General features: G+C 36.3%; 1 protein-coding gene, 9 non-coding genes and 1 pseudogene across 10 annotated transcripts; 1 reads left to right on the top strand and 10 right to left on the bottom strand.

Annotated features, from left to right (window-relative positions):
• Nucleotides 1-43,201: 43,201 nt before the first annotated feature.
• On the top strand, nucleotides 43,202-63,701 carry LOC114259043 (uncharacterized). Its single transcript, XM_082881022.1, has 11 exons — nucleotides 43,202-43,228; nucleotides 43,397-43,420; nucleotides 43,505-43,582; nucleotides 43,677-43,765; nucleotides 57,696-57,777; nucleotides 57,868-57,928; nucleotides 60,581-61,309; nucleotides 61,376-62,187; nucleotides 62,937-63,173; nucleotides 63,300-63,461; nucleotides 63,684-63,701. The coding sequence occupies exons 1-11, from the start codon at nucleotides 43,202-43,204 to the stop codon at nucleotides 63,699-63,701; spliced, it is 2,319 nt and encodes a 772-aa protein (XP_082737148.1).
• A 26,229-nt stretch (nucleotides 63,702-89,930) lies between these two features.
• On the bottom strand, nucleotides 89,931-90,037 carry LOC114311485 (small nucleolar RNA snoR97). The gene has a single exon (XR_003646502.2). It is a non-coding gene; the product is annotated as a small nucleolar RNA snoR97 (small nucleolar RNA).
• A 192-nt stretch (nucleotides 90,038-90,229) lies between these two features.
• Nucleotides 90,230-90,347, bottom strand: LOC114311479 (small nucleolar RNA Z278). Its single transcript, XR_003646500.1, has one exon. It is a non-coding gene; the product is annotated as a small nucleolar RNA Z278 (small nucleolar RNA).
• A 151-nt stretch (nucleotides 90,348-90,498) lies between these two features.
• LOC114311472 (small nucleolar RNA Z223) lies at nucleotides 90,499-90,591 on the bottom strand. Its single transcript, XR_003646499.2, has one exon. It is a non-coding gene; the product is annotated as a small nucleolar RNA Z223 (small nucleolar RNA).
• Nucleotides 90,592-90,653: 62 nt separating this feature from the next.
• On the bottom strand, nucleotides 90,654-90,740 carry LOC114311492 (small nucleolar RNA U36a). The gene has a single exon (XR_003646503.2). It is a non-coding gene; the product is annotated as a small nucleolar RNA U36a (small nucleolar RNA).
• A 13,885-nt stretch (nucleotides 90,741-104,625) lies between these two features.
• LOC114322569 (small nucleolar RNA snoR97) lies at nucleotides 104,626-104,733 on the bottom strand. The gene has a single exon (XR_003650798.1). It is a non-coding gene; the product is annotated as a small nucleolar RNA snoR97 (small nucleolar RNA).
• A 193-nt stretch (nucleotides 104,734-104,926) lies between these two features.
• LOC114322564 (small nucleolar RNA Z278) lies at nucleotides 104,927-105,044 on the bottom strand. The gene has a single exon (XR_003650793.2). It is a non-coding gene; the product is annotated as a small nucleolar RNA Z278 (small nucleolar RNA).
• Nucleotides 105,045-105,195: 151 nt separating this feature from the next.
• On the bottom strand, nucleotides 105,196-105,288 carry LOC114322558 (small nucleolar RNA Z223). The gene has a single exon (XR_003650792.2). It is a non-coding gene; the product is annotated as a small nucleolar RNA Z223 (small nucleolar RNA).
• A 62-nt stretch (nucleotides 105,289-105,350) lies between these two features.
• LOC114322575 (small nucleolar RNA U36a) lies at nucleotides 105,351-105,437 on the bottom strand. The gene has a single exon (XR_003650808.2). It is a non-coding gene; the product is annotated as a small nucleolar RNA U36a (small nucleolar RNA).
• Nucleotides 105,438-105,675: 238 nt separating this feature from the next.
• On the bottom strand, nucleotides 105,676-105,829 carry LOC114311497 (small nucleolar RNA snoR134). The gene has a single exon (XR_003646509.2). It is a non-coding gene; the product is annotated as a small nucleolar RNA snoR134 (small nucleolar RNA).
• A 31,326-nt stretch (nucleotides 105,830-137,155) lies between these two features.
• Nucleotides 137,156-137,614, bottom strand: LOC145796044 (secreted RxLR effector protein 161 pseudogene; annotated as a pseudogene).
• Nucleotides 137,615-140,152: the final 2,538 nt, after the last annotated feature.

Genomic DNA, 140,152 nt, shown 5'->3' with positions numbered 1-140,152 from the left:
AACACGAAAAATAAGAGTGTAGAATTTTCTGAAAACTGTTTTTAAAAAATGAAAATCAAGTAAAGTGAATATTATCTATTAATATATATTTTGGTAATGTCAACATTATTCTATAACCATTCTTAACATTTAGTTGACTATAATTGTTATACGAATATAAATCATAAAAGACGTGAGGTAATTTCTGAAATTTTAAGTCAAATTTGTAATTTAGCTAAATGTTAAGTGCTGAAGGTAATTTGTCCTAATTATTAATTTCGCCGGTCACTCCGGATTGATTGTCTGTCACCTAAGAAGTGGGCACTCAATGAACAACACGTGGCAAGAAGTTTCTTGGGTATGTATCATTCTGTAAGTTCTGACAACAGGAGGCAACATCTGATCCTAGGGCCCCAACTGGGTAGACCAATTTGTTCAGATAATGTTAGGGATACTAAATTTTCTACTAAACAAATGATCAAATATCTCACATGAATGTGGGGTCTGTAATTTTGTGAATCCCACACCTATGTCAAACATTTTGTCATTTATTTGATAGAAAATTTAGGACGTCTAGCATTTTTCATTTTATCAGTCCACATGAGTGGTTTGGTAAATTTACCGATTTTATTTTATTTTATTATTTTATGAAGCAGGTTTTTTGTTTTTTTCTTTGGTCCACTGTCTCGTTTTATGATCCATATATTTGATAATTTGCCCTTTATTATTTTAATCTTTTTGTATAGATAATTTATAAAAAAAAAAAATTTTGAATTTATCATTATAATTATATAATTTAATTATTTTACTCTAAGAAATAAATAAATAAAAAGATTATTTTTAAAATTATATATGTTTTTGAATTAAAATAATAAAATCATATAATTTGATTATTTATGAACAATTTATATACATATTTAAAAGGGGATTTTTTTTTTAAATATCCCTAATGATAGGAATTTAGAGGATAAAGGACACTAAACAAAAACATAGTAGCTTAGAGCATCTCTAACGGTAGTAGGTATTTTACCTATCTAAATATTATTATAAAGTATATATTTTATTTTACCTGTCAATTGTTTCATGTTTCTACTCCAACTATTCTCTTTATTTTAGCTATTCATCCAAATACTATTAACTTTATAGAATGTCGCGTCAACAACAAAGATGAAGGGCAATAATCCTAATAATTAAATACATTTTGCCTAGCCTTGAAGGCTAGCTACACGTAGCTAATGAATGTGAGCTGAGCCAAAATTCCTAATCATATGCCTAGTGCATTGGAGTTAAAAAAAGTGAGTCACATTAGGCATTTTGACTAATAAGCATTATATGTTTAGTGGGTTAAAGATGCTCTAAAATCCCTAAAACACACTCGTTTTATATCCAAATTTATTGTACCAAAATACCCTTGTTGGGATCTTCAATCATGAGGGACGATGATCGGCGTTGGCGTTAAGGTCAGTGTCAAAGTGGATATAGTTGTTTTTGTGGTTAAGAGAACAAGCAATGGCCTAAGACTTGGCCTTTTTCATTGCAGAAAAAATGAGGTTCGCTACCGAAACTGCTGGTGGTGGTGGTAGTGAAAGCAGATTACTTGTTGTTGTTGTTAGGATGAGACATAGAAAGCAATTAAAAAGATCATTCTGTGAAGAGAATCCCAAACACAAAGAAGAAGGGAGAGAGATAGAGAGAGAGAGACAGAGAGAGAGAGAGAGAGAGAGAGAGAGATGGGTATGGCTTGTTTGATTTTCATTGGAATTTCTCTAAAATTTCTCTGGGCATTGTCATTAGAATTTCTCTAAACACAACACAATCTCCTAGGAATTTCTCTGAGTATGTATGTTTATGTTTGGAATTTTTCTAGGCATTTTTATTGGAATTTCTCTAGACACATCACAATTCCCTTGAAATTCTTTAAGTGTGTTTGTGTGTTCATGTTTGGAATTTCTCTAGGCATTTTCACTGAAATTTCTCTGAACATATTGCAATCCCCTTGGAATTTCTCTAAGTATGTTTGTGTGTTCTTATTTGGAATTTCTCTAGACACATCACAATTCCCTTCAAAGTTCTCTGAGTTTGTTTGTGTGTTCATGTTTGGAATTTCTCTAGATACATTACAATTCCCTTAGAATTTCTCTGAGTTTGTTTGTATGTTCATATTTGGAATTTCTCTGGACATTTTCATTGGAATTTCTCCAGACACGTCACAATTCCCCGGTGTTTAAGAAAATTTATACAGTGACCATAGCCAAAGAAAATTCATACAGTGACCACAGCTAGAGAAAATTCACAAAATTACAAACAGTGACTATAATCAAAGAAAATTCACACAGTGATCAAAACAAGAGAAAATTCATACAGCCAAAGAAAATTCACACAGTTAGAGAAAATTCACAAAATTACAAATAATGATCACAACCAAAGCAAATTCATACAGTTCCCATATCTAGAGAAAATTCAATCTGATTTGTTCACACAACTTTCAATCTGATTTGCTCATATATCACAATCCCCTCATCTAAATTCCGCTATATTTGTGAGTTTATTGTTATCCATGATCACTCATTCTTTAGTCTTCAGCAAATAGATAAAAGACCCAGCCTTATGGTAGCGGAAGAGCTAGATGGGGTGAGCGTGGCTGCAAAGGTGGTAAGGGAGTTCGGGACTTGGCATCAAAGACATGGACGAGGCCAGCAACAATGAAGCGGTCGTCAGAGCAGAAGGAGACGGAGGTAGCAGTATCGGAGAATGAGAAGATAATGGATTTAGGTTCTAGGGTTTGGAAATAGAAGATTATGAGGTGTGGGAGAGATCCAAATCTGTAGAGAAGATAAATGGAAATACAAGGCCAAAATGGGAGCCGACAATGGCGATGGAGTGGCTATCGGAGCAGAAGAAGGCGGAGGTGACGGTGTCGGAGAGTGAAGAGATGATGTATTTGGATTTTAGGGTTTGAGAAGAGAGAGATCAGATAAATGGATAAGTGAGAGAAAAGATAAAAGAGACCCAAATATATATATATATATATATATATATATTTAATAAAATAGAAGTAAATAATGTGAGAGACCTTATGTAACAGGAAAAAAAAATTATGGACCTTTCCTACAATCTAATGTTGGAGAGGAATGTTAAACTAATTTCCCCAATTTAAAACAGGCATTCAGTTCATAAATCCAATTTTAAAGTTTTTTTGCCCAAAGATTCACATTTTAAAATAATTTATCCATAAAGACAAGGCTCTTACAAAATAATCAAACTACCCATTTATATATATATATATATATATAATAAACTATGGAAAGTTGAAATAATACCAAACTTCTCATCCCCTCTCTCTGCTATCTCCATCTTCATCTCTCCCCATTATACCACGCCGCCGCCACCTCCGTCTCTGCCCCTTTCTCTGTCTCTCTTCTCCTCTTCTTTTCACCTCCGTCATCACTAGCTGACCACCACCATTTCCATCGTCGTTGATCTAAGTAGATATGCCACCGGTCGTAGATCTGAGTAGATTTGTAATCACCAACATCTTCGTCGCCGCTACTCTGAGCATGTCCTATTTTCTTTTCATCACCAACATCTCTCTGTCTCTCTTCTTCTCTTCTCTCATTTTCATACAGAATCGAATAAATTCATAAACTGTTGAAAACATGAAATAGTTTCGAAACTACATAACCGAAAATGATAAATGCAATAATAAAATGATAAATGGAATACACATAGATCCGAAAATGATAAATGCAATAACAAAATGATAAATATAATAAGAAAATAGAAAGATATCTTACCTTCAACATTATTTTGAAGGATTTACAACGGTCTTCAATGAAGGTTGAATGGAGGTCTTCTATGCAAGTCTTCAATGGAGGAAATATTTCACTTCAAACCAAAGTCTTCAAGGGAATGGGTGGGTCAATGTGGAAGTAGAGTCAATCAAAAGTGTGTGGAAAAATGGTTAGTGATGTGTGTACAATAGTTATAAGTGAAGGGTGTAATTGTAACTTTAAGTGTGTGGACTGAGAAAATTAATTGATAATCAAATTATTAGATATGTGCATTGAGAAAAGATGTGCCCTAAGCTAATTAAGTGTGTGGAAATAGAATTTCCCGGTGGTTCGGCCTAAGATCTGGATCACTATCTTTGTCTCTTTCTCTCTAAATCTCTCTCTATATCTTTATTCCATTGTTGTTTCTCAAATTTCAACAGATCATTGTTCAAAGAAAAAAAAAATTCAACAGATCATGGTTTTTTTTTTTTTTGAACTAACTGATCGTGGAATTGGACAGATAAAACTTATACAGACATGAAAATTTGTACAGATAAAATTAAACAAATAAAGTATGTTGGTGTTGGTGTTGTTCTTGTTGATGACGATCTGGATTTTTTTTTTTATTTTTTCATTTTTGTTGTTGTTCTCGTTGATAGCAACATATATATATATATATATATATATATATAAAGATTTTAATAGATATCAACATATAGGGAGAGAGAAGAGGGGTAAAAATTTAACAAATCAGGTAATAACTTTCAACATATGGTAAAATTTTGAACATATAAAGAGAAAAAATTAAAAAGATAATAAAAAAAATTATACAGATAAATATAAATTTAAACAGATAGAAATTAATTTGAACGGATAGATATAAATTTGAACTGATAGTCAAAAAAAGTCAACAGATAAATTAAGGGGTAAAATTGAAAATAAATTGTTCTCCAAAACTAACTATCAAACTATTTCATAAAAGGTGGGCCTCTCACCAACAAAAAAAATATCTACTTGACCTAATGCCTTATACCCTCATTATATTGGATTTATCACTAATTTTCTCATTTAAAAATTGAATATAACAAATTGCCTAAATAGGAATGGCCAACAGAGTATTGCTAAAGACCCACATATTTGATCCATAAATTCATCGACAATGATATTGCAAGGAAATAGGACCTTCAATCATTGGGTGTGTAACAAATCTGAAATTGACATCTATCGTGATATATCATTATGGGTAGAATTGTGGGAGTCATGGTCTCAAATAGTTTCTTAATCAACACATTGGAGAGAAATGCTACAATGTCCACCCTTAAAAGAGTGTATATGGTATACCTTTCGTAATTTTTTTATAAAATTTCACAAAATTTCATAGAGTATTGCTATTCAGGTCAAAAAATTAGGCTCACTTTCTAAATCCAATAATGTGGCACTCTATTAAATAACTAAGTCAATTTTCTCTCGTATTTATTCTTTAATTGTCAACCAATCATTTTGTTGATACATTACTACGTCTAGAAAATGGATTTAGAAAGTGGGCACGTATATCATTTTCCAATTTGATAACATAAACATAAAATGTCATAACAAAATAACAAAGTGTCATAACATTATTATTAGGGGTGATCGTGGGCCAATTTTGGTCGGTTTGGGTTTAGGGTTAGGGTTAAACCCACCTGCAACCATGCAGATTGAAAAAATTGGACCCGCCCGCAATGCGGTTTGCAATTTGTGCAGTTGGATCAATCGAGTGTGCAGGTGGATGCATTTAGTTGTGCGGGTTGAGATTTTATTATTAAAAAAAAAATTGACTTATTCATGAAGCTCAATAATTTGTAACTCATTCAAACTCGTTCAATTGCTAAACAAATCAAATTTACGCTTTACTTTCAAGCAATTTTCATTTGTAAATAATTTGTAAATTTATAAATTATTAATGTATTGCTTATTACTTATTGCTTAAAGCAAATTGTTAGGATGTACATACTTTTATAGGAGTTGAGAATGGTTAAAGTATTCTTCTCTTTTCTTTTTCTTTTTTTCTCCAACATGGGACAACCACAAATGGACTTAAAAATATATATATATATATATATATAGACAAACGTCATTTGATCTTAAGTTTTCATTACATTGCATCCCATATTATATTTTAGTACCTTCAATAGGTAATAAGCAATACATTAAGCTTCCTATAAATATGTCATCATCTTCTTTGCAGCTTTCCAATGATCCATACCAAAATTACTTTGGTATCTTCCTAACATACCAATTGCAAAACTGATATCTGGTCTAGTACAAGTATGTGCATACATTAAGCTTCCTACTACGGATGCATAAGGAATTCTTTCCATTTGTTTACGTTCCAATTCATTCTGTGGGCATTGCATAAGACTAAACTTATCCCCTTTTTGAATAGAGGCATCGGTAGGTAAACACTTTTGCATATCAAATCTCTCTAAAACTCTTTCAATGTATGTTTTCTGAGACAACCCTAACAATCCATGTGATCTATCTCAGAATATTTTAATTCCTATTTGTAGACACCCCATTTTGACCGCCCCTAAGACTTGGGCGCCGTAGACACCCCATTTTTGACCGCTCATAAAACTTGGGCGCCTCAGGTTGATCACTTAACGATAAAAGTTATGTTGTACAAAAGCTCGATTTCTTCAGCAAGAAGAGCTTTTAAATCCCAACCTTATACCCCATTTTTGACCAAACCTATTTTAGACCTTAAACCCTCTTTTTCAAAATATTTTTTCAAATGTTTTTATGATGTTCTGAGACTCGCATTTCGTTTGAAATATTTCACTTTTTGGTAAACCGAGTAAGGACAAAGTGGAAATAAATGTAAGGGAGGTGAAACCTTTGAAAAATCTTTAAAAACATCTTATTTATAGGTTTGGATTTGGAGGAAATAAGAGGGGAGGGAAGAAAACTAGTTGGGGAAAGGTAAGGCATCAAACCGTTGAGAAAGAAATGAGCAACCTTCACTAAATTAGTAATTTTTCTTTGAACACTTAGAATTTAGATGTGATGCCACCACCATGGAAAACTAGACTTTCGGGGGTTTAATTTAGACTCAAGAATCACCTAAAACCGAGTCCGGGTGAAGGAAATATGCCCGTTTGAAGTCGGGCCTATAAGCAAATTTTTGTAGACGGCCGGCCACTTTTTGTGGATGTACAAGGAAGTGTACGGCCGGCCAGTTGTTAAAAATTAGGCCATTTTGAATGGATTAGCCAGCCAAGTGTCCCCAAAAGCTAAACTAGTGGCCAGCTGGCTAGAAATAAGTGTACGGCCATCTCCTTTAGTGGCCGGCCTACAGTAGCTTGCTTTTCGTGCTCCTTTCGGATACGATACGCTATAGTTCGGACTCTCCTGGTTCTGAATCCGATTTCACAAGTGCAATATAAAATAGAAAAACACAAAAATGTCCAAATCCAACAATTCTTTTGGAAAATCGATTTTGAATCAAAAATATCAAAAAAATGACTACTTTGCCAGATTATAGGGTCGCTACCTAAATATTTTTGAGAAATTTAGGAAACCTGACACTCATGCCAAAGGCCACTTATTCGTCATCACCAAAGTATCTCGACTTGGGAACTTAGGTATGAGAGGGGAAGGTCATAAATTGAGCACCCCACTCGCCCGATCAAAGATCGGCCTCTACTAATCATGATGTGATTCTTATTTACATTATATGCTCCTATTCCGATTATTAGGCTAGCATTACTATGCGTTGTACACAAGTATAGACTAATTTGCAAAAAATTGGAACACTTTGATTTCATGTTTGTTTGAAAATTGTTTTGAATATGTACGACTTGAAAAAGTGATCTCATATGTACATTGATCAAATCATCCCAATTTGAGCAATTAGCCTCTATCCACAAGCATTCAAGCAAGTATATAACTTAAGCACTTAGCCTCATGGCAAGCATGCTAGACATGACAACAATCATACGCATGCGATATGCTAAACAAAAAAATGCTCACCTCATACTCCGAGGCAAGCCGAACAAAGCAAAATAATTAGAACAACGCATGATCCTAATTATGTAAATGACTAATGCAACACATGCAATATGCAATTAATAGGCTTGGCTACTAGTTATGACATGTAAATCAACTTGATAGCATGCAGTTCAAGCACGTATTCAAGTAAGAAATAATAAATAACAATGTATGTTAGAATGATGAACCGAGCCTTTGTATATGCAAAATACATGGATGCAAAGCATGGAAAATTCTAAGGAAACATGATGTCCTACACTATCCATCATAAGCAAATAAATAAAAGGGAGAAAGACATGGGGTTGGAAGACATTCACACATTATTACATATTGGCCCTCGCACAAGAGGGTCCGAATGAATGTCCTAGCTAATTACTACAAATTAACTAACTAATTACTATGAATTAACTAAGTATTAAAAACCAAATGGAATAAATTAACTGCACTAGCTAATTATTACAAATTGTGAATTGAACTAACTAAGTAATTAACTATTATAAGTTCACCACTTTAAGTACAACATACTATGATAACAACATAATTTAAACGGGCCCCAAAATGCTAGGGATGGCTCATGCATGAACGCGGATCTCTACCCGAAAATGCCTCTGTTTGGTTGCCAAAATGCTTCTATTTTTCATTTAGAGAATTGCACTGTTTTTTTTTTTTTTACCTTTGCCTTTGCTCTGTTCTGCAAGAAAATGGAAATTTCCTTGCTAAAAAAAAAAGGTGGCCGGTAGGCCAGAGGTAATGGCCAACCGCCCACTAATAGTGGCCCACAGTCCATTAAAGGTGACCTGCCAGGTACTAATGTTGGGTTTCTCCTGCTGTAACAGAAAACAAACAGAGCACAAACAGAGCATTTGCAGAGGATGTCTGTCCACCCTACCTCTCCTTATTATCGAACAGCTCAAATGAGGGGTAGGCTCGATTCACAAGCCATCAATCGATACAAATTCATTGCATGATGGCCTATGAATCAAGGGGTAAAATTTTGATAAATGCATAATTAAAGACTCATAAACCTCCTCCCTATCATGATGTTTGATCAAGGGGAGCGGTTGTCATCGACTCTTGAACCGTTTTCATCACTAACAAGTATGAAAGGACTCAAGACTCAATGGGTTCAATTAATGTCCAATTGAACCCCAAATCATTTTATTATCTTGATCCATTTTAAGCCATTGATTACCCCTTTTTAATTACCTTCCCATTCATTAGTCCATTTTGTCCAAAATGAAGATTAAGTCCACTAAAGGAGGGAAGTGTTAAACTAAGGGTTAGTTTAGGCATGAGAGAAATGTCATGCTGTTGGTAATGGACCTCCGAAGAGATTAAATCATTAAGCACAACAATCTCTATCCCGAGCTTAAACAAACAATCGGTTTGAAACAACTCTCAAAGCAAGGGAGAAGCCAATAAATGAAAGAAGTACAGAGGTGATTAGAGATGAACACAAGGATGGAAAACTTGAAATAAATGCTATCAACTCAAATAAACTGGTGTCTAATGCCTAAAAGACCAAACCTATGAGGACCATTACACTACAAACATGCTATACAAAGCACAAATGAAGCTAACAGCCTAAAACCAGTCCCAAAACAGTCAAAAATAGCACTAAAATTCATATGGAAAAGCTTGAACAAGTGAGCTACAATATAGAGAAAATTAAGCTAGTAAACAAGCACAAGGAGGGGAGGCTAACCCCTCTATTTTTGGGACTGCAAAACACCATTTTTAACCTCTGAAATTCAGTGGTAAAAAGCCTAAAAAAAAGTTGATGACAAGGTTGGAAACACAAGGGTAAAGGCCTAGAAAGCAAGGTTCAAAGAAGAGTAATCCACGCATCTACCCTTAATGGCCTTAAACCACAAGTTTCAGCTCATAAATACAAGTGAAAAACAATACAAAAACAACAATAAATGATGGTAAATGAATAAGGGAAAGAAGTTTGGAGTTATACCTCTTGCAGAGGAATGACCCTTTGAATTATAAACCACTAATTTCACACCCTAAAGAGCTTAAAATGCAAGCTTAAACACCTTAGCAAATAACCCTCAAGGTTTGGTTTGGAGTGTCTAGGCAAAGGGTATAGAAGTTGCAAGGGAAAGAGAGAGATGTGTAGAGAGAGAGAAATATTTTCCAAGATTTTTTCCTCCACAAAATTTTCTAACCCTAAATTATGAGAGGGAGTCATCTATATATAGAAATATATGAGACTATCTCGGAAATATCCATACAGACACAGCTGGTGCAATGCATGGATCTGTATAGACAACTGGCACAATTGGCAAAAAGATCTAAAAATTTACACAAGTGAGCGGCCGGCCACTAATAGTAGGCAGCAGGCCACTAGTGGGTCTACTGGTCCCTTGGATGGTCAGGCTTGAAAAACTACTATTTTTGTCCAAAAACAAGGCACAAGGTTTGTAGTTTTTTTAGGCTCAAAAGTGAGGTTTCCTGCTGAGGAAGTCGGGCATTTGAACAAGCGTGTACATTCATCATCGGGTGATCAATCGGTGTCGCCCAAGTCTTAAAGGCGGTCAAATGGGGTGTCTACAGTTGCCCCTCTTTGACAGAGCTCAAAGTCATAAAATGACATGAGTGAATGTCAAAACCTAGAGACAACCCATTTTGACAAGGCCGTAAGACTTAGGCAAACAATCAAGACATAAATTAAATTGGTTGAGCTCGAAAGCTGTCTACGTATCCTTTTGCAAAGAATCAAACTAGTATAATTTAGGGGCCGAATGCGACGTGATATATACGATGTGATGCAACAAGTGAAAATACAAACGAGCATACCGTTGAAACTTATGAACATGAGATGCAAGGCAATGCAACAATTGAAATCAATAAATGAGAGCACTCTTGACTACGCTTCTGTGCACAAGAATAATCTCAACTATACCCCTAGACAGAAAAGTTAACAAAAGATGAGCCCATATCACATTTTTGCGTAGAGAGGCGAGAAACAAAACAAACTACATTATCGCATAGAATGGTTAAACAGAACAATCCTAACTACACTTCCATGAAGAGAGGATAAAAACAAACCAATCCACACTACCGCACGACGGGATAATCCTAACTACACTTCCACGTAGTGAGGACCAAAAGCAAACCAAGCCACACTACTGCGTGGCGAAAAAATCCTAACTACACTTCTACGTAGAGAGGACAAAAGCAAACTGAGCCACACTACAGCGTGGCGAGAAAATCCTAACTACACTTCCGTGTAGAGAGGACAAAAGCAAACTGAGCCACACTACCGCGTGGCAAGAAAATCCTAATTACACTTCCACGTAGAGAGGACAAAAGCAAACCAAGCCACACTACCGTGTGGCGAGAAAAGAGCAAACCAAGCGACACAATGCAACAAATTTGAAAATTAGTATGATGACAACGCATGTTCCATACAACATAATAGACAACCGACATAAGATGTAATGCATGCTCTATGCAAGAATCAAAAAGCATGTTCTATGCGAAAGAATTGAAAACATGCGAGCTATGATACAATATGCACATGCAACATACGAAGTATGTGAGATTGCACGTTCTATGCAAAAGAAGGTAACAGATATGCAAATCGACAAAACAAACAAAAACGATGTTCAACAACAACCTCTGACTTACCCCTCAGGGCTTTGCAAAATGCTCAAAAGGATACAACTTGTTCATATTTGAAATTGGGGCATGTTCACGCGTCGGAGTACAGTGGGCATTGGAACGGCGCAAACGGAACACAATTCCGGGCTCCTCGGAAATCAAATCCAATTCCAATACGTCGATCCATCTTTCCAGACCCAACATAAAACCTCCCATACACTGTGCCATAAAACCAACACTGGGCCACAAAAGGGGCCTCCTGGCCACTAATAGTGGGCGGCTGCCCACTTTTAGTGGCTGACAGCGAATTTGGGGGCAAATCGGGCATTTTGGCTTAGGTCTATTTAAACACATCACCAAACTTCATTTCCTCATACCCACATGACCAAAATCCTTCCCTCTCTCTCTAGGTGCTTCCTCTCTCTAGATTTGTTCTTTGTACACGTTTTCCAATGCCCTACGCAAACTTTATTCGTAAAACCCTTTTGGTTCTCTTCACTTTGAACCGATCATATTTTGTTTTCGTTGATTTTTTTTTTCGGGTTTTTAACACTTTGGGCTTGTTTTTCTTGGGTTTTGTGAACTTTTCCGAGTTTTGAATTTTTCTCCCATTTTCTCTTTCCTAGGGTTGACTTCCAATTTTTCCCCCATTTTTCTCATTTTTCTTTAGTTTTTACCCACCTTTCACTCACTTCTCAGATTGCGGATGGCATTCCTCATGGTGGTGCCCCTCCTAAGGTCCCTATGTTTTCACCTACTGTCGAGGTTGAGAAGCCTATAGCTATTGAGGGTGGTGAGGTAGTGGAGGACATTACCACCGATTTCGAGGTAGAGGCCGAGGTCTTCACCTCAGGGCCCAAGCCTGAGTTACCACCATTGAGGGTGTGGCTCTTTGATCCAACCACATACCACCCTCGCACGCACACGATGGCGCTTGGAGGCATAATGCGCTTTGATGACTTCATTGATAACGTGCTAAAGGATATCTTGCTGAGGGAGCTAGACTCCTACCTTTCTTACGGCACTATTGAGGTATAACCTTTATGTTATGCTTTTACTGCCTTTCATCTGACGGTCTTGCACTGCCTTTCCTCTGACTCTTCTTTTATCATTGTCTCTTATCTGATTCACTCTTTCTTTCCCATAGGGGGACTCTCGCTCTTGTAGGGGTTACGGGGCAGTGATAGCCAGGGATTGGTATCACGAGCTCTTGCAGGACTCTCGCCATAGGGGGACTCTCGATGAGGCAAGCTTTGGCTTACTCTGCATTGGGCTCTCACGTCACATGGCTAGTCGGGCCCTATTCGGAGCATTAGTGGAGATGTGGTGGGATACCACCAACTCCTTCCACTTCTCTTTTGTTGGGGAGATGACGATGACCCCCTATGACTTTTCGATGATCACAAGCTTAGGAGTAAAGGATGATTTGATCATTTTCGACATGGACATGAGTGAGTGGGAGGTGGCTTGGATCTACCTGCTCGGAATGAGCCCGCTTTTACACAGGCCAGCAATGGTGCGATATAATTGGTTCCTTGAAGCCCTTTCGCGAGAGTCAGCCTGAGACACAGGAGGAGGTGGAGTAGCATACCCGGGGCTTCTTAATATACCTTCTCGATACCACCTTGTTCGCGAATAGGTGGAATATCGTGGGTTTGTACTTGTTGGGCGCCCTTGTGACCCTATCCCGGGTCCTATTTTACTACTGGAGTGGAGCTGGCCTTGCGACTCTCTACAGCTGCATGAGTTCCAGTTCCCACATGAAGGGAGATAGAATCGGAGGCTATTGGAGAGCTTAGAAGGTATGTACTGCACTTTTAATTCTGTTTCTCTTTATGCTTTCTATTTTGCATTTTCTACCACACTGTATTATGCCTTCTGTTTTGCACTCTCTATTTTATATCTACATGCCATGCATTATGCCTTCTGCTTTGCACTTTCTGTTTTATATCTGTTGATTCACACTATTGATCTTTTCTTGTAGCTGTGGATTTATGCCTATTTCCCAGCCCTTGCCCTAGAGCCGATAGATGAGATCGTCCTAGTTGTGCCCTATTTGTGGCGATATGATAGCAGGTGCCATCGCCAAAGCCGCGAGGACATGACCTTTGCCTTCTATCGTCACTACTTTGACACAGTGGTCACCCGTGAGATAATCCGAAACTCACAGTCATTTCTGTATTATTCTCATTGCTTCTATTTTGATCCATATTCTGCAACTGACAGCAACTAATAACTTGTACATTCTCTACTTGCAGATCACCTGGAAGCCATGGGTGATGATGCCAACCGGAGTTAGGAACCAGTACACCGAAACCTGGGCTACTTCCCGATACAGGATCCTGCTGAAGGGCCCATTCTACCAAGCCTAGTTCCTGGATGAAAGGTTTGTGTGCCAGACACTGGGTTTGCCTGCTCCAGCTGTTCCTATGCCCCCTCCAGCATCCATGAGGACAGCCGATAGCCTTTCAGCTAAGGCTATTATCCAGTATATGGTGGGGTTGGAGGCTGACTACTTCAGAGGGGAGGGCGACTACACAACTTTCATCCAGACTCACCTTATGCCACCCCTGGCTGCAGTTTACGCCAGTGATGCAACAGGTGCTTCCTCGGCTGGAGAGGCTGATCAGGAGGCCGGGGTTGGTATTGGAGAGGCCCCTCCTGCTGGAAAGGCTGCTAGTTGGCCGGCGATTCCTACCATGATCCTTTGCGGACGGCCGAGCGGAACAACCTATCAGCTCCTAATTGAGCCATCGGAGGTGGGGCACAGGTATGTTAGAGCCCTGTGCACACCTCAGGTATGGACCATTCTTAACACATTACATTATGCGTTTTCCTTTTTTCAGATACTGAATAGCCAACTTCATTTGCAAACACCCACAGAATATACAGAGGGCCTTCTTCAATTGGTTGCCTCCCTAGTTCACATGGTGTAAAAGAGGGAGATATTGCTCCCTCTGCACGGTATCTAGGTATACATCTCTTCTCCTCTGGCATTGCATTGCTTCCCACACTGTACTGAAATGCCATATTCCTACGAATACACGATACTCATACTCTGCGACACTCACCGTGATACACTGCATACTGACATACATCCTGATACTGTTTTACATTGCACTGACACATTCTGTATACTGCATACTCCAATCTGCAAACACTATGTCAAATATTCTGATATTTTCTTTTCAGGTTCCACCTACGCTGAGGGCACCAATGGCAGCGGCAGTACTAACACCGATGACACCTCCTCTAACGGTAGGAAGAAAAGGTAGACAAAACCCAGCACGTGGTCGAGACAAGTGTTAAGGCCAAGGCAAAGGCAGAAGTAGAGGTGATCGAAGTTGGAGCGGCTCAGAACCAGTTTTGAGTGAAGATGATACTGTGACCAGCGACTCCGAAGAGGCAGTGAGCCAACGCTCTGAGTCTGAGAGCAGGAACGATGATGCTAGCTCGGGATCAGAGAGCTAGGAGGACACTGAGGCTGATTATGAGTCAGGGAGTGGAGACGATGACACTGGCTCTGGCTCAGAGTCTGATTCTGATAGTGGCGCTGATGGAGACAGTGCCTCTGAGTCCCCTTTCGAGGAAGAGGACAAAGAAGGCCTCTTGAGCTTGATGTGACTGGCACTGATTTTTGTACTCTTTTGCTTAGTTCTTTTTCTTTTGGTAGCTAAGCACATGTATAGCTCTAGTTAGTTTTTACTTTTGCTTTTAAAAACTTGTACTCTTTTTTGTAAAAACCATGATCGCGAAAAACCTTACAGTTTATAAAACAAGTTTTGTTCGGTTCAAAACGAAGAGAATCGAAAGGTCTTAGCGAATCAACTTCGCGAGGGGCATTGGAAAACGCGTGTGGGGCACGGATCTGAGGAGGAAAAGTGTCTAGGAAACAAAGAGGAAGAAGTTTCAACACTGTATGTGTGAACAAAAGTGATTTGGAGTTATGTTTTTAAAGATCCAAATGCCAAAAGACCAAACTGTGGCCGACCGGCCACTTGGGTGACCGACAGATGTAAAAAGTGGCCGGCAGGTTCCCACTATTCCCTTTGAGTGTTTTCAGACTGTTTTGAGTCCTTGGTTCTCAAGAAAGTGTAAGAAGAGCCCACTTTTCAGTGCAAAAGTGTCTCTGCAAAAAGTTTAACTCATGTCTCCAATGTGTGGCTCGCCGTCGGCCGGCATGAACGCGATGTATCTTTTTTAAAACACATTGTAACCCTTTCGAGAGGTAAATCGGAGGTTGCAACTCAGTCGCTGTTGTTCAGATGCGCATTTCTTTATTAGATATTTTGCATTGTATCATGGTTATTGATGTTGCATTGAATATGCATTTGTATTGCATTGTACTTGTCGAAGTTTCTTCCTTGTGCAAGCACGATATTGTATGTACGGTTCATTCAAAACTGGTGCAACCAGACGATATTGTATGTAGTTCATTCAGGGACTCCAGGTAAGATCATTCCTGTCCTTTGAACACCTCGTTTTGGTTAGAAGCATTCGGGTACGCCCGGTGCTTACACCACACCTCGTTTTGGTTAGAAGCATTCGGGTACACCCGGTGCTTACACCACACCTTGCATTGGTTAGAAGCGTTTGGATCGTGTGCCCGACACTTATACCTCCTTGCTTTGGTTAGAAGCGTTTGGACCGTGTGCCCGACATTTATACCTCCTTGCTTTGGTTAAAAGCGTTTGAACCGTTTGTCCGACGCTTATACCACCTCTTTGGTTAGAAGCATTTGGATCGTGTGTCCGATGCTTATACCCCTCTTTTTTAAGTTAGAAGCATTGGGTCGTGTGCCTGATGTTTATACCACCTTCCTAGTTAAGAGCGTTTGGACTGTGTGCCCGACGTTTATACCACCTCTTTGGTTAGAAGCATTGGGCTGCAGGCTCGATGTTTATACCACCTCTTCGGTTAGAAGCGTCTGGAACGAGTTTCGATGCTTATACCTCTCTGTTTTGGTCTAAAACATTGGAACGTGTTCTGATGTTTATACCACCCTCCGGTGTTCACACCGTTCCTTTCCCTCTCTCGCGTGTGATACGCTGAGAGGTGTTTCATTTCCCTCTCTCGCGTGTGATACGTTGCGAGGTGTTTTCTCTTCCCTCTCTTGCAAGTGATACGCTAAGAGGTGTTTCGTTTGAGACCTCGAGTATTCCCGGTAGTCGCTTTTAGCCTTTCTTGCGTGAGGCGTAGTTAAGCTTGCATAATTTTCTTACATCATTTCTGCATGAAATGTAGTTTGGTTTGTAGTTCCAACACGTAGCGTGTTCTTTTACGAGTTTGCTATAGCATTTCTTTGCATAACATTTGTATCTAGATGTTTCATTATAGCCCTCTTTGCATAATCATAAGTTATGTTCTGCATTGTGCATGTCATTTGCATTTTGCCTCTGCTTGCGGGTGCATCTATTTTGTTATCTTGTCTGTTTGTCTAAGTCTTCGACCTTGTCAAAAATGGGTCGTCTCTGGGCTTTGACATTCATTCCCGTCATTTCATGACTTTCAAGTTCTGTCAAAGAAGGGTAACTGTAGACACCCCATTTTTTACCAACCTCAAGACTTTGACGTCATCGATTGTGCACTCGATGATCGCACATGTTTGTGCTTGTTTTGAGCGCCCGAAGGTCTCGGCTAAGTGCCTTGTCTTTGAGCCTCTTAACACTCTGTGTTTTGGCCTAATTTCTGGGCCAAACCTTGTTGCCTCTTACCTAGGGGAGGGGAAGGCCTTGCCGGCCATTTGTGTCACTTGCCGGCCACTTTTCTCTCTTGTAGGCCACTTAAAGTGGTCAGCCGGCTAGGGGAAGTGGTCGACCGGCTAGGGGAAGTGGCCGGTCGGCCGGCCACCTTAACTAACCAGCGGCCATTTTTTCTCATTTTTAGATATTTTTAGATCTTTTGAACCAGCTGTGGCTCACTGAAGTTCATTCTCCATATGACGGGATAAAGCAAGCTTTTTGCTTGCTTGCTCTATATAAAGGGAGGTTCCTCCCCCTTTAGAGGGGTTACAAATTTCAGAGCTGAAATTTATCTCTCTCTCTAGAATTCTCACTCTCTGTCTCTCTATATTGTGCTATATTGAGCTTAAGAGTGTGTTTTCTTCACATATTTGCACTAAGACACCTAATCAAACACCTTCACTTTGGAGCTGAGGTCTATTGAAGCTTGATCTGAGATCTTAGACTTTGTTTTGGCTTAGAATTGTTACTGTCTTGCTGCTGTTCTTCAAGGGTAAGCTTCTTTCCCTTTTAAGCTTGTTTTTGTACACTAGTTTGGGCCACCTTTGCATGTTGTTTTGGCCTAGTTGTTAACTACAAAAACTTTTATTTTTAAGTGTTAAAAATATTGGTTTGAGTCCTTGTTGGAATTAGGGGTGGTCCACTCTCTTTCATTGCTTATTTGCTAAGCTTTGTGCCATCTTTTAAAGCTTTTGAAATAATCTCTTTTTGGCCCTTTAACCACTGAATTCCAGAGGAATTTCAGTAGTGGAAAGGTGGTCTTGAGATCCAAAATGGGAGGGGGTGGTCCCTTCTCCTAATATCTTGTTTGCATGTGTTAATGGCCTACCAAGTGAGCATGTATTTCTTTTTGAAGCTTAGTTCAAGCATGTTTTTGTAACTTTTTGGACCTGCTCTAACTTTGTTTTTGGCTGGTTTGGCCATTTGTTGCTTATATCTTACACTTGTAGTGTAATCTTGCTTAATAGCCTTGAATGCCTACTGAGTTAGTCCATCATTCTAGCATGTGTTAGCTTGACTCCAGCACATTTTGGCTAATGTTTTAACATGCTTTAACTCTGTTTTGAGTGGTCTTTGGCCATGTGAGACTTGTTGTGCATGGTTGTAGTGTAAAGACCCTTGACTAGCTTTGAGTTTGAAAGTCCCAAGCATGCTTTGCTTGAGTTGTTTGCATGCCTTAGCCTCATTTCTCACATGATTTCAGTGTATATAGCATAGTCACATTCTCACATATTCCACTCTTTCATAGCTTTTGTGAGTTGTTCCTTATGCCTTGTTTGTGAGCCAATACATGGGCATGATTTTCTCACTTTTCATGCTATCATCTCAGCACATTTTGGCCTCTGTTTTGACATATTTGAGATCTGTCCAGAGTTGGTATGGTCCTTTGAGCTTGATATTACATGCTTCTAGAGTGATGCTCTTTACTAGCTTAATGTATTTGGCTTTTGAGCATGCATTACATGAGTTGTTTGCATTGTTTTTAAGTCGCTTAACATGTTATTTCAGTGCTGAAATATGTGTCATTGCACTCCATTGTTTCAATCTTTCATTCACCTTGAAAATGGCCTTAAGCCCCTTGTTGGCTTGAGCATGAACTTGAGGTATTCATGCCTATTGGTTTTAATCCTCCCTTAAGGATTTTTACTAACCAGTAGCATGATACTTCCTTCATGCTTAAAGCACTCGAAGCTTAGGTCAACTTTCAAATTAGAGGACTTTTCACAATTGAACTTAACCGGTTAATGGACTAATTGGTAAGTTAAAATGAGTAAACAAGAATTAAATCAAGTAAAACATGCCAAGATAAGCATTTGTGCTGCATTGCATGTGTTTGGATCAGATGTTAATCCAAACACAAGAAATGTGAAACGTTTCATACTCAAAGTGATGAAACGTGTCGCATTCCTTGGTCATTGTCACCCTTGAGCATGCATGATAGGTTGACGACACTTTGAGTCTTATGTGCGCATTCACTAAGCTTGTACAAGCTTGGTTCTTCGGCCATCATGCATTGAGATGCTTGATTGGTGGCTTAAGAGCCAAGTACCACACTCCTTTGAGCTTGAGACATGATGAAGAGGGTGGTAGTACACATATTTCTTGCCAAATACATTGTCTTGGCTCTGTTGCTCTCTATTGCAGCAAAGGCAGAATTCTGGACGGAGAGGTGGCCGGTCGGCCACTTGCACTAGCCTACCGACCACTTGAACTGGCTGGCCGGCCAGTTGAAGTAGCCTACCGACCAGTTGAGATGGCCGACCGACCACCTGAAGGAGAAATTGTCCAAAGTGTTCTATTTTAGAGGCAGAAGCCATCTGGAAGTTTGTGCAGTGTTCTGAGATCACAGTGAGTGCAAACAGAGACAACTTATGGCAAGGCAATGCGTTTTCGGGCGAAGCACACCGAGCATGCATGTCTCCCTCCCCTCAAGGCCATTTTATTGCTTTTCTTAGCTAGTTAATTTGTTGTTTTTATAATTAATTAGTTAATGTGTTTAGCTGATCTAATTAGTCTTTGTAATATTTTAATTAGCTTAGCATAGCTAGTTATCCAATTTCAATTTGGTTTGTAATTAATTAGCTAAGTTAGTTAATTAGTTATTTTGTAATAAGTAGCTTAGCATAGCTAGTTAGCTTATTTATTCGGACCCTCCTACGAGAGGGCGCATATGTTGTAATAAGTGTGCGTGTGTGTGTGTGCATGTCTTCCAACCCCACGTCTTTCTCCCTTTTATTTAACCGCTTTCGATGGTCAGATTAGGGCATTTTTCAATTAGTATCCTTAAGCTTGCATGTTTATATCATTCATTTGTCTTGCATGCACCGGGCTTGGCACATCATTCAAACTGCATCGTATTTCAATACCAATTTGAATACATGTATCAAATTGTCGCATTCATATGCCATCTTAGATAGCCAAGCCTATTTAGTTGCATTTTGCATGTGTTGCATTAGGCATTCTGTATAGTTAGGATCATGCATTGTTTTCTAACTAGCTTTTGTTTTGGTTCGGAGTACACTGTACGTGTTTACACTTTAGCATCCTTGCATGAGTGTGAGTGTTTCCATGATAGCATGCTTGCCATGAGGCTATTTGCTTAAGTGCTTAACTGCTTGAATGTCTGTGGATGAAGGCTTGATTGCCTGAATTAGACAATTAGATAAATGTGAGTTTTAAGCCCACTTTGCGAGGTGACAAAATCATATTTTCAAGCCCACTTGAGGGTGGAAAATCCGCACTTTAGCCTACTTGCGAGTAGCATTTTCAAACCATTTTTAAAAACAAACATGAGTTGTTTTGTTTCAATTCTCGTGATTGAGTCTATACTTGTATGCTGTGCGCATCACATAGTAAGTTAGATTAATAACCGGAATAATAACACATGTGTTTATAAAACAACATATCATGGTAGTAGAGGCCGATCCTTTGATCAGGCGAGCGGGGGTGCTCATTGCATGACCTTTCCCTCTCGTACCCAAGTTCCCGAGCCGAGACAACTTTGGTAATGACAGACACATGGCCTTAGGCATGAGTCAGAGTTTCCCAAATTTTTCAAAAATAAAATATTTAGGTGGCGACTCTGTAATCTGACAAAGCAGTCCATGTTTGGCGTTTTTTCATTCAAAATTGATTTTTCAAAACCAATTGCCTGATTTGGACTCTTTGGTGTTTATCAATCTCACATTGCACTTTGTGAGATTAGATTCAAAACTGTGACAAGAGTCTGAACTGTAGTAAGACCAATTCGCGCCTTCTCCAAAAGAAGAGGCGTGCGAAAAAAGTCAGGTCTACAATCTAGAACACCAAGATGAAACTGAACTTGTTCTTTGCAAGCTGAGAAGTTCATTCCATTAAGAAATGGAACAGATAAAGCAAGAAAATGCAGAGAAATGGGAACTAGCGCTACAAATTAATAAGTCATGCTCACTACATTAGTACTAAGAGTTTTAATAAATCAAACACATGTTTAATCAATAATAAATAGTATTACCGTGATTTACCTTTGGGATAATCTAATAGCATACTATTAATAATTATGGTGATTTCCTTTTACCAATAGGATTAGGTGATAAAATATTCACAATTAAATAGGTCCATTACCTTTAGATATCCATTCTAATCCCAACTGTGAATACCAATCATCTATCATATTCCAATTTAATAATTACTTAGAATAGTGCACCTTTGGGCTACCTAATATCCTCATGCTTAAAGAATTGCAATTTACAAAATCATTATAGTTTGATACTTGGGATAGAGTATTAAAATACAATTATTTGATTTAATATTTATGTATCATTCCGATTAGATTACTTTGATAACTACCAATCGTATCATAATATAAATTTTAAATCAAAATAATAACTTTGTACATATATGAAATCAACAATATTTCATTCACAATTATTAATTACCGGAATATGCAACAAAATATAAGAACAGTTGAAGCTTGCCTTTTTCGCGCCTCCTTTTGGAAACTCGAAAAGAAAGCCCTACAATTCGGACTCTCGTGATTCTGAATCTAATCTCACAAGTGTAATGTGAAATTGATAAATATCAAAGAGTCCAAATCCGACAAATCTTTTTGAAAAATCGATTTTGAATCAAAAAGTGCCAAAATTGGGCTGTTTTGCTAGGTACAAAGTCGCCACCTAATGATGTTATTTTGGAAAAATTTAGGAAACCCATGACTCGTGCCAAAGGCCACGTGTCCGTCATCACCAAAGTTGCCTCGGCTCAAGAACTTAGGTACAAGAGAGGAAGGTCATGAATTGAGCACCCCCGCTCGCCTGATCAAAGATCGGCCTCTACTAATCATGATATGATTTTTTATGTACATTATGTGCTCTTGTTCCGGTTATTAAACTAACATTACTATGTGATGCGCACAAGCAAATATAGACTAGTTTGCTCAATTTGGAACAATTCAACTCATGTTTGTTTTTGCGAAAATGGTTTAAATTTGCCACCTCAAGTGGGCTTAAAGTTTGTGGATTTGCCACCAAACCATAGTGAGCTTAAAACATGATTTGCTACTCAACAAAGTGGGCTTAAAACGCACATTCATTGAATCATTCCAATTCAAACAACAAGCCTTCATCCACAAGCATTCAAGCAGTTAATCATTTAAGCACATAGCCTCATGGCAAGCATGCTAAACATGGCAACATTCACATTCATACAAGTATGCTAAAGTATAAAAACTCACCTAGTACTCCAAGCTAAGAAGATATGAGTTAGAAAATTATGCATGATTCCTAACTATACAAAGATGCCTAATGCAACACATGCAATATGCAATTAATAGGCTCGGCCACTAATATGGCATATGAAGCAATTTGATAACATGCGGTTAAACACGTATTCAAGGAATTATTGAAATAACGATGCAGTTTCAATGATGCGCCAAGCCTCGGTGCATGCAAGACAAGATGAATAGATGTAAGCATGTGATATGCTAATTAAAACATGTCTCTAATCTAACCATCAAAAGCGATTAAATAAAAAGGAGAAAGACGTAGGGTTGGAAGACATACACGCACGCACGCACACTTATTACAACATTACGCCCTCGCGAAGGAGGGTCCAAATGAATAAAAGCTAACTAGCTAATTAAGCTAAGCTAAGCTAAATTAATTAAACTAATTATTACAACACTTGAAACTAATTAACTAGCTATACTAGTTAACTAATTATTACAAACCAAATTAATTAACTATTCTAGTTAACTAATTACAAAATGAAATTGAATAACTAGTTAAACTAACTAATTATTTACAATACTTAATTAGCTATAACTAATTAATTACAACACATATTTTATCTATTGATAATTAAACTAATTAGCTAATCCCGGGAAGTGAGGGAGGCCCATGCATGCTCGGTTTTCATCCAAAAAGCTGCTGCCTTGCTGTTAAATGCCTCTGTTTGCACATTGAACACCAACAATTCTACCCACTTCCAGAACACCTCTGCTCTACCTTACCAACACACTGTGCAAATTTCACTGATGGCCGACAAGGGGCCGGTCGGCTACCACTGGTGGCCGGTCGGCTACTGGTGGTGGCTGTCGGCCACTAATAACCTGAACTTCCTTGCTGCAACAGAGAGCAAACAGAGCAAAACAGTGTATTTCTCAAGGGTTGTTTGCACACTTTGCCTCTCCTTTTTATAGGGAAATCAAATGAAGGACAAAATTTGGTTCATAAACCATCAATCAAGCAATTTCGTTGCATGATGGCTTGTGAAACCAATTGTGCAAGTTTAATGAATGCCAAACAAGACCAAAATGATCATCACCCTATCATTCATGATCAAGGGCAATGGAGACCTAGGAAAGTGGCACATTTCATCACTTTTGAATATGAAATGTCTCATTTTCCTTGTGTTCAAATTAACGTCCGATTTGAACACACACAATGCAACACAAAGAAATGCTTATCTTGCTACTTTTACTTGCCAATTTTGTTTACACATTTTAGTTACCAAATCATTCATTGATCAATTTGTCCATTGGTGAGTGTCTTCCAAGATGAAAGAAGTGTCAACCAAGGGATAATGTAAGGCAAGAGAGAGATCATGCCGTTGATAATGAACCCTCAAAGAGAATTAAACCATTAAGCATGACCTCAATCTCAAGCTTAAAGAATCTCAAGCTTGAAACAACTCTCAAAAGCAAATGAAAGAGTGAAGCAAAGAGAGAGGTTGCAAAGTTTATAGTGCTGAAATGGAGTAAAAAAAAAAAACTCCAAAAGATGCTATCAACTCAAACAAGAGGCGTCTAAGACCCTAAAACACCAAACTTGTGAAGACACTCTCACTAGAAGCATACAAAGCAAAGCTCAAATGCCACTAACAGCTCAAAACAGTCCTAAAACAGGTTAAAACAATCCTAAAACGTGCTGGAATTGAGCTAACAAAGGCTAGAATAATAGGCTAAAACATAATACAAGCTAAACTAGTAAGTAAGACACAAGAAGGGGAGTCTAACCCCTCCAATTTTGAACTTCAAAACATAATTTTAGCCACTGAAATAGCTCTGAAAAATAGTGTTTAAAAGCTTTGAAAAAGATGATGCAATGATGGGAAACACAAGGGCAAAGGCCTTCAAAACAAGGTACAAATAAGGGCTATCAACTCCTCAACCTTTAATGGCCTTAGGGCCCAAGCTTCAGCCCAAAAACACAAAGTTTTTATAGCCCAAAATCAGTTGGAAAACATGCTGGAATGAAGACAAAAATAGCTAAAACATGCAGCTTTTGAGCTAGTAAACAAGCATAAAGAGGGGTGGCTAACCCCTCTATTTTTGGGATCACAAAACAACATTTTTAGCCTCTGAAAACCTCTGAAAATTAGTGGTAAAAATTTGGAAAAAAGTTGATGAAAAGATGAAAAACACAAGTGGAAAATGTTAGAGAACAAGGTTCAAAGAATGGTGATTAACCCATCTACCTTTAATAGCCTTAAACCACAAGCTTCAGCCCATAAAAACAGTTAAAAAACACTTCTAAATCAGCAAGAAAAGATAAAAAAGAAGCAGTGCAAAGGTGCTCAAAATTATACCTCTTGAAAAGAAATAACACTTTTGTTCACAAACCAACAAATTCTCACTCTCAATGACTGAAATTTGGACTCAACAATCTCAGCAAGGAGAGCTCCAATATTGGTTTAGGAAGTGTTTATGTAAGGTGTATGTATTGCAAGATAGAGATAGAGAGAGAATTTCAAGAATTAGAGCTTTTAGAATTTTTTGAAAACTTAAATCAAGAGGTTTGGCCTGGTATATATAGAAAAACTACCCCTCAAGTCAAAAATATCAAGCCTTGAACAGTTGGAGCTTTTGGGGGACAGCTAGCACAAAATATCTAGCTTTTTCACCAGTGGCCAACCGGCCAGAAGTGTGGTTGGCCACCAAAAATCTACTTCCAAACCCAACTTCAAATGGGCATATCGCCTTCATCCGGACTCCTTTGCAGGTCATTCTTGAGCCTAAATTGAAGTTCTGAAAGTCTACTTTCCAATGGTGGCAGCCTCACATCTAAATTCTAAGTGTGCTAAGAGATATGCCTATTTTAGTGAAGGTTGCTCAGTTTTGACTTAACCGGATTGATGCCTAACTTCAACCAGCCATATCTCCCTCATCCAAACTCGGCTTTAGGAGATTCTTGAATGTAAAATGAAGTCCCAGAAGTCTACTTTCCAATGGTGGTGGCCTCACAACTTAAGTCCAAGTGTACAAAATGATAGACCTGATTTAGTGAAAGCCGTCTGGTTTTCTCTTAACGGTTTATGCCCAACTTCTTCTCCAACTAGGTTTCTTCCCTCTCTTCCAATTTCTTCAACTCCAAACCTCTAAATAAGATGTTTTAAAATATTTTTGAAAGAGTTCACCTCTCATCCATTTATTTCCATTTTTTCCTTACTCGGTTTACCAAAAAGTACAATGTTTAACGAAATGCGAGTCTCGAAACATCGTAGAAATTTTTGGGAAAAACATTTTGAAAAAAAGGGCTTTAAGATCTAAATTGATTTTGGTCAAAATCGTTTTGGTCGAAATCGTTTTAGTGCAAAATGGGGTGTAAGGTTGGGATTTAGAGCTGCTCTTGCTGAAGAAATCGAATATTTGTACAGCATAACTTTAATCTTCGAGTGATCAATCAGTGATACCCAAGTCTTAAGGGCGATCAAAAATAAGATGTCTACAACGGTAAATAATAATATCAACGTCAGGCCAATTAATTCACAAAAAATTTAATTCTCGAATAACCACATAATTGATTCTGATATTGGCCCTGTTTGGTAGAGCTGTGGGAAAGTGATTATAGTTTATAGCTTAACAACTTATAACTTATAACTGTGAACATAAGCTAATTTTTGACCTATAAAGTAAGCTTCTCATCCCCCTACTCAAAGTATAAGTTGATTTTTGACTTACAAAAAGTTATAAGTTGTATTGTTAAGATGAACCAAACACATCAAAATAGTTTAAATTAACCTAAAAACTGAAATAAGTTAGAAATAAACCCTACCAAACATGACCATTGTCTAGTTACATCACACGAATTGATCAATATTATAATAATAATATTGCATCAGATGCTTTCTGCACACTAAACTAATGGATACTTAAGTGTAATATTTATATACAGCATCATGTCAATAATGGCCAAATAATGTTCAACATCTATGTCCTTGTTTGTTGGTTTTATTTATTATTATAAATCTGAATCAATCAATTATGCTGTAAACTTATCAGAATTTTGCAATAAGATGACTGAACACACACAGTGCAATTCCAAAGCAGATGACGAAAAACCCCCATAATGATAAATAAAATAATAAAAAAAAATTCTGATTTATTACGCAAAATTCTTAGTGTTCCTATTTATAAATAAATAAGATTGTAGAAGATAGTAATCAAGACAATTGGTCAGATAAAAACTAAATCATGCTCCACCAAGAGAACCAATTAAAAGGAATGAAATCAATCCATGGTCCGAACACTAAATCAATCATGTTCAATAAATGAAAAATCATAATAATTCTTAACAAAGCTCTGATACTACATGGAAATTATTTTACAATATTATACATATTATAATCCAAAATCTAAAACTATCATGGTTTTCATGTAAATAATTTTACATACCTGAATCCATTACTGTGGAAAATAAAATTTCAGAGATTTCAGTAGATGAATGAAAACAAACCATAACCTTCAGAATTATGGGAAAATAGTTTCTCTTTCTAAACCTTTTTACAATAATATGAATTCAGAATAATTTGATGGGTAATCTAAATATTCTTTTATAGGTAGAGAGCTTATTCAATGATGATTTAACTTTCCCATCACAGTAGAGTACGTGGAAAACATTCTTATTTATTTACCAATTAAATAAAATCTTGTGGCAAAAAATATGGAATCATAATCCTGTCAAATCTCTAATTCATATTATCATATCATGTAGGTCATGACTAAATAATTAATTTAGTCTTTCGCTTAATAATAATAATAATAATAATTGATTGTACATAGAGAAAAACAATGCAAACAAGTGTCTTAATGGGCAAGTAAGATGATTGTTGTTGTTGTAGTTGTTGTATGAGGGTCTATTGGGATTTATCTCTAGTTTACTTTGATAATTTAAATTATTTATATCATAAAAAATGGACCTAAAGGGGCTAGAGGAGGGCGAATGCCCCCTACAATTTAAAAAATTACATTTATTATATTAATATTAGTTACAATTATCTACAAATTATAGAGGCTCGTTCCTCTAAATTTTTCTTCTTTTACAAATTCTAAGTGGTCATGCTCTCTAGATTTTTAAAAAAGTTTAAGTAGCTGTCAATCTATACTGATGAAACATGAAATCAAATATAATATATATATATATATATATAAATAGAAAAATTAATTTTTTATAACTAGTGTTAATTATAAGCCTTAGTCGGTAAGGAATAGAATGAGGTATCAGCTAACTACTTCATTCTATCATAGATATTTTGAATGATATGAGAGAGTATCATGCACAATAATTTAAGATATCTCCTTTTAATAAATAGATTGTTTTATAGTTGCAATGTTTTATAACTAAACTAGCAGGTCAACTTGTGCAATGCACGTGTTAATTTTTTTCTAAAAAATATTTAATAGTGCAATGTGTGTTATAAAAGAGTAATTTTAATTTTAATTTTAATTTAAAATTAAAACTAAAGTATGATTTTAATTATCTATTTTGATAATATTAACGTTATCGTTCTATAAAATTATTACTTGAATACTTATATATATATATATATAATAATTTTAATTAAATTATTTGTGTATTTTGATAGTTTTAGTTCTATCATACTATAAAAATGTAATTATCATATAATAATTTTGTATGATATATATTAAATTATAAAATAATAAAATAAATACTCGTTTTGATATTAAAAATAATAGTTAAATTAGAAGAAGAATTAGTAATATAAAATTAAAATTATTCTAACTATTAAATTTTCTTTTATATTCATTTGGAAAATAAAAATATGTGGAAATAGAAATTATATAAAATTAATTAAAAAGATTAAATATAAATATGTGGTAGTTGGACATATAATGATTTTATATGATATATATATACTAAATTATAAGATTGTAAAATAAACATTCTTAATTAAATTAAAATATCAACTATATAAAAGAAATTCAACAATGGCTAAGTAAGAAAGAATTTTATAACAATATCTAAATCCAAAATTAAAAAAATAATAATAATGAAAACATTCAAACGATAGATACATATCAGTGTGTAAAGTAATTAATCATCTGTAATATGATATTAAAACATAAAAGGACTTACAGTTCAACAATTAAAAAAGTAACTCAAGCAGTAAATTCAAACTTTGGAGGTTCCTCAAGAGTATCATTGTTGTACATGTTTTTTCTCATGTGAATTGTGATTATATAAAATAATATAAAAAAGTATAATTTCATATATAGAATTACTATAAAATTTAAACAACAAATCCATAATATAGAATAATACTAAATTGATATTGGGTGTAGAATAATACATGAGAAAATAAGAAGAAAAAAAAAAAGAGCCAATTTGGCATTAAAAAATCATAATACTCTTGAAAGAATTAAGAAGAAAAAAATAAAACGTAAAATTTTGTGAATTACCTCAATTTGCCATAAAAAAATATGTGGAAAAGAAATATTTGTCAAATAGAGTCTATATAAAATATGTAAAGTTAGTATAATTTAAATTTGGTTTGGTTTTGTATAGAACTCTATATATAATTAAAAAAATACACGATGACGTGGCTCTTTTGAAAAAAAAAAAAAAAAACAAGTCTTTATAATGTGCCACTTAAGTATTAGAAAGACACTACTTTTAATTATACATATATATATATATATATATATATATATATGATGTGGATACAAAAAACATGTTATTTATATTTATTTATTTTCATCTTATTTTCACTTTTTATAGTAGTAGAAATTTATATTATAATTTTTGTTTAGTTTGTGATAGTATATATATGTTCGCCCCCTATATGAAAATTATGGGTCCGTCCCTGTTCATCAAGCATATCAATAATGAAAAAAATCAAATTAATCGGACTTTCATAATCGCATGATTAGGTGTTAATTGTTTTTAAAAAAATTATCAAAATTACTTTTTAAAAACAAATGTGATCAAATTTTTTAAAAAACAATTAAAACCTAATCACGGGATTACAGATTTCTGATTGACCTGATTTTTTCATAATGATTTACTTGACAAACCCCACAATATCAAAATAAGTCGAGGGCAAGTCCCAAGGCCGCACAAGAGCAATCGGTCTTTCATGTATAATATTTAATGTTGAGATTTGTGTATAAAGTGTTTTGAAAATTTTAAAAACATTTATATAAATAAAAAAAATGTTATGAAATTAATAAAAAAATATTTTAAATTCTACATTTTCTTAAATCTTTTTCTTGTGCTTAGAAACACTTGTTAACACGCACATAATTTTTTTATTTTTTATTTTTTTATTTTTTATGATATCATTGGAATGATTGAAACACACAAATTCTTTCTTTTGCTCCATCCTATGTTTGTGGGCTGAAAGGTGACTATTTTTAGGTCTTTGTCCTGTTGTCCAATTTGATTATTAAAATGTTGGGAGAAGTTTCTGTTGGAAATGGTAGAAAAATTTTGGGTAAAATCAGAATTTTTTTTCAAGTTTAGTCTATTTTTTAGGTGGGCCCCGAGTATCGATTTACTTGGGTCAAAGTGGTAACGCGTTCTATGCCGCGTTGTGATTCACGTAGTATATTTGGTTGCTCAAAACCATTACCGAGTGAATGGGAAATTGAAGCCAAAGTGTGCTCCATGGAAATGGAGTTATGGTGGAAATTCCTTAAAAGTTGTAAATTGGCTTGTCCCACATTGATTTGGTGGGAAGTTTTGAAAGGGTTTATAAGGCTTAGGGTGAGATACTTGGGGTGTGCCCTAAGGGGTACCCAAGTGTTTTAGAGGGAGAGGTTATGGGCAAAATGGACTAGACTCATTGGACCCAAAAATCACCACACGCGCACGCCACCGTCCGATCGGGCGGGCTGGGCGCGGGTGCGTGGTGTGTGGTTGGATTGGGCTTCTAATCTTTTTGGGCCAAAAACATTTGAATTTAATTTTATTTTTTGGTAAAATAAAAATCCATAATTCAAATTAAACTTATTTGGATTTTCTGTACATCCAAACAGGACTCTTCCCGTTTTCAAACAGAATTAAACTGGTTTGGATTTATTGCTCATCCAAACAGAGCCCTTCCCGTTTTTTATCTGTTTGATTTATTAACCCAACAGATTCAAATCTGTTTAAATTTGAAACTAACAGGTTTCATACCTGTTCAATTCAAAACCAAGAGTCACCTTTACATCTATAAATAGACTGGCCTCCCATTTGGATTTCACTCCAATTTTCGTACTCCATCTTCTGCAAATTATATTCTTCATCTTGCTGCATTTTATTTCCGAAAGAAAGAGTGTAAACACTCTGTTTAAATTTGAAACTAACAGGTTTCATACCTGTTCAATTCAAAACCAAGAGTCACATTTACATCTATAAATAGACTGGCCTCCCATTTGGATTTCACTCCAATTTTCGTACTCCATCTTCTGCAAATTATGTTCTTCATCTTGCTGCATTTTATTTCCGAAAGAAAGAGTGTAAACACTCTGTTTAAATTTGAAACTAACAGGTTTCATACCTGTTCAATTCAAAACCAAGAGTCACCTTTACATCTATAAATAGACTAGCCTTCCATTTGGATTTCACTCCAATTTTCGTACTCCATCTTCTGCAAATTATATTCTTCATCTTGCTGCATTTTATTTCCGAAAGAAAGAGTGTAAACACTTAGTGTGTTCGTAAAGCAAACAATTTGTAGTGCTTCTATTGTTTGTGGTAAGATCATTTCATCATGGGAGATAGACGTCCAAATTCTTAAAGCACCGTTGAGAGGACGAATCTGTCTTAAGGACACAGTGTTAAACACTGGACTTGATCAGAAAAGTTATTCAAATAAATTAACCAAGTAAGTTGTTTAATTTTATTCTGTTTTTATTTGTTTATTTAATCAGATTTTAATTTTGTTTTTGTAACAAAATAAAATCTGTGGTTTTATTTATTTATTTTTTATTTCGAGTTTGATTTTTGTAATCAAACAAATTCTCTCATTTTCCTTATTTCTTTTATTCTTGTTGTTGTTTTGTACACAACAGAATTTAATCTTTTTAAATACAGTGAAGATTGTCCAACAGTTTCTTCCCAATCTAAATCAGGTTGAAGGGTGTTGTTGGCCCTCTATAGGTGTCATAAAACTCACATCAATAATCCGTATTATTGAATGTGTAGAATTTGTTGAATATTTTATTTATAGAAATAATCATATTAATTGAAAATTGATAGTTACTTGATCAAATCACATTTATGTTAATGATAAGTGTAATTTTAAAAATAAATTATTGACACAAATGTGATCAGATCAAGTGGTTATTGCTATCCAAACGATGTGTTTTTTGCAAGAATGAAATATTTGATGAGCTTTATATATTGAACAGTTCAAATTATTAATGTAAATTTTGTGATGGGCCTACAGAGGCTCAACATCACCCCCCCAGTTAGAAAAACTAATTAGGGATAGGGGTGAGCATGGTTCGGATTGGACCGAATTAGGATAAAATCAGGACCAATCCGTTATTTACGGTTCCTGAAAAATTGGAACCGATCCAATCCGTTTAAATCATGGAACCAATCCGAACCAATCCATTTAAACACGGATTGGATCGGTTTAAAACCACGGATTCACATAATTAAATAACAAAAAATTATATATATAACACTTTAATTTCATAAAAACATAAACACAGCGCTATATTAGTTCCACAATAGCAACAAATTTTTTTATAATAACGACATACTGTTCTACAATTTAAACAACAATAAGAAAACTAGTTTTACCATAAGAATTTAGACCATTATAAATTAAAACTAAAAACTAACAAACAAAAATAATAAAAGAAAATATTATACGGGTTTAGGTTTGAGTGTAGGTTTTATATAGAATAAGAGAAGATACTATGGGGGATGATGTATAATAAAAATATAGACTATTTGTATACGGTCCGGATCGATTCCAATCCGGAACCAATCCGTAGATTACGGATTTTTAATTCTTCAATCCGGAACCGAACTACAGATTCAAAAAATCAATTCAAATCCATCGGAGTGGACTGAACTGGACTGAACTGAACTGGATCAGATTACGAATTTTACGGATTCTTTACTTAGCCCTAAACCTCTCTAAAATGAGTATTTTTTTAAAAAAATTACAAACTATGTTTACAACTTGATGTGGTAAGTAATTAATGTTTTAAAATGAGACATGAAAAATGAGGGATTGGTTTTGCTGCCAACAGCACCGGGCTGGGCTTGTAGACCCCACCCTGAATGCTATGTTAGTGATTTGAGTCATTGAGTTGGTTGGGTTTGTCAAGGAAATTATTCTTGTAAAACAAGTAACTTGGTCAAACATCAATTTAAATTATGGTTATTTTGAAGAAAAAAAATGAACGGTCGGCCTTGTCTAAAAAATTGATTGTTTATTATTATTTTTTTTAATACAAGTGTTATTTAAACATACAACTAACGACAATTAATTTTTTATAAAAAATAATTTACTCAATGTGTTAGAATATATCATCACCTACCACCTCCACTCAACTCACCTACCACACACACTCACCTACTCCCCAATCCTCTCCTATATAATTAGTACCTCACCATCTGTAATTTATACATCAATACATCAATCAATAATAATACATCAGTTATTTTACATGGTATCAGAGCTATAAGATTTAGGCCTATCCTCCTTTCTTTCCGGCGGGCAGCCGGCCGGCAACCTTGCCTTCGCTGCCCGCGGGAGTTTTTCAACACATATCACAAACACATACCTTGATCATTTGTGGTGGGAGGTTTAGCTCTCTCAACCTGCTCTCTCTCCCTCTCAGAAAACACTACTGCACTCAACGCATTCCTCTCTCTCTCTCCATGTTGATGGAAGCTCTCCAAATCCGGCGACAACCACTACCCACAGACCTCCATTTGATGAACTCCATTTCCGGCAAATTCAGATCCGGAGCCCCGGAGACTCCTTCATCTTCCCGCCGTCCAGTGGGTTTTCCTGGGCTGCCCTGGAACCCCGGCGACTCCTTCGCCACCGCTTGAATCCCACGCCGCCGCTGCTGAAGACGGTGTCGGAGACCGACGACCTCGTACAGCCGAGGGAGCTCACTCCCCTCTTCCACAGAAACCCTCTTCGACCCAAACGACCTCCTCAGCCTCTTCAAATCCCAGCAACAGTACCTCAATGTCTTCTTCCAAAACCTTTATCTCTCTCTCAATACCCACCCACGGGATTGACAGACCCAACACACACCCACTATCCCTTTTATTTATTTTATTTTATCTTTCTTATTTCATTAAAAAAATATAAAAAAAAAAAAAAAAAAAACACAGATTCATCCACTTACTTACTCACCTCACTTACTCACTCTCCTTGTTTTAATAATGCTCTCTGCCATCTCCCACTCCAGAGAGATCGAGAGTCCACCCCATTTCCCAAAGCCAACTTCTTTTTTTTTTATTCCTTTTTGGTTCTCTCCGTGCATAGCCCACTCACCAACTCTCTCTCTCTTTAATATTCTCTACCTTTTCATTTTTAAACAAACCTCCCCACTCACTCTTTCCTTTTTCTTTTAAAACATTTTCCACTTTCTTTCTTTTATTTTCTTTTATTTCTTTATTTATTATTATTATTATTTTTTTTTCTTATACAAAAAAAATAAATAAATAAAAAATAAAAAAATAACAAATAAAAAATAAACAAAACAAAACAAAACAGAGCAGCAGACGAACTGCACACCACACTTCTTTTATTCATGTCGGGGCTCACCCCGCTCACCATTTTACACCAAAAAAAAAAAAAAAAAAAAAAAAAAAAAAAAAACAACCAAACAAACCAAACCCAACACAAATCGGCACAGTGGGATTTTTTCTTCTCTACTATGCCGCCGGTCTCTTCTTCTTGCCTCCGTCTTGCGAGGCCCTTGACGGTGCTACCTCCGTATTTCCCACTCCACTGGGCATGATCACTACTCCCTGCTCCTCCACTGCAGCATACGGCGGACCTCCAAATCGGAACATCACAGTGGCCTTCCGCTTCAGCTCCTTGTTTTCTGCCTTTAGCACACTGATCTCTGCTCGCGCATCCTTATACATGCGTTGGAGCAGAGCCAGCTGGGCATTTAAATGCTGCACCTCATTTGTCCTACTCTGCAGCCGGTTCGACAAGTTTGTGACCGCCGTCATGCTTTCCACACACGCCTTCAGAGTATACTGATTAGCCTCAATATCAGTTTGCATCGCCATTTTTTGCTCCACCGACCGCATCGGAAAGTTCAATGGAGCAAAACCAGAGGTGTTTGGTTGCGGTTCACTGGCCACCGCACCAGTTATTTCTCTTGTGGGCTCGTTCAGTTCTGGAAAGAGCGTGAGCAGGTTCTGGGTAACTGGACGGGAAGAAGAGGCCATGTTTTTGAGTTGCTAAGTGTTTCAGAGAAGGGTTGGTTTCCGGGTGTTTCAAGATTTGCAGAGACAAGCTCTCCGAGCGTTCAGAGGTTTCAGACTCGTATGCACCGCCTTCGCCTCAACCTTGTTTTAAATAGCCAGGGCCAGCCACGCGCATCGCGCGCCTCTTGCCGCCCGACAAACTGGCACGCCTTTTCATGGCACATCTTTTGATAAAGTGGGCACGCCTTTTGATGGCACGCCTTTTGAAAAATTGGGCACACCTTTTGAGGGTGCAACTTTTCCTACGGTCCGACATGACCCCATAAACTGTCCCGACATTTGATTCCGGTTAGCATCTCCAACGGTCCGACATGACCCCATAAACTGTCCCGACATTTGATTCCGGTTAGCATCTCCAACGGTCCGACATGACCCTATAAACTGTCCCGACATTTGATTCCGGTTAGCATCCAGTGTCCTCTACAACGTTATGGCACACCCGTACAGTGTCCTCTACAATGTTATGACACCACCATACAGTGTCCTCTACCACGTTATGACACCACCCTACAGTGTCCTCTACACCGTTATGACACCGCCATCTAGTGTCCTCTACAACGTTATGACACCACCATCCAGTGTCCTCTACACCGTTATGGCACACCCATCCAGTGTCCTCTACCACGTTATGGCACTACCTTTCAGAGTCTTCACCAACGGTCTGACACGACCATACAGTGTCCCCTATCTTTTTTATTTTTATTTTTATGTATTTTCTTATTTTTATGTATTTTCTTGTTTTGTTACTCTCTCCAAACTCAAGTTGGTTAGTTTCTATCCTCCTTGAGTTTGCGGGGGGCTGTTAGAATATATCATCACCTACCACCTCCACTCAACTCACCTACCACACACACTCACCTACTCCCCAATCCTCTCCTATATAATTAGTACCTCACCATCTGTAATTTATACATCAATACATCAATCAATAATAATACATCAGTTATTTTACACAATGACCCCATAAAAATGGTTCAGATTATTGATGTGGGTCTCCCAGTGTAGCCTACAAGCCCAACAATACCGTGCAGTTGACCTAATCCAACACCAACAAAACTAATCCTTAAAAATGAATGATAGAAGCAAAATATTTAACAAATTAATGGGATGTCTCTAAAATTTAAAAAAGTAATGTAATGTTCAAAAGTAATCAAATGGGATCTTTGAACCCACAACTCTGGCGGCCGGCCACTAGACGCTGATCAGTATTGTGACGATTTTCTACCACTGCAACCACCACTAATTCCCCAACCCATTCATGTCACAACACAAACCATGAGAAAAAAAAGTTGGTGTAAAGGTGCATGCGGCAAGTGTAATATATGCTCGAAAAAATGAGTGGGAGCACTAATTAGTACCATCACTAATGATGTGGCAGTGTGTCTCACCCACTGTCACAATGTTGTTGTGTCTGCTTTTTTTTTTAAAAAAAATAAATAAATAAATAAATGTCACATTATTAATAATTACTTTAGAATACTACTTTTAGTGGTCTCTAGCATTGCCTTATATGCTCGTTGCGAGTACAAAACGTACTTCTACCCAAAGTTAAGAGTGGCAAAGACGAACATAGTAATTGTGACAGGTGGCCAGCCTTATAATTATAAAAAAAGAAAAGAAAGAAAAAGCGAGAAATTTTGACCAGAAATGATATATTCCTCTAATTTGTGAGCTTTAAAAAAGTATTAATGATTGAAAAATCAAAAAAATCAAAAAAAAAATCAAGGCCAAAATATCATATCACATAAGACCCATACACCAATTAGAGCTATTAAAGCTCTTAATTTAGAACTCCCAATATTTTTTCAATTTTGATAATTCAAGGGTACTTTTAATTAATTTATTTTTTAATAAAGCAAATTCTATATTTTTATAAATATTTTTTTTCCTTTTCATGTCTTTTGAAATTCTTTTTGACACTCACATTATTATTATTATTATTATTATTATTATTATTATTATTATTATTATTATTATTATTATTATTATTATCTTCTTTCCATTTATTTACAATTTCTCTCATAAGCAATCCCTGGGGAGCTATATTTTTGTGATCTGTCAATGTGGCATAGCTGGCAAAAGTGAACCCTTGCTTAAGTTATACTAGCTAATGACATGTACCTAAACATACTTCCAATGCAAATCACGATCCTTAACCGTAATATAAATTTAAAAATATATATTGTGCGGGTGATTTTTCGACCACACTGCCCGCCTAGTAATCAGTTGGAGAGCACCGGCAGAATAGATGGCTTTAGTAACCTGTAACAGAAAGAAAAAGGCTCCGGCGGTGGCTCTTCCACCCGGGGCACTCCGACGATTAAGTCAGTATATCTCTCAAAGATAATCAAGTGCTAAACTCACAAGCTTGAGTATAAAACTGCGTACCTTAGACCCACGGGGTGCCTCTCTTTTATAGCCAACTCAATCCTAGTCCCACTAGAAGCATGACTTCTATGGACTCCCATTCAGTGCTTACTTTGGATTCCTCAAGAGATAAAGATAAACTCCCTAAGAGCTTTATCCGTATCTTAGTAAAGTCTTCTCTTTACTCTGGGATTCTTTCCCCTTATCCATTATCCGCTTATGGATTCCGATATCTTCGGAGGAAACCTCGGCCTAGCCAAGATAACCTCGGCAAAACTACCAAGATACGTGGTACCTCGGCTGACACGTCGGCGTCAACATGTCATGTGTTGATATTCAGAAAATATATCCCCACATATATATATATATATATATATAAATTTCAATGATTTATCAATTATATATTTCAGTAATATAAATTAAATAATTCAATTTAAAGGTAATATTCATTTTTTTTTCTTTCACTACTTTGTTTCACTTCTTAAGTATATTGATGCAACCAAAGTCACATGTATATGTAGGATTTATATTATTTAATAAATAATAGAACTAAACAAGCTAAATAGAAAATCACATAAGAAATTAATAGTTGCAGTATAATGTTATGGTGATATATAATAGCCATCTAATATTTATATCTATAAAAATTACAACCTATACAAATTAGCAATATTAATATTTTAACAACTATAAAAAAAATGTAACACTTTTTAACCTTTCAACAATTTGACAAATTGAAAATGACAAATTTGGGGTATAAAATTTAATATACTATATATAGTAATCAAACAAAAAATGACACTCCTAAATTGAACATTGCTACTAAACTTAATTAGTGGTGCCAATTTAATTAGTGACACACCTAAACAATAACTTGTATTACATTCAAGTTCTCCAATGAAACAATGAGAATAAAGTTGAGAACACTACACATCCGCTAAGTGAACGTCGAAGATTTAAGTTATTAATTGAACCAAAATAGCACATTATCTTATACTCTTATCACTTGTAGCACATCCAAGCCCACTGTGTTTATAGGCAATGAGGTAACAACAAAACACCACCAAGGATCCTCTAGAGTGTTTTTTGCCTAAAGTTTTCTAAAGTGGTGTATTATGTGGTTGAGATTTAATGTTAAAAAATTGATGTGACTTGTCATTCAATCTCAACCACACAATGCACCACACTAGAAAACTTTAAGAAAAAAATACTCTAGAGGATCCTTGCTCACAAAACACATTGACAGGCCTACAAAGTAACAACACTCAAACTATTCTAATCTTTGCTTAGTTCAGAATTTTCAAAAATAATTTTTTGAATTTTGAATTCGTATTTTTGTTTTTAGTGTTTTTTTAAATTTTTAATAATTTTTTTTTTAAGTTTTTAGATTTACTTAATGTAGATACACTTTAAAAAGTACGAAATTTGTACAAAACATTCTCAAAAATTTATTGAATACAAAAAAATACAAAACTTATGTGCATTTTCATATTTTGTTGTATTAAATTTTTTTAAAAAATAAATATATATATATATATATATCTATATAATAAAGCAGGAAGGTTTTTGAACATATGTTAGAGACAATTGTCCTACTAGGACATTTCAATGGTTATGATTCATTTGTCTATTTAGATAGATGGCCGAGATTACCCCTTAAATATATATCAATATATATCTACACTTACTTCCCGCCCAAAGAGTGAGCTTCCTACTTACCCACGTCTCCCCTCTATTCTATCTTTATCTCTCTCTTCTCACCTTCCCGCTTGCCCACGTCTCCCCTCCCTTCTATCTTTATCCCTCTCCCTTCTCTGTTCTCACCCACCCCATTCCCTCTTTATCTCTCTCTCCCTCCCGTTCTTCTTCTTCTATACCCAGTGTGCCAAGTTCTGCTACCGACGCTCCTCTTCATCGCAAGGTAAGTTCTCTGATTCTTCTCTTCATCGCAAGGTAAAATTCCCTTGCAACATTTTTGCCTTCAGTATTGTTTCGATTTCAGTATTGTTTTACCTCCGTTCTCGATTTCAGTCTTTTTTTGCCCCACAATTTCCTCCGATTTCTTTTCTCTTTTGGGGGGTTTTGAGAAAGAAAACCTAGAAAAATAAATTGACAGAGATTGTATCTTTAAGATCACTCTGGTATTTTCTGATTTCAATATCACTCTGCTATTTTCTGATTTCAATTGCTTTCAATTGTAAACTGATTCAATTGTTCTTGTGATCATAGTTTCATTCATAAACTGATTAAATGTTCTTTTATCTCTCTGCTCTCCAGGCCTGTTCTTCTTCGGTATTTTCTGATTATCTCTATCGGTATTTTCTGATTATCTATCTTTATTTCTTCATGTCAAGCTTCTTTATTTTTTATTAATAAATTGACAGAGATTGTATCTTTAAGATCACTCTGGTATTTTCTGATTTCAATATCACTTTGCTATTTTCTGATTTCAATTGCTTTCAATTGTAAACTGATTCAATTGTTCTTGCGATCATAGTTTCATTCACAAACTGATTAAATGTTCTTTTATCTCTCTGCTCTCCAGGCTTGTTCTTCTTCGGTATTTTCTGATTATCTCTATCGGTATTTTCTGATTATTTATCTTTATTTCTTTATGTCAAGCTTCTTTATTTTTTATTTTCATCATTTAACTGGTCTGAATCTTTTTAGTGTATTATTGAATACCGATTTGACGATTTCTTTGTCCGAAAGCACAAACGGCGGATCCATCAGTTTGGGCACAGGAAGGAAGACGTCCTAAAGCACACCTTGGAGTTTTCGACTTCCTCTGTTTCTCAATCGCTCAGGTGTGTGTATATTCACTCCTAAACTTTCATCCCCGTAATTTAATCTTATATTTCCTTCATTCTGTATGTATTTAAGTTTATAGATATGTGTGTTTATGCTTACTTGGTGTAATTGTGTTTGTGTTGACCAATTATTGGAAATTTGGTTATTCAATCGTCATGGTCTACTTTTAATTTTCAGTTTTGGGATGTTTTAAGCATATTTTTTGTCAAATTATGCAAGATTGGTTTTTTTGAATAAATGGGTGTTGATATTACCCAAATGGGTATGCATTAGTAATGTCAATTTGGGTTTACTTACATTGCAGGAACTTCTTCATGAATTTGTAATTGTTTTGTAAAAAAGCCATTGAATGGCTCTCTCTCTCTTTCATTTACAAACTGATAAGTTCTTGCTATCACTCTGTTCTTGCTTCCAATTGATCTCACAAACGATCTATCTATCTTTATTTCTTCATGTCAAGCTTCTTTATTTTTTATTTTCATCATTTGACTGGTCTGAATCTTTTTATATGAACAGTGTGCTACAATCCTTGATTACTCTTTTCACCCCCTTCTCCCCTTTCCCTTTTCCACTGACGTGCTTTGTAATTGTTAGTCGTATTTATTCCCTTATCAAGAAGTAGGATAGTACCTTTACAGTGCTATTGTCCTAAGATTGATTGCTATGCCTACTTACAAGTCAGAATACTTTCCATCAAGGCTTAAATTGGATTCTGCACTCCATTTTTTTTGTTCATGATTGGTGTGTCCTTTGATATCACATTGTTGATTGCTTATGCAGATAAAGGTGGTGATAAGTAATATTTTATGGATTGATGCTCATTATTGTGGGATCTGTGCCTCTTATAATCTGTTTTTGAATAATTTAGGTGTTGGTTGATGCTCATCAAGGCTTAAACATTCATTTAAAACATTCAACAATGATCTTCATGATCTTCACAAATGATCATAGTTTCATTTAATTATTGATAATTTTATATATCTCAAAGCATCTTTATAAAACATATTTTTGTAATCTGTCAATAAATAAAAATTTATTAGTGACAACATTTAAATAGAAAAATTGTCAGTAAATCCAAGTTGAGGGGTGCATTAAGTATTAGATCCAAGCTTTGGTCTTTGTTGTTTATAAAGACTCATAACACTTCTGAGTTGGTAAGGAAAAACATGTGATGCTAGGGATAATTTTTAACATTTTTACCCTCTATTTTGACCTAAAAAAATTTAAAAATGCATAACTTAAGTTCTACAAATCTATTTTTAACAAAATTAATATAGGTAGATTTGTCTTTTTGATATCTTTCAAATAATAAGATCAATACTGAATATGAAATTTAAAAATAAATAAATAATAGATTGATTTTTCGATTAATTAAAATAACAAAACAACATTTATTTTTATTTTTTGAGAAAGTAAACACTCGAAATCACTTTCGGTAATTTTGAATGGATAGATCTCACAACAAATAAATAAATAAATAAATAATTGGAATAAAAACAATTGTCTAAAACAAAATAACAAGCGTAAAGTTATGAGTTATTGAGATTTTAACATCATAAGCGAATTTTTTTTTGCATCTTCATATACATATTTGTTCAAATTATTTGAATTTGACCGTCTAAATTATTTTAACTTTGTCCCATATTTGAACCTATCGGTCCAAATCATTTTAACATGTTTCAATAATTTTAACCTATCTGTACAAATTATTTTAACCATGTATGCTAATATTTTTACATGTTTGTGCAAATTTTTTGAACATATTTGTTCCCATATTGTTAAAAATGTTTGTCCCCATATTGTTAACTTTTGTGTCCAAATTATTTTAACATATGTGTGTCAATATTTTTACCTATCTGTCCAAATTTTTTGAAATTATCTGTTCCAATATTTGAACTTATCTATCCAAATAATTTTAATATATGTGTCCAAATTATTTTAATCTATCAGTACAAATTATTTTAAGCCATGTATATTGCAACTCTTTTGAACTTATTTATCCCTATATGTAAACCGATCTATCCAAATTATTTTAACTTATGTATGCCAATAATTTTTTTTTTCTATTTGTAAATTTTTTTTGAACCTATTTGTCCAAGTTATTTTAACATATCTTCTCATATTCTTAACCTATTTGTCCACTTATTTTAATTACTAAATTTTTACTTATATGTTTAAAATATTTTAATTTATTTGTTTTCAAAATTGAAAAATACATACATCAATATGGACAGATAGAGCTACCTGAAACTTAAAAAACAAACATTTGTGGGATTACATCTTTAACATGTCATAACTTTACACTTGGTAATCTATTTTGGACAAATTTTGTTTTGTTTTTAGATCTATGCATATGAAACTGTAGAAGGCAATTTTCAATATTAGTCTTATTTGAAAGATCTTGAAAAAACGAATTTACAGATATCAATTTTATTAAATTTTTTTTGTAAAACTCAAGTTATGAGGAGCAACTTTTAATTATTCGAAACGTTCATATTGTAAGGTCCGTTTAGTAGATCATCTATAAAAATAAAAATAAAAAATTAATTGGATATCTTTAGTCCCATGATCAGTCTTTAATTGTTCTAGAAGGCATATAGTCCCCTGTAGGTCCTACATTGCTGCTAATGAGAGCATGTTCACAATTGATTTTGTAGTGTGTTCTTATATGCCTTCCAATATGTTTGTTCCTGTTAGCCATTGTGTTACTTCTACCAAGTAATACAATCGATTGAGAACACACTGTATAGCCAGTTTTCTTTCTAACTATATGTGCCTTCCAAAGGCACCTCAATCGATTGTATTCTTTTCATTTTGCATTATGAATTTGGGATTGTTTGTTCCTTTTTTTTTTTTTTTTTTTTTTGGAAATGTTCCATTGTATTTTTTAATGTGTTGGGTTAGTTTTACTTGAGAGTTAGTATAAATTACTGATTAAACATTTTTTTTTTTGGTGGCATACATTTATGTTTGGACTTTCTAAATGATAATGATAAATTTAAATTTAATTTCAACACTATAAAATTGAAGTCAGTTGGGGAAGAGAAGAGTTCAAATTTGGACAATTGTTGTGTTCCCATTTTAATACTCTTCATGTTGCTAGAGTTGATTTTAATTTTATCATTTTAATGTGATTGTTAAAATATATCATCGAACAGCCATAATTATATAACCAAACATTTCAGGTTGAAGTACAATAGTTATGGACAATATCACTATTTTCGGTCAAGTAAGTGTTCTTTTATTTTTCTTTCTTTTTATTTTTATTTTTTTTTCTCCCTCCATAGAAATTTAAATGTCTCTCTTATAATGTAAGGCCTATTTATTTATTTATTTATTTAAAACCTATCATATCTAATTTTCTTCTAATAAATGCTTTTTCCCTCATACTTTATAGGTGGATGAAGACTTACGTCGAACGGTAATATCAAGAAAGAAATGATTTTTTTTTCTTATTTATGTGTACAAAATTTTATTTATCACTCTATAGTTTTTATACATATAGATTCAATTTCTTGAAGAAAGAAATGTTAATGTTGTTATCCGCGATGAGCGTGACCTTAATACTATTCGCATTCGTGAGGTAAGCCTACAAGTAACTTATATTTGCATGCATTTTCTTATCATTTTAAAAATATATTAAAATTATATATTCTACTTATTTTTTATGGGGAAAGGAAAAGGAAAAACACAAAGCAATATCAAAGGAGACAGAAAAGACTATCTCTTCTGGAAAAGGAAAGGAACATGCAAATCCCGTAGTATGGTTTCTCAACATTTTTAAAAAGTTTGTTTTTCGAATATTTTTGTTTTATATAGATTTTTGTTAGAATTGCATAGTGTCATATACTCTTTTTTATGTACATTTTTATGCGTTATTGTTTTTAAAATATTTATTCAATTGTTCTGACTGATTGTAAAATATTTTTCTAAACCATGTTAAAGTAAGCATTTGTACAATATGTTAATTGAGAGGGTAATTTTTGGGAAAATTGGGCCGAGCTTCGAGTTGGGTTTTGAGGCCCAAAACGCAGTGGACTAGGTAAAAAGGCCGTACAGAATACTCCGGCCTAGAGGGCAAGGTTACTCCGGCCTTGGGGAGACAAAGTTACTTCGGCCCAAGGAGGTGAGTTTATTCCGCCTCAAGAAGAGATAGTTGCTTCGGCCCAAGGAAGAGTAAGGCTACTCCGGTCCAGAGACAACTCGGAATAGGGCCGGTCTTAGAGTTAGTCCGGTCGCAGTATGTTTTAGGAAGACCGGTTTCAGAATTAGTCCGGTCGTGACAATCTGGTTAGGTCGGTCAAAACTTGTTACTTGGAGGTTTGATCTAAGCACACTAAGGTTGAACAGGGGCAGCCGAAGTAATGAGTTTAAGGAGAAGACCGAGCTAAGGATAGTTCGGCCTTCTCTGTGGCTTAGCATAGCCAGTGTTATTTCGGCCGTGTGGTAGTTCGGCTAGGGAGAAAACCATCCCACTTGGTTTAAGCAGTGGGGGAGGGTGTGAAAGGATAAGCATTATCCTTAAGAGTATGAATCCTAGGAGGACTCTACATGGAGAAATACAAGTCCTACTAGGATTGTGCCATATGAAACTTATAAAAGCTCACAAGCATCACCTTGGAGGAGGTAATTGAACACAATCTTTCTGAAAACTTAGAGCTTTGTCTATTTGTCAAGTTATCTGACTTAGGCATCGGAGAGGTTTCCGGCACACACCCGCCGGCTAGCTCACGTTTGTGTTTTCAGGTGACAAAGCGACGTCGTACGGAGAAGCGTGGACTTGGTCAACAGGATTATACGAGGAGAATTATTTCCTCCCCGTACAATTGGCGCCGTCTGTGGGAAGAACAGACAAGAACAAAAACCTCTTGACTAAGCTTCTCCTTTTCTCATTCAATGGCACACATTGAAGACTTGCCGCAGTCCGCCGTCGACGGACTAACTCCAGAGGGAGGCGCAAGGCGCGAAGGATTACCCTCTGTCCCTCCTATGGCGGATCTGGAGCCCCAACAACATAACTCCAGGAGGAGTGGCAGGGGAAGGCGGAATAGCAGCCCTCGTCACTCTCAGAGTCCTGACAGGCAAAGGAGGAGGATTGATCCTCAAGCCCTGGAAGATCGCGTGAAGGAACAAGATGAACTAATTCGAAGGATGGCGGCGGACATGGAGGCTTTAAAACGCCAGATGAAGACTAAAGATGTGGCGACAGGAGAGGGGAACAAGCATAAGACGCCCCCTCGCCACTCAGAGAATCGTAGTAGGAATACTACGCCCTCCCAAGGAGAGAGCAGAAGCCTCAGGACAGGCGACACTCACTCCTTGTCCTCAAGGACTCGTCACTCTAGGTCTGAGAGGACGAGATCCGAAAGATCATACACTGAAGGAAGCACGTATTGGCCTTCACATTCACACCAAAACCAGATCCAGACAAACCGAGCTACCCAGGTCATCCGACTTACGAACCGTGCTAGAAGAAAAAGCACGATGCAAGGAGGATGCCAGGGCAAGGGATCCACACCGAGTTTCGGCCTTACAACGGTTGGCTCCTCGGACGCACGGAAGCGTCGAGGTTGGAATGCCCATACCGCGACCGGCCTACGAACCAACGGACAAGGCATTGGCAAGACTACAGACTTCGCCGTTTGTCCCAGTGATCGAAAACGCACCCCTACCATCAGGCTTCCTTCAGCCGAAGTTCAATACATATGAAGGGAAGACGGATCCGTATTCTCACCTGAGCCACTTTCGCCAAGTCATGGCTGTGTACAGGCGAAACGAGGCCCTAATGTGCATACTCTTCCCATCAAGTCTGGGCGACTTAGGCTTGACTTGGTTCGAAAAGCTCCCAGAGGGCAGCATAGCCTCCTGGGCCCAATTGGCAGAAGCGTTCGTAACAAGGTTTCGGACAAATACTAAAACACCGGTGGAGATAGACCAGTTACTCTCCATCGACATGGGTGAGAAAGAAACCCTCAGATCTTACAACAGTCGCTACTGGGAGACATTCAACCAGATTGGAGACTGCCCCACCAATCTAGCCATTGCGCAATATAAAAGAGGCCTACCAGTAGGGAACCGACTAAGGGATTCAATTACCATGACGCCCCCCCTCACCATGGAGGCCCTGATGGAGAGAGTGCATCAGCACATCAGGGTAGAAGAGGATGGCGCACGTGCAAAGGCGAAATCTAGCGCTACCATACTACCAGAAAAGAAGACCTCAGCAAAGGTCAATACAGTAGATAGACAGAACAAAAACGGGCGTGGCAGACGAGATAACGGAGAAGACCCAGACAAAAGATGGTTGAGAATCCGCACTGCCATAACAACGGTGTTCAAAAAACCAATATATCGGATTCTGAGCGAAATAAAAGACGAGCCATTCGTCAAGTGGCCAGCCAAGCTAGGGGAAGCTCAGAAGAATTACGACGACAGATCTCGGTGCACCTTCCACAAAGAAAAAGGACACCGAACTGAGAATTGCACGCCACTGAGGCAGCATTTGGAAGAATTGGTGGCAGCAGGCCACTTGGACGAATACATTGAAGGAGGAGCACAACCGGCCCCCCAAGATCATAATGACCAACCCAACAGAATGCCAAACGATGCACCACCACAAGGCATTATCAATGTAATTCATGGAGTTTTTGAACCTGAGCGCGTATGCGAGCTTAGAGGTTCAATCAAGAAGGCTGAGCACTTTAGGGAAGTATTAAGTGCCCAACCCGCCATCAAGAAGGGGAGGACAGAAGCAACAAACGTCATGTCCTTTTCGGATAAGGACTTGGAACGAATTTACTGCCCCCATAATGATGCCCTGGTTGTCACTCTCCGAGTCAAGGATTTTGACGTCAAGCGGATTCTGATTGACCAGGGTAGTTCATGTGAGATCATGTATTACGACACATTCAAACAACTAAAGCTGCAAGACAAAGACTTGGCACCTGCAGTTTCTCCCCTGATTGGATTCAACTCCATGCCAGAGTGGCCTGTCGGCAAAATAATCCTTCCAGTCAGAGCAGGAAGTGTATCAAAACAGGTGGAGTTCTGGGTATTGAAGGTCCCCTCCACCTACAACATCATCCTGGGCAGAACATGGCTGCATGCCATGCGTTCGGTGGCGTCATCATACCATCAGGTAATGCGGTTCCCCAATGACGCCGGTATAATCGAAGAAGTCTATGGCGATCAGATCATGTCAAAACAGTGCTTCGCCACAGCAAATGGAAGCCGAGCTGCCAAAGGATACGTTCATTCGGTGGAGGAGCCAGAAAGTAATGAACTATTCGCTGACGTCGGCAAAGAGGCTGATCAGAAAGCGGTGGAAGACTTGGTGGAGGTAAAAATAGATGAGAAGAACCCGGATAAGTTCTTCTTGCTTGGCTCATCATTGTCCAGCGCTGAGAGATTAGAGGTCTTGGAATTCTTGACCTCTAATATCGAAGTGTTTGCCTGGACACCTTACGACATGCCAGGCATTGATCCAAACTTCATCAGTCACCAACTCAATGTCCACCCATCTTCCAGACCAGTCATTCAACGCACATGCAGATCGGCACTCCACCACGCCGAAATAGTGGCAGAAGAGGTAGGCAACCTGCTGGAGGCAGGAGTGATAAGGGAAGTGCACTACCCAAGATGGATCTCCAACACCGTCGTAGTGCCAAAAAATAACGGTAAATGGCGTGTCTGCGTCGACTACAAAACGGTCAACAAGGCGTGCCCAAAAGATAGCTTCCCTCTACCAAGGATAGATCAACTGGTGGACCTAACGGCAGGGCATAACCGTCTCAGCTTCCTGGATGCATACAGAGGCTACCACCAGATCGCCATGCATGAACCAGACCAGGAGGTCACATCCTTCACAACACCAAGGGGGTTATATTGCTACAAGGTCATGCCCTTTGGCCTAAAAAACGCAGGGGCAACATTCCAAAGGATGGTCACCAAGATGTTTGAACCATTGTTAGGCAGAACAATGGAGGCTTACATCGACGACATGGTGGTCAAAAGCAAGGATAAGAATGACCATCTGAAAGATTTGGGCGAGATGTTCCAGATCCTGAAGAAACACAAGTTGCGCCTCAACGCGTCCAAATGCGCATTCGGAGTTGGATCTGGCAAATTCTTGGGCTTCCTGGTGACCAACCGAGGTATAGAAGCAGACCCCTCTCAGATCAAAGCAATCCAGGAGTTGGAGAGACCAAACTCAGTCAAAGAAGTGCAGCATCTCACTGGAATGGCGGCTGCACTCAACCGGTTCATAAGCAGGTCATCAGACAGGCTACGACCATTCTTCCAAGCTTTAAAGGCCAAGTTTGAGTGGGATGAAGAATGCGACCAAGCTCTGGAAAGCTTGAAGGAGTACATGTCTTCCCCACCACTACTTGTTACTCCAGTACCTGGTGAAGAACTCTTTTTGTACCTGGCAGTCTCTCAGTACGCAGTCAGCGCGGTGTTGGTTCATGCAGAAGGAATACAACACTTGCCCATCTTTTATGTCAGCAAGACATTATTGGGAGCCGAAACAAGGTACTTGCCATTAGAGAAACTAGCATTAGCATTAATGATGGCATCCAGAAAATTAGCGCACTACTTTCACGCCCACACCATAGTCGTCCTCACAGCCTTTCCACTAAAAGCTCTGTTTGAAAGGGCGAACTTCAGTGGGCGAATTTTGAAATGGGCAGTAGAGTTGGGACAATTCGACATCAAGTTCCAACCCAAGACCGCAATAAAAGCTCAATCTTTGGCAGACTTCGTCGCAGAGTTTACTCCTGGAAGTCATCATATCTGCCCAGTCGACCTGACTGACTCAACCGAACTAGGGACGGAAGTTGACGCCGGAATAGCGCAACCCCTAGTGGAAGGTAGTCCATCAACCGAACTAGGGACGGAAGTTGACGCCGGAATAGCGCAACCCCTAGTGGAAGGTAGTCCATCAAGCACAAAGGCAGACCACATTAAGGACAACAAGGAGGAGCCAAACAAAGACTCACCAGCAGTTCAAACAGAGGACGAAGGGCAGACAGCCAATATGGACTTTGAAGAAATCACCATCCTTGACCCCACGGCATCGTCTGACCCTTCCACCTGCTGGAAACTATTCGTGGGGGAGATGTGGAAGCTCTTTGTGGATGGAGCATCCAACCGACATGGTGCAGGGCTTGGCATAGTCCTCATCTCTCCAGACGGCCTGGTTATAGAGCAAGCAATCAACCTTGGCTTCCCAGCATCCAACAACGAAGCAGAGTATGAGGCGCTTCTCGCAGGACTCAAGTCGGCACACTTCATGAAAGCAACCGAACTAATGGTGTACAGTGACTCACTGCTGGTGGTAAACCAAATTTCTGGCGAATACGAAGCAAAGGATGACAGAATGGCCAAGTACCAAGAGCTAGTCAGAACGGAGATCAAGAAGTTTGATGTGGTAAGGATAGAACAAATTGGCAGGGAGGAAAACAGCCGAGCGGACGAGCTAGCAGGCCTTGCCTCAATGGCAGATACATCAATCCCTCATCCATTACTCGTCGACTTCTTACCAAAACCAAGCATAGAAGACCCCGAAGCAGAAGAAGTGTATTGCGCAGAATTAGGGCCCTCTTGGATGGATCCCATCATCCTGTTCCTAAAAGACGGCATCCTACCAGAAGAGAAAAAAGAAGCCAACAGAATAAGGGCGAAGTCGCAGCGGTTTTGGCTATCTCCATCTTTGGCATTATATAAGAAGTCGTTCTCTGGGCCTTACCTCAAGTGCGTTCATCCCAGCAAAGTAGAAGCATTCCTGTTCGAAATACATGAAGGGGTATGTGGAAGTCATCAAGGGGGAAGGTCGCTCGCTTACAGGGCTATTTCACAAGGATATTGGTGGCCATATATGCAAGCAGACTCAGAGAAATACGTGAAGAAGTGTGAAAAATGCCAGAAATTCGCGCACCAAATACATCAACCAGCAAGAGAACTCCTACCTTTAACTAGCCCATGGCCTTTCGCAATGTGGGGCTTAGACATAGTAGGACCACTTCCAACAGCACCCGGAGGCAGAAAATTCTTTCTCGCAGCAACAGACTACTTCACAAAATGGGTGGAAGCAGAAGCATTGGCATCAATCAAAGAAAAAGATGTGAAGAAGTTTGTTTGGCAAAATATTATCACTCGGTTTGGCATACCAAAAGCACTGATCTCAGACAATGGAACTCAATTCGACGGCAGAATCTTCAGAAGCTTTTGTGAAGAATACAAGATAGAGTTCTACAATTCCACACTGGCGTATCCTCAAGCAAATGGGCAGGCTGAAGCATCAAATAAAGTCATCTTGGATGGACTAAAGAAAAGGCTAGAGAAAGCAAAAGGCAAGTGGGCGGATGAACTTCCTCATGTTTTATGGGCTTACCGCACCACACCTCGGCGATCAACTGGAGAAACACCATTTTCCTTAGCCTATGGCATGGAAGCAGTGATCCCACTAGAAGTTGGCCTCCCCACAATTCGAAGCGAAAATTTTGATCCAGACTTAAATGGAGAAGCCATAGCCTTAGAACTCAACCTTGCAGAAGAAAGAAGAGAAAGAGCGTTGGTCCACATCGCCTCATACCAACGAGAGTTAATCAAAAAATACAGCAAAAAGGTTTATCCAAGACAATTCAAAATTGGCGATTGGGTATTGCGCAAAGTAATGGGAAACACCTTGGTCCCAGGAGACGGCAAGTTAGGCCCAAATTGGGAAGGTCCTTATAAGGTGGTTGGGTTAGCCGGCAAAGGGGCATACCACCTAGAAGACAAGGATGGCAAGGCAATCCCTAGGCCATGGAATACGGCCAATCTCAAGATATTTTACTTTTAGCTTTTCTCTTTCAAACATTATGTAATTTTCTCTTCCTTCAATAAAATGAGATTCTTTTTAGCACAGATTACTCTTTGTAAAAGTTAGCTTTCAAGACTTAAGTATATTACAAGCATTCCATTCTAAGTTAGCCGGAAAAACAAACTTAGAGGTTGGCTGGATTAAACCAACACCCTTCCTAAGCCCAGGATAAGGATCCAGGCTGCAGGACATTTGGTCGGAATAACCAAATACTAGAAGTTAGCTGGAAAAACTAACTTCAATAGTTGGCTGGAATAAACCAACACTTGTTACTCTTCAACCGAAGTAAGTGTAAGGCTGAAGAGTGGTTGGCTGGAATAAACCAACTCTTGTTACTCTTCAGCCGAAGTAAGTGTAAGGCTGAAGAGTGGTTGGCTGGAATAAACCAACACTTGTTACTCTTCAGCCGAAGTAAGTGCAAGGCTGAAGAGTGGTTGGCTGGAATAAACCAACTCTTGTTACTCTTCAGCCGAAGTAAGTGTAAGGCTGAAGAGTGGTTGGCTGGAATAAACCAACACTTGTTACTCTTCAGCCGAAGTAAGTGCAAGGCTGAAGAGTGGTTGGCTGGAATAAACCAACTCTTGTTACTCTTCAGCCGAAGTAAGTGTGATGCTAAAGAGTGGTTGGCTGGAATAAACCAACACTTGTTACTCTTCAGCCGAAGTAAGTGTATGGCTGAAGAGTGGTTGGCTGGAATAAACCAACTCTTGTTACTCTTCAGCCGAAGTAAGTGTATGGCTGAAGAGTGGTTGGCTGGAATAAACCAACACTTTGTACTCCTTAGCCGAAGTAAGTGCATGACTAAGGAGTGGTTGGCTGGAATAAACCAACTCTTGTTACTCTTCAGCCGAAGTAAGTGTAAGGCTGAAGAGTGGTTGGCTGGATTAAGCCAACACTTAATACTCCTCAGCCGAAGTAATTATGTCGGCTAAGGAGTGGTTGGCTGGCAAGTATAGTTTAACCAACCAAAAACCGAAATAACACTTGGAGTAATAGAAGACATTACAAATGCAAGCATACACACAATAACCGGAACAAGAGAAGTAAAATTTTCATTCAAAAGAGAAGTCATTACAAGGGGGCTTAGTTCGGTTACAAAGAAAAGAGTACAAAATTAAGAGAAAAGTTCATCTATTTCGGCGTCGAAGGCAGCATCGGCGTCAACCCGAAGACCGGTTTCGGACACAACAACATTTTCAGAAGGAAGAATGGGTTCGGCTGGAGCCACGGTTTCACTTGGTTGATCAAGAGTTAGATCTTCCACCATGGGCTCCGACCGAACTACCTGATCTGCATTCACAACCAAAGTATCCTCAGGGGCAGAGTCTTCATCATCTGAGCCCTCAAGGAACTGCTGTTGCATGGCCGTGGCATATTCCATCAGGGAGTTCGGTATAAAGTAGGCTGGAGGGTTGAAAACCTCGGTCTGAGGATCATGACCGAGCTTCTCAACGGCTCCCCTCCAGCCGCACTTAAAGAAAAGCTCCTTGGCAGCATTGCATTGTTGGGCGTAAGCATCCTCTGCCCTCTTGAAACCTTGTTTCTCAGCCTCCTTCGCCTTCTCCTTCATTTCGGCGTCTTTCTTTCTTTCAAGCTTTACCAGCTCACGCAAGTACTTGTCCTTCAGCACAATGGCAGTCTTTTGTTTTTCGGCCTCGGCCGAACTAACCATTCCGGTCAAACGACCGACCTCACCTCGGAGTTTGGCCATTTCCTTTCTGGCTTCTTCGAGTTCGGCCGATTTCGCCTCTGCCTCGGCCGCTGCTTGCCTAGTCACTTTCCTCAGCTCCAGTACCTTCCTGTGGGTGATTTGGTTTTTCTGAATAGCCTGCCAAAGCAAACAACTTCCCTTTAACCGAAGAAAGAGTTAAAAAGAAAAAGAAACATAAACAGAAAAGCAACCGAAGTCACTAACCAGAATCATGGATTTAGTAGCAGACCGGATGGACTTCAGCTCGGTGGTTAACTGTTTTTGGTGATGTTCCATGTCTTTGGGCAGACACACGCTCTTGGCCAGGTTGATGGCCAACAGGTGGTCTTTCTCAGCAACGACCGAGTCTGTGTCTAGAATGTCTCGGTCGTTGAAGGTTAATTTCGGTGCCCAGCAGCCGATGGTTCGGTCGGAAGACTCCGGTTGGGGGCTCGGTGGTAAGCTCGGCTGAATAGGAGTTTCTTCATCAATCAAAACTCGTTCGGGTTCGGAAGTTCGGGCACGTTTGGTTCGGCGGGAAGAGGATGGCTGTTGGGAAGGAAGGGCGACAACAGCAGGCTGCGGTTGGCTGGGAGGCGCCACTTCGGGCCTAGCTGTTTCGGTGAGAAGGGCCCTGACTCTGCTCCTTTTCGCCATCTCTTCTTCTGCGGTTAGAGGGACAAGTCTTATCTCGGGCAAAGTTGGGTCCGGCTCCGGTGCCTCTTCAAGAAGGAAGTCAGTCACCCTTGCTTTTCGGCGACCGCTGTAGCGATAGGTCGGCTCAAAATTTAGAAGCTTGGCCCAATCTCTTTCTTTAATCCGAAATGCGGCTCGCAAGACTCCGAGGTTGGGATAGCTATACAAGGAATGGAGATGGGCGAAATCTGCACAAAAGAGAGAAGTGTTAGTTCGGCTAATAGACTAAACAACCGAGATAACACACAAAGCAGAAGACCGAAGTAAAATTACCAGGCTCTCCCATTTTCCAACTTATAGGTCGGCCAGGAATTTGAGCTTGAAAATCCTCAAAGTTCCCAGAGACCCAAAAGAAATTATCATCATTAAGATCTTTATCCGGAGTGTGTTTGATTATCTTCTCTCGACGGCGGCGAATTCTAAGGTAGTAGACCCACCCAGCATTCTTTGAGCCAATAGAGTATTGATGAAAGATCTCGGCCAGACCAAGATTTAGTCCGGTTTGGTGGTTTAATGCGGCTATCCCCATTATAATACGATATGTATTGGTGGATAGTTGGGTGGGGCATAACCTAGTCTGTCTAAGAAATTCGCAGATTAGCGGTTGGACAGGAAACCGTAGTCCGGTTTCTATTATGGATTGAAGGGTAAAGGGGACGAAGCCTTCATTGTTCCAGGGGGTAGCATCTTTTTCGGCCAACGTCAGATGGACATCATTAGGAATCTGGTAATCTTGCCTAAATTCGGCCATGCCACCAGGGGTTTCGACTAAATATCTATACTTACCCATTTGTTGTATAATTTATGAATAAATTATTTCGGTACAAAAACTAGGCTCAGTAGCTCGGTTGAGCACACGCAGGAGTGCCTGGGCAACCTAAGTCTGCAAAGTAGAAAACAAAGGGGTTAAGCACAGATCGTTGGACCGCGCTACAAATTATAAGCAAGATATACAAATCCTACTTCGGCTTAGTGGGCTGGTTCTACCTCGGCTCATCAGAAGGTTTCTTAGCTCGGTTTTGAGCAGTTTAGACCGGTTTAACGTCTAGGGGCAGCTTTCTGAGTTCGGTCTAAAAAACTAAGAAAGCTGGTTTAGTCCCAAGGCCTAAATCGGTTGCGGTGTGAGGAAAGTTACTCCGGCTGAGCCCCTAGGGGCGGCTTTCCGAGTTCGGTTTCAGAACTAAGAAAGCCGGCTTGGCCCCAAGGTCTTAGCTCGGTTGGAGACGGAAGTACCTAGTTCGGTAAGTGCAAGCTTGTTCGGTGAACTTATCTTGGCTCGAGTGGGTCAGAAGAAACTACTGACATTCCTACAAGTTCTAGTTCGGTCATTCTCTGAATCCATCTACATACATAACACAAACAGTATCCTAGTCCGGTTGCTAGGTGATTTTGGATCTAAGACTATTTTCCTACAAAATAGTTCATACATACATGGAGTTCTACTGGTTTCTTCATAAAAAGTACAAAAGCAAAGCAGATAAATGGAGAAAGATGTTTGCAAAAAACATACAAGGCATGGAAAGTAAAATACGAAAACATAGAGAGCAAGATGATTAGATTTTCTTACCAGAAAAGAGAGAAAGGAGACTGGAGTCGGAAACGGTGGCAGCAAGAACACAAGCTTGAGTATGGAAGTAGAGGCACAGAAAGAAGATGAAGACAGAGAGAGAAGGTAGATGCAGGTAAATGATTCAGAAGAGTAAAAAGGTTGTTTTGTGAAAGAAGGGAGAGAAAAAGGCGGCAAAAAGAAGCGGGAACAGTACAAAAATTCTGAAGGGCGGCATGACAGTTGGTCACAGCTTATCAGAGTTTGCCACGTGTCACTGGAATGGGAAGCGTTACAGTCGCTGTGATTGACGAGACGTTTTTGACCGGACATAGTGATACCCGAGGTAAACTTAGTTCGGCTGGAAAGGCTAAAAGGGTTTTTTAGCTCGGCTGAAAAAGCGTAACAAACTCTAGCTCGGCCAAAAGGCTGGTAATCCCAATCATGTTGCACAGATGGAATTAAGGGGCAATTGAGAGGGTAATTTTTGGGAAAATTGGGCCGAGCTTCGAGTTGGGTTTTGAGGCCCAAAACGCAGTGGACTAGGTAAAAAGGCCGTACAGAATACTCCGGCCTAGAGGGCAAGGTTACTCCGGCCTTGGGGAGACAAAGTTACTTCGGCCCAAGGAGGTGAGTTTATTCCGGCTCAAGAAGAGATAGTTGCTTCGGCCCAAGGAAGAGTAAGGCTACTCCGGTCCAGAGACAACTCGGAATAGGGCCGGTCTTAGAGTTAGTCCGGTCGCAGTATGTTTTAGGAAGACCGGTTTCAGAATTAGTCTGGTCGTGACAATCTGGTTAGGTCGGTCAAAACTTGTTACTTGGAGGTTTGATCTAAGCACACTAAGGTTGAACAGGGGCAGCCGAAGTAATGAGTTTAAGGAGAAGACCGAGCTAAGGATAGTTCGGCCTTCTCTGTGGCTCAGCATAGCCAGTGTTATTTCGGCCGTGTGGTAGTTCGGCTAGGGAGAAAACCATCCCACTTGGTTTAAGCAGTGGGGGAGGGTGTGAAAGGATAAGCATTATCCTTAAGAGTATGAATCCTAGGAGGACTCTACATGGAGAAATACAAGTCCTACTAGGATTGTGCCATATGAAACTTATAAAAGCTCACAAGCATCACCTTGGAGGAGGTAATTGAACACAATCTTTCTGAAAACTTAGAGCTTTGTCTATTTGTCAAGTTATCTGACTTAGGCATCGGAGAGGTTTCCGGCACACACCCGCCGGCTAGCTCACGTTTGTGTTTTCAGGTGACAAAGCGACGTCGTACGGAGAAGCGTGGACTTGGTCAACAGGATTATACGAGGAGAATTATTTCCTCCCCGTACATTAATGCATTTGTCTGAACATTAATTTGAACACATGTTGCAGTTACAACATATCATAATAAACATATAAGAGAAGAAAACGAAAAATGAAATGAAGTTTTTAATTATAGAATATAGATTTTTTTTAATTTTAATTTTACTTATAATATAACGGAAAGAACACAAAGAACGAAGAGGGAAGCGGAAACTAGAAAACATTACACACTAATATTCACATTGTACGTACTCAATGATCTAATATTTATCTTTTCAACGTAGGACAAAAAAGATGAGTGTAATTAGCAACATGAGTGTGGTCTCTAAAAAAAATAATAAAGCAACGCAGAATTATAGGAGGTGTATGGAAGGTTGGTTAATTTAGTAAGTTATTTTAATTTTTTGGTTACTTTAGTAGGTTAAAATAATTATGTTTAGCAAGATTTTTTAATTTTTTAATAATTAGATATGATGTATATGAGAAAAAAAATCTAAAATGATTAAATACATTTTTAACTTTTTTTTTCTTTTAATATTATTTTAATCAAAAAAATATTTAAACACATACAACTCAAAAAATGTTTGAGGTGACATTGTTTAAACACATTATAGATATATATAGATTTTTCTCATAAATACACTAAAGTTTATATATGATTCAACTCAAATCACATTTTAAAATTTTTAAAATGTGTTAACATACGGCGATTTTAAATTCTACACTTTTTTTAAATGGTGAAATTCTATAAAAAATTCAAATATGAATTAATATTTTAACTTAAGCTTTTAGCAATGAATTTGATAAATTACATTTTAACTTAAACGAACCGCCATCATACGATACCGGCTGAAGTCACGGCCGACGGTGGTGTTGCTGTAGATGGTGGAGAAAGTCTTATGTGTGGAGTTTTATATTGCAGTGAAATTATTATCGTCTTAAATTGATTTATTATAATTGATTTCTGTAGTAATGAAATTATTATCATTTTGAATTAATTTTTTTGTAAAGGATGTGATACCAATATTAATAATTTATGTTAATTGATTTTTGTAAAATATGGGTACCAATATTATTTACATCGTGCCTTTAGGCACTGGTATACACTAGATGGATGGTGTCTTTTTGGCATTTGGTGAAATTCCATGAGTTTTTTTCCTCCCTTTTTAAATTTTATCAATACACGCATTGGTTCTTATGTGACTAACAACTCAACCGAGCGAAGAAGAAAAGTTAGTTAAACTTTTGAGAACAAATACATGATAAAAGGGAAGCAAGAGATGGGACAATCTTCATATTTTATGCATCTAATTATATAATATTCTTATTTTAGGCACACAATGATAATGTGTTATCAAAAGCTGCATTGGCTCAACGTGCACGGCGAGAACGTGAAAAAAATCAAAACTCATGTTCTGCATACCAATTAGGACAACGCATGCGACAAGAACGAGAGAGATCAAATGTATGTATTAACCCAAGACAACCTTCTGTAACACCCAATTAGTAAACAACTCAGTTTAATTCTTGAAATATATACTCTTACTATTACCACTTTATTATACAGATTTTAATTCATTCACAATCCATTTTGATAGGCCTGCTCCTACAACCCCATCTAGAAATGTTGGTGTAGTCATCCGTGATGCGTATGACCTTAATGTTATTCGTGTTCGTGCGGTAAGTACAAAATCAAGTAAAACATTGTATGTATTTTTATTTATATAAGATTTTTTAAAATCTTTTCAATATTTTATTAATATATGTTAGGCAAAAGAAAAAGAAAAGGTCAACTCAATGTCTAAGGGAAAAGAAAAGGTGACTCCTTCTGGCAAGAGAATGACAAATGCATGCCAAGTGGTATATATTCCTTTTAAAAAATATGAAGCAAAACTATATGAATTTGTTGCTTTATGTTTCTGCCCGTAGAATGATTGTAATATATTTTCCTATAATTTGCTATTATTTATATGTGTTTTCCAAATTTATTTATTTTTATTTAGCATAGATACATGTGCATTTATAATGTAACATGTGAAAAGAATAAGAAAAAAAAAAACGAAGAAATAAAGACAAACTATGTAATGAAAGAATAAACTAAATAAGATAGATTTTTATTTCTTCTTTATTTTTTTTGATAAAAAACAAAATGCATAAAGAAATAAATAAATACAGATAACACTATTAAAGGTATAAAACAAATAAAATATAAAACAAAATTAAGAGAAACAAAATAAACAAGAAGATATTTCATGTTAAGTACAAAATATTCACATATTTTGCACCAATGACAAAATATTTTCATTTTAGGCACAAAATGATAATGTAATATCAAAAGCTGCATTGGCCCAACGTGCACAATAAGAGCGTGAAAAAAATGAAAAGTCATACTTTCAATGCTCGCAACGAGAACAAGAAGGATCAGAAGAATGTATTCAACCAATACACCCTTCTTTAGCACCAAATCGTTGCAATCGCGCTTCCCTGGAATAGGAAACAATAACTAAAGATTCTCAATCGGCACAAAAACGAACAATGGTTGCCCATCATTCTACATGTTCGTTTTCTTTGCCAAGCACATCTTTACCTCCATAAAGGAATCGATAAACTACTATGTCTAATCTTGAAATACATATTCTTAGGTGCCGTTTGGTAACACTTACGTTTTCAGTTTTCTTTTTATATTTATAAAAATTTAAAAAACTCAAATAAAAACTTGTTTGGTAAAATTTTTGATTTATAAATCAGTGATCTCAGTTTATAAATTGAGCCAAAAAATGAAAACACAAAAAATGTGTTTCCATTTTGAGTTTTGAGTTTTTTTTTTTTTACCACCCAACACAAGCCACCATTTTCCACCACTGTCTTCCGCCACCACCACCCACCACCCACCCTCCACCACCACCACCACCACCTACCACCACCAGTCACCACCAGTCACCACTAGCCACCACCCACTTACCATCTACTCGCCACCACCATCCACCCCTTGCCGCCGCCGCCACCACCACCACCACCACCACCACCACCCACCACCCGTCACTACCATCCACCGCCTACCACCACCGCCTGCCACCTACTTGCCATAACCAGTCACTTGCCATCCACCCGCCGCCACCACTCCCTGCCACCACCACCGCCATCACCCGCCACCCACCTGCCACCACCACCCATGCGCTACCACCCGCCACCGTCACCTACCCACCCACCCACCCACCACCACCACCCGCCACCTACCGCCACCACCCGCTATCCGCCACCCACCTGCCACCACCACTACCACCACCCACTCACTACCACCCACCACTCGCCACCGTCACCCACCCACCCACCATCACCACCGGCCATCCGCCACCCACCTGCCACCACCACCCGCCACCACCACCACCTACTCGCTACCACCCACCACCCGCCCCACTCACTACCACCCACCACTCGCCACCGTTACCCACTCACCCACCTACCATCACCACCCGCCCGCCACCACCCACCATCCGCCACTCACCTGCCGCCACCACCACCCGCCACCCGCCACCACCACCACCACCCATTCGCTACCACCCACCACTCGCCACCATCACCCACCCACTCACCACCACCACCCGCCACCCGCCATCCGCCACCCACCTGCCACCACCACTCACCACCCGCCACCGCCACCACCACTACCACCACCACCACCACCCACTCGCTACCACCCGCCACCATCACCCACCTACCCACCACCACCACCCACCCGCCACCACCAACCACTACCAGCTACCCACAACCCACAGTCACCACTTTCCACCACCGTCTTCCGCTGCCACTTGCCACCACTTGCCATTTCTCACTCTTTTTTATATTTTTAAATTTTTTTAAACATTTTGTCAGTTACCAAACGCGTTTGTAATTTATGTTTTTCAAAAAATAAACAAAAAATAAACAAAAATCAGTTTATAAAATTTTTATAAATATAAACTGAAAACGTAAACGTTACCAAACACACCCTTACCATTTTGTTTTATGGAATTTTATTTATACACAAATATTCGTAGGTCTACTTCTATAAATCAATTTCTTCTAGAAGATCTATGTACTGATGATGAATTAGAAGATATGCCTATGAGTACATCAATTGATGCCTGAGCACACAACAATTCTTGCCGCCATTATCTTGGCAAGATGGACGTATTATGTCCTTATTGTTCAGCCTTACATTGGATGGATGAAAAATTGACCAAATCATTTATAAAGCGTCCCTTATTTGGAACTTGCTGTTTGAAAGGGAAGATTAAGCTACCTTTACTTATTACACCTCCGCCATCACTTCAAGCGTTGTATGATGGGAATAATGATCAATCAAAATCCTTTCGATGTTATACTTGACTGTGCAATGTAACCAACGCTTTTACGAGTCTTGGTGCTACATTGGATCCTAGAGTACTCAGTGGAAGGGGTCCTACATCATTCATAATTCATGGGGAATTACGACATCGAACAGGATCACTACAACCACAACCAAGGCAGGATGCGAGTTATGCTCAACTGTATATCTATGACCCTGATTCAAAATTAGAAATTCGTAATCGTAGAAATCCTAACTTGAGAAGGGATGTGCTCAAAACTATTCAGGATAGTTTGTTGCAAGTCAATGCATTTGTAGCTACATTTCGCCAGGCTCATGCCATTGTACATCAATTAGATGCGGCAGGACACAATCTACATGCTCATCTTCATTACAATTCAACAACTGATCGACGTCGGTATAACTTACCAACTGCAGATGAGATTGCGATTGTAATACTAGGTGATGGAATAGAGGTAAGTGGAATGAGAGATATTATCTTACATTTCCAAGGAAATAATGAGTTGATGCAAATTAATGAATGTCACCCAGCATACTTGCCATTACATTATGTTCTAGTATTTCCTTATGGTGAGCCTGGATGGGAACCTAAGTTGAAATTATGGAATGTTCAATATGATCGACCTTCAACTGATCGACTTACTCAAATGGATTTTTATAGTTATCGTTTGTTTGAACGACTCACAGAGTATTCAACTATTTTGAGAGGTGAGAAACTATTTCAAAAGTTTTTGGTAGATGTTTGGGCCACAACTGAGCAAAATCGATTGACATACTACAAGCTTAATCAAGGAAAACTCCGGGTTGAGCTTTACCAAGAGTTGTCAGATATTGATCCAGATTATGTGCAACCTAGTCAAATTGGTCAAAAGTTTGTTTTGCCATCTTCATTTACTGGTAGTCCTAGACATATGTTTGAAATCTTTCAAGATTCAATGGCTATCACGCGATACAACCAACACCCAGATATTTTTCTTACCATGACTGCAAACCCTAATTGGCCAGAAATTACTTCAGCATTATTATCACATCAAAAACCTATTGATCGTCCTGATTTAATTGCCCGTGTTTTTGAGTTGAAGAGAAAATATTTGATGAAGGAGATAGAAACAAATAAAGTGTTTAGAAATAAAATTGCACATGTTTTTACAATTGAATTTCAAAAACGAGGCCTCCCCCATATGCATGCACTTTTATTTCTTAAGGGTCCAGACAAAATTCGGACATGTGCTCAAGTAGACAAATTGGTTTGTGCAGAATTTCCAAACCCAAAAGATGATCCTATGCCTTTTGAAACTGTCAAACGTTGTATGATACATGGACCATGTGGTGCTCGAAATCCACATGCACCATGTATGGAAAATGGTAGATGCAGTAAGAGATACCCTCGAGCTTTCACAGAAACAATAACTATGGATCGAGATGGATACCCTATCTACCATCGTCGCAATAATGGCCAAGTACATACTGTGAGGAGGCAAGAAGTTGATAACAGAGATGTCGTACCATACAATGAATATCTTTCTAAACTTTTCAACTGTCATATAAATATGGAAGTATGCGCCGGAATGAGATGTGTCAAGTATATACATAAGTACATTTACAAGGGTTATGATCGTACAACGATGGTGTTGGGATCGATAAATAAGATTCAACAATATCTTGATGCAAGGTATATTGGACCTCCAGAAGCTGCTTGGCGAATATTTGGTCATCCTTTGTATGCAGAGATACCAACAGTTGTATGATTGGCACTTCATTTACCTGGAAAGCATCGCGTTATTTTTAACTCAGAAGAGTCATTAGAAACGATTCAATCTAGAGCTGGTCAACAAATGTCAACTCTTACGGCTTCTTTGCATATTGTGCTGCCAGTGAAGATGAATGTCCATTCACTTATCAAGAATTTTCACAGTATTTTGTATGGCTCAAGTCAAAAAAGAGATGGAAATCAAGAGAAAGAGGATATGTAATTGGTAGAATGTACTTTGTTAGTCCTAATTGTGGTGAAAGATTTTATCTGCGTTTGTTACTAACTGTTGTCAAAGGGCCAAAGTCGTTTCGGTCTTTACGCACGGTCGATAATGTTGTGCATGATACATTTAAATTAGCATGTATTGCAAGGGGACTTTTAGAAGACGATGAAGAATGGATACAATGCTTGAAAGAGGCCACAGTTATGAAAACTGGATACCAATTGAGGAGATTGTTTAGTGTTATTCTCACCTAGTGCTCTCCACTAAATCCATGTGCATTATGGAATCAATTCTCAACGCATATATGTGATGATCTTACACATAAGATTCGTACATTGTTTGTCATTTCTAACCCAACTGAGGCTCAAATTGAAGATTATGGTATCCATCTTTTGAATCAAATGCTTCATGAATCAGACAAATGTTTAATTGACTTCCCACCCATGCCACAACCTACTGCAAATTAGAGTGCAGTAGTTGGTAATCGATTGATATTTGAACATCAACAACTGCAGAATGAGGCACAACAGGCAGATCCACAAATTACTATTAATTGTCTCAACAATGGACAACGGAATGCTTATAACACAATCACTTCTTCAATTTTTCAAAATAAAGGAACTGTTTTCTTTCTTAATGGGTGTGCTGGAACAGGAAAAACATTTCTGTACAATACGATTGCATTAAAATGTCGTAGCCTTGGTTATATCGTTGTTACTGTGGCTTCATCTAGAATTGCATCATTGTTATTGGTAAGAGGTCGCACTGCACATTCAACATTTTCCATTCCGTTAGATGTCTTGGAAAATTCACTTTGTGGGTTTACCAAACAATCATTACAAGCTGAGTTGTTTAGAGAAACAAAACTCATAATTTAGGATGAAATTCCTATGCAACATAGACATTGTGTTGAGGCAGTTGATCGTACATTGAGGGATATTCGTGATAGTGAAAAGCCATTTGGGGGTATTACTGTTGTTCTTGGTAGAGACTTTCGACAAATCTTACCAGTTATACCCAAAAGAATTCGTGAGCAAATTGTAAATGCATCATTAAGACACTCTGTTCTATGGAAGCATATACATATCTTAACTTTGGATTTGAATATGCGCTTGAATCATGGAGACCATGAAAATGCTATTTTTTCAAATTTCTTGATGAAGGTAACACTACTTTAACCTTTTTCTTTATTATATAGATTATTTTAAATTAATAAATTGTGTTTATACTCATATTTTTTTTAATGATTTCACTTTTTTTAGATTGAGACTAATCCTTAAGAAATCATCAACCTTCCATTAACAATACACAAATGTTAAGATTTGAATGAATTGCTCTCTACAGTTTACCCACAGTTGAATATGATAGAGACGTCGACCCCAACATTTTTAACTGAACGCACCATTCTATTTGCGCATAACGATGATGTCAGTGACATTAATACTACTGCGTTGAATATCTTTTCAGGGAGATTATATACTTATTTTGCAGCAGATAAAATGTCTAAAGATAATGAAATTGATCATATCATTACAAATAGATATCCTAATGAATATTTAAATTCATTGGATCCTCCCGGGCTACCAACTTTTAAGATAGAGTTGAAAGTGGGTTGTCCTATAATATTGTTAAGAAATATTGCACCGAAAGATGGACTATGTAATGGTACAAGATTGATGGTTACTAGGTGCGACACTCGCATAATTGAAGCTCAAATTTTAACTGGAGAAAAGTTTGGCAATTTGGCATTCATACAAAGGATATCTTCGACACCATCTTCTTCAGAAATGCCTTTCTAAATGACAAGACATCAATTTCCAGTCCGATTAGCATATGCCTTGACCATTAATAAATCTCAAGGACAATCTGTGAAATTTATTGTAGTTGATTTGCGCATACCAGTGTTTAGCCATGGCCAATTATATGTGGCATTGTCCAGATGTACATCCTTTGATCGTATAAGTATTTTCCTCCCTAAAGATAGATTGGATTCTACTACAAATATTGTTTATCTTGAAGTGTTGTTGTAGTGTTCCATGTTCATTAAATCATGTTTTATCAAAAGGTAACCATGTAGATTTCTTTCTATTGATTATATACATAGATTTTTTTATAAAATTTCAATCTAATAATAATTGGAAATATGAATTTTTTTAGGATTGGATCGAAAAATTTATGGAGCTTAAAAGGAGAAATACAACTAGCTTGCTTCGATGGGGATGTAATAAGGCAATTTCAATCTCAAAATATTTTGATATGTATATTTTCAACAAATATACCAATTTATATTTTTTTTTTTGTTTCCACAAATTACCAGATTGTTGTGCATGTTCCTCATTGGGGATACATACAAGTTGATACAAAGACTTTTTCGAAAGTAATGGGGAGGAAGTTTGGGCAAACACATGTTTGAAGACATGTTATTGACACATCTTCTGTAAAGCATACATATTCTGGAAAGTTTCGACCCACTTTTTTTTTATAAAGTTTTAACTCACTCTTTTGGCTTATGACAATATAATGTTTGTTTTTCTTATGTAGTTAGAATTTGATTGGCAACAGTAACACTAACTGGTGTGTATTTTAATTTTAATTTCTTTTAAATTGCAGAGTACTGGCTGGTGTGCATTATTTGATATTTAATTTTTTTTTTTATATATATTTGATTTGTTTGGAATTGTAGAATGTAGTCTATTAAATATATTTTTATAATTGAATTTTAATCTTAAATTTAAATAGTATTGCGATTACAATTATATTATAATCTTAACATTATACGCTAGTATGTATATATTTCTTAAGTATATCTAGATTAAGAGGATCTAAAAAATGAAAAAAATTAAAATGTTAAAAACAAAAATACCAATTAAAAACTCAAAAAATTATTTTTAAAAACCCTAAACCAAACATAGTGACTCTTTGAAAATGTCTCTCTCACACAGCTAAAAAAAAAATGCCTAATTAGATAAGGGTGACCTCTGGAGTTAGACCCTATGAAGCAAAAGCCCCAGCGGTCATAATTGGTTAGTGACTAAAGCACATAAGAATAGTTTTAACATGAGAAGACTTAAATAAAAATCAAAAATAAAAGACAGATCAATTTCGACAATTCAATAAATCTAATAAATTAATACATTCTTGTAATGTAAAACAATTAATAAATCCAATAAATGCAGAGAGAGAGCTGGGGCATGAATGATGGGAAGAAAGTGTCAGGAAGTTACTTTGAGTGGGAAATTTACTTCAGTCCAAGTAAATCCAACCATCAATTACATTGATGGGTTGATCACAACCGTTCTAATTAATTGTTAGAGAGACATTTTTTTTAAAAAAAATTATCGTACTATATAGATATTTTAAATTGGGAAATGTTAATAATAAGGGAAAATCTATGGTATGTACCTTGTTATGTATTTTTTAGTATGTTACATATTTTTGTGATACATATTGTATTTTTTTTTTTATAGGAAGTTAAGATAGTTTGTTATTGAGAAATGAAATTACATATTTTTGTAGTAATGTTACGTAATTTTTGGTATTATTACACATTTTGTGGTTAGAAAATATTTTGATAAAAAAATATGTAAGATCATCACAAAAATGCGTAACATTGGTATAATGCATAATTTTATTTCTGAATCACAATTATCGCAACTCTTATTAAAAAAATATGTAACAATTATCACAAAAATTCATACTTATCAAAAAGACGTAGTAAGTGTATATAGTACATACCTTTTAAAAGGGTGTATATGTATTGTACAATAACTATGGCATCTCTCCAGTTCTCCATTAGACTAGAGAGGTGTTGTCGGGCCTTGTGGGCCCACTTTTGGGTCCCGTTTCAATGATTTGAACCATCAGATTTTAGAATTTATCAAGTATATTATCCCTGTAAAAAATCAAGTAGATTGGATAATAACAACCATGTGTTTAGATCAGTTTTATATTGAAAAAAATAGATGAGTGAAAAAATAAACAGTTCATACAAAATTGACATGAACACATGGTTTCTGTTATCCAATTGACTTAATTTTTTGCAGGGATGATGTACTTTACAAATCTTAAAATGTGAACGATTCAAATTATTAAAACGGGACCCAAAAGTGAGTCCACTAGACCAGACTGGACAGTTCAATCTGATTACAGACTAGAGACAATCCAATCCCTTGTATAATAATTATGATAGGGGGCAAAAACAAAAAGAAACTTAGATATAGGTTCTAATAAGTGGACCAATTGTCGAATAAATTCTATGATAATTAATAACATTTTTCATCAAACACTATTAAAAAAGTCACTAATTATTAATTTTTAACGACAGTTTGTAAATTTTGTCACAAAAAAATCACTAATTATAAGTTTTAACAACAATTTAAAAATATCATCACAAAAAATATCACTAATTTTTAATTTTCAGCAACAGTTTGAAAAATTCGTTATAGAAAAACGTCACTAATTGTAAGTTTTAGTGACAATTTATAAAAATCGTAACAAAAAAATCACTAATTATTAATTTTTAACGATATGTAAAAAATCATTATAAAAATTTATTTTTAATAATAATTTTATTAAAATTTATTTTTAATAAGACTCAAATCTAATTATTAATACTTATTAATAATTTACCCTCACCTCCAACCAAGTAACAATCAACACTCGTCTTGAGGCGGAGGCCCACCTCAATATCATTTTCCTCCTTATTGCCAATGTGCTTCTCGTGAGCAACGATTCCGTTATCCTCAAATTGTTGATATCTTCTGTTTTTTTTTGGGTACACAAATTGTTGGTATCTTATCTCCGTATTGCATTACCCTCAAATTGTCGATATCTTACCTGGAATTTGGCCGCGTGCTGTCGCGGCACGGTGGTGTGACAGACATGAGAGAATCAAGATGCTCTCGTTCCTCTCTCTCTTTAATTCCCTCCTTATTAAGTTATTTGACTCACTTTTGAATCTAATTTTAATGATTCGAACCGTTTACATTTAAACTTTATTGAGTGTATTATACCTGTAAAAAATCAAGTTGATCGGATATCAGAAAACATGTGTTCAGAAAACTATTTATTAAATTTTTTTAAAAAATAATTTGTAGTTCGATGATCCGAACACGTAGTTTCTGATATCCGATTAACTTGATTTTTCACAAATATGATATACTCAACAAATCTTAAAATGTGAAACGGTTCGAATATCGAAATTGGACTAAAAAGTGGACTCAATAACCTAATAATGAGGAAGTTAAGAAGAGAGATGAAAGGAAGTTAAGAAGAGAGATGAAAGAAAGCATCTTGATTCAACATAAAAAACACATAACTAATGACAAAAGCAGCTTTAATAAAGGGTTGTTATTAGTTTCTCTTTTTATAGTTCTGTAATATTTTTGATATATTTATGCATCTTATTTTTACTAAAAAAATAAATTAAATAAAATAAAATAATATAAATACACCCATTTGAGATTTGTTTAAAATATATTTGTAATGGTTCTAGAAATTATAAATACCCAATTGACAAAAAAAAATATTTAACAAAATTAATAGAAAAAGGTGAAATTCTTATTTACTTTTTCATATAACAATAAAATTATGAAAATTGTTAATTAAAATATATTTATCAAATCATTAAAACTCTCAAGGGTAAATCATATCGGTGGTCCCTATATTTTACCTCTTGTATCATTTTAGTCATAGGCTTTCAATTGACTGAATTTTGGCCCTTAATTTTAAATTATGCATCAATTTAGCCCAGTTGATAATATTGTTAGTATTTTTTTAAGAAAAAATATCACTAAATTGATTGAGGTTAACTTACTAAGTTGGCTAAATTTATAATTTTGCCCCTTAAAAATATGGCGCATGACACTTATGTACATATTTTTCATAAAAAAAATAATAAGAGTTGTAATCAATTAGACTAAATTGAGACAAAGTTATAAATTCAAAATCAAAATCCAGTAAATCGAAATTACATAAACTAAAATGGCATAATGACCAAATATAATAACTGTTGTCGTAATTTGCCCAACATCAATTGATGTTTGTCACATAATTTTTTTAAAAAATATTCTAGAACATAATAACTGATAAATTATACATCTTGTGGTTGTGGAAATTATACATGGCGCCCCTTCAATTTTTTAAACTCACAACAAATGATATTTTTTTATTAATAAATAATTAAATCAATTAATAGTTCAAATGATTTCATAAATATATTTCAAATAATAATTTTCATAATTTTACTGTTATATAAGAAAATAATTAAGAAATCACTTTTTTCTGTCAATTTTGTTATATATATATATTTTGTAAATAAAGTATTTATAATTTTTAGAATCATAAAAAATAATTCATATTTTAAACAAAATCTAAAAAGTGTATTTGTTAATTTACTCAAAATATTATTTTATTTTATTTTATTTTTATAGTAAAAATAAGATGCATAGATATATCAAAAACATTACCTCTTATTGCGGCTGCTTTTGTCATCCATTATGTGTTGGCTTGCACCAAAATCACCTCGTGTCTATCACAACATCGTTCTGTGACAGCATGTTCCCAATCCCATCTTATCTCCATATTGCATTATCATTGTCATGATTTTTGAGGAGTTATTACCGTTTGGATTTTAAAAAACAGCAATGATTCAGAACATTAATTTTAGTATTTTAATGAAACATTAATGATGTAACAATGAATAAAAAAAATAAAATAAAAACAAATCAAGACCAAAAATTACATTATTGTAGGTGGAGCCCACTGCCAACTCATTAGAGCTACATTTAGAATTTAAAAATTAGAACTCCAAAACACTTTTCTTTAAAAAATTGTAATTATACCTACCCTATTCACAGTCAGTGGGGAGTCAAAAATTTTTAATAAGTGTGTCATTTATAAATATTCGTTATACAAAGTCTTTAAAAAAAATAATTTCCCTTATACTAACAAATGACAAGCTAAACTAACTATTGAAATCATAAATAAAAGATTTTTTTAATATATTAATAATATTGTTTGGGCAATTTAATTTGATGAGATTTTATATTTTGAAAATGTTGATGATAATCTCATTCATCACTGTATATCAAACACATCATTTTTTATGTTTGTGGCCAATCAATTATTTAATCAAAGATGGCGTGGCTATTGTGTCTCGCACATCAGCCATTGTTGTGTGGTCATGTAGGCTTATTTTAAGATCCGTTTTGATAATTCGAATAATTCACTTTTAAAATTTATTGAATAGAACATATCTAAAAAAATAAAGTTGATTAAATATCATTAACCCTTACATCCACTCACATTTATATTCAGTTTTATATTTTAAATCACATTTATCATTTATTTTTGTAGATGCAAATGTAATTCGATAAAATAGTTAACGATATATGATTAAGTCATTTTTTTGTAGGTATATTTTACTTGATATACTATAAAAAATGAATGATTTTTATCATTAAAATGAGACTTGAAATTAGGGCTGAGCAAGAAATCCATGAAATCCGTAATCCGATCCAGTCCAGTCCAATCCAGTAGGTTTGGATTGATTTTTTGAATCCGTAGTTCGGTTCCGGATTGAAAAATTAAAAATCCGTAGTTCACGGATTGGTTCTGGATTGAACTCCACGGTTCCGGATTGAAACCGATCTGGACCGTATACAAATAGTCTATATTTTTATTATACACCTTCCTACATAGTATCTTCTCTTATTTTATATAAAACTTAAATCCAAACCTAAACTCACATAGTATCTTCTTTTATTATTTTTATTTGTTAGTTTTTAATTTTAATGTTAATTTGTAATGGTCTAAAGACTTATGGTGGAACCAGTTTTCTTATGGTTGTTTAAATTCTAGAACAGTATGGCACTATTATGAAAAGACATATTGTTATTGTGAAACTAATATAGTGTTATAATTATATTTTTATAAAATTAAAGTGTTATATATATATATATATATTTGTTATTTAATTATGTAAATCCGTGGTCCTAAACCGATCCAATCCGTGTTTAAATGGATTGGTTCGGATTGGTTCCACAATTTAAACGGATTGGATTGGTTCTAATTTTCCAAGAACAGTAGATAACGGATTGATCTTGATTTTACCCCAATCCGATCTAATCCGGACCATGCTCACCCCTACTTGAAATAGACTCATAGAGCTACAGAACAATGGTTATTATATCCTCTCCTCTTTCACAACAACCCCCAATTGCCATTCGGCTACGCAACCGACTTTTCGCATACTTCATAGACTTGTATAATTGAAATCCTACATAAACAAAATACAATACCTAATCCTTGTTTTGAACTCAAGAAGAAATAATCAAGACTCCAGATCCTTCAAATGTGTCATTAGCCCACCATACTTCACTTGCCTTTGTTACCTCACAAAGTTGAATTTTTTTCTTTTTTTTGGTTGTGTGAGATTGTTGATGTCGAGGGAGATGGAGCAAAATAAAAAATAAAACTAATTAATGGTGTAAAACATTAGCTTTATATAATTGGGTGGAGTCACTAATTTTTTAATGGGGTCAACCATTGACTATTTTAATTTTTACATTATTTATTTATTTATTTAATTTTTAAAGGTCCTCAGCAGCTTGAGAGGACCATCAGCCCATGAATGGCGTTGTCCCTATTCACAATATAGGTAACGTAATTATAGCGTTCCGTAACAAACGTTCAAGCTGGCTGAAATTTGTTTGAAACCTGAAGCAGCAACGTAAAATGAGGTTGTTTTACATTTTTTTAATATTATTATTATATTTTTATTTAACTTTTTTTTTTACATTAAAAAAAATAACTAATTAAGTCTTATACTCAAGTTTTGTCAACATATCATTTTTATTTGATAGTACACATTTAATGTTTTTGTGACATAAGACCATCTCCAACGGTTCAGCAAACTTGGCATCAGATTTGAAATTTGGTGAGAAATGTACTTTTTGGAGCTCCAACGGCTTCACCAAATTGGTATCAAAATGAGAATTGAACAAAAAAATCATCAAACTGATAACAGAATACAGATTTCACCAAATTACTGTGTGTGACTGTTGGAGGACACCAACCGGTCAACCAGCCAGTTGATCGGCCGGTTGACCAACCAGTCGACCGGTTTCCTTTCAAATAGGTAGGTTCAAACCAGTCAAAAAAGGTTCAAACAAGTAAAAAAAAAAATAATAATAATAATTTGCCCTCACCGGTCGATCGATCGACCAAGCGGTCGACCACTTCCCTCAATTCTGCTTTGATGCTCACCGTTGGAAGAAGAAGTATCAAATTGATAAAACAACCTATTTTTTACTCAGATTTGGTGAAAAAAGAAATGAACGGTTGGAGATGCTCTAACTGGTCTTAAATAGAATATTATCAATTTTAATTTCAAAATTTTTTTTATGCAAAAACAATATTTACTTCTATTCTTAATTAATGTATTCCGCAATAAATACATACATTTGACAAAATAATCATATTTTTTACTAGGGGAATTTGTTAAAAAGTCTCTCAAAAAGAGTTATATGATTCGAGAAAACACGACGACTGATTTTAGGGAAAGTCTACAATATACATTTTTTAAAAGGACATATAATATGTACTTATTTTATTGCCTATATCGTGCTACGTCATAAAAAGTAACCTGCTAAATCAGTCATCTAACAAGTTACATGAAAGAATTATAACTTTTTTTAAATATCATAACAATATTACAATAAATCATAACAATCTCATAATATGCACCACGGTATCAGAACAAAGATACTATCAATCATAAAAATATGACAACTACTCGTAACAAATGTAGTTATCATAATATTTGAATCGTAACATTTTTTATTATGATTCATCATGACAAATCATAACTTTTGGAAGCACAAATTATAACTTTTACTAATGAATCATAACCATAACATCTTTTATTTATTTATTTATTTATTTATCAGAGAAAATTAGAAAACAAGAGAGGCAAACAAGACTATGCTGAAATACTGATCAAAACTGATAAAGCAGATGGAGGATTTGTCACTTGATCATAATCCTCCATCTGGGTGCCGCGGAATAGATTCAGGGCCTAGGAATCAAGTGGTGTGGTATGGAACATGTTGGCTTTTGCTTATTCAAGGTCAAAGATAGTACATGATGTGTAACGCCCTCAAAAAAATAACATTAACCCATCAATATAGACATGCATTGATATATAAAAGTTCCACATTCTTCTATTCATCAGAGTTTCATTACAAAAAGTATTACATGTTAACGACAAAAATAAATGCCCTAAAGGCTTACAGCTTTCCAAGTTAACACTTGGTTACAACAAAAAAGTACTAACTTATTTACACATTAAGCCCTTGGCTTGGATATACATGTAATACATCAAAAGAAATATGACAACAAAAGTGTGTCCGCCTCTAGCCTCCCGAGCTACGTCCTCGGAGGTGGCATGCTACCTGTACCTAAAAATGATATTCTCATATAGGGTGAGCCACAGCTCAGTAGAAACATACTAAACCAAATATGAACAATGACTAAAAGATTAGTAGTTGATAGATGGTCAACACAGATACTTTCCCTTATCACACTTTACGGTTCCATGACATACAAGTCCATATTACAGTCCATTTTCCATTTCTTTTCAATTCTCAATTTATAACCATGGCTCAGAACCTGGCCAAACAACTCATATGAGACAGTATCTCATATCAAACACTTCCCATTTCATAATAGATAAGCATACTAGTTATATCACACACCAACAGATAAGCATACAAGCTATATCACCACTTCCACAGATATGCATATGAGCACTATCACACTTCCAATAACAAACATATGAGCTCTGTTAATACATCACTACATAAGCATATGAGCTCTATCTACGGAGTCCATCCCCTATCTCCTCCTAACACATCCGGTTTAGAGGTCCATCTCCTATCTTCCCCTAAACCACGGAGTACATCCCCTATCTCATCCAACACAACACAATGCATATAAACAATAATTATACACATCATCACACAACACATAAATTTAACGTGTTCTTTCAATCATCATACTCAATGACTCATTCCAGTGATTAGTTTCCGTTTGCCTAATCATCATGCATTGTCTACAACAATCACGACTATCCTCCACCCGATAGCCCAAAGCAGTTATTTCTATACAGAAAGTAAATGCAACAATGGATATATAATCAACATTTCAACTTGGTGAGTGATAAATAATCCAACTACACCCTTTAACCCCTTCCCTTTCCAATTTCCACATTCTCAGTTCAATTCCTCATTCCCAACAATTAATTATACAAATTAATCAATCAATGTAATTAGGGCATTTTCCATAATTAACATTACAACCCTTAGGTTCTATTTTCATTAATGTTTTAACATTAATTTCACTTTTTCCATGCCGAACATGCATCTAGGCTTTATATAGCTAAAACCCCAACTTTTGTAAATTTACACAAAAGCCCCAAACTTTCACCAAATTACCAAACCAACCCAACATCTCAAAATACTAAAATTTAAAGACAAAGCTCATAGTAAAGAGTAGGTTATCCCTACCTCAAAGAATGACTCCCAACCAAGAAGGTGAAGAAAACGAAAGTGCTCCAAATCACGAACTTTTCGGATCAAAAGATAGCCCTCGACGATCAACAACTTTTTTGTAAAGGCCAAAGGTGAGGAAATCACTCCTACTAGATCAATACCTAGAGAGAAGGTAGAGCTCTAGAGTGAGAAGCTCAACAATGGTATTTTTGGAAAAGTAAGAGAGAGAAGAGAAGTGGAAAAAGTGATTTGAAAAGTCAAAACACGGAGCTTTAACCCAGTCTCCCCGCTCGAGCGTCAAACGCCCCGCTCGAGCGTCACTCACAGACTTCCGCTCGAGCGTCAACAATCCCGCTCGAGCGGCAGATACACACTCCCAGAACTTTTACAGAACTAGGTCTCCGCTCGAGCGTCAACTCTCCCGCTCGAGCGTCACACACAACATCCCGCTCGAGCGTCACACACAACATCCCGCTCGAGCGTCAAAACTCCCGCTAGAGCGTACAACACTGCAGAGGAGATACTGGAAGATGGAAAACTACGCTCGAGCGTCGAAAACTCCGCTCGAGCGGACAGACAACAACGAAGGGCCCGCTCGAGCGTCAAAATCTCAGCTCGAGCGTGAAGGCCAAAATCTGGGCAACTACTCTTGGTTTCCAAGTTCAACCAACCTGTTTCAAACTTGCCCAACACAACCCAAGACTCGAACACAAGGAATAGAGGATGTAAACAACACACACACAACAATTAACTCCACGGAACCTAAGTCCGGATACAACAATTAAAGAAAAGGGAAACCGGGATCGCTATATGATGTTCTTTTTGTTCTTGCCAAGATGAAAGACTTGAAAATCCAAGCTTCAATCTTGACCCACAACGGTTTGTAGTACAACTTAAGGCACAAAAGCTAGTGGAACTCCTCAGAGTGAACACACCAATTCAATTCTAATAGATGGTCTATGCAGACAATCATTGTTACAAGAAGCAGTAGCCTTCCTGCGAGAGAATGAAGGGAAGCATTTTGGGCTATGTGTTGCTTCATTCAATACCCTCATGTCAAGGTTCTATAAAATGAGTTACGTAAATGTTGCAAAATCTTTCTTTTGTATGATGTTTAAGTATGAACTACTTCATGATGCATACGGTTACAATATTCTTATTCATGGGTTATGTGTAAGTTTTTAGATGCAGAGAATATAGATGGAACCATCAATAAAATAGGGGTAGAGAAGATCGTCGGAGTTGTATTTCACGAGATGGTCTTCTAGGGCAGAGAAGATCACCGGAGTTTTGTCTGAAAAAATGATGGTTTCGAACCAAAACAATGTGAGCTTTGTGGGATGAGAACGGTGGTGGTGGTTTGGTGACTTTCTCCTTTCTCCTCTCTCACTTTTCCTATTTTCTTTCCTACATATTTTTGTTTGTTTGTATGTATGTCTAAATTTGAGAAATTTGATTCCATTTTTGTTTTTTTTGTTTTTTTCTTTGGTCTTTACCATCTTTACCTTAATAGATCTTTGAATCGATTGAACTGACCAACAAACCGAGTAATTTGAATTGGTCAATTTCAAAGAGTGAACCGATCAACAACGGTTGATTGCTTTCTTATAACCTGATGGGCACGGTTAGATTGGTAGACTACTAATGATAAATTCAATCTGAATCGACTCGTGAACACTCCTACTTGCATGTATAATCTTAGGTTGTCTGTCGATTAAAGTTCAAGAACCTTCGAGTTTGGGGAGTAATAATCTTCATGGAATAAGATTGGAACTGTATTGTGTCTCGTGATGTGAGACTGAGTTCGACCCTCTATGTTATATTAATATTTAGAGTATTGGTTAGTTGTTTGGGTTATTTACACCCTTAGATTATTGAAAAGTATCATTTTGACCCTTGTCACGACCTAAACCCGTCCCTATAGGTTTAGCATCGTAACCGGCCAGTAATCCTTGGACTACCGAAGGCCTCTGAACAGATTAACAAAATTAAGGGGCTAACGGAAGCAAATACATAAATATAGTTGTCCAATGAGCTGTGCTGACTTATATGAACAGAATATTTAAAACTTTATATAAGTATGCAATAGTCATTCATACATTATACCCACACACATTATTAAAGTATCTTAAGTACAGCCAACAACACTACCAAGTCTTATATATACAGAAACAACGGAACTTAAACACAGGACTCTTCGGGAACCTCCACATGAGGCACAATGGTTGGCTGACAACAGAACACAGATCCGAACAAAAGCCTTCAGGCTCGAACTCCAGAATGCCCACCTACATATATATATATATATATATATATACACACAGTGAGCTAAAACCCAATGAATAACATTAAGGTAAAGGGTTTAGTTAACGAAATCCGAATATATCATAAACAGAAAACAGACCAGAGCATAATCATTCTCATATCAGAACATAATAATGGTATATCCCATAGAACACATCACAGAACGTCTTCCGACTAGAGTAATCAGTTCCGGATACCGATTAAACACATATCACCACAATGAAGTGGCTAACGAGATCTCGTAACTACTTGTATGTCATGGACCCGTATTTTCATGCCGTCCCCCATGACTTGGGACTATCTATGGATGCCATAATAGATTTCAAACATAGAATATTCGTTCACGAAAACAGATATCATTTCAGAAATCAGAATTTATCATGTTTCATTTGGAACGTAGTTCATATGAACGTATCTTTACAATAACGTTACTCACAGTGGTTCCAGTAAGTGGTCAATCAATCCTCGAGTTTTGACCTACAATCACAAAATACATAACACAAGCATGTCTTATCATTACACATTCAAGTGGCCATTAAGGCTTAGTTTTCATTACATTGGTTCTTATTCTTTTTTATCACATTGCCTAAAACACACACACTTGCAGTCTCGGAACTTAGTACATTCTTTTTTTAGTGTGTTTCTAATCCATAACCTCATTACTATGGCTTAAAAAAGGTTTAGGAATGCCTAAGATACAATGAGGATGCCAAAACATGCCTTGGAACACTTAGGCAAAATTTCTGAAAATAAGGTCCACGCTCGAGTGTAGCTTTCCTCGCTCGAGCGGACATGCAAAATGTGAATGATCGCTCGAGCGCATATTCCTTCGCTCGAGCGATCTGTAAAAGACATGAAACTTCTGGGAGCTTGCAATTCACGCTCGAGCGGACTTTTGGTCGCTCGAGCGGAGTGCACGCACTTAGAGTGGTTGCTCGAGCGTGAACTCCCACGCTCGAGCGTAGGTGCAAATTTTGGAATTTCTAGATTGTACCTTCAAGCTCAAAACTCAAATTCCAACCTTCAAAACACATCTTTTGGGCCCCAAAACTTGAGATACCATAGTAAACTTGTAAAACATGAAGAATTACGGATTATTTCACAAAATCATGGCCCAAGAGTTTATTAAAAACTCATAATTTCAACTTAAAATATGATGAATGTTGATGAACACAACATGCATGGGTTTTCTTGGTCTTGAGCTTCCCAAAACATGATCAAACACCACAAAACCACTTGAAACTTGATGATTTCCCCAAATGAAGATGATTTTCAAACATACAAGAGAGGATTCATGGAAATCATGCTCAAGCTCTTCAATTCTCCTTCAATTCCTTCATCTCTCTCTCTAGAATTGCACACACTCTCTCTCTAAAAGAAAACCTCAGATTTTTGCACTAAGAGGAGCAAAGAATTGAGCTAAAAAAAAAGAGAGTTAAGGCTCATATATATTTATGGTGCTAAAACACATTAATTAGAATATTAGGCTAACCAAACATGACTCAATTAATTGTTCTGAATCAATTTTCAATAAAACTTGCCATATAGTTCTAAAAATTCCAAATAACATATCGGTGTAATCAATTTCGGTTTCGGATGCCGATAAGGCTTTCAATTTACATATTAAAGTGGAATTCCAAACAGATATTTCTATAAGTAACAGATAGAAGGCCAAATGTCATGCAATTTACATATTAATCCCATAATTCATTTGATCCACTCAATTAGCATCTTTAATCACTGATTAGTAGCTAATTACGGGTCGGGGTTATTACACCCCCTAAACTATAAAAACGTACAAATGGACCTCCTAAACTATTGAAAAGTATCACTTTGCCCTCATAAACTATTAAAACGTACAAATTGACCCTCTAAATTATTGGCGTGTTTCACTTCACCCTTTAAACTACAAAAGTGTTTCCTAATTATAAAAATGTAACAAATTCATTTTCTATGATTTCCCTGATCAAATTAGAAATTACCAAGGAACCATGCATAACACTGAATAGGGAGCCGCTGAATACACCAACTACACCTAACAAACAACCTTGCATCTTTTTTATCCCTCCCACATTTTTATTTGTATAAGTATTTCACATTTACGATGAAATTTGACCGGCTACTTATTATTCTGTACAAAATAATTTTGTCTAATTCACTAATTCATTGCAGACTACTGAGCTTGCCAGAATGGCTGGGTAAGCAAGCAACTAGTTCAAAAAGTTGACCTATTCGAGAATCTCTGGACCTATGCATATTTTTAGGTCCCCAAAATATTTCATTACTTACTACACCTTTCCTCGTCTCTAGGTTAGCCCCTCTTGATCATAGTTCTCCCGAAATGAAACTTCCTATTTGTGGGAAAAAAAAAATTAAAAGGGCATATTGTCTAATCTCGTTCATCCTCCATTGGTTAATACTTTAAGAAGGTTTATAATTTAAGAGGACAAAATAATCTTTTTATTAATTTAGGAGACCTTTGTATAAATAATCCTAATTAGTTTATATTACACCGTTTTGTGTACCATATTATTTTTAGAAGTTATCTTTTTCTTTCATTATTGAGTGTGAGTTGACTGAATACAAAATATTGCACCGGAAAGCGTGTTATGGAAAACCAATAATAAATCCAAACTTATTAAATAAATATTACACTTGGAATTCCATGCCCACATCTTATACAATTGTAGTAGATTTCGGTGAGTTAATTCACCCCTGCAAGTACAGGTCCCAATAGGAGGCAGTTTAGCCTAAACCATTTTTTAATTTGAGTCAACAGGCTATTTAGTTGTACTTATTTCATTAATTAGCATATGATCTGTAATACTAAACTTGAATAAATTTCTACAATTCATTTCATGTACAATTGTAAGAGAAAATTATGTATTAAATTCCCATTAAATTGGGCATTCATACTACCTGTTAGGAATGGACAATGGCATGGAAGGTTTTGGCACAATATTGGTGTTGTTGCGAGACTTTGGGCCGTCAGGAATGGACTACAACTGGCACTTAACCTCAAGATTATGAATTTGCATGTTGAAACTGTTGGAAAAAATTGGTTTATAAGGCTTATTTTGGGTCAATTTTGAGCCCAAAATGGAGTGGGCCCCAAATGTCTTTTGGGGTGAGTCCGAAAAGGTGAAGTGTTCCTTGCCGCGTGGGTTGACGTCGTTTATGAGTGCATGAGAAGTTGACGTCGTTTTCGAGTTCGTGAAATTGAATAAATTCAAGAATTAAATATGAGTTTCCTTATATGGGTTGTCCCACATTGAAAATTGAAGAGAGCTTTTGTGAGTATATAAGCTCTAGACTACAACATCTAGGTTGGGCCCCAAGGGGCACCCCAAGTTTGTAGAAGGAAAGAGTTATGGACAAAGTGAACCCTAACCCAAACCACCACACGCGCGTGCCGCCGTTGCCACCGTCCATCCGTCTGTAGGTGGTAGGTCAGATCTAACTTTAATTTTTTAGACAAAATTCTTTTGAATTTATTACAAAATTATTGCGGGAAAAATTAATTTAAATTTTGTAATTTGAATTTGAATTCAAATTCTTGTCCAAAAGTTATGCCTCCTTCTGTCCGAATTTCCTTCAGTAACTGCCGAACAGTTTTAATCAGTTTCAGATCTTTTAAACTATCCAAACAAATTCAAAAATCTGGACAGTTTCAACTGCAGCAGTTAATCTATTGAAAACATATTGCATATCTGTTTGATTTCAAACAGCACCTGTTGGATTCAAATCACACCTGTTCACTACTTGTTTGCACCTGTTCGGGGCAACTTTTTGTGCCTATAAATACATGGCATTTCCAACAGTCTTTATCATCCAAAAATCAGTCTGCAACTTATATATTTGCTGTCCAATTTTCTCCATTGCATTATTTATTCTTCATTCTAATTTTAGAGTAAATTTAAAAAGAGTATAGAACACAAGGTTCTAGTTCGCCGAACAAATTTATTTGAAGTGCTTCTACAAATTTGTAAAGATCATTGTATCCTGGGGGATAAACGCCACTCAACCGTAACTACCGTAACGAGGCGAATTTGTCTGAAGGACAGAGTGTCACACACTCGACTTAATCTTTTATTTTCATTGGGTTCAACAAAATAAATTCTGCAAGTTTTTATTTTATTTTGTTTGATTAGTTTCAATTTATTTATTTACACAGAAGATTGTTCCAACAGAAACTAATGCAATTCTGATTCGCAAACCTCTTATGAAGAAAGTTAATGATTTTCATCCGCTTAGCAACTTGATTTGTGATTGTAGGTACCTTGTGGACTGGCTCGGGGTGATGGAAATGAAACACATCCTTAGGTAAGCAAATGCTTGCGCCGACTTGCTGGCTAATGAAGTATGAAGGAAGGACTACATCATTTTATTTTTGTTCCTAATTACCTTGTGAAGCATCTTTATGATGATTCTCGTGGGACTGTTTATGCCGGAATTTAATCAAACTTTACTTAATCTATGAATTTCCAATTTTACCACACAAAAAAAGGTTACCAGATTGGATTGTTTATATTGTGCTTTACTTTTGGTGATTTATCAAGGCCTACTTGTTGACAAATTTGAAAATTTGACTCCAAATAGTTGTACCCTTTGAGTTGGGAGGATGTCCGGAAGGTCACAACTCTGGTGAATGCTTGCAACCTTTCCAAAGAGACAAATGAGTATATAAAAACTTCCATCCCCTCACTTCAATCGCATCCGATTTCAATCTAGATTTCCTTTCCTCCTCCTCCATTGCTCTGTATATTATTTTTGAGATTTTAAACTGGGCAAATGCACACATTTTTGGTTCATTATACACAAAAAATAGTGTAATTTTTTGTGTGGTGATTTTGCATAAAATAAAATTTTCCAAAAAATATTTTCCAACACTATTTGCTTTTTGTATGGCATGTTTTCAAAACACATTTAGCATTTCAGGATTTTTCATGGTCTACTAAGCATGTTTCCAAAATGCATTTTTTTAGAACACATACTGTGTCATCCAATTTTCAGGGCTTAGAATCACTGAATATCGTTGTACGTTGCAATTGGGGTTTTTTAGCGTCTATTTGCTTCTCATAAGAAATGGGAGGCATGCAGGCCCAACCCTATGATTTAGGGATCTAAGATGAATTTCGGAAATAAGAGCCCCTCTTATATTGAAAAAAAAAAAAAAATCATGGATAAAACATAAGTTACAACAACTTTTTTATTTATTTGTAGTCACAAAAAAATTTACTTGCACATATAATTATTAAAATTATAAACAAAACAATTTAATGAAACAAAATTAGGATAAAAAATTAGGAAAAAATTATTCAATTAAAACTGATAAACACCTAAATAAAAAAATTAGGACAAAATTATTTATTCCACTAAAATCTAATAGATAAAAAAGGTTAAAAAAAAAAATTAGAGCAAATTTGTTATTCCACTACCTGATAAAGAAAGAATGTAGAAAAAAATTAGGACAACTTTATTTAATAAAATCTGATAGCGAGAAAGAGGACTTACTATGAGAGAGAGTGTGTGTGTGAGAGAGAGAGAGAGTGAGTCGCCAAAGGAGTGTGTGAGAGAGAGAGTGAGTTGCTCGCTCAGTGCTGTACTGTTTTTGCCTGCCCTACTTTATGATCATTCTTCCTTCTTTCTTCATCACTTCGTGAGAGAGAGGGAGAGAGAAAAGAGAGAGAGATTGAATTGAAAGCACTGAAAGCGTAACACTTTTTTTTTTATCGGCATGAAAGCATAACACTTAGCCCATATATTGTATATATTGTTCTTCCTGAGCCCAAACACTTCTTTTTTATATATATATTTTTTCATTTTAATAAATATAAGCCAAACTACACTTATAAATAAATATAGGTTAAACCATACATGAACCTTACAAAATATTTTAGGGCCTTTAAATTGATCCTAAAACAACAACAAAAAAACCAAAAAAACCATTGAGCCTAAAGCATTTTACTAAATTTGAAAGTCCTATCTTTGAGCCAAAATTTTGAAGCCTAAGGCACAAGTCTTACTGGCCTCAGGCCATGTTTCTGGAGCACATTTTCATGCAACTTTTGAGCACAAAATTGTTCACACGTTTTCGATGAGCTAGAATCAACGTAGTTGCATTATGTTTTGCATTTACAGATTTCTTATGGTCTTACTTCCCTTTCGTAAGAAATCAAGGGCATGTTTCTAAAATAAGTTTTTGTGCAACTTTTGAGAACAAATTTCGTCACAAGATTTCGTTGGGAGTTTGGTATGAAATACTTCATTCCCATAAGAACTGTTCCAAAACACATTTTTTGTGCCATTTTCAACAGAGATTCAACACAATTGCATGGAGAAAGCATAGGATACGCCTTGTCTTTCCAGCTCATAATTTTCTCAAAGAACTTCCAACCAAAAACAAATGAAGCATCATGTTTTTTGAACACATTTTCATGCCACTTTTTGAGTACATATTTCGTCAACCACTAAAAAAAGAGCATTAAGCTAGTTCTAATAAGTTGGTAGTGCAAGAAATAAAAAAAGCCAAAAAATAAAAAAATAAAGAGCAAAACATCAAATTGATTGAAACTACCATGTGCTCATTGTTTTAGAGCTCCTAAACAATTTTCTTTGTTGTTTGAGATGGGGAAGGTGGTTCTGTGGCCTAAACTGAAACCCATACCCAATTGTTAATGAAAACACAATGAAAATTACTCAAACTTAAGCTTGCTCGTTTACCTGTCTGGTTTAATTTTCAACTTCTTGTTTCACAAAAAAAATTCAAAAATTAAAAATTAATTTGCTGAACGAAATAAAAAAAAATTATGGATATATTACAAACACACCCCTAACATTTACTTGAATTACAAATTACCCCTTGTAATTCTAGAAATTACTTTACGCCCTCAAAAGTTTTAATTTCATAACATATATCATTTTATTAATAAATGATCAAATTAATTAACAACTTTTAATAATGTTAAAATTTTATTTTAATTAATAATTCAAATAATTTTATTATTGTATAAGTAAACAATTAAAAATTTCACTTTGTCAATTAATTCTATTAAATAAAAAATTTTGATAGAGAGATATTTGTACTTTTTCAAAGCACATGGATAATTCATATTTAAATAAATCTCAAAAGGTATATTTATAATTTATTCTAAAATCAAAAGCACTTGTAATTTTTACAAGAATTATATCTTTTGAACAATCAAAAAATTCATGAAATATTTTTTAATATTTATTTTGGGTAAATTACACTTTGCCCTCCTAAAGTTTCAACTATTTCCCACTTTGGCCTTTTAAGTTGTATTTTCCCTATTTTGGTTTGTAATCCTTCTCACTTTGGTCCCTTAAGTTTGATTTTTCCGACTTTGGCCCTTCATTTTTATAATCATTCTCACTTCCCTTCATTTTTATAATCATTCTCACTTTAGCCCTTCATGTTTGCAATCATTCCCATTTTACTCCTAAACAAACTCCATCTAAAAAAACAACAAACTAAAGATGCAAAAAATAAATTAAAAAAATTGGAATTTTTTTGTTTTCAATAAACTTTTTTTTCAAATTTATTCATAAACATTATTGCATTACAATTGCAACTAGATTAAATGCAGCTAAAAAAACAAATTTAACTAAAAAAAAAATTTCACTAAATAAAAAATAATAATTTCAAAATTAACAATATAAGTGTTTTAGCCAGTATATTTCATTTCTTAGTTAAATTTGTTTTTATTTTTTTTGTTACATCTAATCTAGATGCAGCTATAATCTAATAATGTTTATGAATAAATTTGAAAATAAAATTCATTAAAGACGAAAAAAAATTCTTATTTTTTTATTTTTTACACCTTTAATGAATTTTTTACATTAAACATGGAACTGATGTGACAAATTCTGATAATTTTTTAAATGGAAGTTAATCTAGGAATAAAGTAAAAGAAAATTACAAATATCAAGAGCTTGATTGCAAACATAAAATACCAAAAGTAAGAAAAATTAAACTTTAAAGAACTAAAGTGAAAAGGTTTATAAACATGAAAGTCAAAGTGAAAAATTAAATTTGAAGGGCCAAAATAAAAAAATAGATAAAACTTTAAGAAGATAAAGTATAATTTATCCATTTATTTTTACCAAAATAATTTTCATTTCTTAAAAAAATTTCTCAAAATCAAACCCAACAACGCTTTAGAGTCTTCCATTTCTAGGGATGGCAATGGATAACCTACCCTGTGGATATCCATGGAGACCCAACCTAAATACATGGGTTTCCCCTTTTTTTCTTATCCATTGGGTAGGGTAAGTGATATTCTTTAAATATCCATAGGGAATGGGTTGGGGATACGTACCCACTAATTTCCCCATATGATTTTTTTTTTTTTTTAAGATTCACAACCAAAACTAAATATACATTCAATTTTTTTTTCTTTTATTTATTTATTTATTTTTTCACGTTCACAGCCAATTTTTTTTTTTTTTTTTAAGATCCACAACCAAATCTAAATATACATCTAATTTTTATTTTTATTTTTAAGGTTCACAACCATTTTTTTTTAATTTTTAAGATTCATAACCAAAACTAAATATACATTCAATCTTTTTTCTTTTGTTTTTCTTTTAATTTTTTTTTAAGGTTTAAGGTTCACAATTTTATTTTATTTTTTTATTTTTATTTTTATTTTTTTTTAAGATTCACAACCAAAGCTAAATATACATTCAATCTTATTTTATTTTATTTGGCTCAACAATAAAATCAAATACACATCAATTAACATTGTCATATTATTCTTGTCAAATTTTATGCATATCTAGAATTTTTTAAATTTATTTAAAAAAATTAAGGACACTGTCTAGTGCAGGTTTCGGTTTGCTTTTCTATGTTATTTTATTTTGTTATGTATTGTAATTTTCAGAATGGTTTGCTTGTTCTGAAATTTCAATTAACGAGTATGAATCTATTTGTTTTATGTTATCACACAATTTATACAACATATATATATATATATATATATATATATATATATGAATGTTTTTAAAAATAAGAAAATTATAAAGAATCAAAACAAGCATGAGTCGTGATTGGTTAGAAAGGATGGGTACAAAGATTTATTTGCTGGAAAAACAAAAAGGGGATACAAAGTCTTACTAAATAATTTTTTTTTTAAAATAAAAGAATTTTTCTTAGTTATGAACAGATTTAACTGAAATCAGCTTGTTTCCCAATGTTATGCTTCATTTATTTAGATAGAAAATATTTTAATGAAAAATATTTTTTATAAAAAAAATTAAAAATATATTTTTTTATATTTGGTGGTGGTGGTGATGGAACGAAGGTGAAAGTAGAGATTGTGACATAGTGGTGGGGTGATGACGACAGTGATGATGGTAGTGGCTATGGTGATGGTTGTGTTAGGGGTGAGCATGGTCCGGATTGGACCGGATTGGGATAAAACCAGGACCAATCCGTTATCTACGGTTCCTGAAAAATCGGAACCAATCCGATCCGTTTAAATCTTGGAACCAATCCGAACCAATCCATTTCAACACGGATTGGATCGGTTTAGAACCACGGATTCACATAATTAAATAACAAAAATATATATATATATATATAATACTTTAATTTTATAAAAATATAAACATAGCGCTATATTAGTTCTACAATAGCAACATGTTTTTTTTATAATAGCGACATAATGTTCTAGAATTTAAACAATCATAAAAAAACTAGTTTCATCATAAGTATTTAGATCATTACAAATTAAAACTAAAAAACAAAAGTAATAAAAGAAGATATTATACGAGGTTTAGGTTTGAGTTTAGATTTTATATAGAATAAGAGAAGATACTATGGGGGAGGATGTATAATAAAAATATAGACTATTTGTATACGGTCCGGATCGGTTCCAATCCGGAACCGTGAGGTTCAATCCGGAACCAATCCGTGGACTACGGATTTTTAATTCTTCAATCCGGAACCGAACCACGGATTCGAAAAACCAATCCAAACCTATCGGATTGGACTGGACTGGATCGGATTACGGATTTTACGGATTTCTTGCTCAGCCCTAGGTTGTGTGAAGGTGGGAATAATGGTGATGGTGTTGTGAAATTAATAAAAATTTAATTGAAAAAAACATTTTTTGTTTTTTAAAAGTAACAAACAACAAACTTCGTGGGGGACTAAAGGAAGAAGATGGAGGATGAATTGGGTGTGGTAAGGTATAGATATCTTAAAATGAATGGTTCAGATTTGTTAAAGGTATAATTAGATTTTGGATAAATTAAAATGAATGGTTCAAATTTGCTAAGAGAAAGATGGTTTAATGTCTAAAATATCCGTGGCTAAGAGATCAACAAATAATTCCTTATTTATATCCTAATGCAATTTAATATGGGTCTTATAACACTTTCTTAAAACAGGTTTTTTCACATTTTATTTTTTCAAACAGGCTCTTATAACATTGCAATCAAGTTCTTGTAACATGTATGGGAGAGAGAGTGAGAGAGAGATGGTTGTAATTTTTTTTTAATCTTTCACGTTCTTCCACATTTTTTTTTTCAATTACTAAAATTTATTTGATTGTCTCAAAATTATATATTTGATTATTATAAAACAAAATTTTTAATTAATTAATTAATGTGTATTTACTTTTGTTGTTGAACCAAATAAAATAAAATAAGATTAAATGTATATTTAGTTTTTGTTGTGAACCTTAAAAAAAATAAAAAATAAAATAAAAAAATAAGTTGTTAACATTAAATATATTAAAAAAGAAAGAAAAAAGATTAAAGGTATATTTAGATAAAACCTTTATAAAAAAGAAAAGAGAAGGTTGTTAACATTAAATATATTAAAAAAGAAAGAAAAAATATTGAAATTATATTTAACTTTTGTTGTGAACCTTAAAAAAAAAAATTGTTAACATTAAATATATTAAAAAAGAAAGAAAAAAGATTGAAGGTATATTTAGTTTTTGTTGTGAACCTTGAAATTGAACAAAAAAAAAAAAAAAAAATGTAAACATTAAATATATTAAAAAAGAAAGAAAAAAGATTGAAAGTATATTTAGTTTTTGTTGTGAACTTTAAAAAAAAATGAAAAATAAATAAATAAATAAATAAATAAAATTGTTAACATTAAATATATTAAAAAAGAAAGAAAAAAGATTGAAAGTATATTTAGTTTTTGTTGTGAACCTTAAAAAAAAAAAAAAAAAGTGATTGTTAACATTAAATATAAAAAATAAAAATAGAGATTAAAGTGGATGGGGAAAAATCCATACCCATTAAGAAATGGGGAGGGTGGTACCCATAGAAAATGAAAAATGGAAAAAATTTATTATAGGGGAATGGACATGAAGAATTAATATCCACCCCATTGCCCTCATTGCCATCCCTATCCATTTCTCGACCTGGGTATGAGATTTCAGTATCTTTAAATAAAAACTTTAAGAGACTGGTCTTGCGTTCAATTATATGAAACCAATTACTTAAAATTATGTTCCAGAAGGGTAGACTTTGCTTTTCAAGAAAAATAATAGGGAAAAAAATTCAGTTTTAATTTAAACTAATGAAAAATTTTAAGATAAATTACCAATATACCACCTAAAATTTACTTAAAATACAAATTACTCCTAAAATTTACTTAAAATACAAATTGCTCCTATAATTTAAAAAATTACAGATACCTCCTTATTAAAAAAAAAATTTAACAAAATTAATTGAAAAAATAAAATTTCTAACTTTTCACTTACATAATAATAAAATAATCTAAATTATTAATTAAATTTTTTTTAATATTATTAAAAAATTATTAATTAACTTAATAATTTATTAATAAAAAGACATTTATTATGAAATTAAAAACTTTAAAGACATAATGTAATTTTTTAAATCACAAAAATAATTTATAATTTAAATAAATCTCAAAAAATATATTTATAATTTAGTTAAAAATATATTTATAATTTACCTAAAAAATTATAATATTAGAAACAAATTACTCTTAAATCTAAATTGAAAAATAATGGTCCATCCAATTTGGTCCATCCAATTTTAGAATTCAAACCAAATAGCCCTATCTATCTTGTATGCATTGTATTTTCTTGATTTGGAGTGCAATTTTATTTAAATTTTTTCCTAATGTTGACCATGTGTAGATAAAGTAGATTTCTACATTTATATATATATGTATATATTTGTGAGTGAATAATGTTACCCCATTTATAGTGTTATTAATACATTATTTGTTTTTTTTTATGATATTCGTCCCTAATATAACATTGATATTAGTTAACATCTAAATAATCCAAACTACTAACACACTACAATATTCCCAATAATCATAAAACAAACATCACGATGACAATGCACCAACTAAAACCTCAATGTTACATCACACAATCATTGTCTGACAACAAAAATGTCAAATGACATCTACACATACAAAACCCACAATAAAATAATAACCACACCACCAAAATCTTAATATACTCCAAACCTACATTACCATTCACATATAACAACAATACAATGCAAATCTATAACATTATCGACTAGACATTACATATAAAAATAAATAAAGATATTGTCAACACAATCAAAATATTGATATTTATCACAAAAAAAAAATATATATATATATATATATCAAAACATACACCTAACACTAGTGCCCACTAGCACAACCCCCATGACGACGCAATAAACGTACACAAGCCAATTATCCGTCAATAACATCAACTCAACAACAAAATGACGCCGGTCTCAATCCCAATCATTGTTTTGATAGAATTGGAGATTTATATTTAACATTGTCAAAATCAAGTAGACAACAGACAAAAAAATTTACACCCATTAATATTTGAGAACCACAATATTTCAGTCTTCGTGTCTTCCATTTTGATCGAGATAGAAAGAAAATAGAAAATGACAATAGTAAATTTTTTGAGCACAAACATAATTTTCACTTCACCAAATCTCTAATTTAACCATGACATTTAAGACAACTCAACCGAACACCTTGTACAAAAACATAATTACCACTCAAATAGTACTCTTATCAATGCATAAAATAAAATGCAAGACTATGAGATGATTGATGCATTTCCTTAATTTTAACTATTAATATTTATAAATTTCACCACTCTATTTATAATTAATTTTAAAAATGTATACTTAATGAAATTTTCACTAAGAAATAAGGCATATAATTTGATCAAATTTTTAACCGAGACAAATGTTCATTTTTTAAATAACTTCCTGTCTAATTTTTATAACTTTTTAAAAAAAAAAAATTAATTTATTCTCATTTTTAGTTGTATAATAAACTTTAAAAAAAATAACATAAAAGTAGAAAAAAAATTAACTCAAAAAACAAAGAATATTCTAATCTTACTACAAAATTAAGGAAACATTTTCAAACAAACATTACTTTCTTTATTTCCTTTTCTGATTTCTGTACTTAACGCCACTTACAAATTTGAGTTAAATTGAAAACTCAGTAGATAATGAATTTAGCATATTCGAACCCCAATTTTAGCCTAGCTCATTATGTTATAAAGTAAATTTTTAGGGTTTTACAGTGTGTTCATAAAACATAAGAACTTCAGATTTTTAGCACAAACAAAATGGAGATTATTAGAGAACAAGTAAACACCCAAATGTAGTGCTCTTATTTGGCTCCAATCTCGTGGATATTCAAGAGAAGAAGTTGATGAAAACACATAATTTATGAGTTTTTTCAGTCCCTACACCCATATTTAGTAGAATTTATTTACAAGGGCAAGGGAATAGTTAAAACTCAAATATAGAAAATAGTTCTTCAACAACATTTGTTCAATACAACTAAAAAAACAGTCAAATCTTTGCCTCACCCATTTTCCCATTCAAACCAGTGTTGTAATTTCAAAATTCAATAAAAACACAAATAAAATACTAAAAAAAAAAAGGGAGAATGAGCCTCAGTGAAATCCAGTAAAGTCATATGAAATGTAGCTTCACCAAGTAGGTTCTCCCTGTCAAGACAGGGGCTTGGCTCCACTACACCTCAAACAAGTGGATTATATCATCACTGGCAGTCAAACAAAATTACAAACTACAAATCTAACAAATGATTGTTATGTACAAATAAAATTCAAAGCAAATACATGATCTTTTTTTTTAAAAAAAAAAAAAACTAATATACAAAATTTTATTGATATCAGAATTTTTGATTGCACACAAAATGTAAAGGCTCAGAGTATGTAACAGCTTATCAATCAAGAATTTTCAGAAGCAGAACTGGCATTTTATAGCTGTAGAATAATCTTCACTGCCAATAACGAAATCGCAAACCAAAAAATAAATCCAAAAACAATATAAACATAACTCACAAATTGAAGTCAGCTCATACCAAGAAATTCAACCATCGTTTCCGTTTATGCTTCATTGATTACTCTCAGAAGCGCGGATAAAATATAATCATCGCCGATAATACACTAAAAAAAACCAAAATTTTCTTGCAGCTAATTTTCTCGAGAAAATTGAGTAGTATAGCGGATGTTTTTAGAGGCAAAACGATAATAAAGAGTTGAACCCCCACGTTAACACCGCCGAGATCGATCTATGCCCCCATGACTAGACCTTTTTTCATTATTGGAGCGGCTTGAGGCAAACGTAGGAACTATGAAATTTCTTACGATGGCAAGCATAGTGTGTACTGGTTTTAGCATGCTAATGCTGTTAATTTGTTTAATGTTAAAATGAATGTTGTAAACTTATACATTTGGTTTTGAGAGTTCTTGGTTTGGGTATATATGTTGTTATGCTGGTTTTGTGTTCTTGAACCATCTATGGCAAAGCAACAGTGGAGTTTTGTTTGGGTGTAAATGTTATTGTGCTCTTTTTGTGTTCAACAGTGGAGTTTTGTTGCTGGGTTCTTCAACCATCTATGATTTACTGTTTTTGTTATGAGTTTTGATGTGAACAAGAAAGGTTATGAAGAAATAAACATGGGTTTTGCAGTTGATTTATCAAGAAATACTTGTGGCCAAACTAAAAGGCTAACAACACAGATATCTAACAAAAATAGATTAAACTGTTGGTGAACATCTATTCAACATCCATATTTATAACAAAAATACATTATATCTGTTCAAGACAATAGATATCTATTCAACACTTGTTCAATATCCATATCTATAACAAAAATAGATAAAACTGTTCAACATCCAGAATCTATATCTGTTCAAACATCCAACCAACACCGATTCAACATCCATATCTATAACAAAAATAGATTAAACTATTCAACGTACAGAATCTATATCTATTCAAACATCCAACCAACACCTATTCAACATCCATATCTGTAACAAAAATAGGGAACCTAAACAACACAGCAGCACAACATAGCAGCACATCAGCAGCACAGCAACACAACCGCAAAGCCTATAGCGGCACAGCAGAACAACGGGCAGCATAGAAGATCAGCATCAAAGTGTAGGAGTGCAGTAGATGTTCAGCAGAGTAGAAGAGCAGCAACCAGCACTGCCTGTGAGTATCAACATAAACGAAAAAACACAACCAACAGGAAGCTATGCTCAGACCTGTAACAGAAATTGACAAAACAAGTGATGAGACTTGATTGGATCCAAAATCACTTTAAACCATTACATTACAAGTGATGAGACTTGATTGGATCCTAAAGAAACCAAAGTATCGAAAGTTTACAAAACAAAATCTTAAAATTACTACTAAAAAACTAGAAATAGAAAGGGACATTTGGATCCACATCTATATTCAACTAAAAAATTTTTGAAGTAATTGATCCACTTTGACTGCTTATATTGGTCACCATTCCTGAATGACTAAGAGATCCGGTTCCAATATTATCCACCATTTGCATTGGGCTACCTCGTACCTATTCAATGCAAGTAAATAATATGAACAAATTTTGTGACAAACATATCTGCAAATGAAAATAAGCAACAAAATTTCATGTCATATTTTTAAAACATACCGGTACATACATACTCTCCTGTGTGCCATCAATACACGGACTCACTTGCATTACATCCATAAAAGCAAAATTCAAATTACAACCCTATAGGAACACACATTGTTGAGTGATTGAAGTAAACAAAATTCTAAGATTTACATATCAAACAAAATAAAAAATTTACCTGTATTTTTTTATGCCTTTTTATTCTTTCCCTTCAACCGATTTACTATTTTATCCACTTTGCTAACCTTCCGTTTGGTACATGGACGGCCTCTTTGGTGAGCAACCATAGGACTAAGCACCTTGCGAGTCATGCTTATATTTGTAGAACTGCGACCGGCCTGAGTTTTGGGGGAAGTATTAGAAGGTTGGATAGTACTAGTAAAAGGTGGGACACAACTAGTAGAAGGTGGCACATTACTCGCACAACTTGCCTCAACCTGTCTCACTCTAGCCTTGATTTCTATCAACCCAAGTTGAATGACTTTGTGCTTAGCATCATCGTTAGAAGCAATTTCTATAATTTCATCCATTGTCTTGTCGTAGTTATCATGCACCTTTGTATTCAGAACAACCCCATATGTAGTGTATGTGGTAGGAATGCATGTGTACCCTCTTTCCAAATCTTTTCTCCATCTCGGTACAATGTATTTATCTGGAACCTCATATGTGGACCTCTCAAGGAGCACACTAAGTGAATGGGCACACATAATAAGTACAAATTGATCCTTTCTCTTCCACAAGAGTTGCACAACAATACAATAATCGTTTCATTTCTGCTTGAACCTCTTTAAATTATGCATTTGTGTAGGCTGCACAAAATTGCTTCTCAAAAGCATACATTGTCAGGCAATCATACAATTTGTTTCGAGATTTAAAATCTGCTTTGGTATTTTTCTCCACCTTACTCCTCAAGGCATTGTTATACTGCTCAACAAATTGCTTTAAAGTAGTCTTCGAGTTGACATATCCATCAAAAAATGCATTCATGCTCTCACTTCGCTATGTGGTTGACATACCAGCCCAAAAAATGTCTTTCACATAGGCAGGAATCCACCCATGTCGCTCATCATATGATACCCCCAACTAATCGTTATCATATAGACTAAACTTTGAAATCATTGCTTGCCATTCTTCATCAAATTCATTTTTTGTGAAAGACTCATAAACTGCCTTTTGCAAAGAAAACTTTATGGATTCATATTCGAATAGGCTCTCAATTTTTCTAAAATTTTCTTCATTATATGCCAAAAACACCAACGATGTCAAGCCTGTGGGAAGACAATTTGTAGGGCATTTTGCATAGCTTTGCACTAGTCAATTATTGTAGCATTCGAAAAAGTGTCTGGCATGCAACTTAACCAAGCTCTGAATAGCCATACAAATGTCTCAGTGTTCTCATTACATAACAGCCCACAACCAAACAAAATTGACTGCCCATGGTGATTAACTCCTACAAACGGAGCAAACGGCATGTCATATTTGTTTGTCAAATAGGTTGTGTCAAATGTGACAACATCCCCAAATGCTTTATAAGCTGCCCTACTCCTTGCATCTTCCCAAAATAAGTTTCGCAAGCATCCTTCTCCGTCAAAGTCCATTTCAGAGTAGAAGTTCGAATTTTGTTGTTGCATCCTATGAAAATAAAACGCAACTAATTCGACTCCTACTCCAAGCCTCAATCTTCTAGCCTTCTCAATGTGATTCCTTACATTTCATTCGTCAAATGTTAATGCCTCAAATCCCCCTGTTTCAACAACCATAGAATGAAAATTCCTAGACACCCCTATCCTTGCCTCATCGTTTATTTCTAATATTTTTTTCACAGGAGTTAGAATTCACTTATTCATTACAAAATGCCATGAGTCACTAGGAACCAAGCCGCGAGTATGCTCCAGCACAACGGTTGTCAACTTAAACGTTCCATCCTTTTGTAGACTTTTTCTTACTTTTGCTTTACAATCGTTTTTAGATGACAAAGATGGTTCTAGCGAGTTCACTTCCGATCTTTTTCTTCTCCTTCTCGCCCGAGTACACTCAATTCCAAAGTATTTTAGTTCCCCATCATTACCAAAATTTTGTGTTCCATAAGCTATAGCAAATCCAAAGTGCTTTGCATATTTTGCATAAAATGCATACACTTCTTGCTTTGAAGTAAAACACATCCCCTGCTTTGGTTCCTCAACTTCACCACTCTCAGGTTCTTCAACTTCCTGACTAGGATTGTTTGAACCTTCCATCCTTTTGTTGCTAAAATGAAGCTTCTAGGTTGACAATTCAAAACATTTGAAACGGGAATTGATCAAAAACATGTGAAACATAATTTTGATGCAATACTATCGAGAATTTTGTGAAACATGTGACAATCAAGATAAAGGACAATATCGAGAAAAAAACAAGCTGGGAGCAATATACTTTATGGCATTCAAAAATTATCACATACAAAATTCAGGTTATAGGCATATCACATTCCACCAAAAAACAAGAAGAAAATGGATAACAGCTTCATTTTCTACAAGAAGAAAATAAGTAAGCTGGGAGCTATCTACAAAGACAGTTCAAACAACTTCATTTTCTACAAAATGGATAACAAATTTTGTTCAATGAATGTTCAATCTCTTTCTATGTGGACTCTTAACAAGCACATACAATGCATCAATACAAAAACACCAAAATCATGTTATGGACCAAGAAGATTGCAACCAATGTAAAGAAAATATGAGCAAAATCATAGACCAACCAGATTTCAACCAATGTAAAGCAAATGTCAATGTTTGAAGCAATACCAATGGCCCACAAATCAATTCTTTGTTGGTGGGTGGAGCCGAAATTTTTAGTGAAATCAGAGGAATTGGAGAGTGGTAGACGGTGGTCAATGGTCACCGATAGGTCGTCGTCATCGTCGCCACCTAGGTCGTGGTCTTTCTATCTCCCGAGAAACAGAGCTGCTAGGTCGTAATATTATTTGTTTCTAAGTCGTAATATTGTTTTGCAGAAGCGTGAAATCCACATAGGTATTGTTGTGCGTAATGAGTGGGCAGACGACTTGATTCGCGCCATTCGCGCCAATGTCATTCGAGTTCTGTAGCAGCTATGTTCAAAAATATTTTTTTGAGTTTTCAATTCATATTTTAGTTTTTAGTGCTTTTTTAAATTTTTAATATATATATATATATATATATATATTTTTGAGTTTTTGGATTTACTTGTAGATACACTTTTAAAAAGTACGAAATTTGTACCAAAAAAAAATCTCAAAAATTTCTTGAATACAAAAAAATACAAAACTTATGTACATTTTCATATTTTGTTATATTTAAATTTTAAAATATATATATATATATATATATACTTCTTAAGCATATTTAGATTAAGTGGATCTAAAAAGTAAAAAAATTAAAAAAAATTACCAATTGAAAACTTAAAAAAATATTTTTGAAAATTCCAAACCAAACATAGTGAGTTTTTGAAAATGTCTCTCTCACACACAATTAAAAAAAAAAAAAAATTACCAAATTACAAAAGGGTGACCTCTGGATTAGTCCCTATGAAGCCGAAGCCCCAGAGGTCATAATTGCTTAGTGACTAAAGCACTAAAAAGAATAATTTTAACATTAGAAGATTTAAAAAAAAAAAATCAATTTCAACAATTCAATCAATCTAATAAATTAATACATTCTTGTAATGTAAAACTATTAATAAATCCAATAAATACAGAGAGCGAGAGATGAGGAATAAATGATGGAAAGAAGGTGCTAAGAAGTTACTTTGACTGAAATTTTTCGGTCCAAGTAAATTTAACCATCAATTACATTGATGGGTTACCGTTCTAACTAATTGTTAGAGAGACATTTCCAAAAACAAAATTATCTTATTATATAGATATTTTAAATTGGGGAATGTTAATAACAAGGGAAAATCTATGGTATGCACCTTGTTTTGTATTTTTTGGTGTGTTACATATTTTTGTGATACATATTACATTTTTTTAATAAGAGTTGCGATAATTTGTAATTGAGAAATGAAATTACACATTTTTGTTATTACACATTTTGTGGTTAGAAAATATCTTGACAAAAAAATATGTAAGATCATCACAAAAATGTGTAACACTGCTACAAAATGCATAATTTTATTTCTGAATCACAAATTAACATAACTCTTATAAAAAAAAAAAATGTAACAATTATCACAAAAATACATACTTATCAAAAAGACGTAATAAGTGTATATAGTACATACCCTTTAAAAGGGTATGTATGTACTGTACAACGGCTATGACATTTCTTCAGTCCTCTATTAAACTAAAGGTGTTGTTGGGCCTTATAAACTCATTTTTGGGTTCTATTTTGATAATTTGAACATTTTAGATTTGAGGATTCGTTAAGTATACCATTCCTGCAAAAAAATCAAGTCGATTGAATAATGACAACCATGTGTTTAGATAAGTTTTATATTAAAAAAAAATAGACGATGAAAAAACAAATAGTTCATACAAAATTGACCTTTTGTTATTCAATCAACTTGATTTTTTTGCATGGATAATGTATTTGACAAATCTTAAAATGTGAACAATTCAGATCAGTGAAATAGGACTTAAAAGTGAGTCCATTAGATCAGACTAAACGGCCCAATCTGATTACAGATTGGAAACAGTTCAATCGCTTGTACAATAATTATAATAGGGGGGCAAAAACAAAAGTGACTTACATATAGGTTTTAATAAGTGGACCAATTGTCAAATAAGTACTATGATAATTAATAACGTTTTTTATCAAATACCATTAAAAAAAAGTTGATAATTATTAATTTTTAACAACAGTTTGTAAATTGTCACAAAAAATGTTACTAATTATAGCAAGAGTTTAAAAAAGTCATCACAAAAAAATGTCACTAATTTTCAACTTTTAGCGACAGTTTAAAAAATTCGTTCCTGTAAAACGTCACTAATTATAAATTTTAGAGACAATTTATAAAAATCGTGACAAAAAAATCACTAATTATCAATTTTTAACGACATGTAAAAAATCACTATACAAAATTTATTTTTAACGATAATTTTATTAAAATTTATTTTTAATATAATCTAATAAAAATTAAATCTAACTATTAAAACTTATTAATAATTTACCTAAACAGAATGACCTCACCTCCAACCAAGTAACAATCATCACTCGTCTTCAGGCTGAGGCCCACCTCACTATCATTTTCCTCCTTATTGCCAATGTGCTTTCTCGTGAGCAGCGATTCCTTCTCCTCAAATTGCTGATATCTTATCCCCATATTGCATTATCATTGTCATGATTTTTGGGGGAGTTATTACAGTTTGCATTTTAAAAAACAAAAATGCTTTAGAGCTCTAATATAAGAGCTCTAATAGCTCTAATGGGAAGGTGAGACCTACCCTGATGTGTCATTTATAAATCTTCGTTGTACATAGTCTTTAAAAAAATAATTTCCCTTATACGAAACTAACTATTGAAATCATAACAAAATATTTTTTTTAATATATTAATAATATTGTTTCGACAATTTAATTTGATGAGATTTTATATTTTAAAAATGTTGATGCTAATCTCATTTATTAATGGTATCGAACACACACATCATTTTTTTATATTTGTGACAAATCAACTATTTAATCGGAGATGGGGTGGCCATTGTACCCCGCACATCAGTCCCTGTTGTGCAGTCATATAAGCCTGTTTTGATATTCATTTTGATAATTCGAACTATTCATTTTTAGAGTATATTGCGTAGAACATACCTGTAAAAAATAAAAGTTGATTAAATATCATCAACTCTTGCATCCACTCACATTTGTATTTAGTTTTATATTTGAAATCACATTTGTCATTTATTTTTGTAAATACAAATGCAATTCGATAAAATGGTTAACAATATTCGATTAACTTGATTTTTTAATAAGTATATTTTACTTGATGTATTTTAAAAAATAAATAATTTCTATCATCAAAACGAGACTTGAAATAGACCCATATGACAACACAACAATGGTTATTGTGCCCTCTCCTCTCTCACAGGGCCGGCCCTGCCCTAAGGCAGGTAAGGCTTGTGCCTTAGGCCCCATATTTTGGCCCAAAAATAGGGCTCCCAAATTTAAAAAGTTGATATAGGTTCAACATTTTTTTTTTTTTTGGTTTTAAGATCAATTTAAAGAGCCCCAAATGTTTTATTGGGCCCACGTATAATTTAGTCCATATTTATTTATAAATGTGTTTGGCCCATATTTATTAAAATGAAAATACATAAATAAATAAATAAAAAACAATAGGACCCCTAAATTTGGTAAAACATATAAACATAAACATATACAACATATGGCCCCTAAATTTGGCCCAAAAATATGGCTCCTAAATTTGGCCCAAAAATAGGGCCCTATAATATTTTATCAAATTTAGGGGCCCTATTTTCAGGGGCCAAATTTAGAGTAAATAATTAAACAATAATATTACAATCTCAAATATTTTGGTGGTGAATTCTAAGGTGCAAATTAAATATTATTGGAGGATCTTTTAATTAATTTTAAACCTAAAATAAATTTATGGTGAAAGTCTTTAATTTAGAGACAAGGTTTATTATAAAAATAAAAATAAAAAGAGAGAGAGAGGAAGGGGTGACTTGAACTCTAGACCACAAGGTTAATATATAAGACTCCTACCATTTGAGTTGCATGTAACTTATACATATGTTTTGTATATTTATCTATTTATTTGACCTATGTGTGCCCACCACTAGTATAAAATAAAATAAACACAAACCCTACTCTATTTTTTGTTCACCACATAGGGCAACAACAGCAGCCACGGGAGAGGGTTAGAGCGAAGGAAAAAAAGAAACCACATGTGAGATTTTAGGATCTATATACTAGAAATCAAAACAATATGAATATAAGTAACTACTAAAATATAAACTCAGATACATACCATTTGATTCTATTATTGTCTTGAGTTTTGCTTCCTTGAAAGAATATGGCATTCACAATTGGAAAACCTTAGCACCAGCTCTCCCCCTCCTTCTCCTAATCTTTATGTTGTCTTTCAATGGGGCTAACAACCTTTTGATCTACATATATATAGATATATGTAAACCCTAATAAGGATAGGAGAGGGGACTGGGCCTAAATAAAACAATTACTGGGCCCTCCCATTAAGGAACCCAAATAATTTAAAACAGGCCTTATACCTCCATATCACATATCTACATATAAAATAATATATATATACTAAGATGACCATGGCCCAAACTTTATGGATCACAATAATAATTTTGGTCTCATACCAGTCAATCTATCTGAATCACGTTCAACCCGTTTTTCACAAACCAAACAAAATAACCAGTCAATCTATCTGAATCACGTTCAACCCGTTTTTCACAAACCAAACAAAATATAATCAATGGCAGCCTAATTAAGAATAAATTCTTATATGTTTATATGTTTTATCAAATTTAGGGACCCTATTGTTTTTTATTTATTTATTTATGTATTTTCATTTTAACAAATATAGGCCAAACACATTTATAAATAAATATGGGCTAAATTATACATGGACCCAATAAAACATTTGGGGCTCTTTAAATTGATCTTAAAACTAAAAAAAAAAATGTTGAACCCATAACAACTTTTTAAATTTGGGAGTCCTATTTTTAGACCAAAATATGGGATCTAAGACACAAGTCTTACCTGCCTTAGGGCAGGGCCGGCGCGTAGTTGCATTACGTTTTGCATTTACAGATTTCTTATGGTCTTACTTCCTTTTCGTAAGAAATCAAGGGCATGTTTCTAAAATAAGTTTTTGTGCAACTTTTGAGAACAAATTTCGTCACAAGATTTCGTTGGGAGTTTGGTATGAAATACTGCATTCCCATAAGAACTGTTCCAAAACACATTTTTTGTGCCATTTTCAACAGAGATTCAACACAATTGCATGGAGAAAGCATAGGATACGCCTTGTCTTTCCAGCTCATAATTTTCTCAAAGAACTTCCAACCAGAAACAAATGAAGCATCATGTTTTTTGAACACATTTTCATGCCACTTTTTGAGTACATATTTCGTCAACCACTAAAAAGAGAGCATTAAACTAGTTCTAATAAGTTGATAGTGCAAGAAATAAAAAAGGCCAAAAAAAAATAATAATAAAGAGCAAAACATCAAATTAATTGAAACTACCATGTGCTCGTTGTTTTAGAGCTCCTAAACAATTTTCTTTGTTGTTTGAGATGGAGAAGGTGGTTGTTAATAAAAACACAATGAAAATTACTCAAACTTAAGCTTGCTCGTTTACCTGTCTGGTTTAATTTTCAACTTCTTGTTTCACAAAAAAAATTCAAAAATTAAAAATTAATTTGCTGAACGAAATAAAAAAAACATCATGGATATATTACAAACACACCCCTAACATTTACTTAAATTACAAATTACCCCTTGTAATTCTAGAAATTACTTTATGCCCTCAAAAGTTTTAATTTCATAACATATATCATTTTATTAATAAATCATCAAATTAATTAACAACTTTTAATAATGTTAAAATTTTATTTTAATTAATAATTTAAATAATTTTATTATTATATAAGTGAACAATTAGAAGTTTCACTTTGTCAATTAATTCTATTAAATAAAAAATTTTAATAGAGAGATATTTGTACTTTTTCAAAGCACAGAAATAATTCATATTTTAAATAAATCTCAGAAGATATATTTATAATTTATTCAAGAATCAAAAACACTTGTAATTTTTACAATAATTATATCTTTTGAACAATAAAAAAATTCATGAAATATTTTTTAATATTTATTTTGGATAAACTACACTTTGCCCTCCTAAAATTTCAACTATTTCCCACTTTGGCCCTTATTTTTCCTATTTTGGTCCTTCATGTTTGTAATCCTTCCCACTTTGATAAGTTTGATTTTTCCGACTTTGACCCTTCATTTTTATAATCATTCTCACTTTAACCCTTCATGTTTGCAATCATTCCCATTTTACTCCTAAACAAACTCCATCTAAAAAACCAACAAACCAAAGATGCAAAAAATAAAAAAAAAAAATAGAATTTTTTTGTTTACAAAAAACTTTTTTTTCAAATTTATTCATAAACATTATTACATTACAAATGCAACTAGATTAGATGCAGCTAAAAAAACAAATTTAACTAAAAAAAAAATTCACTAAATAAAGAATAATAATTTCAAAATTAACAATATAAGTGTTTTAGCCAGTATATTTCATTTCTTAGTTAAATTTATTTTTATTTTTTAAGTTACATCTAATCTAGATGCAGCTATAATCTAATAATGTTTATGAATAAATTTAAAAATAAAATTCATTAAAGACTAAAAAAATTCTTATTTTTTTATTTTTTACACCTTTAATGAATTTTTTACATTAAATATGGAACTGATGTGACATTCTGATAATTTTTTAAATGAAAGTTAATCTAGGAATAAAGTAAAAGAAAATTACAAATATCAAGAGCATGATTGCAAACATAAAATACCAAAAGTAGGAAAAAATTGAACTTAAAGAACTAAAGTGAAAAGGTTTATTAACATGAAAGCCAAAGTGAAAAATTAAATTTGAAGGGCCAAAATAAAAAAATGGATAAAACTTTAGGAAGGTAAAATATAATTTACCCATTTATTTTTACGAAAATAGTTTTTCATTTCTCAAAAAAATTTCTCAAAATCAAACCCAACAACGCTTTAGAGTCTTCCATTTCTCCACCTGGGTATGAGATTTCAGTATCTTCAAATAAAAACTTTAAAAGACTAGTCTTGCGTTCAATTATATGAAACCAATTACTTAAAATTATGTTCCAGAAGGGTAAACTTTGCTTTTCAATCAGTTTTAATTTAAATTAATGAAAATTTTTAAGATAAATTACCAATACACCACCTAAAATTTACTTAAAATAAAAATTGCTCCTGCAATTTAAAAAATTACAAATACCTCCTTATTAAAAAATTTTATTTAACAAAATTAATTAAAACAATAAAATTTCTAACTTTTCACTTACATAATAATAAAATTATCTAAATTATTAATTAAATTTTTTTTTAATATTATTAAAAATTATTAATTAACTTAATAATTTATTAATAAAAAGACATTTGTTATGAAATTAAAAACTTCAAAGACATAATGTAGTTTTTAAAATCACAAAAATAATTTATAATTTAAATAAATCTCAAAAAATATATTTATAATTTACCTAAAAAATTATGATATTAAGAACAAATTACTCTTAAATCTAATTTGAAAAATAATGTTCCATCCAATTTTAGAAGTGTTTTTTCAAACCAAATAGCCCTATCTATCTTGTATGCATTGTATTTACTTGATTTGGAGTGCAATTTTATTTAAATTTTTTCCTAATGTTGACCATATGTAGATAAAGTAGATTTCTACATTTATATATATATATATATATATATATATATATTTGTGAGAATTTAGTAGAGTAATTTTCTGGATGAATAATGTTACCCCACTTATAGTGTTACTAATACATTATTTGTTCCTTTTTGTGATATTTGTCCCGATATTAGTTAATGTCTAAATAATCCAAACTACTAACACACTACTATATTCCCAATAATCATAACACAAACATCACAATGACAATGCACCAACTAAAACCTCAATGTTACATAACATAATCATTGTCTAACAACAACAAAATATACCAACTTGCCAAATGATATCTACACATACAAAACCCACAATAGATCATTGTCTAACAACAACAAAATATACCAACTTGCCAAATAATATTTACACATACAAAACCCACAATAGAATAATAACCACACCACCAAAATCTTAATGTACTCCAAATCTACATTACCATTCACATATAACAACAATCACTATGTTTTGTTTGAGTTTTTTAGATTAAATTTTTTTAAATTTAACTTTTTTAATTTGTGTTCTTTGTTTTTAGTGAATATTTTTTAAATTTTAAACATTTTTTTTATTTTTTTAAATGCACATTACTTAGATATATTTAAAAAATAAAAATATTTTAAAAGATATTTTAAAAAATTAATAAATACATAAAAATACAAAAAATATACTGAATTCTTATAATTTTTTTTATATTTTTGGTATTTAATGAATTTTTAAAAAAAAAATTAATAATTTTTTTACTTTTTAAATGTATTTATATTAAGTGTGTCTAAAAAATAAAAAAAAATATTTAAAATATTAAAAAAAATTAATAAAAACAAAAAAATACAAAAAATAAAAAAGTAAAATTTTCTGAAAAATATTTTGAAAAACTAGAAACCAAACAAGGTGAATACAATGCAAATCTATAGCATTATCAACCTGACATTACATATAACAATAAATAAAGATATTGTCAACACAATCAAAATATTGATATTTATCAAAAAAAAGAAAAAAAATATATCAAAACATATACGTAACACTATTGCCCACTAGCACAACCCCCAGGACGACGCAATAAACGTACACAAGCCAATTATACGTCAATAACATCAACTCAACAACAAAATGATGCCGGTCTCAATCCCAATCATTGTTTTGATAGAATTGGAGATTTATATTTAACATTGTCAAAATCAAATAAACAACAGACAAAAAAATTTACTCCCATTAATATTTGAGAACCACAATATTTCAGTCTTCATCTCTTCCATTTTGATCGAGATAGAAAGAACATAGAAAAAGTAAATTTTTTGAGCACAAACATAGTTTTCACTTCACCAAATCTCGAATTTACCCATAACATTTAAGACAACTCAACCGAACACCTTGTACAAAAACATAATTACCACTCAAATAATACTTATCAACGCATAAAATAAAATGCAACTTGATTGATGCATTTCCTTAATTTTAACTATTAATATTTATAAAATTTCACCACTTTGTTTATAATTAATTTTAAAAATGTATACTTTATGAAATTTTCACTAAGAAATAAGGCATATAATTTGATCAAATTTTTAACCGAGACAAATGTTCATTTTTTAAATAACTTCCTGTCTAATTTTTATAACTTCTTTAAAAAAAAAAAATTTAATTTATTCTCATTTTTAGTTGTATAATAAATTTAAAAAAAAACATAAAAGTAGAAAAAAAATTAACTCAAAAATCAAAGAATATTCTAATGTACTTATTAATGCCACTTACAAATTTGAGTTAAATTGAAAATTCAGTAGATAATATGAATTTAGCATATTCGAATCCCAATTTTAGCCTAGCTCTTTCTGTTATAAAGTAAATTTTTAGGTTTTTACAGTGTGTTCATAAAACATAAGAACTTCAGATTTTTAGCACAAACAAAATGGAGATTATTAGAGAACAAGTAAACATCCAAATGTAGTGCTCTTATTTGGCTCCAATCTCGTGGATATTCAAGAGAAGAAGTTGATGAAAACACATAATTTATGAGTTTTTTCAGTCCCTATACACCCACATTTTGTAGAATTTATTTACAAGGGCAAGGGAATAGTTAAAACTCAAATATAGAAAATAGTTCTTCAACAACATTTGTTCAATACAACTAAAAAAACAGTCAAATCTTTGCCTCACCCATTTTCCCATTCAAACCAGTGTTGTAATTTCAAAATTAAATAAAAACACAAATAAAATACTGAAAAAAAAAAGGTAGAATGAGCCTCAGTGAAATCCAGTAAAGTCATATGAAATGTAGCTTCACCAAGTAGGTTCTCCCTGTCAAGACAGGGGCTTGGCTCCACTACACCTCAAACAAGTGGATTATATCATCACTGGCAGTCAAACAAAATTACAAACTACAAATCTAACAAATGATTGCTATGTACAAATAAAATTCAAAGCAAATACATGATCTTTTTTTAAATAAATAAAAAAAACTAACATACAAAATTTTATTGATATCAGAATTTTTGATTGCACACAAAATGTAAAGGCTCAGAGTATGTAACAGCTTATCAATCAAGAATTTTCAGAAGCAGAACTGGCATTTTATAGCTGTAGAATAATCTTCACTGCCAATAACGAAATCGCAAACCAAAAAATAAATCCAAAAACAATATAAACATAACTCACAAATTGAAGTCGGCTCATATCAAGAAATTCAACCATCGTTTCCGTTTATGCTTCATCGATTACTCTCAGAAGCGCGGATAAAATATAATCATCGCCGATAATACACTATAAAAAAACCCAAAATTTTCTTGCAGCTAATTTTCTCGAGAAAATTGAGTAGTATAGCGGATGTTTTTAGAGGCAAAACGATAATAAAGAGTTGAACCCCCACGTTAACACCGCAGAGATCGATCTATGCCCCCATGACTAGACCTTTTTTCATAATTTAGATCTGAAAAAAAGCTAAAGGTGTGGCGGGGCAAATAAAAAGAAAATTAAATTCTATAAAAATTAATGGATGTAGCCGCCAAAATGACACAAATTGAGCCACGGAAGAGAAAGGTACAAAGGCTAAACTGCAACACTGGAACGGCGAGCATTCTAGCACGAGCTTTGGGGCGTTCATCGTCATTGAAATTGAATCAGAGACGCCCGGGAGAGATCGTGCAAATCAGAGAGAGAATAGCAAGAAACAAACAGGGAATGGCTTCTCTCTAGTTGTTCAACTGGATCAAATAGTTGAGATTTCTTACAAGTAGGAATCATTAAAAGAAATTTTCTTACCGGTACGAATCTTTAAAAAAATTTAATTAGATCATGTTTTTATAAACTTTACTTCTGTTTAATGATTTTTATCGGTAAAAAATCTCAACTGATCTATTTGAAAGTTTCAAGAAACCAAATCCAAAGAAACAAGTCTATACAGGTAAAATATCTATCAACAAAAACAAAATACATGAGAGAGAGAGAGAGAGAGAGAGAGAGAGAGAGAGGGGGGGGTAGAGAGATCTTACGGCATGAGAGTTGCAGAGAGAAGTATCAGAACCCTAAGGATTCGACAACCTAACCCTTTTGGAAGGTGAAGAAAAGCGATTGAGCCTCTGTTTTGTTGAGGTTGTGCAGAGGGATCGGGGTAAATATATACACAGAGGGAGGATTTTGTTGAAACCCTAAAAACCCTAGCTTTCTTGTTTGGCATTTGGGCCGTCCGTCTTTTCTGTTTAGCACGTGTGAGGTCATACGGGTGTATCAAATGAAATCCTTGCTTTTTCAGTAATTATCCTTAACATTAAAACGGTTGAGTAATTATCTTTAAAATTAAAATGGTAAATTACACTGACATAAATATATTAAACCCTCTTAAAATTTTAATTTATATAATATTTTTTTAGGATTTTTATTGATAAATTTTATTTATAAGTGTTTTAACTTAAGAAATCTATGACGAAATTTTTTAACCCATTTAGTCTCATGTATGTATAGTTTTATTTCATAAAGTCCTTTTTCTTGATTTACACTATTTTCTTAGATACTTATGCCCTTATATTTAATTTTGATACCCTTATAAATATTTTTTGAACGGTTAACAATTTTATGATGTGAACATTCATATTTTAAAATTCACATTGGCAAGAATGTAAAATTGACCCGTGGGCGGCCCGAAACCCGCCAGCGAGCCGGGCGGGCCTGACCCGTTGACAATGTGAATATTCACATTAACATGTTAACATTTACATTAATAGGAATGTAAAATTGGCTCGCATCCCGTGGCGGCGTGAAACCCGCCCGCGGCCCCGGGACTGGCCCAGTCCGACCCGTTGACAATGTGAATATTCACGTTGACATGTTAACATTCACATTGATAAGAGTATAAAATTGGTCTGCTGCCCATGGGCGGCCAAAAGCCCGCCCGCGGCCCGAGGCGGGCTCGGCCCGGCCCGTTGATAATGTGAATATTCACATTGACATGTTAACATTTACATTGATAGGAGTGTAAAATTAGCCCGCGCCCCGTGGCTGCCCGAAACCCGCCCATGGCCCGTGGGCGGCCCGAGGCAAGCCCGGTCCGGCCTGTTGACAATGTGAATATTCACATTGATAAGAGTATAAAATTGGCCAGCGGCCCAAGGCGGGCCCGACCCGGCCCATTGACAATGCGAATATTCACATTAACATGTTAACATTCACATTGATAAGAGTGCAAAATTGGCCCGCAGCCCGACCGTAACCCGAGGCGGGCTTGGCCCGACCCGTGACAATGTGAATATTCACATTGACATATTAATATTAACATTGATAGGAGTATAAAATTTGTCCGCTGTCCGAAGCTCGCTCGCGGCTCGGGGTAGGCCCGACCCGGCCCGTTGACAGCGTGAATATTCACATTGACATGTTAACATGCACATTGATAGGAATGTAAAATTGGCCCGCGGCCTGTGTGTAGACACCCCATTTTTGACCGACCTTGAGACTCAGACGTCACCAGTTAAGCACTTGGTGATATTGCATAATGTGCTCGTTCAAAGTTTCAGAGTCTTGGCTGCGAGCCCCGCCTCCGGATTTCCGAACCTTCTTCTGTGCCTTGTCTCGGTTTGCGAACCAGACTCGGTTTTCTCTGTTTCTTTTCCTGAGGGAAGGGAGAGGTCCCGTAGACTATCTCTCAGTGCCCGTGGGCTACATTTGGTGGCCGTAGGCCATTTTTCCCATTTCGGAGCCCGGTTTCCGGTTTTTAGAGCCGTCAGGCCGTGTGCCTCGGTTCGGGACCGCCTAACCATCTCCGTTTGCTCTGATTTTTGGCATACATATTATTTTCTCCCTTTTGAGGGACACTGGGGTCTGAGAAACCCACTTCGTGGCCGAACGCCACTTTCGGTGTTTAACGGGCAGTTTCCGGGGCCCCGAATTGCGTGTTTTGGCCCCCGAACATTCGTTTTGCATCGGTTTTCGTTCATTTTTGGCAGGTACCTCTGTTTTATCACCAGGAAGGTCACTGAAGGGTGGGAGGCTAGTAATTGTTGCAGCAACCAGTTATCTCTCCTCCGGAGCCTCCCGACGCCCGTTTTTCCAACTTCCGGGCTAATGTTGAACACCCTAGGGGTAGTGTTGCCAACTTTCAACCACATAACTGTGATTTACACACCTTGGAGGACCCAAAAAAGTCATGGCCGGCCATTAATTGTTATTTCCATTTTTGCCCCTCCTCTTCCGGGCCAATGTTGAACACCTTGGGCCCACTTTCTTGAACTTTGAACCACATATATGTGATGTACACACTTGGGAGGACCCTAAAAGTTTATGGCCGGCCATTAATTTTTCTTTCCATTTTTGCCCCTCCTCTTCAAATGCAATGTTGAACACCCTGGAGTCACTGTTGCCAACCCCAAACCACATATATGTGATCTACACACATGAGAGGACACCAAAAGTTGGTGGGAGGCTAGTAATTTTGCCGAAAAGCCAACTCCTTTTTGGTCAAAAGTGGTTCAGCATGAATCCGGGAAGGAGAAAAAGCTGCGCGGCTTCACCGAAACGGGCGTAACTCTTTGCACAAGAGGAATTAAGATATGAGGCCACCACCATTGGAAAGCTTACTTCCGGGGCTTCATTTTTCACTCAAGAATCTCCCAAGTCCAAGTCCGGGGGGGAGAGATGTGGTTGGTTGAAGTCCGCTTGGACTGAATCTGCGCGGCTTCACGGAAAGGAGCATAACTTTTTCTACAGGAGGAATTTTAATGCAAGGTTTGCGCCATTGGAAAGCTAACTTCTGGAGCTTCATCCTAGGGGGTGACCGGCCATTTTTTCTGACCGGCCGGCCGTTTTTTTCTTTGACCTAGCCGGCCGGCTATGTTAAGTGGCTGGCCGGCCATCTGCAGAAAAAGTAACTGGCCGGCCTGCTTCTTCAGGTTGAGTGCATTCCAGCTGTGCCTTGGTTTTCCCCCAAAAAATATCTACATCCGGGGCCCCTTTTGAAAGAAGAAAAAGGCTCATTTTTCACTAGACTTTAGAAGAGGCTCTTCTCTCTCTCTCTCTTTTTTTGCTGGCCTCCCAACTCAAGAAAAGGGGTTACAAGGCTTGCTTGGAGGAGATACATACATAACACCCCATTTCCTTCAAGTTTTGGGTTCCATTTCTTCATCATCTTCAAGCTCTACCACCACCCTTCCATTCCAGCAGCAAGGGGAAGAATTCCAGCAGCTTAGAGTCACCAAATCTGGTCCAAGAAGCAACAAAAGTGTTGGTCTTCAAAGGTAAGTCCAATTTCCCTCTTTTCTAGCTCATTCTTGCACCATCTCTAAGCCATACATACTTATTAATTTGAGCTCCGACCAAAACTGAAAAGGGGCCTATTTTGAGCTCATCTTCACTTTTGATTAAGGGCTCAACCCTGTTGGAGCCCTCCATAATACACTTGCTTCATTTATCCTCTTATATGTCATGATTTTGCATACTATTTTTGGCCCATGAGAAATTTATTTTCGAGCATGTTGTAAACTTATATTAGGCTTATTTTGAGCCCCTCTTCAACATTGAAGAAGGGCTCAACCCCATTTGGGGTTTCCATGTTATACCTACCTTTATACTCCTCTTTTCTTCCCCATTCTTGCATGCAATGGCAGCCTACCATGCTTTTGTTTTTGGCCATTTTACAGTTCTGTAAAAGTTCTTATTTTGGTCCATACTTCATGTTTCATTTAGGTCCTTTCATGGTTTGGGGTCTCCATAGGTCACTTCATGTTATATCTCTCTTTTATTCCCCATTCTTGCATGTTTAGTTAGCCTACCATGCTTTTGTTTTTGGCCATTTTACAGTTCTGGAAAAGTGCTTATTTTGGTCCATTCTACATGTTTTATTAAGGGTCTTTGGCTGTTTGGTGATTATTTTGTATACCTCATGTTATAGCCACTTTTGAGCCTTATTTTGCATCACATTTCTATCATGTTTGTATACTGATTTGAGGTCTGCCATATACTGTAAATATTCATATTTTTTGTCCTTCTTCAATGTTGTAGAAGGAAATTTTTCAGTTTGGGTTTTGCTTATATCACTTGCTTCATTACCCCTCTTTTGGCCCCTATTCTTGCATGCCATTTTTTCCATACCTATGCTTGCTGTTTGGCCATGTTTATAACTGTGAAAGTGCATCTTTTGGGACTGTCTAGCTTCTGTCTTTGCATTGCATGTCCATATTGTGCATGTTTGGCATAGCTATAGGCCATTTCGGGTGCCTAAATTCGCCTTTCGGGACAATTCCATGCATTTCATGTCATTTCGCCTCATTTCGGGACTGTTTTCCCCCATATTTTACTGCTGAAATTCCATTAGAATAATTGCTATCCATTCCATGTCATTTCATCGCATTTCATCATTGCCTCGGTTTGCGTGCCCGTGTGCACGCATTTCGAGGCACTTCTTTTTTTATCCGACGGCATCCTATGTGAGCGTGGCTGAGGCTCACTCATGTTGGTATAAGCCCATTTGTCATTTCCATGTCATTTCATCATATTTTTGCATCGCCTCGGTTTGCGTGCCCGCGTGCACGCATTTCGAGGCACCTCATTTTCTGCTATCGGCATCCGATGTGAGTGTGGCTGAGGCTCACTCATGTTGGTATAAGCCCATTTGTCATTTCATCACATTTCATCATTGCCTCGATTTGCGTGCCCGTGTGCACGCATTTCGAGGCACTCTATTTTTATCCGACGGCATCCTATGTGAGCGTGGCTGAGGCTCACTCATGTTGGTATAAGCCCATTTGTCATTTCCATGTCATTTCATCATATTTTTGTGAGTGCGGCTGAGGCTCTCTCATGTTAGTATAAGTCCATACTTCATTTTCCATGTCATTTGCATTGCGTATGCATTGCCTCGGTTTGCGTGCCTGTGTGCACGCATTTCGAGGCACCTCATTTTCTGCCATCGGCATCTTATGTGAGTGCGGCTGAGGCTCTCTCATGTTAGTATAAGTCCATACTTCATTTTCCATGCCATTTCATTGCATTCTGTCACCGCCTCGGTTTGCGTGCCCGTGTGCACGCATTTCGAGGCACTCCATTTTTATCCGACGGCATCCTATGTGAGTGTGGCTGAGGCTCACTCATGTTGGTATAAGCCCATATCATGTTTCCATGTCATTACATTGCATTTTGTCACCGCCTCAGTTTGCGTGCCCGTGTGCACGCATTTCGAGGCACTCCTTTTTTTATCCGCCGGCATCCTATGTGAGTGTGGCTGAGGCTCACTCATGTTGGTATAAGCCCATTTGTCATTTTCATGTTATTCGCATTGTTTCTGCCATCGCCTCGGTTTGCGTGCCCATGTGCACGCATTTCGAGGCACCTCACTTTCATAGCATTTTGCCATTTTCTCGATTTGTGTGCCCGTGTGCACGCATTTCGAGGCATCTCATTTTCATTACATAACATATCATCGCCTCGGTTTGCGTGCCCGCGTGCACGTATTTCGAGACACATATCATCGCCTCAGTTTGCGTGCCCGCGTGCACGTATTTCGAGACACATATCATTTTCTCAGTTCGCGTGCCCGCGTGCACGTATTTCGAGACACATATCATCGCCTCGGTTTGCATGCCCGCGTGTACGCATTTCGAGACACATATCATTTTCTCGGTTTGCGTGCCCGCGTGCACGTATTTCGAGACACGTATCACCGCCTCGGTTTGCATGCCCGCGTGCACGTATTTCGAGACACATATCATTTTCTCGGTTTGCGTGCCCGCGTGCACGTATTTCGAGACACATATCATTTTCTCGGTTTGCGTGCCCGCATGCACGTATTTCGAGGCACCTCATTTTCATAGCACTCTGCCATTTTCTCGGTTTGCGCGCCCGTGTGCACGCATTTCGAGACATCTCATTTTCATAGCATTGTGCATGCTAGGCTGTATCTTAGTCGCATTTCATCCATATCATGCATATTGCATCATGTCCGGAATAGGAGTTAGCCCGGGCACGGGAAACGAGGTACATTTCGTACTCCGAGTGACGGAATGTGTCTCAATTCCCCCAGTCACCGACACCCCGGATTGTCCATGATGGAGTTAGGTTTTAGCTGTAGTTTCATGTGCATTCATCCTATATTGAGTTGTGCATTTCGACTCCTCGGCCATCATGCCTCGGTATGCGTGATTGGTGGCACGAGGATCGAGACATGCATATATCTGTGCAAATACATTGCTATGCCCCTTTCCTGCTCTCTGTTGCAGCAAAACCAGGAATCAGCAACCTTTTGGGGCTTGGCACGCATTTCAAGAACAGGTGTAAACAGAGGCTAATTGGGGCATTCCGGTGGATTTCCGCGCAAGACAATCCGGACATGCATCATCCATCAGAAGCAAGGCAGTCCCTGGCTTGCACGCCAGTTTTATTTGCTTTCTTAGTTAATTCATTAATTAATTAGGATTCTGTAATATTCTCATATTCGGACTGTAATATTTGGACTGTAATATTCTTTTATTTGGGACTGTATATTTATTCGGACCCTCTGCGCGAGGGCCACAACTGTAATAAGTGTGCGTGTGTATGTTGTATGTCTTCCAACCCCACGTCTTTCTCCCTTTTATTTATCCGCTTTTGATGGTTAGATTAGGGCATGTTTAAATTAGCATACAGTATGATAGCATGTTTGCATCATTCATCTGTATTGCATGCACCGGGCTCGACGCATCATACTAACTGCATTGTACTTTCAATTTCAAAGTTGAATACATGATAGTTGTAGCATTTCATATACCATCTTAGAATAGCCGAGCCTGCTATAGTTGCATACTGCATGTGTCACATTAGGCATTTCTGTATATTTAGGATCATGCATGATTTCTAATAAATTCCTATTTTGGCTTGGAGTACTCGGTAAGTTTTATGCTTTAGCATCCTTACATGTGTGTGAGTGACTGCCATGAATAGCATGCTTACCATGAGGCTATGTGCTTATCTGATATATCTGCCTGAATGCCAGTGGGTGAAGGTTGGGTTACTTAAATTGGAATAAATCATCAAATGTTTCAAGCCTGCCTGCGGGTAGCAAACCATTTTAAAAAACAAACATGAAATGTTTCATTCCAATTCAGGCGACCCGGTCTACATTTGTATGCTGTGCGCATCATATAGTAACCTAGGCTAATAAACCGGAATAAGAACTCACAATGTTTTCAAAAATTGATATCATGGTTAGTAGAGGCCGGTCTATGATCGGGCGAGCGGGGGTGCTCACGAAGTGACCTTCCCCAATCGTACCCAAGTTCCCGAGCCGAGGCAACTTTGGTGATGACGGACACGTGGCCTTTTGGCACCGAGTCAGGGTTTCCTAAATTTCCCAAAATAAAATATTTAGGTGGCGACTCTGTATCTGGCAAAGCAGTCCATGTTTGGCACTACTTTTTCAAAAATCAGTTTCTCAAAATGATTTGCCGGATTTGGACTCTTTGGTTCAGATTAGGAACCGTGACATTTCAAGAGTCCGAGCTGTAGTGACCCCAAATGAACAGAACGGGAGCCAACCCTCCCGGGGCGTTCGGGGACGTCTACAGTTTCTGGCGACTCTGCTGGGGATTTAGAGAACTTGACTCAAACTCATGATATCTGTTTTTTTGACTACACTTGTGTGTTTCTTTGCATTGCATTTGCATTGGTGCGCCTAGGACACCGTGTTTGCCATCTGCTATTCCTGAACGGTTTGCCGGAGGCTTGTCTTGTCAAGGCATGACCATAAGGCTGACCGGTTGTGGGCTCTGCCAGTATGGGAACACAAACCCCGGTTTTACCGGGGCACTCTCTTTGACCATTCGACCTAGTGCATATTCGGATCCATAGTGACTATTCTAAATTAGGACAGGTTGCTTGCCCGTTTATAGGTTGTTTGAAACCGCTGCGTGCATAGTGAAACCCTAGCTCCTGACAAAATAGGACAGGGAAACCCTACCCCAACATAGGGGTGTTTTGGCTCTCACTTATCTGTTATGTGCTTTAGAGTGCGTCTCTACAAGAATGCATGTATCAGTGTATGAGTTTGGGCATCAGGCCTGCGGGCATCAATCAGTATCTGGGAATCAGTTTTGCCTGAGGGTATCGATTCACCGGCAGAATTTTGGGCAGAATTCAGTAGAGAGCACACTCATTCAACTATGTTCATATCTGTTCAGGTGAAATCAGGCTGAGATGCTGCACGTTTTCTCTTTTGCTAGGGTAATCCTGGAACTATAGCTTCAGAAGGCTCCGATATCCCCCGGGTACATTGGATCCGTGTTGATAGACTTTGTCAGGTCGGAAATTCAGTTCAAAGGCAAATCAGTGTTCCTTCGCTGAGGTAAGGCAAAGGAGGGCCAGATAGGGTTCATTTGTTCATCTGATCCGACAGTCACCAGTCACATCATCAGCAGACCCGTGATGGCACAGGGTTCGGAAGAATTTGTGGCCATGATAGCAACGTTAAATCAGGGAACTGCAATGCAGAATAAGACCAGTGCTGAAACGCGACGCCCATCTGAGGCATCTGTTTCGTATCCACCTTCAGACCCCAATGACCAAACATCTCCTGCCTACCTCAATCTCATCCATATACTGCCATCCACCTATGACCCCAGCATATACATCACCCTAGCCCATCTACCCAAACCTGAGGTGTTTATTCCAGAAAGTATGGACTTATGCATGATGGGTGCACCTGAACCCCAATCATCTCAAACCCGAGAACCCACTACTTCTGAGTTGATGGGAATGATAAAAGATCTTCAAAAAACTGTGATAGATCTGGCCTCCGGGATATTGGCTCCATCATCGACCACACCACATACCGGGAACTTCATGTCAAGAGACTCCCCGATGTTGGGACGGGCTGCATTTGAGGAAAGCCAATCCCTTGGCAGAATGGAGGTGAGTGGGAGGAACAAGATAGGGGCGGACATGGATCCCAATGAACATCTTCTGTTGGCTGTTGAGGCTTTGAAAACCGAGGGGCTGAACAAAGAGCAAGTCCTCGCAGTTGTTGCAAAAGCTGTGGATGACACTTTCGCTACTCAGGTTGGAGGCAGTCCGAATCAGAAGGAACATCGGGGGAAGGGCTATCATACTAGAGACGGTCCTGTTATCTCTAATCCTCCACTCGAAAGAGATCGGCAAACCAGGCCAGCACCTGCCAATCCCTTTCTTGGTGCGTCCAGCAAAAATCCACAAACCCAGAAGTACCAACCCCGAGGTCGGAGGATCTTCCATGCCCTCTATATGCCTTTGTCCAAAGCTCTCCAAATCCTTGTTGGACAAGGCCATCTCAAACCCCTTGAGCCTCAGCCTCTCCCGAACCCTCTTCCGGCTACACATGATACTACCCAATACTGCGCGTACCATCAACAAACTGGCCATACTACCGACGACTGCTTCCGTCTTCGCCATGAAGTACAGGATCTATTTGACAATGGGGTCATCCTCCCGCCGAGCTTAGCAAAGTTTATCGGCACTTGATCAGTGAATTTGTGGGGGGATAATGTGATCTGATCAGAGGTTGAACCACCTGCGGGCGGCACCCAGTTAACTCCAGGCGTGGGAATGGCATGCACTGTTCTGAGCAATTTGCAAATACCAGTTTTTGTACATTCTGACTTAGGTATTGGGTCAGTCTTGTTGTTTTGTTTTGAGTCCGTCTCTTTGTTTTGAGTCGGTCTTTTTGATTAAGTGTCTGTCTTGTTGTATCGAGTCAGTCCTGTTTTGTTAGAGTCGGGTGATTCCGGGGGTGTTACTTCGGATATCACCATTTTGTTTTGTGTTTGTCCTTTTGTTTTCTTTTGAGTCTGTTTCTGCCGGGGAGCCAGTTGTGCCAACAGATTTGAATAAAACAGCAGTGATTTTCACACTCTTGTGGTTGTCTCGGCCATGCGCCAATTGTACCAGAAAGTTTGAATGAAATGGCAGTACTTTTCGCCTACTCTTCTGCACCCCAAAATCATTGTATCGACCTAAGTTTTTCAAAACTTTTTCTGAACACTACGGTGAAAACGAAGAGGAAGGAATTCCTCGAGATTTGCAAAACTTTGATCATTTGAGAGAAAGAGAGGCGTGCTAAGCCCTTAATGAATGAAATCATGCTTGTTAGCGTGAGTACTGAGAAGGACCCTGGCTTGATCCAGATTGGTTCTACACTATCTTCAGCGCGAGCGATTTGTCGCTTTCTTAAAAATTTTCAAAAACAAAATGTTTTGCGCGGTCTTGCGAAGACCTGTGTGGAATCGCTCTTGAGATTGTGCAGCCTAGGATCGCTCTCAGCCTCGAGACTCAACCCCTTTGCTTCCAAACCTTAAACTTGAATTCAGAAGGTTCAACGGTCAACTACGACGTGAGGCCTGTGTGGCCAGATTTGAAGCAGCCCTCGAACAAGAGGCCAGGAAAGTCAGATCAAAAGATCAGAAGATCAGAAGAAGCTTGCAAAGCTAGAACAGAAGTACCCCTCGAACTAGGGGCAAAGATATCAGACATGCTCGAAGAACTGAAGATGAGTCCTCTTGCAAAGCAGCAGCCATTCTCCTGGATTCAGATGACTCTAGGATCTCAAAACCATTTGGCATGGACTTGTTATACTTTTACCCTTGAGAGGCTCGCTGGGCCGAAAACCCGGAAGGGCGACCCAGGCAAAAGTTAGAGCAAGAGGAAAAAAATACAAAAAAAGAAGAAGCAAAAAATGCAAAAAGAAAAAAAGAGAACAAAAAAGAAAGATGCAAAGAAAAGAACGAAAAAATCAAAAAAAGGAAAAAGAAATGGAAAGAATTGAAAAGAAAAGAAGAACAAAGCTCGCAAGGTTGAAAACCCGCAACGGGCGCCTTGGCAAAAGTTAGAGCCTAAAAAGGAGAGGTTAATACCCGAGTGTACCTTAACCCTGAATTACGTGAGGCTTGATTCCCATCTTTGGGATACGTAGGCAACTTCATTCTGAAGTCCAGCCGTAAAACACTTCAAACTCAATCATGTCCATGTAATGGTTCTGATAATCTTTGCCTTCTCTATATCTGAGAGTCTGGTTGCGTTCGTCGTTCTGAGGACTGACTACAATACACTACGGTGCCATTCAGACAAGGGGCAACTTTCCGTTGCCATTCAATGCACCGCGGTGTCATTCAAACAAGGGGCAACTTTCCGTTGCCATTCAATGCGCTGCGGTGCTATCCAAACAAGGGGCAACTTTCCGTTGCCATTCAGAACGCCGCAGTGTCATTTCAAACAAGGGGCAACATTCCGTTGCCATGCAGTGTCCTTCAGACAAGGGGCAATTTTCCATTGCCATGGATCCGAGGTTGCGCATCTCAAGAGTAGGTCCCATGCTCGTTGAGCAGTGGTCGTTTGCGAAAATAGTTTTTGAGAATTTTTACTGAGGTTGACTAATCTTCTCGAAAAGTATTCCATTTTCAAAACTGGACCATTTCTTGGACCCAAAAAAGGAAAACTCTCAGTGCTCACTGCCTAACTTGCATGATTTTAAATCAGAAAATTGAACAAGTATGTTGATCTAACTCTCATTTTGGTCAAAATTTTTTTTTAGGAGAAAACTAAAACTAAAAAATGGTCAAAATGATGAACTACGGGCACAGTTGAGTCAGGCTTCCTGTCTTTTCCCCATTGTCAACATACTTGCCAGAAAGGCCACTCTACCCGTCAAAAAAGGGGATGACCGAAGTTAACAACAAAGGGCAGAAAGCTCTCTCATCCTCCAAGCAGTGAAGTATCAAGCCGAGTGCGAAGCACGAATTGGAATGGATCGAGATGCTCCATTCCCTCATCCGGCGCATCGACAGAGGTCACCGAAGGAAATAGCCGCGAGCTGATTATGTTGGGCATGAGCCCGCAACTTCCTGTTCATCCATCAACCACCCAGGGGAGGGATGAAAAATGAGAGATTGAAGAATAGAGAGATGTGTGATAAGAGAAAAAGTGAGAAAAGGGCTTTTTCAGAAAAATAGAGCTTGAGGGCCGAGTGATGCGAGGATCACAAATGAGAGAGGGTGGGGAACACTACCCGGTGAAACAGGCTCCCTGTGCGCGTCTGAGTGTCGTGTCTTTTTGTTTTATCTCGATTCTTGTTTTGAGTCGTTTCGAGTGTTACTCGATGTGTCTAGGTTGTGTGCCTTTTATTTCCTTGTTGAGTTGTTTTGCTGCGTTCAGTCATAGGCTCAATACTTGGTCGAAAGCTCATCTCTGAATTTCAAGAACAAAATCGTTTTGTGCTCCGAGTGCCATGCCATTCTCCACATTTGTACAAAACAAGATTCATTCTTTCATAAAACCGCAGGGTTCAACCTAGGTCATGTGAGAACAGTAGAACCAGGACCTATCTGAAGCTATATATGGTTCCGGACTGCAAAGCAAAAGCAAAAGTGAAAATGTCGAGCATCTGAGTTTGTTTCAACTTCAGTAAGTTCCGAGACTACATTCCGTGATGTATACCCCTTTAAGTCTTGCCAAAGCTCCGAAGTATGAGTGTGCCTCTACCTCAAGCTCAAGATCAAGTCTGCTTCAAGCCAGAATGGCGATCAAGTGCTCTCCCTGAGTACCATTCCCTGCCAGAGGCATCTTGGCTGTGTTCGCAATGAGTTCCTAGGAGACCAACTGCGACGGTGGAAACTAGAGTTCGAATGGCTGATGCCTAGAACGTAAAGGTTCGGGATTTCCGAGACTAAAGTCTGGTTTAAATACCCAGAGGCATGTCCTCGGCTTGAAATCTGTATGGAAGCCCCATAGGTTGAGATAGCATGTATGCACCTCAATTCTGGATACTGAACCAACCTAGTCTGTTACCCCGTTGGAGAATAGGGAAAGTTGTGAATATGATCAGGAAGAAAGGCAACATCCAAAGTGTTCTACGTGAAGAACCCTTGTCAGTATTTCAGAGCCTTTGTACTGTGAGATGAAGGTAAGTGTTCGAAGAGCACAGGGGAAAATCCCTATCGGAGCAGAGCGGTTCACCGCCACTCACCTCTTGAGGCGCTTTCGAAAGTGCTGTTTTGTCCATTTATTGCTTTCCTTAAGCATCATGCATTGTAATGCATTGTACCTATCAAGTTTCTTTCTCATTTCATGCACAATATTGTATGTACGGTTCATTCAAAGAAGTTCCGTTTTAAGATCATTTATTTAGTGTATCAATCACACTTCATTCATTTAGTATATCAATCATACTTTGTTCACTTAGTGCATCTATGACACTTTGTGCTCACCTTTTTGTGTATCAATCACATGTTCGCTCTGTGTATCTATCACACATGCACACTGTATTCGCAGTGAGAATTCCATAATTTTCTTACATCCTTTCTGCACGAGGTGTAGTTTGGCTCGAGTTTACTTGCTTGCCTAGCATTCGCTTAAAATGTTGCATTTATTTCGCATAATTGCTTCATTACAGCTCTCTTTGCATAATCATGAGTTCAAATTGGCTTCGCGTAGCGTATAAGTCCACTCTTCAACTTGGCTTCGCGTAGCGTATAAGTCCACTCTTCAACTTGGCTTCGCGTAGCGTATAAGTCCACTCTTCAACTTGGCTTCGCGTAGCGTATAAGTCCACTCCTCAAGTTGGCTTCGCGTAGCGTATAAGTCCACTCTTCAATTTGGCTTCGCGTAGCGTATAAGTCCACTCTTCAACTTGGCTTCGCGTAGCGTATAAGTCCACTCTTCAACTTGGCTTCGCGTAGCGTATAAGTCCACTCTTCAACTTGGCTTCGCGTAGCGTATAAGTCCACTCTTCAACTTGGCTTCGCGTAGCGTATAAGTCCACTCTTCAATTTGGCTTCGCGTAGCGTATAAGTCCACTCTTCAACTTGGCTTCGCGTAGCGTATAAGTCCACTCTTCAACTTGGCTTCGCGTAGCGTATAAGTCCACTCTTCAATTTGGCTTCGCGTAGCGTATAAGTCCACTCTTCAACTTGGCTTCGCGTAGCGTATAAGTCCACTCTTCAACTTGGCTTCGCGTAGCGTATAAGTCCACTCTTCAACTTGGCTTCGCGTAGCGTATAAGTCCACTCTTCAACTTGGCTTCGCGTAGCGTATAAGTCCACTCTTCAATTTGGCTTCGCGTAGCGTATAAGTCCACTCTTCAACTTGGCTTCGCGTAGCGTATAAGTCCACTCTTCAACTTGGCTTCGCGTAGCGTATAAGTCCACTCTTCAACTTGGCTTCGCGTAGCGTATAAGTCCACTCTTCAATTTGGCTTCGCGTAGCGTATAAGTCCACTCTTCAACTTGGCTTCGCGTAGCGTATAAGTCCACTCGTCAAATCGGCTTCGCGTAGCGTATAAGTCCAACTTTCAAATTGGCTTCGCGTAGCGTATAAGTCCACTCTTCAATTTGGCTTCGCGTAGCGTATAAGTCCACTCGTCAAATCGGCTTCGCGTAGCGTATAAGTCCAACTTTCAAACCGGCTTCGCGTAGCGTATAAGTCCACTCGTCAAATCGGCTTCGCGTAGCGTATAAGTCCAACTTTCAAAATCGGCTTCGCGTAGCGTATAAGTCCAACTTTCAAATTGGCTTCGCGTAGCGTATAAGTCCAACTTTCAAACCGGCTTCGCGTAGCGTATAAGTCCAACTTTCAAGACCGGCTTCGCGTAGCGTATAAGTTCAATCTTCAAAATCTTCTGGCATATCATTTGCATTTTTGCCCCCCTGCCTGCGGGCACGTCTCTGTTTATCTTGTATGTTTGTCTAAGTCTTCGGCCTTGTCAAAAATGGGTCGTCTCTGGGCTTTGACATTCACTCCTGTCACTTGTGACTTCCGAGTTCTGTCAAAGAGGGGCAACTGTAGACACCCCATTTTTGACCGACCTTGAGACTCAGACGTCACCAGTTAAGCACTTGGTGATATTGCATAATGTGCTCGTTCAAAGTTTCAGAGTCTTGGCTGCGAGCCCCGCCTCCGGATTTCCGAACCTTCTTCTGTGCCTTGTCTCGGTTTGCGAACCAGACTCGGTTTTCTCTGTTTCTTTTCCTGAGGGAAGGGAGAGGTCCCGTAGACTATCTCTCAGTGCCCGTGGGCTACATTTGGTGGCCGTAGGCCATTTTTCCCATTTCGGAGCCCGGTTTCCGGTTTTTAGAGCCGTCAGGCCGTGTGCCTCGGTTCGGGACCGCCTAACCATCTCCGTTTGCTCTGATTTTTGGCATACATATTATTTTCTCCCTTTTGAGGGACACTGGGGTCTGAGAAACCCACTTCGTGGCCGAACGCCACTTTCGGTGTTTAACGGGCAGTTTCCGGGGCCCCGAATTGCGTGTTTTGGCCCCCGAACATTCGTTTTGCATCGGTTTTCGTTCATTTTTGGCAGGTACCTCTGTTTTATCACCAGGAAGGTCACTGAAGGGTGGGAGGCTAGTAATTGTTGCAGCAACCAGTTATCTCTCCTCCGGAGCCTCCCGACGCCCGTTTTTCCAACTTCCGGGCTAATGTTGAACACCCTAGGGGTAGTGTTGCCAACTTTCAACCACATAACTGTGATTTACACACCTTGGAGGACCCAAAAAAGTCATGGCCGGCCATTAATTGTTATTTCCATTTTTGCCCCTCCTCTTCCGGGCCAATGTTGAACACCTTGGGCCCACTTTCTTGAACTTTGAACCACATATATGTGATGTACACACTTGGGAGGACCCTAAAAGTTTATGGCCGGCCATTAATTTTTCTTTCCATTTTTGCCCCTCCTCTTCAAATGCAATGTTGAACACCCTGGAGTCACTGTTGCCAACCCCAAACCACATATATGTGATCTACACACATGAGAGGACACCAAAAGTTGGTGGGAGGCTAGTAATTTTGCCGAAAAGCCAACTCCTTTTTGGTCAAAAGTGGTTCAGCATGAATCCGGGAAGGAGAAAAAGCTGCGCGGCTTCACCGAAACGGGCGTAACTCTTTGCACAAGAGGAATTAAGATATGAGGCCACCACCATTGGAAAGCTTACTTCCGGGGCTTCATTTTTCACTCAAGAATCTCCCAAGTCCAAGTCCGGGGGGGAGAGATGTGGTTGGTTGAAGTCCGCTTGGACTGAATCTGCGCGGCTTCACGGAAAGGAGCATAACTTTTTCTACAGGAGGAATTTTAATGCAAGGTTTGCGCCATTGGAAAGCTAACTTCTGGAGCTTCATCCTAGGGGGTGACCGGCCATTTTTTCTGACCGGCCGGCCGTTTTTTTCTTTGACCTAGCCGGCCGGCTATGTTAAGTGGCTGGCCGGCCATCTGCAGAAAAAGTAACTGGCCGGCCTGCTTCTTCAGGTTGAGTGCATTCCAGCTGTGCCTTGGTTTTCCCCCAAAAAATATCTACATCCGGGGCCCCTTTTGAAAGAAGAAAAAGGCTCATTTTTCACTAGACTTTAGAAGAGGCTCTTCTCTCTCTCTCTCTTTTTTTGCTGGCCTCCCAACTCAAGAAAAGGGGTTACAAGGCTTGCTTGGAGGAGATACATACATAACACCCCATTTCCTTCAAGTTTTGGGTTCCATTTCTTCATCATCTTCAAGCTCTACCACCACCCTTCCATTCCAGCAGCAAGGGGAAGAATTCCAGCAGCTTAGAGTCACCAAATCTGGTCCAAGAAGCAACAAAAGTGTTGGTCTTCAAAGGTAAGTCCAATTTCCCTCTTTTCTAGCTCATTCTTGCACCATCTCTAAGCCATACATACTTATTAATTTGAGCTCCGACCAAAACTGAAAAGGGGCCTATTTTGAGCTCATCTTCACTTTTGATTAAGGGCTCAACCCTGTTGGAGCCCTCCATAATACACTTGCTTCATTTATCCTCTTATATGTCATGATTTTGCATACTATTTTTGGCCCATGAGAAATTTATTTTCGAGCATGTTGTAAACTTATATTAGGCTTATTTTGAGCCCCTCTTCAACATTGAAGAAGGGCTCAACCCCATTTGGGGTTTCCATGTTATACCTACCTTTATACTCCTCTTTTCTTCCCCATTCTTGCATGCAATGGCAGCCTACCATGCTTTTGTTTTTGGCCATTTTACAGTTCTGTAAAAGTTCTTATTTTGGTCCATACTTCATGTTTCATTTAGGTCCTTTCATGGTTTGGGGTCTCCATAGGTCACTTCATGTTATATCTCTCTTTTATTCCCCATTCTTGCATGTTTAGTTAGCCTACCATGCTTTTGTTTTTGGCCATTTTACAGTTCTGGAAAAGTGCTTATTTTGGTCCATTCTACATGTTTTATTAAGGGTCTTTGGCTGTTTGGTGATTATTTTGTATACCTCATGTTATAGCCACTTTTGAGCCTTATTTTGCATCACATTTCTATCATGTTTGTATACTGATTTGAGGTCTGCCATATACTGTAAATATTCATATTTTTTGTCCTTCTTCAATGTTGTAGAAGGAAATTTTTCAGTTTGGGTTTTGCTTATATCACTTGCTTCATTACCCCTCTTTTGGCCCCTATTCTTGCATGCCATTTTTTCCATACCTATGCTTGCTGTTTGGCCATGTTTATAACTGTGAAAGTGCATCTTTTGGGACTGTCTAGCTTCTGTCTTTGCATTGCATGTCCATATTGTGCATGTTTGGCATAGCTATAGGCCATTTCGGGTGCCTAAATTCGCCTTTCGGGACAATTCCATGCATTTCATGTCATTTCGCCTCATTTCGGGACTGTTTTCCCCCATATTTTACTGCTGAAATTCCATTAGAATAATTGCTATCCATTCCATGTCATTTCATCGCATTTCATCATTGCCTCGGTTTGCGTGCCCGTGTGCACGCATTTCGAGGCACTTCTTTTTTTATCCGACGGCATCCTATGTGAGCGTGGCTGAGGCTCACTCATGTTGGTATAAGCCCATTTGTCATTTCCATGTCATTTCATCATATTTTTGCATCGCCTCGGTTTGCGTGCCCGCGTGCACGCATTTCGAGGCACCTCATTTTCTGCTATCGGCATCCGATGTGAGTGTGGCTGAGGCTCACTCATGTTGGTATAAGCCCATTTGTCATTTCATCACATTTCATCATTGCCTCGATTTGCGTGCCCGTGTGCACGCATTTCGAGGCACTCTATTTTTATCCGACGGCATCCTATGTGAGCGTGGCTGAGGCTCACTCATGTTGGTATAAGCCCATTTGTCATTTCCATGTCATTTCATCATATTTTTGTGAGTGCGGCTGAGGCTCTCTCATGTTAGTATAAGTCCATACTTCATTTTCCATGTCATTTGCATTGCGTATGCATTGCCTCGGTTTGCGTGCCTGTGTGCACGCATTTCGAGGCACCTCATTTTCTGCCATCGGCATCTTATGTGAGTGCGGCTGAGGCTCTCTCATGTTAGTATAAGTCCATACTTCATTTTCCATGCCATTTCATTGCATTCTGTCACCGCCTCGGTTTGCGTGCCCGTGTGCACGCATTTCGAGGCACTCCATTTTTATCCGACGGCATCCTATGTGAGTGTGGCTGAGGCTCACTCATGTTGGTATAAGCCCATATCATGTTTCCATGTCATTACATTGCATTTTGTCACCGCCTCAGTTTGCGTGCCCGTGTGCACGCATTTCGAGGCACTCCTTTTTTTATCCGCCGGCATCCTATGTGAGTGTGGCTGAGGCTCACTCATGTTGGTATAAGCCCATTTGTCATTTTCATGTTATTCGCATTGTTTCTGCCATCGCCTCGGTTTGCGTGCCCATGTGCACGCATTTCGAGGCACCTCACTTTCATAGCATTTTGCCATTTTCTCGATTTGTGTGCCCGTGTGCACGCATTTCGAGGCATCTCATTTTCATTACATAACATATCATCGCCTCGGTTTGCGTGCCCGCGTGCACGTATTTCGAGACACATATCATCGCCTCAGTTTGCGTGCCCGCGTGCACGTATTTCGAGACACATATCATTTTCTCAGTTCGCGTGCCCGCGTGCACGTATTTCGAGACACATATCATCGCCTCGGTTTGCATGCCCGCGTGTACGCATTTCGAGACACATATCATTTTCTCGGTTTGCGTGCCCGCGTGCACGTATTTCGAGACACGTATCACCGCCTCGGTTTGCATGCCCGCGTGCACGTATTTCGAGACACATATCATTTTCTCGGTTTGCGTGCCCGCGTGCACGTATTTCGAGACACATATCATTTTCTCGGTTTGCGTGCCCGCATGCACGTATTTCGAGGCACCTCATTTTCATAGCACTCTGCCATTTTCTCGGTTTGCGCGCCCGTGTGCACGCATTTCGAGACATCTCATTTTCATAGCATTGTGCATGCTAGGCTGTATCTTAGTCGCATTTCATCCATATCATGCATATTGCATCATGTCCGGAATAGGAGTTAGCCCGGGCACGGGAAACGAGGTACATTTCGTACTCCGAGTGACGGAATGTGTCTCAATTCCCCCAGTCACCGACACCCCGGATTGTCCATGATGGAGTTAGGTTTTAGCTGTAGTTTCATGTGCATTCATCCTATATTGAGTTGTGCATTTCGACTCCTCGGCCATCATGCCTCGGTATGCGTGATTGGTGGCACGAGGATCGAGACATGCATATATCTGTGCAAATACATTGCTATGCCCCTTTCCTGCTCTCTGTTGCAGCAAAACCAGGAATCAGCAACCTTTTGGGGCTTGGCACGCATTTCAAGAACAGGTGTAAACAGAGGCTAATTGGGGCATTCCGGTGGATTTCCGCGCAAGACAATCCGGACATGCATCATCCATCAGAAGCAAGGCAGTCCCTGGCTTGCACGCCAGTTTTATTTGCTTTCTTAGTTAATTCATTAATTAATTAGGATTCTGTAATATTCTCATATTCGGACTGTAATATTTGGACTGTAATATTCTTTTATTTGGGACTGTATATTTATTCGGACCCTCTGCGCGAGGGCCACAACTGTAATAAGTGTGCGTGTGTATGTTGTATGTCTTCCAACCCCACGTCTTTCTCCCTTTTATTTATCCGCTTTTGATGGTTAGATTAGGGCATGTTTAAATTAGCATACAGTATGATAGCATGTTTGCATCATTCATCTGTATTGCATGCACCGGGCTCGACGCATCATACTAACTGCATTGTACTTTCAATTTCAAAGTTGAATACATGATAGTTGTAGCATTTCATATACCATCTTAGAATAGCCGAGCCTGCTATAGTTGCATACTGCATGTGTCACATTAGGCATTTCTGTATATTTAGGATCATGCATGATTTCTAATAAATTCCTATTTTGGCTTGGAGTACTCGGTAAGTTTTATGCTTTAGCATCCTTACATGTGTGTGAGTGACTGCCATGAATAGCATGCTTACCATGAGGCTATGTGCTTATCTGATATATCTGCCTGAATGCCAGTGGGTGAAGGTTGGGTTACTTAAATTGGAATAAATCATCAAATGTTTCAAGCCTGCCTGCGGGTAGCAAACCATTTTAAAAAACAAACATGAAATGTTTCATTCCAATTCAGGCGACCCGGTCTACATTTGTATGCTGTGCGCATCATATAGTAACCTAGGCTAATAAACCGGAATAAGAACTCACAATGTTTTCAAAAATTGATATCATGGTTAGTAGAGGCCGGTCTATGATCGGGCGAGCGGGGGTGCTCACGAAGTGACCTTCCCCAATCGTACCCAAGTTCCCGAGCCGAGGCAACTTTGGTGATGACGGACACGTGGCCTTTTGGCACCGAGTCAGGGTTTCCTAAATTTCCCAAAATAAAATATTTAGGTGGCGACTCTGTATCTGGCAAAGCAGTCCATGTTTGGCACTACTTTTTCAAAAATCAGTTTCTCAAAATGATTTGCCGGATTTGGACTCTTTGGTTCAGATTAGGAACCGTGACATTTCAAGAGTCCGAGCTGTAGTGACCCCAAATGAACAGAACGGGAGCCAACCCTCCCGGGGCGTTCGGGGACGTCTACACTGTGGGCTGCCCGAAGCCCGCCCACGGCCCGGGACAGGCTCGTTTGGGTCCGAGCCCGAGCATGTCCGAGACCCTAGGCTAGGGCTTAGGCCATCACTTTGAAGCCCGGCCCGGTCCATCGGTCCGCTTAAGGCGCATTCAAGGCTCGATCCGAAGCGCAGCCCGTCCGAGGCGCAATGTCTTTTTTTGTGGAAAATAATAAAATTTTGGTAAAAAGAATTAAAAAAAAATGGCCAGGCCCGACCTAAGCTCGAGGCTAGGCCCAGGCCCACCGGCCTGACCCGAGGCTCGATCCATCGGCCCGTCCAAAGCCCGAATACCCTTATGCTAGGGCTAGGGCCTAGGCCTAATTTTTTGGCCCGTGGCCCAGCCCGGCCCGACCCGGATTTTTTTGGACACCCACGAGGCTCGATATGGGCCGGCCGGGCCTCTACGCATTGATGATATGAACATTCACATTGATGATGTGAATATTCACATTATGGATATTTTGGTAATTATGTTTCCCATAGGACTTATTGAAACATAAGAAAATAATGTGAACCAAATAGAATATAAGTAGATGAAAATGGTGTTTTGGTCTTCTTATCTCAAATAGAACTTAATGGAATAGTAAAAAAGAACGTAGGCTGCCCGAAGCCCGCTCGCGGCCCGGGAAAGGCTCGTTTGGGCTCGGGCTCGAACCTAGTCCGAGACCCTAGGCTAGGGCCTGGGCCATCACTTTGAAGCCCGGCCCGGCCCATCGGCCCGGTTAAGGCCCATTCAAGACTCGGTCCGAGGCTCGGCCCACGTCGAGATCTAATGTCTTTTTTTGTGGAAAATAATAAAATTTGATAGAAAAAATTAAAAAGAATTAAAAAAAAAATGGCCAGGCCAGGCCCGCCCAAGCCCGACCCAAGCCTGAGGCTAGGCCCAGGCCCATCGGCCCGACCCGAGGCTTAACCCACCGGCTCACCCAAAGTCCGAATACCCTTGTGCCAGGACTAGGGGCTGGGCTTAATTTTTTGGCCCGTGGCCCGGCCCAGCCCGACCTGAATTTTTTCGGACACCCACGAGTCTCGACATGGGCCGGGCCCCTACACATTGACGATATGAACATTCACATTGACAGTATGAACATTCACATTGAAGGTGTGAACATTCACATTAAGGATATTTTGGTAATTATGTCACCCATAGGACTTATTGAAACATAAGAAAATAATGTGGACTACATAGAATATAAGTAGATGAAAATGGTATTTTGGTCTTCTTACCTCAAATAGGACCTAATGGAATAGTCAAAAAGAACATGAACTGTCCTCGACCCAAGGCAGGCTCGTTTGGGCCCGGGCACGAGCCTAGTTCGAGACCCTGGGCTAGGGCTTGGGCCATCACTTTGAAGCCCGGCCTGGCCCATCGGTCCGCTTAAGGCCTATTGAAGGCTCGGCCCGAGGCCCGACCCGCCCGAGGCCTAGTGTCTTTTTTAGTGAAAAATAATAAAGTTTTGCTAGAAAAAATTAAAAAGAATTTTAAAAAAAAATGGCCAAGCACGCCCAAGCCCGAGGTTAGGCCCAGGCCCACTAGCCCGACCCACCGACCCGCCCAAAGTCCGAATAACCCTGTGCCAGGGCTAGGGCCTGGGTCTAATTTTTTGGCCCGTGGGCCAGCCTGGCCTGACTTGAATTTTTTCAGACATCCACGAGGATCGACATGGGTCGGGCCCCTACACATTGACGATATGAACATTCACATTGATGGTGTGAAACATTCACATTAGGGGTATTTTGGTAATTATGTCACCCATAAGACTTATTGAAACATAAGAAAATAATGTGAACCAAATGGAACATAAGTAGATGAAAAGGGTATTTTGGTCTTCTTATCTCAAATAGGACCTAATGGAATAGTCAAAAAGAATATGGGTTGAATGGAATAAACCTCTTAAAAAGTGGATTTATCAAAAAAGTTTCTTATTTTTTTTACTTAATTAAAAATTTATTAGTTGTATAAATTAAAAAAAATTATGTTATTATATTCTTTTATATTAAAACGTACATTTTATCTTGTGTATATTTTTATTTTCATACCATTTACGTAATTTTAGGGATTGTTTGGGGTATCCTAAATAAGTGTATTTTTTGTCTTTTTAGACTAAAAAATTGAGGAAAAAAATATGGATGTTTGGGTTAACTTTTTGACTTTTTATGAAAAAATGTGTATTAAAAAATTGTATAAATTAGTATGTAGAGGAAAATTAGGATTGGGAGTTGTGCAGCCGTAATTGTTGACTTTTAGTGAATAGTGTTAACTTTTCAACTTTTTGAGTAACTTTTTAACTTTTTAATTTTTTATGGACTTGCCAAACTTGGTCTTAGTCTCTTTGACAATACTAAAATAGATGTTAATATAATTATATCAAAACTATGAGATTTGGGGTTGTTTGGGATAAATTAAATAAGTGTATTTTTTGTCTTTTTACGAAAAGATGTATAGAAAAGTAGAAAGGTGATGTGATGAAAAAAAGATAAAAAGATAGATTATTTTTGAGTTGCCAAACTTGGCTTTATTGTACTATTTTCTCTAAATCTCAAGAGAAATCAGTGTAATTTATCCAAATTAAAAATTTTACTTTTATTAAAAAAAATTAAAAATATTTAAAGGACTAGAGCACCCTTCCAAAAAAAAATCAATCAGTGTGTTTGGTTTCAGTTTTCTGAATTCAATTTTTTGAAAATTGAGTTTTTTTATTTTTTGTATTTTTTTGTTTTTAGTAAATATTTTTTAAATTTTAAGTAATTTTTTTACTTTTTTAGATGCACCTTATTTAGATGTATATAAATAGTAAAAAAATTAATAAATACATAAAAATACAAAAAATATATTGAATTTTTGTATTTTTTGGTAGTTAGTGTATTTTTTAAATATTTTTTTCACAAATATTATACTTTTTAAGTGCATTTATGTTAGGTGTGTTTAAAAATTAAAAAATTTGTTTAAAATATTAAAAAAATTCATTCAAAACATTAAAATATGAAAAATAAAAAAATAAAATTTTTTAAAAACTGAAAGCAAATAGACTGAATTATGCTTTTTTTAAATTTTCTTACTTTCACAAAAAGTTTAGAGCAAATTCTATTTGCACACCTTTAATACTGTTAGTACACAATATCAATCTATTTTTTTATTACAATTTATTCCACAATCAAATTATTTTTTATGACAAATTTCTAAACAATAATCTCTCACTATTAGGGGTGGGTGCGAGTCAGTTGTGGCCACGAAACCTCCAATCCGCCATCCGTCCACCAGATTGGCGGATTGAAGACAATCAATCCGCATCCATCCACCAATCCAGCGGATGTGGATTGAGCGGATTGGCGGTTTGGCGAATGGATGCGAATCGGTTTGACAGTTTAAAATTTTATAAATTTTCAACATAATTCAACTTGTGCACTTCCTCAACATAATTCAACCTGTGCACTTCTTAAAAAAAAAAAAAAAAAAAAAAAAAAAAGAAAAAAAAAAAAAGAAAGAAAGAAAGAAAGAAAGAAAGAAAGTATTACAGTCAATGACTTAAAAAAGTATTACAATCACTGTATGTCTTATCTAAAGAAAGAAAGTTTAAAACTTCAGAATATCACAATCACTGCATGCTTCATCTACATATTACAATCACAGCATGATTTATCCACATAAAGTATTACAATCTGTGATTTTTAAAATATAATAACAATTCAAACCACCAAAATCATGAACAGAGCAGTAGTAGAGATTGTATGTCACTGTATTATTACATCTATATATGTTTTTGAAAACAAAAACCAACCAACATATATCATATTTTCTATTTATTGTTTTTAGAGTTAGATTTAAAAACCAAAAAATATAGATAAATAATACGTTTATTTTTTTCAATTCAAAAAATATATTCAAGTTGAAAACTTTTTTTCAAAAGAATATTTAAACTCTTTTTCAATTGAAAACACAAACATAATATTTAAACAAATTGAAAACACAAAGTCTTATAAATTACTAGGGGTGCTCGCGGTTTGGCGGTTCGGTTGCGGCCAAAGAAATCTCAAATCCGCCATCCGTCCGCCAAATTGGCCGATTGGAGAAAATCAATCCGCAACCGTCCGCTCGTCATCACGCATCCATCCAAAATGCGGCGAATCGGTTCGGTTCGGTCGGTTTTGGCTGATCGGTATGTTCGCTGCTCACCCCTACTCACTATAGACCACCACCACTACCAATCATTCCATCAACCTCCATCACCTCTGACTGCCCGCTACCACTACCATGACCCCCTCTCTAGCTATCATCCCAACTCGCCGACCACCGCTATCACCAATAATCCCCACCGCCATCACTAGTAGAGAAAGATATTTGGAAAACCAGATCTAAGGTTTAAAGAATAGAAAAAGAAGAAAGATGAGAAAAAAAACTGGCTATGGTAACTGTAGAGGTTAAGATAGGGTAAAGAAAGTAAGTCAAAGGGTGTCAGAGTAAGAAAGAGCATCGTGATCGTGATCGCAATCGCAATGGAAAGTAGCACGATCCTGATGGTAACGAATTTCATAAATGAGAGAAAAGGCCTGGAGGAGGTCATTGTAGATGGACAAGAGTTAAAGAGGGGCAACAATGGTGGATAGCAGTAGTGGTAGTGGTGTTTAGCGATGTTGGTGTTAAGGTGACACTGGTTGGGGAGGTATTGATAGTGAATGCAGTAGCTGATGGGGGTAGCAAGAGGGGAGGGGGCAATGACTAGAGGTAATGGGTTGGGAAAAAATGGCAGTCGACGATGGCGGAGTTAGAATTTATTGTTAGTGAGGTTAATCAATAGTCAATACATTTCACGAGTATTAACTTACTCAAAAAAATTAAAAATGTAAAAAGATAGAAATATCCCATTTTATTTTTATTTTGAACTAAGGGCTAGTTTAGCATGTTATAAAAAAAGGTAAAAAATCAAAAAATTACTAAAAAAGCAAAATAGTTATCACTATTCACAAATTAAAAATATAAAAAAAAAAATTTACACAAAAAAAGTACAATCCAACTTTACACAGTTAATGGTACTAAAGTGATAGGGAAAATTACATACATACACTTTGATGGTACAAATTACAAATTAGATATATATATATATATATATATATATTCATTAAGTTGAAGGGTACTGTTGGACCCGTGGGGCTCACCACAGGTTCCATTTTGAAAATCCGAACCATTTAATGTGTAGAAATCGTTGAGTACTATATGTTTATAAAAAATCACGTTGATTGGATATAGATAACTATGTGATCAAATCAGATTTTTGTCATCCGTTTATTTTTCACCGTCCATTATTTTCATACAAAACTGTTTTAATCACATTGTTATTGATATCCGATCAATGTAATTTTTTACAAACATATAGTACTACACATTTATCGGTTCAAATTATTGAAATGGGACCCGTGGTGGGCCCCCATAGGCCCAATAGTACCCGTGAAGCCTCATGCTTATATATACATATATATGTTCTGAAGTTATCACCATTTGCAAGGCAATCCGTACTGTCCTTCAATCAGCATTGTCATTGAGTCTAGGACATAGGGGTAATAATATAATTTTGTTATTTTATATACAATATTTTAATATACATTTTTTCATAAAAAAACAAAAAATTATCCCAAACACATGTCTTTTTCTGTCTACTTTTCTCACTAAAATGTCAAAAAGTGCACTTAGTTAGAACTCTCCAAACAACCCTTAAGTTTTGAATATGAATTATATATTAAAAAAATACTTTTTATGTTAAAAGTTGGCATTCTCTTACAATAATATATAATTTAGTGGGAGTTATTTTGGTGAAATTTTAAAATATAAATTATGGGCTAATTACATTAACGGTCCCTATAGTTTGGATCTTGCATTACTTTGATCATTGACTTTTTAATTGTGACACATATGATCATAAATTTTGAATCTTGTTCTAAATAAGGATAATTAAAGATACCATTACTCAATTTCAAAAGCAAAATCGTCAATTTGATAAAATATAAACTAATTTGACAAAAATAAATGTCAAAAAAATATTTTTGAATTTTTAAAAATTATTTCTACCTACTAATGATAAAATTATGTAAAATTGATAATTTTTTTAGACATTTATTTATTTATTTTTATTATCAAATTAATTTTTATTATGTGTTTGGATTATTATCATGTAATAGGTGGTTATTTTTATTTTCATTAAATTAGTTTCTATTTTTTGAAAAGTCAAATATGACGACAATTTTGATATCATTATTAAACTAATCCATTAAATCAAAAAATCCAAAACTAAAAACATTTCATACATTAAATATATCGATTACACACTAAAAGCCTAACAACCACCCATTACATGATTATCATCCAAACATATAATAAAAATTCATTTGGTAAAATAAATAAATAAATAAAAGATTTATCAATTTTACATAATTTTATCTTTGGTGGGTAGAAATTATTTTTAAAAATTCAAAAATATTTTTTGACATTTATTTTTGTCAAATTAGTTTATATTTTATCAAATTGACTACTTTGCCCATGAAATTAAACAATTGTATCTTCAATTATCCTTATTTGAAATAAGATTCAAAATTTAAGATCAGATGTGTTGCAATTGAAAGTCAGAAAGCAAAGCAACATGAGTTTCAAACTATAGAGACTATTAATGCAATTCATCCATAAATTATTTTTAAAAATTTTTCTCATGAAATTACAAGTGTTAATTAAAATATTGAATTAACATCAATTTTGTCTAACATTTCAGTGGGTTGGATTGAACCCATTGATTATAATGTAGCTAATGGCGATCGGCAGTGGCCGTTATTAGGGTTGGATAGAGAAAAGAGTAATTTGGTATTATTTATAAAATAGTGGTGTCGATTGAGAAAAATTTTATTTTCACACACTTATTTATCTTTATGTACATCATTTATGAGTGGCATATATTTATTAATTTAATTATTAGTTATTATTCTCATTTCATCCATAAAATATTTCAATTATACCCTCATATCGTTATACACACACCACCTCAACGCGCCTTTCACACACCTGTTCAGAATTGTAGACTGATTCCAAACACAATGGAGATTACAGTGAGGACCCCCTCCATTGACAAACTCCATTAAAAAAGAATTATTATTCTTATTTATGCCTGCATGCAAATGTATATAGGTAGATAAATAGGAATCCGGATCCTCTGTCGCACTCCCTTGCAGCCCATTCCTGTCGTCCTCCAAAACGACGTCGTTTTGGATGGGTTTTTTTCTTTTCTTTTCTTTTCTTCTTCTTCTTCTTCTTTCTTTCTTTCTTTCTTTCTGTTGATGGGTTCGAAAACTCTTTGCTAACACACTCTCTTTGTTTTTGTTTTCAGAGAGTATTCCAATGTAGTGAGCCCTTTTGTGACCTCCCATTGCTTGGCTTGATGGAAAAACCTTGAAGCAGATTAGGCAATCGTAGTCCTTGTTCTTCAAGGTTTGGATTTTCTCAACTGAATTCTCATTGCAGCATTCAATCTTGGAATTTGCTTCGGCATTCTTTGATTCATCGCCCTTGTGAAACCCGTCAATGGAAAGTCCCAATTCAAACTTCTTTTCATTTTTGCTCATAAACCCAGAATCCAAATCACCAAATTCAGATTCATTCTTTTCAAACAAAGAATTCCCAGAACATGATAAACAAGAATCCAATTTCTTTCTCGGTTTCTTGATCTTCCGAGTGTCATCATCATCCTCACTTTGATGCAATGCTTTAGCTTCAAATAGTACAGCGAAATTCTCAAATTCGGTGGAGGCGATTTGGGGGATAGTGAGGTGAGGGGATTCGGACCGAATCAAAATTTCATCAAGCATCATCAAGCATTACCAAAACATTTTACCCACCCAAAATTTCAAACCCAAGAACTAAAATCAAATTTCATCATCATCATCATCATCATCAAACCCAGAATAATTTCATCATCATCATCATCATCATCAACAACAATAACTAAAAAAAAAAGCAGAGAAAGAGAGGGAGAGACGAACTAAAATCAAACCCAAGAATACAAAATAATTTCATCATCATCATCAACAATAACTATATAAAAAAAAAAGAGTAGAGAAAGAGAGAGAGAGGATAAATGTGAAGTTTGATTTACAGCTTGGCATTTTGCTGATTGATTTCTCAAACTGCCCCATTTACTTCATTGTTCTATTCTCTTCTTCTTCTCAATATCCTCTATATATAGACTCTGTTGAATCTTCTAGCTCCATTTGGGACAACAGAGCTCTTCACCGAATCTATGATCTTCTCTCTCTCTCTATAGATATATACATATGTATACATACGTGTGTGTATATATATAGATGATTGGGTTTGTTTTGTTCTGTGAGAAAATTGAAAGGAAATGAGCTCATACTTTTACACTAAAATGAGTTCAGGCCTTTTCAAATGAGAGAAGAAAACAGGGGCAAAAGGAAAAGAAAGAAAGAAAGAAGAGAAAAAAAAAAAAAAAAAAAACCTCCAAAATGACGTCGTTTTGGAGGGCTACAGGGATGCGTGGCAGGAAAGGGGCACCGAGGATCCGGATTCAGATAAATAGATACACGATGTTGGGAACGGTGATTGATATGTTCATCTATGTATGAAACTGTTTGAGTTTATTTACATTATCCAAAGGTTCAGGTTTGTTTGGATATGTCCCCTGATAGTTGAGTGGCTTTATTTATTTATTTATTTTTATTTTTTGCATAAAAACTTTACTTATTTATTTATTTATTTATTTATGTTGGTGATAATTATAAATAAAATACCAAAAAATACAAATAAAAAAAATTACAATAACTATTGTAAGGACAGAGGCGCGGAAAATTCGCTCTCTTTAAAGAGATTCAAGCCCTCTGCGGTTAGGCAAAGTCTCACACTGGTGCAGTAGAAAAAACCATGACTTGTCTCCCCCAGGATACAACAGCCCGACTAAGTCGTATGGTTCACCAATACTGCACAATTGGTTGAACCCAATGTTTCATCACATACACTTTTTATTTCTTTGCTTGATAATCTCTCAAATAAGAAACTTGAGCTACCAATAAAAGAGATGAAAGACTCAATTTATAGGAGAGGTAACTTGGAGGGAAAATTTTCTCGATGGCCAAGTTTTCTTGAAGACTTAGTGGATAAGAATGAAGACGTGACTTTGAGACTTGACTTGGAGACTTGGTGGGGAAGTTTTCTTGGAGGAAAATAAAGGATTAACTAGGAGAACAAGTTATTTAGAGCCCAATCACACAATATAACCTATAACACATTATAATATTAAAATATCTGTTAACATTCCCCCACCTATTTTAATATTATAGGTAGCAAAATTTGATATTAAGGCAAAGAAGGATATTATGCATCATAGTAGGTGTGCTCTGTATTGAACCTCCATTAGTGAAACAATATTATCTACTCCAGAGCCAATAGTATGCTCAGCATTGAACTATGACTGCTTAAGGGAAATAAATAATTATTGCACACACATAATATTCCAGGTGTTTACATAAACTTTAAGAGCCAGCACATTACAGCCTTGTGCAATTTCAGGATTCATGAGTGTGTTTGAGAATTAGCCCAAATCTCATAGGTAGCGGCTCCACTACCACACTCACATAGACGAATTCTGTCAAGGGTGCTCTTATAACTATGACACCTCACTCAATAAGAGCTAGAGAAATTCATTAAGAGCTTTTTTAATAACTCAACCTCCACAATGTTACAGGATAAATGCACTTACATCATAGGGATGGGTAAAAAATAATTTAGTGCATTTCTCACGGCCATCTTATCATCGTTTTTCTCATTGAACCCAGTTATAGGATCTTTGGTCCCTGGGTTGAGTATCCTCATACATAGCTCATGCTATATTCAATGGGCTTCAACTCCATCTCCCTTGATGTATTCTAGACTCTATCTCTTGCTAAGGCCTTAGTTAATGGATTTGCACGATTATCACCAGATTTAATATAATCCACATTTATGATACCATTAGTCATATAAGATCTCACAGTACTGTGTTTTCTTCTGATAGGTCTAGATTTACCGTTATAATAACAGTTATTAACTCAACCAATTGCTACGGTGCTATCATAATGAATTAGTATAGGTGGAATCGGTTTTTCCCAACAAGAGATTTCATTTAACAAATCTTTTAACCAATTAGCTTCTTCACTGGCTGTAGTTAAAGTAATAAGTTCAGCCTCCGTTGATGAATTAGCAATAATGATTTGTTTTTTCGATTTCCAACTTATGACACCACCTCCCAAGGTAAATAAGTAACTAGTGGTTGATAATGAATCACCTAACAAGGTATTCCAATCGGCATCACTGTAATCTTTAAGTACTGCAGGATATTTATTATAAAACAGGCCATATTTTATGGTACCAGATAAATATTTGATAATCCGCTTAATGGCTGGCCAATGATCACTACCAGGCTTACTAGTAAACTTGCTAAGTACTCCAACTGCATAGGCAATGTCAGGTCTAGTACCGTCAGTCGCATAATGCAAGCTACCAATCATACTAGCATATTCCTTTTGATTAATTACATCATCATCATTTTCAAAAGGAAATAAACGTACATGAGGATCAAAAGGAGTAAGAACATACTTGCACTTATAAAATTATATTTTCTTAAAATTTTCTCAACATAATGAGACTGATCAAGAAATATACCATCACAGGTTTTTGTAATTTTCATTCCCAAAATATAATTAGCCTTACCAAGATCTTTCACATCAAAATGGCTACTAAGCATATTTTTAGTTTCCACGATGATATGCAAATTAGAGCTAAATATAAGTAAATCATCCACATAGAGGCTAATAATGACATGTAAATTTTTTTCAAATTTATAGTAGATGCATTTATCACATTCATTTGTTTTATAGCCATTCTCAATCATGCATGAATCAAATTGCTCATGCCACTGTTTAGGGGTTTGTTTTAAGTTATATAGGGATTTAACTAGCTTGCACACTTTGCTTTCTTGACCGGATTCCACAAAACCTTCAGGTTGATCCATATATATTTCTTCACCTAGGTCTCCATTTAAAAAGGCCGTTTTAACATCCATTTGATGAATTTTTAGATCATGAATTGCAGCCACTGCAATTAATAATCTAATGGATGTAACTCTAGTAACTAGAGAAAATGTATCAAAACAGTCAAGATCTGCTTGTTGTTTAAAACCTTTTGCAACAAGCCTTACTTTATATTTATCAATAGTTCTATCTGGTTTAAATTTTTTTTCTCAAAACCCATTTACAGCCAATAGTTTTATAACCTGGTGGTAAATCTACTAACACCCAAGTTTTATTGGATAATAATAATTTCATCTCATCATTTACAACCTCGTTCCAAAAAACAGAGTCAGGAGATGCCAAAGCTTCTTGTAAAGTTAATGGAGTTTCCTCCACATTAAAAACATGATAATCAGGGCCAAAATCTTTTTCTAATCTGGCTCTTTTACTCATTCTAGGTTCAAAAACTACAGTATCTTGGTTTTGTAAAAGAGGAGTAGAGGAACCAGTTTCGGATAAAATATTTTCTTGATAATTTTGACCCCCACCATTTTTAGATTTAAAAGGAAATTTTTCTTCATGAAAAATTGCATCATCTGATTCAAAAATTATTTTGTTTTCATTATCAAAAAATCTATAGGCTATACTATTTGTTGCATATCTAAGAAAACACACAAGTGGCAGCTTTCACACCTAATTTAGGGATTTTAGGGTCCACAAGTCTAACAAAAGCTAGACAACCCCAAACTCTCAAATATTTCAAATTTGGCTTATGCCCTTTCCACAACTCAAAAGGTGTAACTTTTGTTTTTTTATGTGGCACTCTATTCATAACATAACATGCAGTTAAAATTGCTTCTCCCTACAAATTTGAAGGAGCACCTGCTTCAATTAGCATAGTATTTGTTAAATTAGTTAAAATTCTATTTTTCCTTTTTGCTACACCATTAGATGCAGGTGAATATGGTGGAGTAGTTTTATGAATTATTCCCAAATACTGAGCAAACGAGTTGAATCCAAAAGATTTATACTCCCGACCTCTATCACTTCTATATCTTTTAATCTTTTTACCGAATTGATTTTCAACTTCAAGAATGAATTCTTTAAATTTTTCAAAAAGTATCACTTTTATTTTTCAACAAGTATATATAAGTGTATTTTGAAAAATTATCAATGAAAGTGATAAAATATTTATTTCCACCACGTGTTAAAATTCCTTCAAATTCACATAAATCAGTGTAAATTAATTCTAACAATTCAGTATTTTTCACCACACTTTTATGAGGCCTTTTAGTTATTTTTGCTTGACTGCAAACTTCATATTTCTTAAACTTATTTGTTAGTCTGGAAATTAATCCTAAACTACTCATGACTCCCACATATCGGTTATTAATATAACACAAATGAGCATGCCAAAAATTCATAGAAGACATCATGTAAACAGAAACATGTGTTTTCTTATTTTCAACATTTAATTTAAACATTTCATCACAGGCATACCCTTTCCCCACAAATATGTCTTTTTTAGTAATTGCATATTGATCAGATTCAATAGTCTGCTTAAAACTAGCTTTGTTAAGCAAATAACTCGACATCAAATTTTTTCCCCATGGACGGTGTGTACAACACCTCTTTTAAAACAAGCACACGTCCAGAGGTAAATTTCAGCTCAACATCCCCACACCCGAGCACCTTGGTTAAATTAGAGTCACCAAGTATAACAGTGCTCTCCTCATTAAAATGAGTGAAATCTTTGAACCAATCTTTCTCATAACAGACATGCCTATTGGCACCAGAGTCTGCCCACTACCCTTCCACAGATTGAACCATAAAAATATCTGTAATCATAGCCACAAATGGTTCCTCGGTAACATTAGCCTGTGGTCAAGACTGTTTGCAAGTTTGAGCAATATGCTTACTTTTGCCACGCATAAAACATGTCACATTTGTCAAATCTTATGAAAGGGGTTCTTGGTTCCATTTCTTTTGCCTTGGGTAATTTTTATTTTGTGACCTTCTAGTATTTTTTCAGATTTT

Source organism: Camellia sinensis, chromosome 7 (assembly GCF_055761805.1).
Source record: "Camellia sinensis isolate YWXY chromosome 7, ASM5576180v1, whole genome shotgun sequence".
Lineage (NCBI taxonomy): Eukaryota > Viridiplantae > Streptophyta > Magnoliopsida > Ericales > Theaceae > Camellia > Camellia sinensis.
This window is presented reverse-complemented; position numbering and strand designations above follow the sequence as displayed.

Coding starts and splice junctions, on each gene's coding strand:
- LOC114259043 (XM_082881022.1), top strand. CDS start 43,202: ATGGACAATATCACTATTTTCGGTCAA. Junction 43,229..43,396: donor ATATCACTATTTTCGGTCAA/GTAAGTGTTCTT, acceptor CATACTTTATAG/GTGGATGAAGACTTACGTCG. Junction 43,421..43,504: donor ATGAAGACTTACGTCGAACG/GTAATATCAAGA, acceptor TTATACATATAG/ATTCAATTTCTTGAAGAAAG.